Here is a 144179-nt window from a genome sequence, read left to right on the forward strand (position 1 = left end):
GAAGTCTGCCAGTCACTTCCCTATCTGAATCTCACTTTTGGCAAACTGAAAGATCTCTTAGTCAATATTTTATGGAACTTTCCTGGCCTGAACAGATACTGGAAAGTTGCCCATTCTTAAGGCAGAGAACTACTTATTTTTATGCATGTGCTTTAGAGGTATGAACTGTGTCCTCTGTGAGCTTAGAGAGCAATATGTGTGTGCAGTGGTTAGATGACATTAAGGCATCTCCCATGGGAAGGAGTAAAGTGACTAGAAACTGATGGGCATTGTTAGGACACATAGAATTCAGGAATCAGTTTCTATATTCTATATTCAGTATGTGCTCATTTATTTTTTAATTTAATAAATGAAAATAAAAAATTTTTAAAGTAACAAGCCAGAAAATACTTTGACAACTGATTTCTAGATTAAGTTATATGCATGTACATATTGTCTATTATTTTATAAGTCGTATGCATTTTTATTTTTTTAAAAAACTATTGAACAGGAAAATAAAATAGAGAGGATAACGTTTTAATTTTTTCTTCTCTCCAATTTTTTCTTCTTCTCCATATAAATAATCTGACGTCTTCTCCCTTCATCGAGCCATAACACAATTCCACATCATATATGAGATTTCCTGTCTCTCACTGTAAGGTCTTGTAAGATTAAATAGTAAATTGACATTACTATTTAATGTGGTTTAGCATATAGTAGTCTGAAATGGTAGGTAAAATATATAATCTTGGTCTTATTAGAAACGATTAATTTGTTGATAGAAAAATTTTTAACTGCTGTATAGTCATCAGAAAAAATGTCGTTAGAATTACTCTGTCATTACTATATGTGATGGTAATAACCATATTTTAATAGATCTTTCCTTATATTATTGAAAACTCATTGACTTTTCAGTTTCATGCTCTACCTGTGGATAACTTAAAAAATGACCAGTGCTTACAAGCCAGCCGTAGCTCAGGTCAAAGTCCTAAGCGCATGCGTCGTTTCATTTGTCACAATTAAACGCTCTTATTTTCATTAGCTGTTTGACATTTTTATTTCAAGAGTTGCTGATATGAACAGTTATCAGGTCATCAGTTATCAAACTTGACTTTGAAGGCTTTTATTTTTGCTCACTAGTCCTCACAAATGTAGTTTAAAGCAAACATTTTGCAAATTAAAAAAAGCACAATGGTTTATTTCATAAATCATTAAAGCCTGGAAATTAAAAAGAAATTAAAGATACTGAAATAAAAAAATTAGATCTCTCTTAGTAAGCTTTGCGATATTTGTGTAATCTAGCAATGCTTATTGTGCATCCACTGATCCTGACAGACGCTCATTTTATACTGAAATTAGCATAGAACATTTTCCTAGGTTCAGGTAAACCCAGTTTTCAATGTTTTATTCAGATTATACTTATCATTATGCTTTCAGAGAAGAAATCAATCATCACGGTTCTTCCATACAAGTCAAGCAAATGAATGTGAATATTTCACCATCAAGTTCATTAGTTGAGATATTCCTTTAAGATGTGAGCCCAAAACAGTACTCAGAAACACTCAATAAATTTACAAGTCAATTTACTGCTGTTCTCTATAGACACTTTAAACAGGCTTCATTAAATTACTGAGGAAAAATGTAGTCTATTGACCTACATTCCCAGACCTTTTGCCACTCATTTTAGAGACACTAAAACAATGACGTGAGGTTTATCTAACGGCTCTTCCCTGCCACCATCATTAACTAAGAAAGATAAGTAAACACCGATAAGACATCAGAGGGCGTTTTACAAATGTCTTAGCTCTCGGAAAAGCTTCAGGACCTCCTTCTTCAGATTCAGTAGAAGAGAAGGAAAACTTCCTCTCCTCTTCCTCTTCCGTCTCTCCTCTTTGATATCCATGAGTACATCTTATTTTCAAGGTTCAGGTTGATGGGGGCTTGGCTTCTTTAGATGTACTTCCAATTCAAGAGAGCAAACAATGTGAGGTCCATTTCCTAATTTGGGCCCATTTAACCACGGCACAGTGTAATGACAGATTTCACAACAGGCTCTGTTAAATCTTCACACACTAGCTGGTTTTTCGCATCTCTTCATTCCAACACATGAGTCTAGCAGACATTTCCCCAGCTAAGTCTCAATTTGTTTGCATTCGTGCTTCTGCTCCATTGTAAGACAAAGCGGTTCAGGTGTATTATGAGCTAAAAACCTGCAATGTGTGAGCATTAGTTTTACTTCTATACAAAGGCGGTCTCATCTCATGCCTCCAAAAGCAAAGCCAAAAAAAGAATTTTGAATGCAATCATGTTTCATGTCAACTTTGTAGACTGTATCATTTTAGACAGGGGAGCCAGAGTAAGGGTTTCATTCAGACAAGCCTATCAGCAGGAAATTCAAATATAATCCACTGGGGATTTATTCAAAACATAGGGCACTGGCATCCCTGAAAAATTTCCTTGAACCTTAAGTCAGTCAGGCAAAGAACAAGGAAAGAGCATTTCAGGCAGAAGGAATTGTAAGCAGAAGGTTGACGCAGTGTAGGAAGTGCTAAGGAGCCAATGGTGCCAAGACTGGGAGTGAAGGCTAGCCTGGGCTGAGGTGAGGGCAGACACCTCATAGGCGCCAGGTTTTGTAGGGCCTTGCTGGCTGGGTTAAGGAGTTTTAGCTTTATCGTAAACAGAGTGGAAAGATATAGAAGAGTTTAAGATGTGTCTATTGTGGACAGAGGACGTTGGGGGATGGCTAGGATGACTGAAAGTGGGGTGAGTGCTGACAAATTTTTGAGCAGACCCCTCTGGTCACACGGTGGAGGCAAACAGAAGAGAGCCAGTGCATTTGGGAGGCTCTATCAGTTGTCTTGATGAGAAATGATTGTAGCTGGGTTGCAGGTGATGGTGCTACAGAGAAGAGAAATGGATGGATTAGATTTCTAAGATTTTTTGTAGTTTAAAAGTATGTGAAAAGACAAAGGAAAGTAATTTGAGGAATGGAAGGAATACTAAAAATAAAGAGGGGACAATTATGATTTTTTTGGTATGTGGAATGAAACTTGGTTTTTAATATGAAGTTTCTAATCACTAATGCACAGGAGTAAAATAATGTAATTCATTCTAGGAAACCTGGAAAAAAAGAAATATCTAACTCAAACCTGTTTATACCCAACAACATGTTATACTGAGAAATTAAGATTAATGGAGGCTTTCTTTTTAGACAGGTAATTTTATTTTATTTCATTTACTTATTTTTTGTGAGGAAGATTCGCCCTGAACCAACATTTGTGCCAGTCTTTCTCTACTTTGTATGTGGGACCCCTCCATAGGGTGGGTGACGAATGGAGTAGGTCCACACCCAGGATCCAATCCTTGAACCCGGACCGCTGAAGCAGAGTGTGAGGAACTTTAACCACTGTGATTAGGCCAACGAAGATATATTTTGGTATTCATAGAAACAGACTTAATTGGAATACTTAAAATTGCAAATCTTTTTTCTGAATTCTTTTCTTACAGCATGATGCTATGATACAACTGGTGAAATTACTCCTATTTGACTCATAGCACTAATGAAAATTCAAAGTTGCAAAGCCTGTGTAATTTGGTCCACAGGGTACTGACATGTGTTCTCCATATGGTTTGAGTTATTTAAACTACAGCAAGAATAGCAGCAACAGCAAAGTACTTGTGCTTTTGTGTGTTTTTCCTAAGTGCAAAGGAATTTTTTTCTTGATAATAAGCCTTTGCTGTGGCTGCGAAGTCTTAATCAGTTTTCAATCATCACTCAGTTTGGGCGTCGTGCCTCTAAGAACTTTGAGCTTCCTACATGGAACTGATTCCAGCACTTAGTCAGGGGGACAAAGAAGCATGTTTTATTTCTTTCCAGAAAACTCCAAGGTCATCCTGTCTTTCCCAGACTTTTATTTAAAATGTAGCGGTTGAAAATGTAAGCTTTTTATTTTCTCCTTTTCTGTTCTTTTGAAATGTACATAATTTCAGCCTCCCCTTCCCTCCCCCATTTGTTGCAGAAAATCACCCCCGTGCTTCTAGTCAGAGGACCTGTAAGACAAGGGCAGGAGCAATCTTCAGTCCTCTGTTCAAAAGATATTGGTTGATTCTCCATAGCTGCCCCCTTAGGGACTTCTACAGCCGGAGCTCCCCTACGTTACCTGTGACCCCGAAGGAGTAATTTGAATCTCCTCTACCATATTTTAAGAAAGTTACTAATTTTTTCAAAGAGCCTGGAATAATATTGTGAAATATTCATTCAAGCACCCTCCTCCCCTTACCCCCATCCCCCATAAAACATGCAACTGCATAAAATCCTAAACTGATGCATGGAACATTTCCAGGGAACTGGATGAGGGGGCACAGAATCCAAGATTAAACCTCTGAGGTTAAATTTGCATCACTTCCCTTGTAAACATAAATTTGTGGTCTGAGATACACAGACTGAAATTCATACCTACTAATTTATCTTATGATTTTCTGAACCAATTTCTACCTCTCCTTTGGAGAATGCTTTTCTCCTCGTGGAAAGGTAATTTGAAATCTTAGACGTGGGTAGAAAGATTCTTCTTATTTCACTCATGGTTTGATTCCTTCACTAATAAATGTCATTAAAAATTTTTACTTTCTGAATTTTACACAACTCAACAGCAAAAAACCAAACACGCCGATTAAAAAAATGGCAGAAGATCTGAACAGACATTTTTCCAAGGAAGACATATAGATGGTCAGTAGGTACATGAAAAGATGCTCAACATTATTAATCATCAGGGAAATGCAAATCAAAACCATAATGAGATGTCACTTCACACCTGTTAGAATGGCTATTATCAAAAAGAAAAGAAATAACAGGTATTGGTGAGGAGATGGAGAAAAGGGAGCCCTCATACACCATTGGTGAAAATGTAAATTGGTGCAGCCACTGCAGAAAACAGTATGGAGGTTTCTCAAAAAATTAAAATTTCAACTACCATATGATCCAGCAATTGCACTTCTGGGTATTTATCCAAAGAGAACAAAAACACTAACTCAAGAAGATATATGTACCCCCATGTTCATTGCAGCATTATTTACAATAAACAAGATATGGAAACAACTTAAGTGTCCATTGATGGATAAATGGATAAAGAAGTTGTGGTTTATATATACAATGTAATACTATTCAGTCATAAAAAAGAATGAAATCTTGCCATCAGCGACAACATGGATGGACCTTCAGGGCATTATGCTAAGGGAAATAAGTCAGAGAAAAACAAATGCCATATAATCTCTCTTATATGTGGAATTTAAAAAAAACCCCAAAAAACCAAGCTCACAGATACAGAAAACAGATTGGTGATTGCCAGAGATGGAGGTTGGTGAGGGGTGGGAGAAATGAATGAACTGTTTTGTTTTATTTTTTAGTTTAAATAAAATTGAAAAAAAAATAAAGTCTAATGGTCAACTCTGTAAAATTTCACGAACATCAAGTATCTGATAACTATCTGAAGTTGTAAATAAGATAACAATCCTATCCTACGACATGAGGAAACTGAGATTATCTGGAGAAGCAGTAACCGCATGATGGAATCTTCAGATCCTCATGAAATTAAGTCCTGACCAGCCTTTCAGAGCCGTGCATGGCCTACTGCTTTAAGTGGGTCTATTTCAATGTGCATTGTTTACCTCCCCAAATTCTCTTTCTTGAATATGTGGCTTATCAAGAATGTGTGGCATGAAGGCCAAACTAGTTTATATGCTAGTTAAAAGAGGAGATGACTTTTTCTTGTTTTAACTCCCTATTGGGCCTGGCACAGAGACCTGCCATGGCAAATGCTCACTATATATTGAAATGAATGCAAAAGAACTATTTGCTATTGATCAAATTGAGGACTTAAATAACGATTCTGGGTTGGTTGGTTTGTTTCAGCATAAATCTATTCCATTAGTCATTCCAACCACTCTGGCTGCTGCTGCTAATAATAATAATAATAGCAGAGGTACTAGTAGTAAGAGGAGGAGGAATGTGAAATAAGAGCAGTGGTAAGGGTGACAGGTGTGGTAGTGGCAGCAGCTATTGTCACTGAGCATCTTCGAAGAGCCAGGCACGGTTGCAGATCCTTTACATAGTAAGGTGGCAGAAACCATGACCCCCACTGTACACACGGGCTCATTCAGACTGGGAACGTGGCCTGACCAATGCCAAGGGGCTGGCAAGCAGCAGACCCAGGATGGGAATCCAGTTAGACTCGACTTCACAGCCTGTGCTTGTTCTCTACCCCACCTTCTCCCTCCCTCTATTCTGTGCGCTCCGTGTTTCTTGTTCTCGCCTCAACCATGAGGAGGAGTCAACCTGTTTCTTTTCAATTCATCTTAACATCAAAAGCTCATCTCTCTAACTTACTCCAGAGGAACCTCTAACTCAGCAGAGAAGGACAGGTCTGGGTGTGACTGCCACTTACCCCTGGATAAGATTGGACAATCTGTCTAAACTTTGCAGGTTTTAGGCTCCCTGCCTGGGAAATGTTGGTATAATAATACTATGCAGTGTAAAGATTAACTTAGATGATATGAAGTACTTGGCAAAATTCTTAGCAAAATTAAAAAAAATTAATTTCCGAATTTAATTTTTAAAGTCTTATTTAATCTGGCCCCTAATTTGCTTCTCCTTTTGAAATCTTATTAAGCAGTGACATGATTCTACAAATGTCTTCTTGCATTGATGTTTCAAGGGGAGAGAGGTACTATAAAGCAGAGCCTCCTAAATTTGGCAGCATGACAGAGTCTCCTGGACTTTTCAAAAATAAAAATTCTCAGATTCCAGGGGCTGGCCTAGTGTTGTAGCAGTTAAGTTCACATATTCTGCTTCAGTGGCCCAGGGTTTGCCAATTCGGATCCCAGGCACGAGCCTATGCACCACTTATCAAGCCATGCTGTGGCAGGTGTCCCACATAGGAAATAGAGGAAGATAGGCATGGTTGTTAGCTCAGGGCCAATCTTCTTTGTTTTGCTGAGGAAGATGGGCTGTGGGTGTTAGCTTAGGGCTAATCTTCCTCACCAAAGGAAAAAAAAAAAAGAAATTCTCAGATTCCACTTTAGACCTACCAAACTAAACTACTAGGGGTGAGGGGCCCAGGCTCTAGAGTTTGCATTTTTGAAATGCTTCCCAAGTGATTCAAATGTAACCACCCACTCATTTACAGACTGCTTTTGGGAGCCCTGTAACCCTTTTTGGGGGGCAGAATCAATTTACTTAGAAATTCTCTATCTTTGGAAGTAAAAACCATTTTAGGATATTGTTATGGGCTGAATTGTGTCTTCCCAAAATTCGTATTTTGAAATTGCAACTTCCAGTATCTCAGAATGTAACCATATTTGGAAATAAGGTCTTTGAAGAAGCACTTAAGTTAAAATGAGGTCATTAGAGGGAGGTTCTAATTCAATATGACTGGTGTCCTTACAAAAAGAAGAAGAGACACGAGGGGCAGGGGTCCACAGAGGGATAACCGTGTGAAGAGGTAGCAAGAGGGCAGCCATCTGCAAAACAGGAGGAGGGACCTGGAACAGAGCCTTCCCTCGTGGCCCTCGGGAGAAATCCAACCTGCAGACACCTTGATCTTGGACCTCTAGCCGCCAGAACTGACAGAAAATAAATTTCTGTTTTTTAAAGACACCCAATCTGTGTTATTTTGTTATGGCAGCCCTAGCAAGCTAATATAGATGTCATTTACCATTGTAAAGAGCCATATGACGGGAAAAAAAGTTTTAATTTTCTTGGCAGCCATACTGTCAATTAAAAACATTTTTTAAAACATATTTTCAAGAATTAAGTCCATTCCTTTGGGTTCTCAGGCATTCAGTTATGATAGGATGGGATTAAATATTTCAAAAACATGTATGGAAGCCTGTCTATAATGAGTTTTGACCTTAAATTTGAGAAATTAAATTGCAAAGCCACTTTTAATGATTGGCTACCTAAGTTTAAACAATTAATTGTGCTTTGATGAATTCAGATAGTCACATACTGAAGGCATAACTATGTAAATGTACTAGTAATCAAGCTCATTGATTATAAGATTGGAAATGTGTAGAGTGATCTAATTCCTGATATAGCTGACCAAAAGAAGCCATATTGTGTGGCCGGCCTGGTGGCATAGTGGTTAAGTTTGTGTGCTCTGCTTCGGTGGCTCACGGTTTGTGGGTTCAGATCCCAGGTGCAGACCTACACACCACTCATCAAGCCATGCTGCGGCAGCATCCCACATGCAAAATAGAGGAAGATTGGCACAGATGTTAGCTCAGCAACAATCTTCCTCAAACAAAAAGAGGAAGATTGGCAACAGATGTTAGCTCAGGGCCAATCTTCCTCACCAAAAAAAAAAAAAAAAAAAAGCCATATTGAAATGTTACAAATAGATAAATACAAAAGTATTCATTTTGTCAGCAGAGTCTATAATCTTGCTAAAAAGTGAGAGAATCCTCAATATATTTCTTAACATAAAGTGTGACTTTCCTTGAAAAGAAGTATGATTGACTTTATAATGATAACTTCTTGGACCTAATTTAACTCAGTATTGTCTTTTGGGTGTTAATTATTTCAAGCAGAACTTTTGCAGGATATTTTTCCTATTCTCCCTTTTTTTCTTCTCCCAAGTACTCCCAAATTTACTGTGCTTTTGACAGCATGCACACTTATCATGATATATTGTAAATATCTATTTGTAACCCTTAAAGACTGTAAATTCCATGAAGATAAGACCACGTTTGTCTCTTTCTTTGTTTTTCCTATCACTCTCCACAATGTCTGGTATGCAGTAGGTGCATAATGTTTGTTTAATAAATAAATGTATAACTGAAACAAAATTTATCATATTTGACCCATTTTATGTGATAAAAGTAAATATTGAAGGGTAACTTAGAAGAAGAGAGATCTTCTGAGGAAGATAAATAATATCTTTGTACCAAATAGCTAATCTTAATTGAATGCTGATTATATGCAAAGCACTTTTGCAGGAAAAAGAAAATGTATTTTCTATAGGACACTTACAATTTTATTAAGGAAATAATGGACATCTTCACAAAGTTAACAGTTCTGAATAGAATATGGAAGTTTGTGTATGAATGTAGAAACATTATGCACATTTTTCATAATTACACTTTATTAAATTGATAAAGATTTTACTAAATTTAAAAGTTTACACTTGCTAATCTATTTCTTGAGTCCGTGTTTGGCTGCTGTAAATGTAGGAGGGTAGGCTCAGGAATCTGAGAGGGTTTGAGCTCAGAAGAATGTTTCTTTAGAAAAATAAATTCTTAGAGCAAGATGTAAGTTAAAATGACTTCTCTGCAAAGAATTCTAGAATATGCACTTGAGGTATGTTTAGGTGTTCTGATAATAGAAGTAGTCTGTGGCAGATTATTTTGAATTTGGCAGTGTTGAGTAAAATCATTATTGAAATGTATTTGTTTTAAGTTGTATGTTTTCTTGATTCTTCAACAGGACAGAGACAATGCTATGCATTCACCAAACCATTATATTTTTGTCTTGAGCACGTTGGAAGGTGTATTTTCCAGCTCTCTTGCAGCTAGGTAGTATATCATATCACCACTTTGGCCAATGCAAAATCGACGGAAGTGATATGTACATTTTTAGATCTCGTCCACAAACATCTCTCATTCACAGTCCTCCTTCTTTCTTCTCATGGATGACATGTGTTGAGGTGGCATCCACAAGATGGAAGGAGCCTTGTCTCTGAGTCCCCACTTGGACCACAGTAACCCACCACCCAAACCAAACAGCCAATCATATTCAACTATTACAGGAGAAATGATATATTGTTTTAAGCCACTGAGATGTTTTTGTATCTTTCTGTATTTCTGTTGCAACAGCATAGCATGGCTTAACCTGACTAATTCAGTCTGCATGCTAAGAGTAAAAATCCTTCTATCACTCAGAATTTATCAAATACTGTGAATTGCTCTCATGTTGAAATTATGCTTTCCCAAACTTTAAAGTCTTCATTGATCCTTATCAAATTTGGCTCTATGCTTTATTTTCCACGTGCCCTGAGGAGCTTTGCGAAGTTACTGACTGTTAGACAACAATTGTAGGTGGTTAAAAGAAAAGATAAATTATATGAAAATATAATTTCCAACGATTTGAAGAGAATTACAATAGGAAGTAAATGGTGAATTCTAAGGGAATAGAAGGTTATATTTGGTAACTCAAATTGCATTTCTTTTTTTTATTAGTAGAAGGGTAGGAACTTGAAGGGAGAACTATTGAAGGACAGTTTGGGGGGTTGAGTTAAATTCTTTGTTCTTTCCTTTAATTATTTTTATAGTGCTAGTAAATAGAGATGTATTCCATGCAAATCATAGGTCATAGTTTTCTTTTTTAAATTTTGTGCGTGTGTGTGTGAGGAAGATTGGCCCTGAGCTAATATCTGTTGCCAATCTTCCTCTTTTGGCTTGAGGAAGATTGTCCCTGAGCTAACGTCTGTGCCAGTCCTCCTTTATTTTGGGTGTGGGACGCTACCACAGCATGGGTTCAAGAGCGATGTGTAGATCTGCGGCCAGGATCTGAACCTGTGAACCTTGGGCTGCTGAAGCAGAGTGCATGAACTTAACCATTATGCCACCAGGCCAGCCCCTCTTCTTTAAATTTGAAAAATTTAATTTAAATAATTAATCTTTCAAATCATTTATACAGAAGGCTGTAGAACATTGAAAAGCCTCCTTCCCACCTTGTTCCCCAGATCCTGAATTCTCATCAAGAGCAAGTAAAGCTACAAATCTCGTTTATCCTCCCAGAAGTTTTATGAATTTACAAGCAATGATATATCTATATCATCCCCATTTTTTTTTTAGACTTTATTTATCCTTTTTCTCCCCAAAGCCCCCGGTACATAGTTGTATATTTTTGTTGTGGGTCCTTCTAGTTGTGGCACGTGGGACACTGCCCCAGCATGGCCTGATGAGCAGTGCCATGTCCGTGACCAGGATCCGAACCGGTGATACCCTGGGCCATGTAAGGGGAGCCTGTGAACCTAACCGCTTGGCCATGGGGCCAGTCCCACCTATTTATTTTTTAAAGCATAAGTGATAGCATACATTGCTCTTAACACTTAATTCAGCAATAATTTTCTGATATCATTTAAAATATATGTAGAATGCAAATATATCTACCACTTCCTCTGTTAGCACCCTGGTTCCAGCCAGTGTCATCTCCTGATGCTATTGAAGGAATAACCTTCTGGCTAACAAACAGATCAACCAGAGTGATCCTTTTAAAAAAAAGTCAGATCACGTCACTCATCTGGTTTGGACCCTTTGATGGCTTCCCATTATACTCAGAAGGAAGGTCACATTCTTTATCTTGGTTACACAATGGCCCGATTATCGACCTCCCGCTCCCTCTCAGGTCTCATACCTGTCTCACCTCATCGTCTGTACAGCTGCCACACCAGCGTCCTTGCTGTACCTTGAATGTGCCATCTCAGGGACTTCATAACTGTCCTCCATCCCTGGATGGCTCTTTCCCCAAAGAGCTGCATGGCTAATTTCCTCACATCTTTCAGATCTCTGCTCAAATGCCACCTTAACACAGAAAACTTACCAGACAACCTTAAATAAAATAGCAACAGTCCCGAGCCACTCCCTTTCTCTCTTACAGTGTCTGATTTTACCCCACTTGACTGTATATTTATTTGTTTATTTCTTGTTGGCATCTCATGTGGGCAGAAACTTCGTTTTGTCCAATTTTATATCCTCTTTGCCTAGATCAGTACTTGGCATATAGCAGGTACCCAATAAGTTTTTATGAATAAATAAACAAATGAGTTGCCATGTTAGTACATAAATACGTATCTCATCCTTTTATTAATGGTTGCACAGTATTCTACTGGCGTTTGGAATATACGGATGTACCTTAATATATTTAACTAGTCCTCAACTAAGGGATATTTAGGTTGTTTTCAATCTTTTGGTAAGAAGACAATACTTCAAACAATAACCATTTACATACATCAATTTTAAATATTTGAGTAATGTATATCTCTGGGATAATTTCTTAAAAGTAGAAATTTGAGGTCATAGGGAAGTGCCTTTGTGATTTTGTTTGATATTACTAAATTGCCTTCCACAGAGATTGCATCAACATATAATCTCGTCAATTAAGTATGAGAGTCTCTGTTTCTCTACACCTTCAACGACATGATGTGTTAAATGGTCCATATCCACGTCATCTGACTTCTTTCCTAAGACGATTAGTCTATCCCCCAAGGTTGAATGAATTCCAAGGGACATATGGAGAAATAACATTTCTCTAATTAACTTCATAAGAAGGCGAAATGATTAGAGTAAGGACAAACATGACCTAACACATTAGATTAAAAAAAATAATCTGAGGAAGGTGATAATTAAATGAAAAAAACAGGAGCGGAATTACTAGAAACAGTTACCAACATAAACTTCATGCAAATAGGTAGAGAAGAAAAGGCCGAGATATTTTTACTTTTATTTAGTGTTACCACCTCATTTAGAGTGATAAAGGTTTTCTATAGGTCTAGATATTCCCTTTAGTTTTCATTCCATCACCACCCCACCCCCGCCACATTTGAGGTAGTCTTTTAGAGACTGACAGCTTCTTTCTTGGATTTGTTGCTTCAGTCATACACCAGTAGCCATTCTCCACTGGCGTTCTATCAGAGAATTAAGCTCTAATTACCTAAGGCAGAAGTCAACAAACTTTTTCTGTAAATGACCAAGTAGTAAATATTTTTGGCTTTGAAGACCACATGGTTTCTGGCGTAATTACTCAACTCTGCCATTGTAGCTTGAAAGCAGCCATAGACAATACATAAATAAATGAACATGGCTGTGTTACAATAAAACTTTATTTACAAAAGCAGGTGGGTAACTGGATATTGCCTGTGTAGCTGCAGTTTGTCAACACCTTTCCTAAGGCATCAATTAATGTAATGAATGAACTTCTCTCCTATGCAATTAGAATGGTACTGGCTATCTACTATCCTTGGGAGAATCCAGAAAATAGTCACTCATATTATTTTCTGTGTAGCTAATTCATTGGCAAACCATATGTGAGAAAGGCTGTGGGGTCTAAAAAACCATCTTGTAATTGATGTCAACTGGTTTCTCTGAAACCTGAAAGCCGTGCCTCTGAAAATGGCAGAGTGAAGCCCTTTTCATCCCTACCTGGCATCTTTAGTCTGTGGCTCCTTTAATTCCATCTTGCCCCAGCTTCTGAAGTCTGGTTGGAAGCACATCCTGTTGCCTCTTGTGTTTTGTAATTCCCTAGCACACCCATAGCTTTGTGTTCCCATAACTTAATTGATGCCAACAGTATTTTTAAATAAACCTAGCCTCACTAGTAGTTTTTGTAAGCTTTGTCCAGTGGGTGGAAAACTGACAGATGGAGCACTGAAGATGTTTTTCACTCTAGGTGGGGAGGGGGCTGTGATGTGTGATTTCTGGGAGAAAACCAGTGTCCAGAAGATTAATGACCCAAGCACAGTAACATGGCATGCGGGGCCCAGGTTGGGCACTGAAGAGTCACTTCTGGATTATGTAGGACAGAATTTGTCTATTCTGAGACCTGGAAAAAACACAGCTCAATTATTTTCCCACATTTTCCTTTCCAATTGATTTTCTGCAGGTGTTCTATTCTTTTCCTTGTACTTTTATATCTTTTCCAGAAGGACTTAGCGTTGAAAGAGGAAATAGTTAAAAATCAATCTAGTTGATCTAGTTTCTGGTTAGCTCTTCAGATAATAGATTAAGCCTGAGAGAAGCTCAAAATTGTTCAGTAAAGTTGGCTTTTGTGTTATTTTTGAACTTTAGCTATTCGTTCTCTGTTTCCAGGTAGCACAAATAATGAATTATTAATTCCTTCTTAGAAAAATTTACTTCGATTTTCAAGTCATTAGACAATGATTATTTTATTTGGCTGGATAAATACAGAGGAAGCATTTTAAACCCATCTGTGTATTTTATCACTGTCCTGAGTGCCTGAAATACAAAGGATTTCCTAGGAATAGAGTGACCCGGAATCCCTGTCCTTGGCCTTTCTTCTCAAGTCAGACCAAAGAGAAATAAAATACTTTAGTCTTTAATCAGTTAAAATACTGATAATTTGGAAAATAACAAACAGTAGATTGTTTTCCTGCCTATTGTGAAGAAAAATAAAATATTTACTTATTGGAAACACTATATCTTCTTTTAGACTCTCTCTCTCTCCTATCTTTTCTTCTTATTTTCTTGATGGAATCCTCTTATCTGAGCAAATATTTTTCTTTGTTTGGCTCTTATTCTCTGAGCGGACATGAGAGCAACCCATTAACTCCAGCATGGGTTCTGTTCCAGGAGGACGAGTTTGAAATACCATTCTTACCCATCATATTTCTCCAATTCTTAGCTCTCCTTTACTGCCTGCTAAACACTTCATAAAATGGAAAAGCTGTTTGAATGAAAACAGCTAATTCTTTTGAGATGGACAAAGAAAAGCTATGAGGGGAAGCTGGGTTTCTTTCTTTAGTATGTGGCTGCTTGAAAGTTGCTATTTCATCAAAAGAACTTTTTTGTTAAGCTGGTTAGAGTTCGAACAAACTCTATTTCAAACAGTCTCACTAGGGAAAAAACAAAGTATCCATATCTATATATTTACAGTATATTTCAGAGGGCAAGTATATATTTAAACGTATATTAATTGCACACATAAAAACAGGAGGCATATGTGATGGTTATATTTCCAAAGGTCTTAGGGTTGCAATAAGCATTTGAAACTTTATATTTTTATCCAAACTCTTTCATCAAGAATCCAGGATAGGAAGCCAAGAGAACAGGATTTCTTGAGAGAATACCAATACCTTCCAGTCTCTGAACTGGAAGTTTCTCATTCAATGTGCTATTACTCTGGTTGTAAAGCAGAAATGATAGAACACTTAGATAAATTAGAAGATGGGAAATTTGTTAAAATATTGAAAAAATAATTCTGTGCTTAATGAGAATAAGATTTAAGAATATGTTATTTATATGAGACAATTTGTTTACAACTTCCCTGTAGATGTGAAATGGCATAGTTCCGGGTTTCAGTGTAACGTCTCTGATACACAATGAAGGCAGTGAGCGCTGCAGTTGCTTCTGAAGCACCTTGAATTGATTTGGTAGATTGCTTATCCTCTAGATAACAAAATAATAGCCTGAGGGTTTGGCAGTTATTCTATAAACATTTAAGGGAGTTTTTATTTCACGTCTCCTTTTTATCATCTGGCCCCAAACATTCTGAATTAATTGCTAAGTGCCTCCCATTTCCAGTCAATACAATGTTACATACAATGGGTTAAGAACTTAACTGGCCAGCATCCAAGTATGTTGAACCACGTTGTAGATTTTTCTGCTTTCCTGAAAAACCATAGCCAGTGAACTAAAATGTTTGAGGGAATATAGTGCTTTCTAATACCAGCTAGCCTTACTGAGCAACTACTCTAGGCACTAAATTGCATATTATATGTACGCTAGCTCTTATCCATTTCTCAATAAAGGAAAGAAGGCATTTTTTATCCTCATTTTCCAGGGATAACACCAAGGCTCAGAGAAATTAAGTAATTAGTCCATGGACATATAATAAGGAAATGTTGGAGCAGATTCAAACCCAAACCTCTTTGTTTTTAAAGAGCATGCTCTGTCCCTCTCTAACTTAGTGAGTCCTTTTACATGTTTAGTATTCTGACCTGTGACATGGGTGACTGCTTGATTAACTCCGCTCAACAGTATGTTGGCAGTAATGTGCATATCTACCTGAGACAGGAAAACACTTTTATTAACTCTTGCTTGAGAGCAGATTGTGCAGGGCAGGGAAAGGTGTCGATGAGCTGGGTCTTTGACCTTCCTGGAGCTCAGCAGGCAGCAGCACTACAGACCTCAGCTATGATGCTTACCACATGCAGGTTAAGTGTCTTTGGCAATATTGTGAATTCCCTCCTGTCACTATAATGCTATCCATATCAATTATGACAATTTCATATCTACCTATAAGACAATTACAGGAAATTTAACTTCTAGGAGAAAAAATAGACACAGAATGACACTTTTTCCCGGATGCTTACACATTATGAGTTTACATAGTACTAGGATCAGAGGTTTACAAAGACTCGTGCCATTGTAAACTATATTGCTTTGGAGAACTTAGACATTTGTGTTTTAAAATCAGCTGAAGCAATCATAGTATTTTCATTGAATGGAATTTCTGTCTTAAATCTGTAAAAATACATAATGTTCTTTGTCTTTCACGTTTATTTCAGATACAGAAGCAGTGATACAGTTAATTATAGTTTTTCACCACCAAGTGTTAGGAGAATCAAGGTTTATATCTTACTGTATGAGTTTCAAGTTAAACTAAAAAAGTGATTAAAATATACTGTTTTTTCTCTCTTAGCAAATTGTAACACATTTAGTCTGGGCTCTTCTTGCTGTTTGTACTATCTTATTATTGTTACCACTTCAGCCATATTCCTTTGGGTAACTCATTGCACCTAGCATGGTGGATTGCCTTTAATGAGTATAAAAAATAGTTTTGAGTATAGTTGAGTCACAGAAATGTTATGAAACTCTTTCCCCAATATTCAGTTCATTAATGGTTATTCCCTTCATGTCTGATCAGTAAGTACATCTTTTAACTTTCTTGGTCATTCCTTCCTCTTATTTACTGTGGGTAAGTAGCTCCCTCAGATCACTTCCTCCATCGCTCTAGTGGAAAATATCTGTGGCTGTGGCATCATAGGTGGCAGCTCTGAACCTCAACAGCTTCAACTTCTTGCTCTTCCTCTGAGCAATTTTTCTTCTTTCCAGACTTTTTTCTTTTCTTGTTCTCTTCCTTTATTTGGTGTTCTTCCTCTATGATAATAATAAAAAAATTAGAATAAAGGATTTGGAATTAACCATTTGGCAAAGCAGAAATTAACTTTGGTTATGAAAGGACTTGGGTTCTCACTAACATACGTGTTGGCTAAAGGAGAGGAACTCTATCTAGGGAAAGAGGACAAAGCAAAGAGGAAGCAGGAGTTTGACCACTGAGAAGAGGCTACTGAGCGGTCATTTCTTCTCAGGTAATGTTTTTGTTTACTGCCACAAAGGTCAATAACTCCTTTGGAACATGTGAACTGCCTCGGAATTATATGAGCATTTATGTTGATGTTAAATTAACTGCATGTGAGAAACATGTCATCTATAAAGGAACCACTTTACTCACTCTTCCTTGAGAGCAAAATGTACAAGGCAGGACCAAGCGTAGCTGAAGGCTGTACAGGACTGGGTGCTTAAGATGACTGGCAATAGACTCTGTGAGCCCACTGTGCTCAGATCCACAAGTCTTGGGGTCAGGAGCATTTGGTCTTAGTCTGTTGTGGGGTCCTTGCACCTAGTGTATGAGCTATCAAGGTGTCATTTCTTTAGGCACTAGTTAACATTTCTCGGAGAAATAAGTTAGACACCATTTAGATATAATTATGACTGTCCTCCAGAGCCTCAAGAAGTCTAGGCTAACCCTAGGAAATAGACAAGAGAATCAGCAAAGATTTGGGGAAAACCACTAAACTAAAAGATCCAGATTGTCTTTCCTTTTTGCCATGAACTAGCTGTATGATCTCTGATAAATCCTTTTATCTCTTTGGTTCTATTTTCTGAATTGTTTAAAGGGGTTGTATTGGGTGACCTTTAAAGCATCTTATGGCTTTGAAATTCTTAATTCTATCAACTTTGGTCACTCATACTGTCCGTGTTTATTACATAGTACTGATGTCAATTACATCATTAATCTTCATTCATTCATTCAGCAATCACTGCACACCCATCATGCATCAGGCTCTGTGCTAGATGCTTGTGATATGTCAGTGAATGAAACCGACAAAGATCCCTACCTCTTCTCCCCACGTGCCCTAAGCTCACATTCTTGCAGATGGAGATAGACAATAAATGAAAAATAATAAATTACAAAATGTATAGTATATTAGTAAGTGCTATATAAAACATAAGTGGAACTTGACAAGGAGGATCAGAAGTACTGAGGTGAGGAGGAGAGTGAAATTTAAATGGGGTCATTAGGGTAAACCTTGTTGAGAAGGTGACATTGAGTAAAGACTTGAAGAAGGTGAGGGAGTGAGCCATGTGGATATTAGCTGTAAGAGTGATCCAAGCAGAGAGAATGGCCAATGGGAAGGCTCTAAGGCAGGAGCATGCTTGTGTACGCCAGAAACAGCAAGGATGGCAGTCTGGTCAGGGAGGTTTCGGGGAGAGAGATAGGGAGGGAGGTCTAAAGGCTGAGGGAAAGACATTTGGCTCTGTGGGCCACTGTAGAAATTTGGGCTTTTACTCTGAATGAAATAGGAAACCATGACAAGGTTTGAGATAAGGAATGATGTGGTCAATTATTGCAGTACTCCAGGTGAACGATGATGTGGGTTGGACCAGGGGGGCTTGGCCCACCAGAGACCATGGTAGCTTGGACAGTGAAAATTTAATAAGATGTGGTCAAATTCTGGTTATACTTTGAAGCTAGAGCCAATAGGATTTACTGACAGTTTAGATATGGGGTATGAGAGAAGGAGAGATTTGTCTTGAACTATTCAGGAAAGATGGAGTTGCCAACAACTTTTCAGGGAAGAAGTTTGGGGAGCAATATCAGGACTTAAGTTTGGGGATTAGACTTTGAAGTAGAAATGCCGAGCAGAAAAGAGGTCTAGGCTGGAGAGTCATCAGTTTAGAGAGAGCGTTTAAAGCCAAAGAGACCGGATAAAAGAGATCACCAAGGGAGTGTGTGCAGGTAGAGAAGTCCAAGAATTGAATCATGGTTCCTCCGATGTTAGGAGGAACCTACAAAGGAGGCAGGAGGAATGGCAGGGGAGGTAAGGGAAACCAAGAGATGTGTATTCATATATTTCTTGTTATTGAAGGAATTCAAATTTATAATTATAAATTTACTAAAGTGAAGCTTTTGGCAGCTGTGACTGAATTAGGAATTTCACAAATGAAGAAAAAGAAAAGAATGAGAAGTGATGTCATGGTAGTTTTCATATGGTGGATTGAAGACAACAGCAACAATAGAAATTGTACATCTACTGGTGGACTTTTCCAGGATTATTCAGACGAAAGATTCAAGTTCACTTATATTTTGGACAGACCAGTTCTGGAATGGTAGCAGTTAGTTCTAAGCCTGTTGAGAATTAGCCCACAGGTTGGATAGTTCTGTAAGTTTATGAGAATTTCATCATCCTCTCAGAGCCCATTGAGGATGTCACTGATCCGTAAGGAGTTCAGGCGGGGATTTCTCTGCGGTGTGTGAGCAGAAGCTGGATGGAGAGAACTGAGATGTTAACCCTCACTAGACCGTGCTTTCTATGAGGGCAGAGGCTGTGCTTTAGTCACGCTTACATCGTGCAGCTCTAGCATGTCGCAATCAATCAGCAAACAGTTATTAAATGCATTACTAACGGCTTAGAATTAATTGTTGATTGCTTACAACATACCAGGGCATGGGAATATAAAGATGATTAAAATACAGTCTTAATTTACTTGTTAAGCACCTGCTCTTCTCAACAACCCCATGTGGTAGATATTATTAAGCCCTTTTTATAGATGAGAAAACCGAGGCTTAGTGAGATTAAGCATTTTATCCAAGGAGGCAAAAAGCAGATTTCTGATTTCAACCTAGACCTTTCTGATTCATTTGATTGCTTCCTTCCTTTCTTCTTTCCTCCCTTCCTCCCTTCCTTCCTTCCATCTTTCCTTCCTTCCTTCCTTTCTTCCCTCCTTCCTCTCTCTCTCTTTAATTCTCTCTTTTTCTTTTTTTCCCAATGTGCATTAAACATGTTCCTTCTGGTAGACGTGAAGTTAAGTCTTTAAAGTAGACTACCTAAAGATTTAGAGAGTGGTAGTCTAAACTATGCTACTGATCGAAGTGACTCGGGGTATATACATTTTCTTTCTTTTGGTTTTCCACCTCTAAGCCCTTTTTACTCTTTTCCTTGTGCAGACATATGGGATGAGAAATGTAGAAGTGCTTCATCATCTTTGGAGGATTCTTTTTAATTGTGATTAGAAAACATACAAAATATCCCATCTTCACTGTTTTTAAGCAGACAGTTCAGCAGTCTTAAGTGTATTTACATTGCTGTGAAACAGAGCTCTGGAACTTTTTTATCTTGCAAATCTGAAACTATGTCATGGCTTTTTTTGTGGTAGGTAAATTGATTTGTGTATTTAACAGAGTTAAATATTTTAATGACAATTGAGGAAACATTAACTTAATGTAGTAAATTTTTTGAGAAAAAGAAAAAATAGTTCAAGATAACATTAGAAGTATAAATTAGTAATGGAAGTAGATGGAAGTTATATGTGGTCAATTTACATATAGTCTCACTATTTGTTGATTGATCATATGTATTTTCATTTGGGTCACTGTTATTCTAAAAGTTGTTAAGGCCTTTAATTTTAATTTCTTGAGCTAACCTATATGAGATCTTTTTTTTTTACATTAAAAGTATATACTTAGATGTCTTTTTCAGTATGGAATCTAGAGGTGATAATAGACTTTTTTCTAATGAAAAGCATTTATTATTTGACTGCAAAAATATTAATCCTAAATATTCTATGCATTAAGTAAGATCTACTCCTGAATAGTGTTTAAAATAAAAATTGGAAATTTCATTTTTTTATATGAATTTGATTTTAGTCACCTTGAGGTTTTCTGTTTTTCATTTTTCAGAAACCACGGTCACTGAAATAATGAGAGTCAAAGCTGATGTTAATTTACTTTATTTGTAACCATAAGAATTTATGAGTATTGTGTGAAGTCACTTAAAGAAAAATATTCATATGTTGAAATTTATTGAATTACTTTAATAGGGATTTTTAAATCTGTAAAATAAGCAAATAATTCAATTTCCGGAGGTTGTTTTAATACTTGAGCGCTAATCCATTTAAAAAGATCTTTTAAATACAGTATTATTCAAGTGAGTGATGCCAGGTAAAACAATTGTTTAGCTTCTAAGTTTTTCAAATTTTCTGTTTACGTGTCTTAGTCATCATAGCATTTCATGTGTATTTTTGAAAGTAAGGGTTTTGCTTCACAAAAGGAGCCTAGCAGAATTCTGATGCTGTGTGCAGCTGACCAAAGACTATATTTTCATTGCTTCTCTGATTACCTTTTATTTATTGTGAGAGAGAAGTAGGCATAAATTAAAGAAAGAAAAGCTAAAAGTGTTCTCCAAAATAATAAATAGATATTTCAGGGTCTTATGTCCTCTTCTCAGCAGAGCTAGATTTCTAGTCCTTTGCTACATATGAAGGAATGTTCTACATGAAAACGTTAAACTGATTTGACATCATGGAAATAACTAAAAGGTCTCAGAGAATAGGGGATCAGAGAGAGAAACCTTAACTTCAGTTTTTGTCAGAGAAGGATAAAAGATTAAAGAAGAACGTATTCTCAAGAATAAGAACCATCTCACATTGCTCATCTCTGAGGCAGAAATGCTCTGTGGTGATGCAAACACATTGGTGAAAAAGTGTCAGATTAAATAAAGAATTAGTTCTCCCTTACATTTCTGGTAATGACCATGAGGTAAGATTCACTTGCATTTTATTCTTTTCTAGTTATAAATCCTATACAGAGGCAGGAGCAAGACTCCAAAGATTAAATTACTAACAATTATACATTGAGAATAGCATGCCTCTACCTAGTGAATTTTCTTTTAGAGTTGACAAATATCTTGGCACACATGAATGAAAGGGCAATTATCTAAAAAGTTCATGTTAAATGACAACATGACTTTTATGTAACTATGAAATTATAAAGTATTCCTTAATCCGATCCATATAGATATTTGACCAAATATTCGATGTTCTATATGGAATGCCAGTTTAGATAAAGGAGAGACTCCAGGCCTTTGCCCGAGTGAATTCATTTATATCTCAGCTACCTTTGGCTCTCCTTCAACACCCTGGACACCAATGCTGTCGACAGACCTATTTCTGCATTCCAGAACTGTCAACTAATTATTCACAGATCCTGGGAATGCGCAAACAGTTGGAGGCTAGAATTGACGCTGCTTGAAAGACTCCTTACGATAATTAAATTATTCTCTAATCCTTGTTATGTGTATTCCAGGAATAGTCCCTTTGAGATTTTTTTCAGATCACATAGAACTTTCCCAGTAAGAACATCAGCATTGCACACAGATAAAAGTTTTGTTTTGATTGATCTTAACTCTCAAGTTTCATGAATGTCTCAGAACTCTCCAAATTTTTTAAGACATAAAACCAAACCCATTTTACTTCCTGTACTGATGAATTTTTTTTTTTACTTGTACTGATGAATTTTACACTGAAATAGTGTATAAGGATACCACAGACTGCTGTTTGAAATGATTTGAAATTTCTGCAATAGAAGTATAAAATGCTGATAAGTTTCCTCAATCAAGCTCAAGAAACAGTCTTAAAAATGGGGAGAAAATTAATTTTATGGGTTAGGATTGGACACTAGAAGTTAGTTGACTTGAAATGTTTTTCTGTCAGTAGGGAATTTCTGTGACTCTGTTTCTCCTTTCATAAAATGGAAGTTCTAATATTTTCCACCGATTTATCACATAGAAAAACAAAGAGTATATACAAGATATTTGGTGAAAGATGCTATTTATCTTTATAAATAGTATTATTTATCAGAAGAATCAGCTCTAATGAGCCTAAAGAGTTTGAAAGAGCAATTATACTCAGCTCTCAACTACTTTTATTTTTTTCAGGTTTTAAAATTGAGATATGACATATAACATTATATTAATTTCAGGTATACAACATATTGTTTCCATATACGTATATATTGTGAAATGATCACTACAATAAGTCTAGTTAACATCCATCACCACACTAGTTACAGTTTCTTTTCTTGTAATGAGAACTTTTAAGATCTACTTAAACTTTCTTAGCAACTTTCAAATATACAATGCTGTGTTATTAGCAACTTTCAAATATACAGTACCATATTATTAACTATAGTCAACTAATTTTCTGAAATAAAAGTATCACACAGTATTAAAAAGATTCTTCCAAATCAGGACCAGTGGGTTCAATGAACTCTAGGTATATTTGCGTTACTTCCCAACAAAAGCAAGGATTTGAAAAGACACCTGAAAAACATTTATGCAATCCTGACTCTTCCTAATAATACAAGAGTGAGGATGGTAGGGAGAGTCTTTGAAAAGGATTGAACCAAAGAGCAAAGCATGGAGCCTAGACTGGGTTGGCTTTATAGCCCTGAAAAACTGACAATAATACATGTCCCAAGGTAGTACATGTGTACATAAATACATTGTCAAAGATGTTAAAAGACGTCTAAGCAAAAACTTGATGCTGTCTTCAAAGACTTTCTCTTAAATGATTGACTCCTTAAAGCACTAAAGACTAGAAAAGAATAGGAAGAAAACAGACTTACATACCTAGGCAGCTGATAGTGTGCATATGTTTACGTAAAATGCATTTTGTAAAGGGGTAGGGATTTGGAGGCAAGACTAAGAGATCTAGAATTTTTATCATCCAGACAAAGTGAGTTCTAGTTTATGACATTTGAGATTCAACTGTCAAGGCAGAAAGAGCACAGAGAACACTGGACCTACGCTGAATTCATCCACTAGGTTTAATTTTTTAAGAAAAAGGCCTAAATGCTTATTTTTAACTTGAAACAAAAAGAAAGGTATAGAGAAAGAAAGAAAAACAAGAGAGAAAGGAAGGAAGGAAGGAAAGAAGGAAAGAAGGAAGGGAGGAAGAAAAATTAAAATACCAGAGGATTACTATGAAAATATGCATTTCTTTCTCTAAACACGTTATAGTAGTTACAAAAACCTTGGCACACCATTTAGTATCCCTCTTAGGATTGTCCAGGGAACAGTAACATTAATTTCAACGTACCACAAATACCATTATCTCATTTTTTAAAAATAGTTTTAAGAATTATTTAATGAAAACTCTGAGACATAAACAAAGAAAACTGGAAATTATTAAAATATCACTATCTATCCCTGAGGGTAGGACTTAATGTCCCTTCTCTCCATTAATTTTCTGTCCTCACAAATTTCTGGAAAATGTTCTTCTGTTTGTGCAAAGAATTATTGGTGTTAATTGTAACCACATGGTTTCACTAGGGATTCCAAGAGCAAAGTTTGAGCTATGATTCTTATTGGTTTATGTGTGCTAACGTAAGGTCCAACAGTTTCTTCTTAAATATCTTTGCATCCTATATATCCCCATTTACAGTTAGATCTAGGAAGTCAAGCAGGTTCTAAACCTCTTAAGCTAACGCAGTGTTAGAGTGTTCAAACAAGGCAGTGACAATGCCCTTTGAGCAAAATTCAATCCAGCTTTACTCATTTGGATTCTCTGCCTAGAAAACCTTGCCAGTGGCATTTAGGCTCAAAAGAAGAGAAACTTCAGTAGCTAAAGTGTGATAATCCTGGTAATCATTCTTTGGCCCAAGAATACCAGAACAAAGTCCTAGAATTCTAGAGAAAATATACATCTAAGCTAAAATACATTTTCAAAAGTCAGCAGATATTAATCTCTTTCTCTTTTTATTTTTTTGGCATTCCTAAATCCTAGAGTTTCTGGCAATAATTTGACCATTGAGCAGCAGAATTTTAAGTATCCTTCGGGAGATGTGGTTACCAAAGTTTCCAGGAAGATGTCATTGCTGCATCCTCTTACCTGTAACATAGACTGGGCCCTGAGAAGAGGTTCCAGGTAGCTCTTGAGTGGAATTTTCAATATCTCCCAGGACAGTCTAAATATAACCCATCACTTGAAACTGGAGCCACAAAGGCTGTAACTGCTGGTGGGTGGAGGTTGGTTTACTGGGCAAATAACTGAGCAAACATCCTTCAACTAGGATTAAGTTCCTGGGAAACTGTCAGAAAAATAAATTTCACTGCTATCCGCAAATCTGTAAAGTTGATTTTTCATCAGGGTTATAATTTTTAGACGTAAATTTGATATTGGTTTATTGTATATACATACTTTCTTAAAAATGCTTGGTCTCTTGACCATCTCGGACAGGAAATCATAGTTTATACAGTGTTTAGGGACAACCACCATCCCTCATGCTACATAATTTTTACTATTTACAAACTGAAGTTTGGGATGGGACTTAGGGAGCTTGGGGATCCGAGCTGTCTGTAACCATGACATTTAATAACCTATTTCAAGTGATATTCTGCTTCTGCTATTGCAAGAAAGTGTCTGATTCTTATAATGCTCAGAACATAGGTTTCCGTTTGTTAAAGAGACATGTAACAAGCTTGTGTAAAATATCCACTGCATATTGAATGTTGGATCTGTATCTCGAGAATCTATCTCCTTAATGAACAAAATATTATTTAGTGCTTATATAAATAATTCCTTGAATATGATTCGTATTTTACAGTTTTCAAGGTTCACTTGAATGCATCATTTCAATGGATCCTCCCACCAGGCAGGGTAAGTGGTGATGTCTCCATTTTACAGAGTAGGAGACTGAGGCTTACAGACGTTTGATGGCAGACCTTGAATTTCAGAGATAAGGAAGTTTTTGAGAAATACAAAGGTGTAAACCAAAATAGCTAAAAATAGCTAAATAAACCTATTTTAGGGTGATTTTTAAATGTTGCTATCCTGAAGAAATCTTTCTTCTTTTACTAAGTGTTTTAAGACTGTTTGTGCTATTCAAGGAATTTAAACATCACCCCCCTTGCCCCTCCCCCAACCCATCAGGAGCAGCTGATAATAGCAAAAATCTTCTTGTCCAAAGACACAGTATTCAAAAAGTACCCACTCAGTTTAATGAGCCCATCCCTTTGAGATGGTCCCGTATTGATTCTTGTTATGATCCCCACATGCATAAAGTAGGATTTCCTAGCTAGGCTTTTCTTCTTTGCATCTCAACACTCGAGGAAGTAAACTGTCTGTGGATCCTATTTCTCCCAAGATCTTTTGTCCTCTCTTAAACAGGAGTCAACAAACCATATTCTTGAATTTACTGGTTTAGTACTAGATTTCCATTCATATGAAATTCACCATATAGTATCTAATTCCACCTGTTTGTGGTTATTTTGCCATCTTTTCAAAGGTTTCTTTTTTTTTTTTTAAAGATTTTATTTTTTCCTTTTTCTCCCCAAAGCCCCCTGGTACATAGTTGTTTATTCTTCATTGTGGGTCCTTCTAGTTGTGGCATGTGGGACGCTGCCTCAGCGTGGCTTGATGAGCAGTGCCATGTCCGCGCCCAGGATTCGAACCAACGAAACACTGGGCCGCCTGCAGCGGAGCGCGCGAACTCAACCACTCGGCCACGGGGCCAGCCCCTCAAAGGTTTCTTATACCCATCAAATAGCTTTTTCTGCATAAAAAATACTGTATCTGGCTAAGGGCATTTTCTTTTTTCTTTTCTTTTTTTTTGAGGAAGATTAGCCCTGAGCTAACTGCTACCAATCCTCCTCTTTTTGCCAAGGAAGACTGGCCCTGACCTAACATCCACGCCCGTCTTCCTCTACTTTATATATGGGATGCCTACCACAGCATGGCTTGCCAAGCGGTGCCATGTCCGCACCCAGGATCTGAACCGGCAAACGCCAGGCTGCCAAGAAGCAGAACGTGCGAACTTAACCGCTGCACCACTTGGCCGACCCCAAAGTGCATTTTCTAATATCAGGAACGAACGGCATCTAGCAGTTACATTTACCAACCACAAATTAAACTGCTCTTTGTTTCAGAGTTCAAGCAGCAAAGTAGCTAAGCTGCTGTCATTAGTCTATAACTCAAAGGCAGTCTTGGGAGTCAAGCTTGGAATGTCGTTTGTCCTCTAATCATATATTTTACATCTCCCCAGGGAGTGATGAGGAAGTCTTGATGTCCCCTTGCGACTCCCACAATATTAGTCTCATCTCCCAGCTGGGCCTCTGCCCCCAACTTTCTTTCTTCATAGTTATTTCTACTCCTAATTTTTATTTTTAGGGCCACTATTCTTTGCTTTTCAGCAAATGGTGTGTGAGCTGGGGAAGTTATTATGCCCTGGTGAGGGGAATAAACACCCAGAATCCTTGCCATTACCAAGTTACTAAAGCAGTGCTTTGACAATTAATTTAAAAAATTTTATGTCATAAAGCAAACGCCTTCTCTATTCTACTGAGGTTTTTCTGTATAAGTAGCTATACAGACGTGTATATAAGAGTGAAAATGTCTGTATAGGTGAAAAATTAATTACTTTATTTCAGCAAGGCATATTATATCTTTTTCTAGAAAAATCTGAAGAATACACTTTTCTATATTGGAAGAGAATTTTTCATTCAAAAATAAATTTAAGATATCCAATAAATCCATTTTATTGAAATGTTACTGTAAACAAAATATTATAATATCTTTTAAAATTATCCTGTATGTACAGATACACATATTCATAGATAAAGAACTTTAATTAAACTTTGCAATACTGTTGATATGTTTATTGGCATTTGTATATTACATTCTTTGATATTTGACATGAAAATTCAGAACTCTGTCATTTAATGCTGAATTAAATATTATTCTTTTCAAGTTTACATATCCCAACTATGGTATTTCTTTTATATTGCCTTAGAGATAAAGTAGTGTTTTGTGTGCTTTTTAAGCTTTATTTTTTAATTTACATAGAGTCAAATTCACTTTTTTTTGTGTCTGTGAGCAAGACTGGCCCTGAACTAACATCTGCTGCCAATCCTCCTCTTTTTCGCATGTGGGACTCCACCACAGCATGGCTTGATGAGTGGTGTCTAGGTCTGCACCTGGGATCCGAACCTGTGAAACCCCGGCCACCAAAGTGCAGTACACGAACTTAACCACTATGCCACCAGGCCGGCCACTCAAATTCACTTTTTTTGCTGAATAGGTCCATGGATTTTGACATATGCAAAGACAAAATCACCACCATTATCAGGATATAGAACAAGACTCTCACTCCAAAATTTCCCTGGGCTATTTCTTGTGATCAAACCTTCTTCTTCCCCTTAACAGCTGGTAACCACTGTTCTGTTTTCTGTCCCTGTTTTTGCCTTTTCCAGAATGTCATATAAATGGAATCATACAGTAACCTTTTGAATTTGGCTTCTTTCACTTAATGCAGTAGTTCTCAACTAGGAGCAACCTTGGCCCCCACAGAGAACATCTGGCATATTTAGAGACACTTTTGGTTGTCAAAACTGGGAAGAGAAGAGGAATGCTACACTGATCTAGTGGGAAGAGTCCAGGGATGCTGTTAAACATCCTACAACGCCTGGGACAGCCTCCCACAACAAGGAATCTCTGGCCTAAACTGTCAATAGTGCTAAGTTTGAGAAACACTAAGCATAATGCATTTGAGATTCACTCATATTGTTGCATATATCAATAGTTCATTCTTTTTTATTGCTTAGTGGTCCTCCATTGTATAAATGTATTGTGGTTTTTATCCATTTATCGACTGAAGGCATTTGGATTATTCTCAGTTTTGGCAATTATGAAAGTTTTTGATCGAACATATGCAACAGGAGTATTATTGCTTGACCATGTGGTGTATGTTTAACTTTACAAGAAATTCCAAACTGTTTTCCAGAGTGGCTATACCATTTTATTTTGCATTCCCACCAGCAAGAGTTCCAGTTGCTCTGCATCCCTGACAGTACTTGGCATTATATACATATTTTAAATTTTGTCATTCTTTTTTCTTTTTTTTAAAGATTTTATTTTTTTCCTTTTTCTCCCCAAAGCCCCCCCAGTACATAGTTGTATATTCTTCGTGATGGGCCCTGCTAGTTGTGGCATGTGGGACGCTGCCTCAGCGTGGTTTGATGAGCAGTGCCATGTCCACGCCCAGGATTCGAACCAATGAAACACTGGGCCGCCTGCAGTGGAGCGCGTGAACTTAACCACTCGGCCACGGGGCCAGCCCCTAAATTTAGTCATTCTAATAGATGTGTAGTGGTATCTCATCATGGTTTTAGGTTTGTCTGTTTTGGTTAATTTTTAGAATTGTATAATTTAATAATTAATTTTATATAATAATTTTAATTATATAATAATTATATATATAATTTTAATAATTTTATAATTTTATGCACATTTTCTGAGATCTTGAAAATAGTATTATATAATATTATATATACATTATATATATATAAAGTATTTAATAACTGGCACAAAGTTATTAATTCCTTTGTAGATCTTTGTTCTGTTCTCACTGCAGAGCTGCTGATCCTTGTAGAGTTTCTATTTTAAGAGAACCCAGTTTACCAATGTTAGGACTTACTGATCTTCAAAGGACTTCGGGACATGCCTGGCCCAGGCTACACCAACTTTGAAAAAAGAAAGGAGAAGCCAGCCCCATTTTAAATATATGTAAGGTATTATTTGTAAGAATTGCCTGCATTTCTCATAGTTGACTGGGCAAAAGGACAAAACTTTGATGTTGCCATTGTCTAACATGGTGCACAGCATGAAGTGAATCCCACAGAAGCAGCACCTGAGCACAACAAAGTAAAATTATATTTCTTGGATTCAACTTGGATTGTAAAACATTTCCCTCTACTGGCTGGCTGCTGAAATTTCTTCTACGAAATCAGGCAGAGGAACCAATTTGTTACTCGCTCTCATAATTTGCTGTATTCCCCCCTCTAGCAACCCAGTATTAATTTTTTTCTTGCATCTTTTCCTTCTTTTTAAACATAACTTTATTGATTCCCCTATTTCCCTAAATTAGATGTGTCAGGAATATTGATGCAGAGAGGATGTTATGATTTCATTTACAACAAACTTGAGATTTGCTCTCCGAAATAACCAACGGTAGCCCTGTATCATTCCAGTCAAGTTCATGGCTTTTAGGAGGACCTCACTCTAATGCCCATGCCTTCTTAACTTTGGACAATTTGATTCAAAAGGGCAGAAGGCTCAGGTGTCCAGTGAGAACAGAAAAATTGCAGAAAATTAGCCTTAAAACTGTCTAATGATAGTGAGTCTATGGATTGGCCAGCAATCTCAAGTTGGTCTTTCACTAATAGGAGCCTTCCTCACTTTTATGAAGTGAAGGCAGAGGTGTCCAGCTTGGGATCCAGACATTTTGGCATTTTACTCCCAATAATTTAGCTGGAAACCTTGGTGCCTGTGGCCTTTGGCACCCACGGCACTGTGTTGTGAAGTATTAGTTTAACATGCTCAGTAGTTCACCCACACAGTACAGAAATAGTCTTGGGTGACCAAAATGCCAACCCAACTCTAATTACTAGAGAATTGGAAATGAATGTTCACAGTCATCAGTTACATTCTTTAATACCACAGTGTTTTAGCTATACATATCCTAATGTTGAACTTCTCTAGGACCAGAAGACCAAAACCAAAAGTTTACATTCCAATTTAGGTTATTTACACTTCAACACAGGTAATTGCAAACACAACTTTAACGGAGTCAAGGAAGTTGAGAATGATGTAGTCGATCCTCTGGATTTCTCTTTGAACCTTCCATTCTCAATATTATTTTACATTTTCTGCGGGTGGGAGTCACTTTTTATTCACAAAAAGTTCATTGCTATCGTAAACAATGGTAGACTGTCAGCCTTTGTCTGTCCTTGCGGAAGGATACCTGAATTTAGAGGTGAGGGTTAATTTGGCAGCTTGCCCTCAGTCATACAGCTAGTTCTGAGTTAATCCCTCTTTCCACCCTCGCACCTGATTTACCTGTGCTGATTGAGAACATGGACCACAATCAGGCACACAGACGAAGACCCTGCCTCTTCCTAGCTAGGACCTTGGACACGTTGCTTCTAGGAGTTTCATTTTCCTCATCTCTCAAGTAGAGATAATAATATGACATCCTTTCCTTACAAAGTGGTCATGAGGATCAAATGAGGATTAAATATAAGTGCTTGGCATGTAGTAAACACTCAAAATATTGATATTATTTGCACTATAGACATCATCAACTCTTGAAAATACATTATTTTGCAGACAGCTCAAATAGCGTACAAAATGAAATAATCTTGTATCGAGTCATGAAGTATAACTCCCTGAGTGTTTGATGGTACTATCAAATTAACGTAATATTATTAGAGACGTATATATTTTTTGTTTTGGGTTTATTTGTTGTGTTTTTTGGAAAACGATGTAGTGAGATTGCAAAAAAAATTTTCCCCCATTTACTTGGACAAAATCTACATCCTCCTTACTTTGCTTTTGCCTCACTACTCCTGACTGCTGTAAGGTTTATGTCTCATTGCTGGTTTGTGAGCCAGGTCTAAAAAAGTAGTAGGAATTTTCGGAAATGAGAAATGTGCTCGGTGATGTCTGATTAACATGGAATCACTGCAGTCATCCCTGTGATGATTTTTTACAAACAGATATCCTTAAGTCAAATCTTCATGATTGGCGGACCCACTGTAAAGCAGAGAAACTTGTTCTTAGATCAGAAATGTATTCACTTCATGCTCATCTGATTTCATAGTTTTTGAAATTATTCTTTTTTTATTTTTCAATGAAATTTCTTTCAAAGGTCCAGTGTTGCTGAGCAGAAACACATCCATCATCCCTCCCTCATCTAGGCTACTTCTCGCCTGGACGATGGCCTCCATCTCTCCTCATTGCTTGTCCTCCTGCCCTATCCAGCATTGTCTTTCCACTATAGTTTGAACGATCTTTTAAACATATATATCCAATCATGTCTCTCTGCCTAAAATCGTTAACTGTTGTCCTTTGCTTGTGGGATAAAATCAGAAATCCTGACCTTCACCTCCAGCCCCATTACCTCCCTTGTCCCAGCCACTCTGCTTGACCCTCTGTGATCAGACCATACTTGGCATCCTGTTAGTTCTTTGTGCCTCTTTCCTTTGCCGGGCCTACTCATTTGGTCTTCCCACAGAAGGAATGTGGTTCTGTTTCTTCCGCCTTCTCACATTGCCTTACCCTAATCTACATCAATGCTTAGCTTAAATGTCATTTGCTTAGAGACATTTTTCTTGGTCTGTTATACGTTGTCAAATTCTCATATTATAGCTCTTGGCACTTTGTATTTCTTTTTAGCACTTATCACAGTTGTAACAAAATAGTTATGTGGTTAAATATTCAAAGTCTCCAACATTACACATGTAAGCTTTATGAGGGTAATTTATTTACCAAAACACTCAATGTTTGCCACAGTGAATGCATACTAAGCCTTCAATCAACATTTGTCAAACACATGATTGAATGACATGTTCAGTGCCATATTGTCAATGTCTAGAATATAGCAGATGCTCCATAATTATTTGTTTCAGGACTAAATGAAAATGTTATCTATTCAGAAAGAAAAGGGGAGCTATAGTAGCGTGGAGCAAGTTGTAATGAATTACAGTGAGAGGACCCTATGAAGATGATGGAAACTCGGAGAGAAAGTGTAATGGACTATTTGAATGATTATCAGCTCGTCGTTTGCTGGCTGTGTAACTTGAGAAAGTCACATATCTCCATTCCCTACGTAAAGAAGGACATGGTGATCTTCCTACCTCCCCAGCCAACATCACAGGTTTATTGGAGTCCAATGAAAATGCATACTTTGGGCCTTGTAAGTACAAAGTACTTTGTGAACTCTAAACAGCTATACATGTACGATTATGCGTAGATTATTTAACTGTGAAAGGAATTTATAACATGTTGGTGGTAAAATAGTTAACAGCCAATCAGTTGAGAAGGGTATAAAGCCCCCTTTCCTAATTCTTCTCTCTGGAGTTACCCATTCTTGCCAATTTTTGTGCGTCCTTGTCCTTCCAAATATGATCAGTAGACTGATCTTTGTATACATACATACATATATACATATGTGCATATATATGTTTATAAACACCCCCACAAATATATATGTCAACCTGAAAATACTAATCAGATCTAATATTGTTCAGCTGTATACTGTTCCACTTACACGTATCGTGCACGTTTTGATGACAGTGCACACAGAGTTCTTCCAGCTACTGCACAGTATTCCATTGTGTGCATCTGCTATGATTTGTCATTTCCATATTGGTGGACATCAAGCTTGTTTCCATTTTTCACTACTATAAACAAGGCTTCAATGAAAATCCTTGAGCAAATTGTTTTCTTATCTTTTCTACTTAAAATCACCCAACAGTTTCTCATTTTTATACTCTACAATCCATCATGTCATGTGGCAGAAGCCTGGTGCTTAGAGAAGAGTGGTGGAGCCCAAGTCATCTTTATAATATTACCTCTAGCTTTGGGCAGTTTCAGAATTGTGTCTAGCGTAGCTTCCCTGCTCTGGCAAAGTTGGCCTGTTTGCCCCATGTGACTTTGTAATTCTATGTTTTTGCCTTTACCATTTAAATCTCCTCATTAAACATGTTCCCTTAACTTTCTCTTTAAAAATTGCTTTTTGTTTTCTTCCTTCAATACACAGCCAAAAATCCACCTCTTCCCATAAGTCCATGTAGGCTAACACCAGTACAATTTTTTGATGCCATCAGTGTTCTGGTTATTTTCTAAGACAAACATTTATTGAATTCTTATGTCCATCTCACTCCACCAGAAATGCATGTGAATATAAGTACTTTGTGAGATTTCTTCAGTCATTCCTTCTTTATAAATTGCCACAGTCCAAGTTAATGATGGATAACAAGTATACCATACCTACCCTTCAGAGCTCTACTGCTAAATTTTGATCACTGTATAAAAATTTGCTTTTGCTACAACTGAGTGCCCACGGTGTTGCCTTTGAGATGGCATGATATGGTTAAAGAGGGACAAAACTTTTCCTTGTAAGAAGTAAGAGGAATTCCTTAAAGTCAGATCGGTACTGAAAGATTATGTGTTCACTGGAATGTGCAAGAATTCTGCCTCATGAATATTTAAAAGATTGTGGTCAGGGCGGTGAATCCCTGTACTCAGCAGTGACCTGCATGGCAGCCAGCTGTTTAGTGAAGTAACTGTGAGGTATTTTAGGCCTTGTAAGAGACGATTGGGCCAGAGCTGTGACTGTAACCGTGCTGTAACAGTTGCTATTGGTTAACGCTGCTTTGTCTTTTGTTCAATCTTCCTTTAAGGACACAGCCAGCCAAATTTCAGGATTCAAAAATATGCTGGAACAAACTTTTTTTTTGGCCAATCAGCAAGTCTTTCAAGAACAAAGGAGGTGTCTTTTCTTTTTTTTTTTTTTTAAAGATTTTATTTTTTCCTTTTTCTCCCCAAAGCCCCCCGGTACATAGTTGTGTATTCTTCGTTGTGGGTTCCTCTAGTTGTGGCATGTGGGACGCTGCCTCAGCGTGGTCTGACGAGCAGTGCCATGTCCGCGCCCAGGATTCGAACCAATGAAACACTGGGCCGCCTGCAGCGGAGCGCGCGAACGTAACCACTCGGCCACGGGGCCAGCCCCGAGGTGTCTTTTCTTTTGAAGAACTATAATGTCTGCTACAGAGTTGGGTAGCAGGTACTCAACAAATACTTCTTCCTATCAACTGGCACCCAGTGTCACCAAGAAAACCAAAACGAAAAACCCTAACAACAACAAGAAATTAGAACTAGCTTATAAGTCACTATAGAAGTGAGACTAACTTCAGCATAACTGCTTGTTTGGAGCGAATAAACAGCATGCATGGGAGAAAGGCCCAAAGAGTATTCTATTAACAACAGCACACACACCAAGCTAGGAGACAGCAGTCCCCAGACTATAGCAGGCTGTAGAGTTACAGAGCCACAAACAACCCCACCCTGCAAATAGCAGGTTACAGACACAAACCCAAGGAGAGTTTGAACAACAAAAATAACAATGAAATAATGAAAGCAGCAGCTATAGTTTAATTCCTACGGTCAGGTAGTATTTGTTTTAAATATATTATATTTTAATTTTCACAGCAGTCTTGTGTGGGTAATTACTATTATATAAATGAAGTGAGCCTTGGAGCATTCATACAGTTTGCTCGAGGCACACTTCAAGTAAGTAGTGGGGACAGGATTCAATCCATTCCTAGCTGAGTCTAACACATATATTCTAACAATTATTTTCTACTGACCCCTTTATCTGGTCTTTTCAGGTAGGAAGGGTGGAAAGGATTGTAGGGTTTTCTGGGTCACACTGACACAGTTGGATAAGAGTAGCTGAAACATCTAAATAAATTCTTAACAGACATAAAGTTTTGGAATCTCACTAAAGAATTCCAAGATAATTTAAAATTGACGTTGATCAAGAAGGGGGTTTACTGCCTTGGGCTTAATTTCTCTAAAGCTCTGTGTATCATGGAGGAAGGCACCAAGGCTGTTCACCTGGCAGTTCCCACAGCCATTCTGGAAGGCAGTGTCTGGCACAGGGATGTTGGAAGACTACTGTTTGTCAGGAGGCCGGACACACCTTTGATGAAGGATCATTACCCACCCAGAATATCCTTATAATTCCCTGATGAGTCACTTACATTTTATCACTTCCTATTGATCATTAGACCAGACAGCTTTCAAAGCCAGGGCCTGGTGGGCAGGTGGACGACAGTATAATTCAGGCAGGAAATAGCAGTTACCACTGCATCACAATGTGCTATTCTCTAAGGATATAGGGAGGCCGTTACACTAATCTCGTCTAAACTGATACTGCAGCTTCACGGCATTCAATTCAAAAACTCAAGAACAACGAAATGGATGGGAAATGATTCTTCATAATTCAAAGAAATAAAAGGAAGCAGTGGTCTGGACAATACAAGAAATGGAAATCCACAAAATCATTTGTGTTTGACTTTGGCATGCATTGCATAATTTCTTGTGTCGGGCAGGTATACCCATCCTAGTGATGTTTTCTTTGACTGAGGTTAAAATATATTTTCAATTCATGGATATATCAAACCTGAAAATTATAGAAGAGTGATCAAATGTACATCGAGCGCATGAAGAGCCTGTCTACACTGAGCTGTGTCATTCTGAAGTAATTTGTGCCGGATGTCGCTGAGTTTTCAAGGAGGTTTACAAATAGTTCAGATCTTATCTTTGTACATAATCCAGCCTCGTCACAGCAGTTCTGTTTATTCACACGTTCATGGGGCAGGATGCTTTTTATAGACAGGGTTCTAATTGGCATTCTTTGGGGATTTTAGATATGGGATAGTAGAAATTCTACCTGATACGTTTAATATGAGGATTAAATGATGAATATATGTAAAACCATATGAGTGATTAGTGGTAGTAGGAAGAATTATAGAAAAGTGAACAAGACCATGTATTATGCTAATAATATTTGGAGCTAATAACGATATTTCCTAAGAAATAAGTGTAGGTACTTATTAATTCATTCGGTAATGAATTATGAGAACCACCTGTGTCCCAGGCAGTGTTGCAAGCGCTTGGATGAAGCAGTGCTTAAAACACAGCAAATCTCTGCACTATGGAGCTTATCTTCCAGGGGACATGCAAAGTGACTTTTCTTATTCTCTTTAATACATTGCTTTTGTGGCTTACTATCTTACTTTTTGACTTTTCAAGGGAATGATTCATATAGAGATAAAGAATTTTATTCCAATGTGAAAAAGAATTATTATTTTGTGTTTTTGTCTACCTACTTCGTCTCTCCTATAAGACTCTCAAGATTAAGGGCAAGACTGGTGGTTGTTTAATTTCTCATTCTGACTCCATGCCTAGTGTGATGTCTTCTTATAAATAGCATAAAATAAAAACATATTTGCCAAGTGGCCAACCAATTCCAGTAACAAATTAGGGAACACTGTCTCATTATTCTGTGGTTGCATTTCCTATATATGCAAAGATAACTAATAATACCAGGTGATAAAGATAAGTGCCAAATTAATGATACATAAAAGATGTGCTATGAAAGTTCCACAAGGAGAACTTTTGGGTTAGAGTGAATACAGAAGAGAGGAAATGAATTTAGCCTTGAAGAATAAGATTCAGGTAGAAGAGAAGGAAGAGGGCGTTATTAGTAGGTAAGTGGAAATTTCTCATTTGGGAGAGTACTAAGAGCCTTGGCAATTTCTACTTTATTCTCCAGGCAATGGTAAATTAGCGAAAGTTTCTGCCTGGGAGATTGACATGTAGTTTGTGAAAATGGTCTTCCCAGCCATACTTGATGCTATTTCGTGAATTTAGAATGATTAGAATTTAATGAAATTTAATATAATTTAATTAGAATTTAATGGCTCCTGTAGTCTATTAGGTGGATTGCCATCAGCACTAGGAAAAAAAAAGAAAAATAGAACAAAATACAAAGTATTAAAGTATATTGCCTATAGTGAGACTAAGTATTGTTTTATGAAACTTTCATTTCTGTTGTGCACATGTGCGTTAAGTATGTGTGTGTGGGGGAATCTAGAAGAGGATTTCAGCCAAAAAAGTTCAAAACTACTGAGCTAGAGTCCTTAATGAGCTTCTTTACTAGTGAACACTTCATTCTTTTCTCCATACCAGAAACAGTTGTATTCCAACTAGCAACTGTATTATTTTTTTTATCATATACATATCAGATTATCATATACAGGGACCAGATTGTGTTTTGTCAAAGACAAAAACCAAAAAAGTAATGATACTGATTTTATTCTATTGCAATAGGGAGAGCACCCCAGATGTGAAGACCACAGCGTCCTGGCGGAGTCATTTTACCTCAGACTTCTACAGGGAGGAGTAGAAAAGTCACAGGTGGGGTGCTTTACAGCTGGAATTGTTTTTAATCAAGGGAAGTCTCAGCCGGTTGGCTGTGCAGGAAATGTTTATCTCTGTGTCTAGCTAGTTTCAGGGGGACAAACAATTCTAATCTCAGCTAAATCTTTTGAGAGACAAATAACTGGGAGTTGGAGGGTCGTTGTCTGTCCCTGTCAGCAAAAGGGAAAAGGTCTGTTTGTCCCTGTCACAGATAAACAAAGGAGTCATGAGAGTTTTGTGGAAGTCAAGAGAAAGAGAGGACAGTGAGTCTTATCTACGTCATACGGGGAAAGGTGATTCTTTGCACTAAGCCATTTCCCAGGACATGAGAGTGGGGGAATTTTGGAAAACAAAAGATTGAGGGGATTTCTTAACTGTAGCTGTTTCCCAGAAGCACAGAGCTCAGGTAAACTTCGACGTTATCAGTTTTCTTCTCTATGTTGGCTTAACGGAAGCATAGAACCAAGTTTCTGACCCACTTTCTTACAAATGGGTAGACTTAAGAGCATGCATCCAGCTAATGTCTTGGATGATAGCCGATGGTGATTAACACTGTTAAGCCTATAACTCTATAACAAGAAACTTCTTTTTATTCTGAGAATAATTAGTACTGGAAAAGATTATTTAAAATGAATCTACTTTCAGGGCAAAATTTAATAGAAGACAGTAAAAGAAAGTTTGAATGAATCTTTATCTTGAAAAATGAAACTTAAAATGATGAAAATAAGTTTACCGTATCACTCATGTAATAAAATGCAATTTGTACTTGCAACTATAAGCTAATTTTAGAACAAAGAATGGATGAGATGTTGATTTAGGGGCATCGCTTTTCTGACACACTTGTATCATAGCTCCGTACAATATTCTTCTTTTTATTTGTGATTTTCATAGCCCAATCTTATAGAGGATACCATTTGCCAAAAATATTCAAGACTTCATCAATTTTCTGAAATGTCTTTCAATCCTTTGATGTTTACTGTATTCTTTTTGAAGTGCCTGTGTATCTGTCTCTTCTTCATTTGATTGGTGGTCTAATTCTACTAAATGTTTGTCTGTCAATGCCTTTGTCCGATCAATTCCAGCAGTCCCTACCCTTCCCTTACATCAAATTTATATCTTTTTTTTATGTGATGTCACCTTGTAGGTGATTTATGTTGAAGATATTGTATTGCTGGATATTTAAAACAAAGACATTGGCCCAGTGTGTGGGTTAAGTGAGTACAAATTTTCTTGGCTCTGCAGTAAATATTTTCCTTTACTTTATGATGACCCTCAGTGCTGTCTAAATTCCTAATTATGAAGACTTCAAAAGAGAAAATTCCAATAACAGCCACCCTTTGCATTTTATGCTTTATTTATTTATTTACTTATTTATTTGAGGAAGATTAGCCCTGAGCTAACATCTGCTGCCAATCCTCCTCTTTTTGCTGAGGAAGACTGGCCCTGAGCTAACATCCATGCCCATCTTCCGCTGTTTTATGTGGGACGCCTACCACAGCATGGCCTGACAAGCAATGCGTATGTCCACACCCAGGATCTGAACCAGTGAACCCTGGGTCACTGAAGCAGAACGTGCGAATTTAACCACTGTGCCACCACCCCATTTTATGCTTTATTTCATGTAATTCTCACTTCAATTCTATGCAGCAGGTGCCATTATTATGCCCAGCACACAGATGAAAAAATATGGGCTTTGAAAATTTGTGTAATTTGCCCTAGGTTATAGAGTTACCAAAGGGCAGAGCCAGGCCATGAACTCAGGAAAGTTTAATATCACAGTTTGTACTCTGCTGAAATGATATGCTGCCTTTCTCCTCGCCAAGACCACCCATTTTTATTTTTCCTACCCTTATTTTTCTCTTTGCCTCGATTTCCTTATCTACGTGTTGGAAATTTAGTTTTATCTTGTTATACATTTTTAGCCAATTTAAGTCCTTTGTAGGAGTATAGAGAGGTATATATGCATTTTTAAAAAAGCAGGTATCTTTTTCAACGTAGTCTGGAGAGAAAGTGTGCTGGTTATATACACGGGTTTTAGAGTCCTATAAACTAGGGTTCAACTTCCAGCTCTGTCACTTATTAGCTGAGTGATCCAAGGTTAAGGTTTAAAGCTTCAATGTCCTCACTTATAAAATAGTGAGGTTATTACCATCCATTTCGTAGGCTTGTTTTAAGATTAAACATGATAATACATCTAAAGTGCTTGGCATCTTGCCTCTTCCACGAAAGGCACCTAATAAACCCTTCCATCATCATTGTTTTTATGCTGACGATGAGACGGGCAAGTCCAGAGTGTCCTGGGCTGAGACAAAGCAACTCTGCTTTCTTCTAAGTTTCAGCACTATGATGTAACCTTTATTTTTCTCAATTTTTAAGTCATCAAGATGAGACAACCACTATTTTTTAAAAAATTATTTATTTATTTTTTGAGGAAGATTAGCCCTGAACTAACATCTGCTTCCAATCCTCCTCTTTTTGCTGAGGAAGACTGGCCCTGAGCTAACATCCGTGCCCATCTTCCTCTATTTTACGTGGGACGCCTACCACCGCATGGCTTGCCAAGCAGTGTGTAGGTCCACACCCAGGATCCAAACTGGCGAACCCCGGGCTGCCAAAGCAGAATGTGCAAACTTAACCACTGTGCCGTGGGGCCAGCCCCTGACTATTTTTTTCAGATTGAATGGGTTCTTAAAACTCCTCTGGAAAGGCAACATCTAAATTAATTCTACAATGATCAAATTACAAATATTTTATTATTTTGAAGAGAGAAAATACAGCATTGAAGTATTTACCTGTGAATCTCAAAGGAAAACAATAATGATCCTGGATGACTAATTTGAGGTGCTTGTGTAATGCTACAATAGGTTAGTGTGATCCCAAAGTCCACAGAGGACAGTGCTTTTGATCGTGGTGGTTTGGCAACGCTTCCTTGCACAGTCAAGATTCCTTTTGAACTACACGATTTTCTAGTGACTAAATTTTGTTCTCATTTGGACCTAAATTTGTAAATAAGAATTATATTTTGAGTTCTGACTTTAGATTTTAAGACATATTTTGTGGTCCAGAACAAAAGCAACATTCTTAAGTACCTCTGAAACCTCAAAGGTAGGTGATCTATGTAAATTCAGTTAGGGATCAAACTAGCCTTCCAGTGAGACGATTGTCACATTGACAGTCTTTGAAAAGTTTTCTCTGGGAACTCCTTATGGAAACAGGAACAAAAATGTGGGTTCTTGGTTAGTTTCTCAACAAATAAACTTTCCTGAAATACCTCAGGGCTTTGTCATACCTTACACCCTCTTTTAACAAAGAAAGCTGTCTTAACTCTTCCTTATAAAAAGGCATAGAGTAAAAGAATTGAGAATGTCAATTACAAATGAGATAGTGGATTCATAAACTATTAAGAGTTGCAGAAGTCTTGCAATACTAAAATATTCTGAGTTTAAAGAATGATTATCAACTCTTCTAAACATATTAAATATTTTCTTAAGTGTAAGCCCACCCACTCCTGACATTTGTAGGACCTGAGGCAAGAGTATAATGTAGGTCCATGGTCCCTTTGCTCCCTGCCTCTGTCTCTGTCCTGCACCATATGGGGCCTTGCTTGCAGGCACACAGGTGCCCCAGCCACATATCCAAGCTCCCTCTTCACCTGCTGTACACAGATGACCTTGGCCACTCCTGGGGCCTAGGAGTGTGCACATCCGTGGCTTGACTCATCTTCCTGAGCATTATCACCTGCAAGAATCTCACGCCCCACCTACACCTACTGAATAATAGTCTACTTTTTAATTAAATCTTTAGATGATTTGTATGCAGATTAGAGTTTGTGAACCTCTGCTCTAAGGTGGGAGGTTGAGGACAGAGGCTTCCATCCCTCAGGTTTAAGAGCAGCACTATTAAAATGCTCAGTTCCTTTCTTGACCTCTGAAGGGATTGAGAAGGTTCTGGCCAGTGATCGTTTCTGTTCAATTTCTTGTTGGACTTATGTACATTTCAAATTATAGCTAATTTTCCATTTTCCATATTTATTTAATTTTTCACCAAACATTTTTGCATCTCTCTTGTCACATCTGAAATATGAATAATTAGATGCAGTGCTTCTTAACCAGAGATGGAAGCTAGAATGATGTGGGGAGCTTGTTTAAAGACACATGGCCAAGTGTAACACCCAGAAATGCATATACATTAGGTTTGTGATGGGCCCAAGCATGAGATGTCCTTCCAATGTTCATTTCTGGTTAAGAATTAGTAGATTAGATGCTCTCTTAACATTCCTTCTAGCTCAAATGTTCCCTGATTTAAAGACTATCAGCCCCATGACGAACGCATGGTTAGGAGTGCACGTGTCTGGCAGACTCTGCTGGTTGTACCCTTCTTCCCTTAGGAACACAAACCCAGAATTTTAGCTTGGTACATGCCTTCTAGAATAAAAAGTACATTTCCCAGCTTCCCTTTGGGTATGGCCATCAACTAAATTTTGGCTGAAAGGAAGTGGTATGTGCAAATTCTGGGAGTGCCCTTAAAGAAAAGAAGTATGTCATTCTTCCTTCTTTGTGCTGACTGGCATGCATAAATGACAGCAAAAGATGGACTAACCATATTGGCTCATGACATGGGAGTAGTTGAAGATAGGGGAGAGCCAAGATAGAATTAGCCTGCGTCCAAGATACCACAGAGCACCATGTCAGCCGTGAACTTACTACCTTCAGGCTTCCATTCCACTGAGAGAAAAACCTTAGTAATCTAGTTAAAGTAACTGCTATTTTGGTTTTGCTCTTTCAGCCAAGCCCATTTTAAACTAATGCGATGTGGAGCAGGAAAAAGACTTTATGGAGTCCAGTGATGTTTCCCAATCTGATGTCAGCATGAACTGAAATGTCTATTTACTGTGGATTCTTGTTTTCTACTTCTATAGGTGTTTTGTGTCCATAAGACAGAGAATATTTTATTTCATAGATAGTACTTCTTTTATAGTCAAAAATTGCTGGAGGGGTAGCACAATTTTAGAAAACAATTTTCTTTTTAATGATTTTATCTTATTCTCTACAAATATGTGTAATTTCCTTGGCATATACTATACATATATAAATAATTTTTGGCTTCAAAAACATCCAGTTATTATTAATCTTGTGTAAAACTTGGTGGGCCCTGAACTACAGGAAAATACCAACAACGACCATTTAAATTATATACTCTGTTGCTAACAATTGTTATTATTGGCAATGAGCAAGCTTGTGGTGTTGAGTTTTTAAAATACTTCTATATAGTTTTCAAATGTTTGGACTTTGACAAGAACTCATTAGGAAAAAAACTCTAATCCTTTTCATTCCCTGTGTATAGTTGAATAAAAACACACAAGCATGCGCGCTCACACACAGACACACACATCCACACACCCACACCACATATACTCTAACAGAATTTGTTTCTCATGAATTTGCATTTGGCCTATAAAAAATTACCTTTTTTAAGACTTTTTAAAACATCGGACTTTATGCACACTTTAAGTCTCTGATTAGAGACAGGGATGGGAGGATGGTGAAAGTAAAATTAAATAAACATACATATATTACACATATATTAGATTCAGGGCACCAGATCTGCCAGATTCGGGGATTAGAAGTCATATGAAAGATTTTTTTCCGTTTTCAAACCTTTCTTAATAAATAGTATTAAAGTGCCACAGTAGGTATTTCAGGCTATTTCGTAAGAAAACACTGTCTCTCTCTCTCTCTCTTTCTCTTTCTTTCTCTCTCTCTCTCACACACACACACACTCACTCCCCACACCCCAAAGCAAACTCATCCTCACTTACAGAATAGAAACCAAACCAAATTAAACCATACAAAAAGATGACTGGGAGGGGAAAGGAAATAGAGACTAAGCACAAAGAGCTCTCTGTTTACCTTCATTGCTCTCATCTGGGGTAGTGTAGATGGAAGCCAGAGTAAACAAGGAAAAGATAACGAAAGCCAGTAAAATGAATGCCATTTCCAGGTTGGTGAAAGGAAGCTCCATGAACCACCACAAGCTTCTTCACCTGCAGTAGAAACCAGACATTGACTTAGCGCGCTCTAATTCAGAGAGAGCTCGTTCAGCAATTATTTATTTTAGAATCAAACAGATATGAGATTTACTGTAACTTGTTGAAATACTTCTGTGCACCTGGAACAATACATTTGGGACTGGCAAAGATGGTGTGTGCTCTCATGTTTTGAAATTTGGCATAACTATTAGCATAACCGAACTTAACCTTTACTGTGTGGATTGGAAGGGAACATGGAAGTCTGAATGGCAGAGTCAATTTATGTTTATACATATTAGTGGGTGTTTTAGACACAACTCTGGGAGCAAAGACAGAACATATTTCATTCTATGAAGGAGGAAGTAATGATGTTGATATCTGCCTGATATGACTTCACTCAGGTTCAGAGTAAAATCTCTTTGGTATATGTGCCTGAAATTACCTGGCATCTGCTGGTGAGGTGGTAAAATATGCAATGGAAGTAATTTTTAGTGAAAAAACTGTAGATCTCTGAGTAGCTGGATCAAACCTAACCCAAATAAAGGTAAATGTGTTAACAATTTAACATGAGAACTTCTCATTTTAGACTCAAAAAGTAGAGCTCACATATTTAGAAAGGAAATGGTAGTTCCAGTCAGGGGAAATTACAGCATTAGCCACTTGGAAGTAATCTCTGTCTTTCTGTCTTCCAGTGTTTACTACACAAGTGCGACAAGTGTTTACCACACATGTGGGAATGTTATAATTTTAAGAAAACTCAGAGCAAGAGATTTCACATTCTTCCTCTGTAACTCATCCCAAATTCTTGATTTACTGCGTCTTTTAGGGAAGTAATTTATTGAGGTGTTTCACCTAAGAGTTCAGGCTCCTCTGAATGTATTTTTAAAATGACTTCATCGTACCCTGTAGTTGAGGGACAAGATTTAAGATGAAAGTTATATTTGCTCTCTTGCTTAATTGCAATCTTCCAGTGTTGCCAGAGCAGAACAGATGTGGGTGAGGGAATAATGAGTTCTTAAAAATCTGTTGGTTTTGAATAGATTTCTGATTATTTTTCTTTTGGACGTATTTCTTACATTTGACAATAGTTTGAAGGTTATTGATCTGAGATCTGCAGCTTTTCGTGTTTTTACAAGACAGAATCTTGGACCCAGAATTTGTGTGTCATGGGTATGCACACTTTAAAATATAAAATATAAAGGGTACTACCAAAGGGGTTAAAATATATCTTGGAACTTTCTCATATCAGTGCGTTTTGGTCTAGTTTATTCTGGTTAATAGGAGCCCAGCACTCTAGAGTATGACTCTACCGTCACTTAACTACTCTTGAATTGATGGGAATCTGGGTTCTTTCTGATTTTTTATCATTACCAACAAAGCAGCAGAAAAGATTTTTGTAAATATAACTTTGCACACAGGTACATATTTCTCTAGGAAATAATTATAGAAGTAAAATTGCTAGATCTATAAAATTTTGAAATATTATTCCTTCATAAATTCCCCTGGAATTTAAAACATACCAATATTTAATGTAAAAGACTGTTTCCCCAATCCTTTCTCAACACTTTCTCTTTAGTTCCCCCCCACCACCCACAATTTGAAGTTAAAAATATTATCTCATGTATGAACTGGCTTTTTCCTGATTTCTAGTGAGGTTGAACATTTTTTCATATGTTGACTAACTATTTATATAGTTTGTTCTGTTAATGGCTTGTTCATTTCCTTTGCCCAGTTTTAAACTGGGCATTTGTAATTTTCTCACTGACTTGTAGACACTCATATATTTTGGATATATACATATCAAATATATATAATATTATCTTCAATATATCTCTTGTCTTTGTGGTCTTTTTGTTATTCAGATTTTAAAAAAATTTATTTTTGTGAAGTTAAATCTACCTTAACTGTAAAGCCCTTGTCCATCTCTTGTCCCATCCTTAGCTCTCCCTGGGGTCTTCCCACCTCTGGGGTAGGGATTGAGGTTAATTATTATGACTGCCATCGCCTTGTTAAAGAATTGGTGATGCCAATACATACTGCCCCACCATTGCGCCTTGTCATCCTCTGCCACATTGAAACCCAGGCTCACAGCTATGGTCTCAGATTGAGATGGCACGGGAAGGAGCTGTCCAACACAGTAATTAAAAAAGTGGAAGGGGGTGTTCTAGATGGTTTGAGGAAATTGGAATGTAGGAAAAAGTGAATACGCTATTCTGTGGTATGTCTAACATCTGTAATAGTGGATGGATTCTGTTTATTTCTTTAAGAATGTATTGTTTTTTTCCACCACTGTTGTGTTTCTAAAACCCAAGGTGTGTAGTAGAGACAGAATCTGCTAAATCATGTTGACATTGATAGTCTGGGCAGTATTATAGGAACTGGCTGATATTAAATCACCTTGGCATAGATAAGTAAAATTTAATAATTTATTCAAATGCATGATTCTTTGCAATAAGTAAAGGAATGTTTTGTGATTTTTGTAGTAAGTCAATAGGCTATTGGCTACTTCCAAAGTCATATATACTTTTTTCTATGTAATTTTTATATTTTAAAATAGGAAGTAGCCTTAGTTTTTTTGTTATATTTTTAGATTTACAGAAATATTGAGCAGATAGTACAGAGAGTTCCATATACCCTCCCTCCATCCCCACCATTTCTCCTATTATTAACATCTTGCACTAATGTGGTACATTTGTTACAATTAATGAACCGATATAGATACATCATTATTAACTGAAATCCCTAATTTCCATTAAGGTTCACCCTTTGCGTTGTCCAGTGCTATGAGTTTCGACAGAGGCATGGTAACCATCGTTACAGTGTCACACAGGATAGTTTCTCCTGTGTTTTACTCATTTATCCCTCTCCTCCCTCGTCCTCACCCCTTGGCAATGACAATCTCTTTACTGTCTCTAGTTTTGCCTTTTACAATTGTCGTATACTTGGAATCATACAGTATGTAGGTTTTTCAAACTGTCTTTCTTCACTCAACAATAAGCCTGTCAGGTACTCCATGTCTTTTTTTTCTTTCTTTTTTGGTGAGGAAGATTGTCCCTGAGCTAACATCTGTGCCAATCTGTCTCTATTTTGTATGTGGGAAGCTGCCACAGCATGGCTTGATGAGCTGTATGTAGGTCTGTACCTGGAATCCAAACCCACAAACCCCAGACTGCCAGAGCGGAGTGTGCGAACTTAACCACTACACCACTGGGCCATCCCCTACTCCATGTCTTTTTATGGCTTGATACTACATTTCTTTTTTACCACTGAATAATATTCTGTCATTTCTTTTTTACCACTGAATAATATTCTGTTATATGAATGTACCACAGTTGGTTTATCCGTTCACCTACTGGAAGACATCTTGGTTGCTACCAGTTTTTCGTGATTATGAATAAAACTGCTATAAACTTTCTAGTGCAGATTTTTGTGTGGAAATAATTTTTCAATCTAGGAGCATGTTTGATGGATCATATGGTAGGACTATGTTTAGCCTTGTAGGAAACTGCCAATCTGTCTTCCAAAGTGGCTATCCTATTTGCATTTCCACCAGTAATGGATGAGCATTCCTATTGCTCTGCATCTTCGCATCAATTTGGTGTTGTCAGTTTTTTGGATTTTAGTCATTCTAATAGGTGTGTAGTACTATATCATCAATATCAAATCATTGTTCTAATTTGCAATTCCTTAATGACGTATGAGTTGAACATCTTTTTATATATTTATTTGGTGTGTATATATATTCTTTGTTCCAATCACTTGCCTATTTTTAAATTGGGTTGTTTGTTTTCTTGTTGCTAAATTTTAAGAGTTCTTTGTATATTTTAGATCCAAGTACTGTATCAGATGTTTTCCAAACAGTTTCTCCCATTCTGTGGCTTGTCTCTTCAACCTCTTAACAGTGTCTTTTTCAGGGCAGTTTTTAATTTTAATTAAGTTCAACTTATTAAACTTTTTTATTTTATGGATCATGCTTTTGGTGTTGTATCCAGTAACTTCTTGCCAAACCCAAGGTCCTATAGATTTTCTTCTGTGTCATCTTCTAGAAGTTTTATAGTTTTACATTTTATATTTTGGTCTAAGATTAATTTTGAGTTAATTTTTGTAAACGGTCTAATAGTCTGTGTCTAAGTTCTTCTCCTTCTTCTTCTATTTTTTTTAAAGATTGGCCCTGAGCTGACATCTGTTGCCAATGTCCCTCTTTTTCTTTTTATCTCCCCAAAGCCACCCAGTATATAGTTGTGTATCCTAGTTGTGGGTCCTTCTAGTTCTTCTATATGGGACGCCACCTCAGCGTGGCTTGATGAGCAGTACTAGGTCTGTGCTTAGGATCCAAACCAGTGAAACCTGGGCAGCCATAGGGGAGTGTGTGAACTCAACCACTCAACCATGGGGCAGCCCCCTCTTCTTCTCCTTCTTAACATACGGATAGCTAATTGTTCAAGTACCACTTGTTGGAAAGACTGTCCTTTCTCTATCGTATTACCTTTGCTCCTTTGTTAAAGGTTAATTGACTATTTGTGTGTGTCTATTTCTGGGCTCTCAATTCTGTTCCATATGCATTTTTTTTTCATAGAAACTTATTTTGTGGAGGCTGTTTTATGACACTTTAAGGCCTGTGCTTGTTGTCCTCAAATTAATGATTTTCATATTAATTATTTTCTTTCTTTTTTTGTGAGGAAGATTGGCCCTGAGCTAACATCTGTGCCAATCTTCCTCTATTTTTTATGTGGGATGCCTCCACAGCATGGCTTGATGTGTAAAGTGTAGGTCCATGCCTGGGATCCAAAATTGCAAACCCTGGGCTGCTGAAGTAGAGTGTCTTAACCTCTATGCCACCAGGCCAGCCCCTTAATTATTTTCAAATAGGAGGTGAGATATCTCAACAAACTGAGGCCAGTTCCTAATTCTGTGTTATCAGTCCTTGCCCTGGAGAGCCCTCTGGGCATGTCCTCTGTCATGACATGCAAAAGCAGTCCCGAAATTCAATACTGAGCCAAACTTGCTCTTTGTTAAAAGGAAATCCAGAAAGCAAACAAAAATTAGGCAGTAGGTATAAAAATAATTGAGTTCTGTAATACCTAACAAGACCCTTCTCTCCTAATTCTGTTTGTCTTTCACCTCCTCCTCTAAGTCTTTTCTGACTACTCCAGCCCCAAGAATTCTCATTCTTAGATGGATGCCTTAGCACTTGATTTCTGTTTTCTGTCTTTACTTTCCATAACTAACTCAGGTTAGTAAATATTAACTGCACCACCTCTCTTTTGTCTTGTCTCCCTCTATTAGAGAGTAAAGTGCTTGAGGGCAGAGGTCTTACTTCTTTTGCCCTCTCCATGGCATCCGCTATGATTTCTGCCTTGAGAAGGTTAAAATCTAGAGTTGGAAGGATAGTTAAAAGATTGATAGAAAGCACACATTTAAAAAAATTAAACACACACAATTGTGTGCATGAGAAATACAAGAGAAAATAAGGATGCTAGTTTAGGAAGGAAAGAAGGCTTCAGGGGAAAATTGGACCTTAAGCTCAGCACTAAAGAAACCCCAGCTTTCAGTAGAGAAGAGGGGCAAAGTCAATCCAAAGAGAAAGGATTAATTCACTCAACACATGTTTTTTGAGCTTGGCATTATGCTAAATTGTCTGTGTGGTGAAGTGAGGTGATAAGAGGAGAGGGATGCAGGAGCAGGATGTAGTGGACACTTAAGAGAGGCCAGGCACTGTTTCAAGAGCTTCACAGCTTTAGAGTCCTTGAATCTTCATAACAACTGTAAGATAGATCCTATTACTGTCTCCATTTCACAAATGAGGGCACTGAAACATAAAGTAACTTAGCTTAAACTGTAAAACTAGTATCTGGCAGAGCTCGAATATCAACTCTGGGAGCCTGGTTCCCGAATCTTCACTCTTGAGCAATATACTATACTGGCACTCAACCAACCAACCAAGCAAGAAAGCCAACAAACCAAAAGTCACCCTCATAGTTAGAATCCTGTTTTGCAAAGCACAATGTGGATTAAGTGGAAAGGGGTTTTTATATTAGGTAACGAGAGAAGATATTGGATAGGTGAAGAAAAATTGAAACAATTTAATGCCAAGGGGAGACCTTAGATTTGATTCAAATGCTATTAGAAGGTGAATATAAGGTCTTTAATGGTACAATGGCACGATGAATCAGTGTTTTGAGAATATTAATTGCATCTCCATGTGAAGAATAGAATGAAGGAAAAGAATGATAATTGGAAAAAGCTCGAAGTGAGATTTTTAGCTCTGTATTAGGTTCTAGCAATGGGAAGAGAGAGAAAGGAATGAAGCTAAGAGCCACTTTGAAGGAAGAGCAGGAGAATTTCGGAAGTTTGCTGGCTCTATGGGGTGTAGAAGGTGCCCCACCCCTAGTTAAAATGCAGACCAAGGAGCAAGAGGGAAGATGAAGATTACCGAGAAAAATGATCCGTGTGATCATGGGTGAATTCAGCAGTAGATAATGTTATTAATTCCTCAAACTTCCTCATGCTTAGGAGAGATGTAGAAAATACTCTCCCACATTCTGCAATCCTCCATTATTTGGAAATTAGATTGATCATGTCTGTGCTTCTTCGGAGAATATAAAGACTATTAAGTCTGTTAAAGCAGCTCAGAGAACAAAAAAAAATCATTTTTATTGCCGATATCCTATGAGGATTGTTTCCTCATGAAAAAAATAAAGCAAAGCAAAATAAAAACAGAAAAGAAAAAGAAACGGTGCCATCTAGCGGTGACTAAGTGCTGTAGGTGGGAGAAAGAAATGAGGATGAATTATTACCCAAGTTGTCTGATGATGTTTCATTGTACATATGTATCACACACCTACGCAAAAGTTTCCCATATTCTTATGTTTTGTCTCATGCCCAGAATATTCACTGCTTTTTAGGTAGCTGTTTCTAGAAGGAGGCCTCCATTAATGTTTTCTATACATATAGATCGTATGAGGTGAGTTATTTTCATCACACTGGATGCTGTTATTCTAAGTATAAAAAATACAAAGTAATGACCTTTGGACTTTCAGTAGAAATTGAAAGTTGGGTGAAAAGATGTGGTGAGATAATATATGTCGTCAGCTGTCTATGGCTATTGAACATGAACCTAATTACTTCCTTGTCGAGTGCTCAGGGCAGTAACAATGAGCTCTCCACCACCACGCCTTTATTCCAGAAAATGTGGTTCCATGCCATCTTCTAGGTCTCAGAACCAGTCAAAAGTTTATTGTCTGAAGGTAAAGATGATGCTGTTAGATGATGATATCTGCACTCTCCACATGCGAGTATTCTTGTGGGAGCATCTGGAAAACTTGAGGCATAAATGAATCCCTTGTCATGGGGTAGGACTAACCGGAATTATTATTTATTAGCAGACTATAGATAAATCATATTCATTTTGACATGAAAAATAAATCTTACTCCTTTTATCATATTGTATGTTATACCACATCTAAGCTTATCAAAGCTTATTTAAGTCACAATAATTTACTAATAGCCAAAGCATGGTCATTTTGATTTGTCGTCACTAGATAATCCCCAGAAACCAATTTAACTCAGACATAATATCAATTTGGAGAGCGAAATGGGTCGTTAGACTAATCTTACCCCACTATCCTATACTCCCGCTGTCCTTCAGCAACCAGAATGATCTTTATAAATGTAAATCAGATTATGCCACTCTTTGCTTGACTCACAAATGGCTTCCCTCGGAATAAAATCCTAGTTCTTAGCCCTTCTCTACAAGGACCTGTGTCACCTGCTCCGTCCTCTGATGGTAGCGCCTATGATACTTTTGATGCTCCAGCACACGGATCCCGTTTGTGTCCTTGGACATGCTGAGCTCATGCCTGCTGAGCCCCTGCACAGCTCCCCCCGCTGCCTGGGCCTGGGGATCTTCCTTCACATTTCTTCATACTTTCTTCACATTTCTCCAAACTTGTGCATCATTCCCTCCTCGGTTCAGACACCACTTCCCCGCAGTGGTCTTTGCTGACCTCCAATCTAAACCAAACTCTGAGCATTCTTAATGGCCCTGTTTTATCCATTGCATATTTTGGTTTATTTTTCTCTCCCTGTGAAATACAGCTCCATGAAAGCAGCCCCTCTGTGTTTACCTCTGTACCTGAGATCCTAAAAATGACTGGTATTTAGTAAATATTTCTATAAATATTCATGCAGTGAATACAAGTGCATAAATGAGTAGATAGGAACAACACATAAACAAGGAAGCTGATGCTGAGATCTGAATGTCATCGCTGTGGACAGAAAATCTGGGTTGAAGTGAGATTCAGAAATCTGAGCGATATCAAGCACTCTGACTTGAGCAATCCCACCCAGAGGACATGAATTATGCCTTGAAAATGGTCTTAAGGTTTCAATAAAATAGGCAGCCTGGTTGGGCATGATGCTTTTTCTTGCTGCTGTGATTGCCCTCACTGGGGAGATGTGTTTCTGTTTCTTTGTTGCTTTCTTTTTCGCTCTGGTGCTTGTTTGCCATGCTCACAGCTCTGTTGGTGTCCCATCCATCTATTCCATGGATGTTGGAATAAACCCTCGAGGGCTTCTAAGATTGCTTGGGGACTGTGCGGCACGTGCTGTTTTTGTTGAATCTCCTTCCTAATGTGAATGCTGTGTGTATGCACCGAGGGCCAAAGGGACTGCTTGAAATGATTGCCTTAGCCCAGAGAAAAATCTGCCAGAGTCAATATAAAGGGCTCATTCATGGGAAGTCAATAAACTTTTCTGGGCACCAAGGAATTTTTCACTCTTTTGAATTCAACTATATCAGAAAGTTAAAGGATGAAAAAAATTCTATGAGACACTGCAGTTCTCCTTGTTTTTGGAGACCTTGGGAAAAAGTCTAAAAGCTGTACTAATTACAGATATTCACATGATTTCACTTTAAACACAGGTTTTGGCCGCTAACCCAACACGCACGCCATTTCCGTTGCCTGCTGGATTTTTCCACCTTTTAATTTTTTCCTAGACAAAGTATCTCTGTCTCCTTTAAAAATCTGAACAAGACTCACCTGCTGCATGGAATGATTACTTCCTTCAAATGGTTTAAAACCAGTAGCACCTCTTTTTTCTGTGTTTGTAGGAACGCAGATGGTTATATGTGTGTTTCTGTCATGGCGTCAATATCATCTACAAAACAAGGCCTTGAACTGTAATCCTCTCCGTCTCTGAAACAACGACAACAGCAACACTCGAGTCTCTGCATAGATGTTCCTGAATTATCTCTTCACTTTGCGAGCTCGTTGTTATGGACTGGATGTTTGTGTCCCCCCAGAATCCATCTGTTGATGCCCTAACCCCCAAAGATTTGGTATTTGGAGGTGGGGACTTTGAGAGGTGATTAGGTCATGAGAGGGGAGCTCTTACTAATGGGATTAGTGCTTATAAAAGAGACCCCACAGAGCTCCCCCACCCCAATGAGGAGACAGTCATCTATGAACCAGGAAGCAGGACCTCACTGGACCCAGAACCTGCCAGCGCCTTGATCTTGGATTTCCCAGCCTCTGGAACTGTGAGTAATAGACGTTTCTTGTTTAAGCCACTCAGTCTGAGATATTTTTGTGATAGCAGCCCGAATGAACCAAGACAACTATATAGGCAGAAAACGGTTTTCTTGGTTACACTTGGTTGCACCTGCTGAATATTCCAGCTCCTGTCACTGTTGCTTCTATTTCATATTTTAACCTGCTAGATGTCTCCTTGATTGATTTTCTCAGTTTATTTTGGATGCCTTGTCATATTGACTTCTTCAGTTTCTTGGAAAACTCCATATTTCAAGCCATCTTCTCTTCAAACTTTTCCCCTAAATAACATTTCAGGTTTGGAAAGAAAATTAAAGCTCACCTTGTCCATACACCATGCAATGATTGAATTCTCCCTAAACTGTTTGGCAGAATAGATGCCTAGCCAAGGCTTGAATTCCTCTAGTGAGATGGGACTCACTTCCTTTGGAAGAAACCGATTTAACTTCTGGATAGCTCTGCTCATTACAAAATTCTTTCTTCATATGAGCTGAATTCCTTCTCCTTGTAGCCACTACCATTCAGTTCCTGAATGCGGAACCAGCAAGTTCCTCTTTCATGTGAGGCCTCCTCAAATATTTGAACACAATGAATTTATAATATGTGGCTTGCACTTCTTTTCTTTTGTTTAAACAACATTCCTCATATGACATAGACCTGCATCCCTTTTCCCTTGTGATTTCTCTCCTTTGCTTCCAAATCCTTCTTAAGTGGAGCACCCACGCTGAAGACAATGTTTTGGACTAGGTGGCCTGGGGTCCAACAGGGCAGCAGCGTCCGCCGCATTTTAGCTGTCCTCTTTTGCCAATGATCTTGTTGCCAGTTGGGTCTAATTTTTAAAAATATTATACTTACTGTCAGACTAAACCCCCTACGTCTTTTTTCTTTTGTATTACTACCAAATTGTCAAATCATGGTTCTTCTATTTAACACTTTTATAGTTGGTTGCTGGGTCCTTACTATTTTTACCCACTAAATTTCATATTATTGGATTCAGCTCATCCATCCTACCTGCCTAAGACTTTTTGGATCCTTCTCTTATCATCCTACATATTTGCAGATTCTTTCAGCTTTATGTCACCCACAAGTTCAATGCCTGCATTTAAGTCTTTGGTGAAAACACTGCTTGGAACAAAGTCATCTGTTCCATAAGAACAAGCCAAACATACTGTGACTCTTCTTAATCTGTTAATTTAGGAGCCCACTTTTTGGAGTTTTAGGGAGGATTGCATGAGATAAAGCACTTTGAATTGTGCTTATGTTTGATGGGTGCTCAGTAAATTAGTTATTGAGACTTATCCCCCTTCCTGAAATTCTTAGGTTTAATTTGCCTTTGCAGATCTGTTCTTCATAAAAAATAATTCCTTTAATTTTAATCTGTGTCTCCGTTTGTTCCTATCTTTAAAAATTCTCAGGTTTTAGCTACATAATTATTTTTAAAGCGATTATTCTAATCCCTCCTGGTGTATTTACTGGTTCTCAATTTATTTCATATCACTTTCTGGGTTTCTAAAGGGTGATTTAAAAATAACATTTATTGATTTTTTGGGGGTTTTACAAGTCATAACATTTGTTGGATAATTTTGGAAAATAAAGAAAAATGGGGAAAAAAATCATGGAAGGGTTTGTGTGTTTATTTTGATATTCTCGGTGAATTCTTTAGGCTGTGGGTTTTATACTTCTCAAAGAAGCACTGCAAAATTTGCAATTCCCTAAGGTGTAGATTTTCTAAGGCTTTTTTTCCTCCTCCTAAGGGTGTATATGCAGTGTTTAACTCAAATTCCTGCTAAGAATATTAACTTTCATTTGTTTCTTGACTCTTTTTGTCTCTAGCTAGCTATTCATCCCCTAAGCAAAAACAATCAGAATCCCTTTGTGATTGAAAAATAATAGATCTCCAACATCTTTTTAAGTCAGGGCCATTTGAGCTCTATTTTTGCCCAAGGAGAGCATGAATGTAGGTATCTTTAGATTTTCCTCTTTGCTTGTTCTTCAAAGTGTTTCACTCTTCTAGACAGAATCACATACATCCACCACAACTGAGCAGCTCCAATGCTCTTCAACCTGATGGGGTTTAGACGAACTGGGCACTACTATAAGCAAATGTTTTATATTTTGTTTTATGGCAGTATTGTGGGCTCTGATTAGGTGCTGTTGAATATTTTCAATCATTTTGGTTGCACTGGATATTTGTTAAAATGGGAGAAGCTTTTATTTAGGACATTATATTGATCCTTCCGATGCCTGCGATTCCAGGTTGATGTTTGGCGTACCTCCAGTCTTTGAACTCCCTAAAACTTTGTAGGGGCGACTTTGTTTTTGCTCATGTTTGTTGTCATTTTAAGGCAGACATATTTATAGTCACCTCCCAATCATAAGCTGAACATTGCAAAGTTTCTGTTTAAAGGTAAAGATGGTTTCCCATTTCATGACTGCTGGACTGTGCAGAGTACACGCTGTGTGAGTGTTGGGGATGGTGGGGTGGGGTGTGGTGGGGCGGGGTGGCTCTCTTGCATGTTCTCTTCCCTTTTGTTAACTCTGGCTGAGCTGGCCAGAGCGCTCGAAGTGGGAGCCAAGACAAAGCATCAGATACTTCATTACACTGACTCTGATGTCCAGGGTGGAGATTACCTGCTGCATCTCAGGCATAACCGAGGTGGTGGTTGACAGCGCTGCTGGATGATAGAATCTTCCTGGCCTAACTCTTTGCAACTACATAGTCAGTTATAGGCATAAGTAATCCACCACGGCTTCTTTTATTGTGTAAGTCAACACTGTAATTTCTAGATTGCTAGATTCCAAAGGGCAGAAATTGCGTCTATCTTTGTAACTACCTTGGCAAAATTACAAGACAAGCCCTGTTATGGTTCAAGAGCAGTTTGTAAATAATTTTTTTATGATAAGCATAATGGCTTAATAATAAAGATAAGATGATTATATGAGGAATAGAAATCAATTCAAGAAAAATATTCGTTATATGGAACTCTTAAAACGAAATTTTTAGTTTTCTTCTTTGTATTAGTAATAGTCATAGAATGTTTCTGTGATAAAGTTATACTATGTCATGAAGATCAATTATTAGTAAACCCTGTGTTTTTTAAATGAAGAGTTGGCACTCAAATATTCTATATGGAAATATGATAAGTCTCTAAATGGGCAGAAAGGTAACCAAGGCACTTTAACCCTTTGGCTTAGAATAGCAATAAAAACTTATCAGCTGGGAAATTCTGTTTTTAAAAAATTTGTAATAACATTTCTAAGCTGCAAGGAACTTAAGAGATTCATTAGACAATGATCTCAAGCATCATTGGATGGTTATATACCATTTCTCGAACTTAATGTGTTCAAAACTGAGTTCCTGCTTTATCTTACCCCCTAATTTCTCCATTCATAGTCCTTCCCTTCTCATTTGGCAGCAACTCCATTCTTCTGATTGCTCAGCACAAAATCCTTGATTATCCTCTTCTTTTCTCTTTCTTTCACATTCCATATCCTCTTCCATCAAGAAATCCTGATGGCTTTATCCTCAAAATATATTCAGAATCCCACCACTTCTATTGCAACCACCTTGACTTGAGGAACTCTTAGTTCTTACAAGTTTTAATGAAATAGCCTCTTATCTGATGTCTCCGCTTCTTCCCCTGCTTTTCTTAAGTCTATTCTTAAGACGCATTTAAAAACTTTAAGTCATACTACATCACTTATCTGCTCAAAACTCTATTATAACTTCCCATTCCACTCAGAGTAAAAGCTAACATCCTTATAATGATCTGTTAGAAGACGTTAGATGATCTGGCTCCCATTGTGTCTCTGGCCTTCTCTCCTCCTTCTCGCCTCTCACTGACTCCATTCTAGGTACAAGGGCCTCCTGGCTTTTGCTCCATCACCCTAGGCATGCTTCCATCTTAGGACCTTTGTACTGGCTGTTCTCTTTGCCTGGAATGCTTTTCCTCCAGAGAGCTGAATGCTTACCTCCTGCAAGTCTTTGTTTGAATGTATTACCTTCTCAATATGATTTACTCTTACTGTCCTATTTATATTTGAAAACCTCCAATCTCCTTACCCTGCTTCATGTTAATTTTGCAAAGCATTTATCATCTTACAATTATTTTCTTATTTATCTTTTTTGTTTAGTATGATAACAGAATTTAAGCATCACAAGAGCAAGGATTTTTGCTTGTTTTGTTCGATGAGCCTACAACAGTGCCTGCAGTAGTACCTGGCATATAGTAGGTGCTCAATTATATTTATCAATATTATCAAATGAATGGACGGATGAAAGGAGGTCTTATGGGTTTGATATAAATTTGGCTGTTGGAATGATTCCTCAACAGTGGGAATATCTTTGATTAAGTGAATAAAAATGAATTTGATATTACAGTAAAATGGAAAGAGCTTAAGCTATAGAGGTATACTTTACTCCACCCCTGCCACTTTCTGATATAGTTTCTGCATTTTTGACATAAAAATAATAATATCTACCTCACAGGGTTGTTGTGATGATTAAGTGAATTAACATATATGATACACCTAATATAGTAACTGACCCATTGTAGGACCTCTTAAAGTGACAGCTATCATAACCGATCTCCTTATCCATAGGAAGATTATGATAGGCTCTCACAAGATGAGTGCATTCTAGCAAAGATTTAAGGAAAAAAGAACACTGGTCTTACATAAAGTCTTTCAGAAAATAAAGGCAGAGCAAATAATTCCCAATCATTTTATGAGGCCTGCATTAATTGTGATACACAAACGTCTGACAGACATTATGAAAAAAACAACAAAAGAAAATTGCAGAGTAATGTTCCTAATGAATATAAACACAAAAATCCTAACAAAGTATTGGTAAATAAAATCTAGTCGTATACATAAAAGGACAATAGAATGACCAAGTAGTGTTTATCTGGCTTATCTTAAGGTTGGTTTAATAGTCTACATTCAACCAATGTAATTTCCTATATTAACAGAATAAAGAAGAAAAACCATATAATCATTTAAATAGAGGCAGAAAAAGCATTTGACAAAATTGAACACCATTCACAATACAAAAAATTCCTAGGAAATTGAAAGAGAAGGGACCTTTTCTCAATCTGGTAAAGAGAATCTCTGAAAAAACTACAGTTAACATCATACTTAAAGGTGAAATATTGAATGCTTTTCCTCTAAGCAGTAATATCCACTCCAACCACTTCTCCTCAATGGTATACTGGTGGCTCCAGCCAGTGCAATAAGGTGAGAAATAAAAGTGAAAAAGCTCAAAGTTCATAACAAAAGAAGTATAACTATCCCAATTTGCAGATGACATGATGATTTAGGTAGAAAATCCTGGGCTGGCCCTGTGGCCAACTGGTTAAGTTCTCGCACTCTGCTTTGGCGGCCCAGGTTTTCACCTGTTCGAATCCTGGGCGCCAACGTGATTCAGGCCATGCTGAGGCAGCGTCCCATGTACCACAACTAGAAGGACCCACAACTAAAATATACACAACTATGTACTGGGGGGCTTTGGGGAGAAAAAGGACAAATAAAAAAGAAAAGAAAATCCTTAGGATTCTATAAGGTAATTATTAGAATTCATCAAGACCTCAGAACACAAGGTCAATAGACAAAAATCAATTGTATAAATATATAATAAAAATAAATAAAATATAAAAATTCCATTTAAATTAGAATTTAAAAACTTACAAATAAATGAACAAAAGATGACCAAGATTCTACATTTAAAACTACAAAATAGGGGCCAGCCTGGTGATGTAGTGGTTAAGTTCACGTGCTCCACTTTGGTGACCCAGGGTTCGCAGGTTCAGATCCCAGGTGCAGACCTACATACTACTCATCAAACCATGCTATGGTAGCATCCCACATACAAAAAAGAGAGGAAGATTGGCACAGATGTTACCTCAGGGACAATCTTCCTGAAGCAAAAAGAGGAAGATTGGCGGGGCTGGCCCCATTGCCGAGTGGTTAAGTTTGTGCGCTCTGCTGCAGGCGGCGCAGCGTTTCATTGGTTCGAATCCTGGGCGCGGACATGGCACTGCTCATCAGGCCATGCTGAGGCAGTGTCCCACATGCCACAACTAGAAGGACCCACAACTAAGAATATACAACTATGTACCAGGGTCTTTGGGGAGAAAAAGGAAAAAAATAGAATCTTTAAAAAAAAAAAGAGGAAGATTGGCAACAGACATTAGCTCAGGGCCAGTCTTCCTCACCAAACAAACAAAAAAACGATAAAACACTTGCTAGAGAAATCAGCTAAGAGCTAAATAAACTGAGAGATACATCATTTTTATGGATTGGAAGACTCGATATTGTTAAGCTTATTCCTAAATTAACCTATAAATTCAAGATACTCATATTCATAATCTTACCATGCTCTTTTGTAGAAATTGACAAGCTGATTCTAAACTTTCTATGCAAATGCAGAAGAAGTAGTTTATCCAAAAACTTTTGAAAAGGAAGAGTAGAGTTGGAGGACTCATATTACTTGACTTTAAGACTCACTATAAAGCTACAGTAATCAAAACAATATGGCATTTGCATAAGAAGAGACAAATAGATTAATGGAACTCAATAGAGAGTCCAAAATTAAGATCTACCCTTTATGGACATTTTATTTTCTACAAAACTCCAAAGAAATCCAGTTGAGAAAAGAAAATGTTTTCTTTTGAAAAACACAATAGTAGAACAACTAGATATCCATATGAAAAAAGAAATCCACTCTTGCTTCACACCATACACAAAAAGTAAATTCAACATAGTCTCAGAACTGAATGTAAAAGCTAAAATGATAAGGCTTCAAGAAAAAAAACACATGAGAGTATCTTTCTAACTTGGGGATTGAAAAAAAAACTTTTTTAGATAGCACACAGAAATTAATAACCATACAAAAAATTAGGTAATTAGACTTTATCAAAATTTAAAACTAATGCACATCAAACTACACCTTTAAGAAAATGAATGGGCAAGTGACAGACTGGGAGAAAATATTTGCAAAATATATATTTGACAAAGAACTCACAGCCTCAAGATATGTTTACAAAAACTCCCAACTCTATAATAAAAAGACAATCAAATTTTTTTTAAATGGGCCAAATATTTGAATAGATATTTAACAAAGGAAGATATACAAATGACCAATAAACCCATGGGAAGATGCTCAGCAATGTTATTCATCAGGTCAGTGAAATAAACCACAATTAGATAGCATTACCCAACCACCAGAAGTATAAAAATTAAAAGGGCTGACAACTTAAAATTGGCAAGGATCTGGAGTAACAGAAATTCTCATACAATGTTAGTGAGGATGATAGAATGATATAATCACTTTGTAAAAGGCTCTGGTAATGTCTTATAAAAGTAAAATGATTACTGCATTACAACCCAGCAATTCTACTCCTAGCTATTTACACAAAAGGATGAAAACATATGTCTAGAGAAAGATTGGTATAAGAATGTTCATAGCAGGCTTATTCAGAATAGCCAAAAACTTGATAAATCTCAAGTGTCCATCACTAAGAGAATGGATAAACAAACTGTGGTATATTCCTACAATGGAATATTATTGGAATACTACTCACCAATAAAAAAGGAATGACTTACTGATACACACAAAAACATGAGTGAACCTAAAAGAAATCATACATACGTACTGTATAATGGAGAAGAAGAGTGTTTGCCTCTGGTAGGGGAGCAGGGACTGACTGGGCAGGGGATTGAGGAAACTTTCTAGATCTGGAATGATGGGGGTGTTCTGCATCTTGAGAGGGGTCTGGATTACACAGATATATACTTATCAAAACCCACCAAATGGTACACTAAAGATTTGTCCTTTTTACTGTACATGCATTTTACCTCAAGGAAAAGTTAAACAAGTAGTGAACTCTAGTTAGTGAGGTGTATACCTAAGTATAAAGTCTACTGAGGTCTGAAACTTTAAAATGCATCATCAGAGTATTGATTGGTGGATGGATAGATGGATGGATATTGGACACCATATGAAGAAACCAATGTAGCAAAATGTTAATTGTAGAATTTACGTGGCAAGTGTTTGGGTGCTCATAGCATAATTATTTCAATTTTTCTGTATGTTTGAAAATTTTTATAATAAAAAGTTGGGAACAAAAATTCTTTGCTGCTAAAGTCCTGGATACAATGACTCTTGGTTGGGTTTATAGATATGAAAAACAGCATTTCATGTGTGTGTTTGTGCAGATTAATTATAAATACTGCATCCTAGAGAATTTTTGTTTTTAATTGTTCATAATGTAATTGCTGCTCTGTCTCAACAGAGAGGAGCCCTGTGAAACGGGGTGGATTTTCTATATTTTATCACATGACACAGCAGGCAAGTCAATAACATCAGTTTGATCCAATATGAATTTTCAAGGCATATCCCACAACACCTTACCTCGGATGGCTAGTTAACTATGTAGAACAAAATAATGTTCGTCAAAGATTTATGCCATCAGATTTATATTACAAAAAGACTTTAGAAATATTTAGGAAGAAATATTATCATTTATCTACTTTTAGTCCTAAATTAAAAGTAAATAAATCATTATTTAACCATGTCCCTCAATATTTCCCCTGAAATTATTTCTTGCTTTCACCAAAATGTGGCACCATATTTTCAACCATAGGAAAGCACGAGAACTGAGTGAGGTCTTGTGATTTAATTTAATTTCCTGAATACTACCTTGGAATTAAATAAAAATGTATACTTCTAACTTGGAAAAAATAAAAAAACTTATCCTAAAGAAACCAATCATAGCAAAGGAGAAGAAAAATATTCTTAGGGGGTGTTCTATAAAGTAGAGATTTCTCCTTCCCCTTTTTAACCATTTTTCTTTTATATTTAAAAAAATCTCCGGGAAAGAACAATAAGTGGAATTTCATATCAATGGCAATGAAACATATTACTAGTCAATATGGATTCATCAAAAAAGAGTCTCATTTTGAGGCAAAGAAAATAGGAAGATTTTATACAAACTTACCAGAAGCATTCCTGTCCCTGAGAGTAGCTAGGAAGAAACCATAGGCCTGATTCAAACAGAGTCTTCAGTGTCTTGGGGTCAGGACAGGACAGGCTCTGTCCGTGAATAAACATTTTTGCTGAGCTCTACAAGGCAACAACTCTACAGGATGTAGGCGCTTCTCAATACCACTTCATTAACCAAAGTTTACTAATCTTCCAGCTGGAGTTTTAATCAGGATTTGTTCAAGGAGAATCCGTACCTGTAAAGAAAAGAGAAGTCATCGCCTTCTGAAGAATCAAGAAAGAAACAGGAAACAGTATGATGAACTACAGGTGTTTACTTTTTCTATCACACACCCTCCTGTAAATGCCACGAATACACACAGCTCTGAGCAGGCAAAGACTGTCCCTCAGCTGACACACACTTGAGATCCAACACATGGTTTATAGCAGTGACGTGTCTGAACACAGGTCAATTTCTATATCGTCTGTAACAATACGCCAGGTTGAACAAATAAGAGTTTGGTAAACAATTAACTTTCAACCTCTGCTTATCTCGGAGCTTTACAGCTAGTTGTCAGCTTGTCTGGGTTCTTATTGTTGTATTTCAAGTAGCCCTTTTGCTGTTTACCAGGATATCTCATTCCTTTACATTCTCCTTATTCATTATTTTTTATCTTAAAATCATTAATTAATTAATTAAGGAGTAAGAGCAATACTCTGGAAAGACTTTAGCAATATATAAATGTTCCCAAACTGAGATCTTTGAATGGAGGGAGTTATCATAAGAGGCTGCTAAATTCATATGTCCAGGATATTATTTATAAGTTGAAAAATCTTGCTCATATGTGCTCTCCAGTCTTGTAAATGTGTGAAAATGCTGTGGTTGATTAGTCATTTTTAAAAAAATAGGCCTTCTGAGCAACTGATGCTCTGAGTAACATGTTTTGGCAAATGGTGCTTAACATTCCTTGTCTTATCCTCTTTCACGCCTTTTTCTTTTCAAGCAGATGACTGTCCAAATCTCCATATCCAGTGTTGAGTATTTCCTTGCATTTTAGTTCTATACCTCCAACAATTTGCTTTATATTTTTGCATAAATGTGTTCTTAGTTCCTTAAACTCACTATTTTAAAAACATTCTATTTTCTCCTAAATTCAATCTTTCTGTGCTGTCCAATACAATGGCTGCCAGTCATGTGTGACTACTGAGCATTTGAAATGTGGTTAGTCCAGTTGAGTATGAAATACACAATGGATTGGTACTTTGAAATGGCCATATTTTGGATATATTGGACTAAATAAAATATAATATTAAAATTAATTTTGACTTTTTCTTTTTTATATAGAAAATTTAAAATTACATATATGCCTTTTGTAGTTTAACTGACTAGCTCTACTCTAGACTTCCCTGTATCTCTCACCCAGGATGAAAATCTGAGGCCATCTTGCATTCCTCTCTTTCTTCAAATCCAAGACATTTCTCATGATTTTTCTCAGATTCAACCTATCCTTTCATTTACACTGCCTTCACTTAGCACTGTGACCATCACACCTAGACAATTTGTCCCCAAATTCTCATTCTTTCCCTTAATATTTCAACTCTTTTGCTCTGACATCTATTAGTATATTCAAAGGGTGTTCCTCTGATATCTTCTGGAGCCATCACTAGGTTGTATAATTTATGTTCTCTTCCATCTGATGCCCGTATACTTCTTTTCTCCCTTCTTCTTTTCTAGTATCTTCTTTCTCCCTTCCCCTCTCTGCCCATACTTGGCTCATATTTGGTAAAAAGCATAACAACTGCTCCCATGTTCCTGCTTGTGGCTTTCACCCCAAGCTGAAGGAAGGTGGTGCATCATTTTAGTTGTGTTGGTGGCTGACTTGGAGGTGCCTGAGTTGGTGCCTAGTACGTATGCTTTTAAGAGAATGGCATGGGTGGGCTAGTCTGGATATAAGGTGAGAAATCATGTCCCATCACATTTAGTCTTAAGTTAAAAAGTTGAAATTAAAGTTTAAGTTAAAAAATGCGTATACACAGAGTATACAATTATTTAGATTTTGAAAAGCACTGCAGTTTGTCAAATTGGGAGTGTATCAAAGTCTATAATCTCTCCCAAAACACCAAAAATACCACACTGATGTCCAAAAAAGCAAGCGAGGTTGAGATGGGGAAACTTGGAGCCCTCTCCTTGACCCAATTCTATGGGATTCTAATGGCAGCCTCCCCAACAGTACTTCCAGGACAAAAATCTGCAGCGGATTAGGAATAGAAGGGATCTTCCTCAATCTGATAGAGGACATTTGTAAAAATCTAGCACTGACATCATACTTAAAGGTGAAATATTGAATACTTTCCCCCTAAGACAATCCAGCCATTTTTCAACACTATACAGAACTTCTAGCCAGAGCAATAAGCTGTCCCCTTCCTAGCATTTCCACATAGAGATTTCCTTCTTTTGCTCGAGCTTTCCAGTACTGAGGGATACACTACTTCTTGAGGTAGTGCATTCCATCTTTGGAGAGTTCTGACTGTTAGAAGAGATCAACTTACATGAAATCAAATTTTGTTTCCCTGAAATTTCTACCAACAGAGCTTATTTTTACCCTTTTAGGTGCATAGAACATTTCTGCTTCCTCTTCCACCCCAGAGCAATTGGGCTATTTGAGCACAGCTACATCGCTCCGTCTGAGACTCGAGTCTGCTAGTTCTTCTAGCTGCTTTTGCTTTGTGTCCTGAACTCAAATCCCCTCGGAATCCTGGTTGTTTTCATTTAAATCTTTCTAGCTTGTCAAGTGTCCATCTAGGAAGTGTGGTGGCCAGAAGTGCATGCAATACCCACAGGGATTCTGCTCTTCACACAACACAACAGGAATGTTGCCTGTTCATTCCGGGTAATGTTCTTTCCTTAAATAGAAGTATTCTCCTTACTTTGAACCAGTACTGTCAAGTCTCTTTTATGTCTGCTGCAGATAAACCTGACAGACCTTTCCTACCCTGTACTAGTGGAGATGGTTTCTTTGAAAATAGGTGTAGATCCTTACATTTCTTTCTCCTAAATTCCATTTTATTAGTTTTCACACAATGCCAGGAACACCTAAATCTGTCACATAATGTATACTACCTCTCACAGCTTTGTGTCTTTCACAAATTTGATAAGCATATTGTTTTCTCTATCAAGTTACTGGTAAAACTGTTGAAATGCATGGGCTGAAGATAGCACTTGAATTCTGCAGTGTGATTTAAATCTGTTAATCAATATCCATTGATTATGCTGTTCTACCAAACATTAGTCTTCGTATGAACATTTCCATCCACTCAAACTTCTTTGTTTAATTGCAGATCATTATGAGGACACTGTCAAGGACTTGCTGATGGCCAGTTAATCTATTTTGTTGTTTATTCTAAATTAACTCTAGGAAATAAGGTTGGTTCTGGATCAGGTGTTCTCGATAAGGCACTCTGTCTCAGTGATCACAGCTTTCTCCTCTGGGGGTTCATACATGTTCCCTTTAGTATGGAGCCCTCTGCCCTGGTGAGATGCTTCTGGCCTCAGATTAGGGAACGTGGAAATCTTGGGCCTCTCAAACTGTAGTAAGGATGCATAATGGGGAGCAAATTATGATTATTTTTCAGTAGAGAACTTATGTAGTTTGGTTTTTCTCAGAGTATTTAAGTCAAATTCTGGACTTGGACTCTAAAGGGACAATTTGGTTCTGTGTCCCTCTGAGTTTCAAGGAAAATCCTACTCTAACGTGTGGTGCAGATAAAATAGGTAAAGAATAGGGAGGAGTTTACAGTATCAGGATCTGAAAGTGACATGGAACAGATTTTCCTTAGATGTGAACTGTGTTTTTAATTTACTTTTTATATTAAAGTTTAAAATCCAGAAGTTTCAAAAGGGTGCATAGAGAAAGTTCTTACTCTCATTCCTATTTTTCTGCCATTTACTTATCCTCACTAAAGACAACCGACCCCACTAGTTGTGTGCGTGTGAGTGCGTGTGTGTGTATGATTCCAGAGATTTTATGCATATACAATCAAATATGCAAGAATGCTGTGCTTTGCTTTTAGTACAAGTGATAGATTATTGCATATTTTTTTGTATTTTGATTTTTCCATTCAAAATATCTTGGAGATTATTTTAAGATATGAACTTCTTTAAATAAAGTTATGAGGGTTTATGCTTTTAAATGCCATATTAAAAATGTTTGTTGTGTGTCATAATTGCTTGTTTTTATCTTAATATCAAAATGTTATAAAATATTCCATTATTATAGTTAAAATATTTTAGAAGTTAACACAGACCACTAGATGGTGCTGTCATTACAATGAAATGAAATAGATATTTTTAGGATAATTTGCACATTGTAAAGAAAAAAACCTGACTACTATAGAACTGTATGAAGTAAAAAGTATTAGCTAAACTTCTAATTACTATTCCCCAAAGGCAGTCGTTGATAACACGGAGATATTTCTCTCTTTGCAGTTGTTTTATTTCTATATTTATATTCTTTTGTAAAAAATTATTTCAGGGCCTGGCCCCGTGGCCGAGTGGTTAAGTTTGTGCACTCCACTTTGGCGGCCCAGGGTTTTGCTGGTTCGGATCCTGGGTTCGGACATGGCACCGCCCATTAGGCCATGCTGAGGCGGCGTCCCATATAGCACAACCAGAGGCTCTCACAACTAGAATATACAACTAGGTACCAGGGTGCTTTGGGGAAAAGAAGAAAAGAAAAGAAAAAAGATTGGCAACAGATGTTAGCGCAGGGGCCAATCTTTAAAAAAAAAAAATTATTTCATACTACACATCACTATTTTGAAATCTACTTTTTTAAATCTAATAATATCTAATGGAGTTCTTTCCATGTCAGTATATGTAGAGTAATTTTATTCTTCAACAAAATTTGTTGAATGAACTGTTTTACGTGGTCTGAACATTATAAAATGTTATAATTATTTGTACTTTATTGGTATAATTGTTACAATTATTTCATATTGTGTTTATTTGTTACAACTTATTTTGCCTCTAACGGTAGACATTTAGCTAGCATCTGAATCTTTGCTTGTACCAACAACAGTGCAGAAACCACCCTTGCACATTTATCCTGGTGCCCTGGCTGTGGAAGTCTACGTTGACATGATTTTCTTAGAACTTGAAAGGCATGATTTCCTATGAATGAAAGCTTCTGTCATTGCTGTTGAGTAAATATGCCCTCTGAGTTCTCTATGCGCATCCTGCCCCCTTCTCTGCTTTAAGGATCACTTCTTCTGAACACTCATGACAATGTCCCCGGGTGTCATTCTTTTTTGTCCAAACCTGTTCTGGGCCCCCAGTGAGCCCTTTCGGTCTGGAAACTTATGTCCGATCATTCTGGAAAATGTTCTTGCACCAGTTCCTTAATAATTTCCTCCCCTGAATTTTCCCTGTTTTCTCTTTCGAGAACTTCTATTATTCAGATAATCTACCTCCTAGACAGATTCTCTGGGGGTTTTTTTCCCCCCTTTTTCTCCTCAAAGACCCCCGGTACATAGTTGTATATATTTAGTTGTGGGTCCTTCTAGTTGTGGCATGTGGTATGCCGCCACAGCATGGCTTGATGAACTGTGCCATGTCCGTGCCTAGGATGTGAACCAGCTAAAGCCTGGGCCGCCGAAGTGGAGCGTGCAAACTTAACCACTCGGCCACGGGGCCGGCCCTGTGATTCTCTAGTTTTAAAAAATATTTTTCTCTTCTATTTTTACCTTTATCTCTTTTTTCTACTCCTGTTTTATGTCCTCAACTTTATTTTCCAAGCTTTCTATTGGCTTTTTATTTCTGCTGGCATCTCTCTCTTCTTTTAAAATTTGTTAATTCTTATGTTCTACATTATAAATGACACTGTGAATGAAAATGAGGTGAATCAAGCAGTGGTACTAAAATAAGGTTCAGATAATCTTTTTCTTTTTTGAGGAAGGTTGGCCCTGAGCTAACATCTGTTACCATTCTTCCTTTTTTTTTTTCTCTCCAAAGCTCCAGTATATAGTTGTGTATCCCAGCTGTAAGTCATTCTGGTTCCTCTATGCGGGATGCCGCCACAGCATGACCTGATGAGTGGTGCGTAGATCCACGCCCAGGATCCCAACTGGTGAACCCTGGGCCGCCAAAGCAGAGCATGCAAACTTAACCACTACACCATGAAGCCAGCCCCTCAGATAATATTTTAGGCATTTTTTATAAATTATGAGACCCAGTGTGGCATAATGAAGAGAGCACTGATTCAGGAGTGGAGGTTTATGTTCTTAGGCCAGGTATGCCGGTAATTAGTGGTGTCAACATGTCCTGGGTCTTATCCCTCATTTATTCTCTAATATATTCAGTAAATATTTATCATACTCAACTACTACTATGAGTCAGGTACCATGTTATGAAAAGAGAGGTTGAACCAGATGATCTCGAAGGTATTTTATTTGCACTGAAATTCTAAGGCAAAGGCCCTTGGATTCTTCCTCTTAGCTGTCTCCTCAATCGGTTCCTTTCTTTCTTTTCCTTCTTCCACCACCTGAGGTCACGACCTTACCGTCTGTTGAATGAATTTCTGCAACAGCCTCTTACCTGGTTTTCCTGATGTCATAGCAGGAAAGACTAGGGAATGATGATGGGGAGCCCTCGCATATGGCATGATTCAGTGAGCCTGTGGGATTGAGCTTCCCTAGGGTCACCCCATATTGTTGCTGTCTTATTTTTAATTTAATAAAGCTTTCTCTTTTTTTAGTAGGGTCACCAACTGTCCTGGGTTGCCTGGGAGTGAGAGGTTTCCTGGGATGGGGGACTTCCAGTGCTAAAACTAGGCAGTCCTGGACAAATCAGAGTGGTTGGCCACCCTACCTCTGGGTACTCTTTTGGCAGCAGCTTTATCTTTTTTCTTAGTTGCAGTAGTGGTTTTTTCCCCTCTGGGAATGTTAATGATAGGTATTTTAAAAAGCTTTGTTTTTCACAGTATCATGTGTTGTCCCTACTTTCTTTGAGCTCCTTCAATTTTCTTATTTTAGTTTCTTTTGTGTTGGAGACTTTCTGCAAATGTCTTGTGATTTGTAACTGGTTGATCATAGGTAAGAGTGTTGACTGGGAGCTCTGGGAGAGCACTGGGGTCCGTGGGTTGCTGGGTTTTACTGTAGGGGGTTTGGGGAGGGACCTAGCATATCATTGTGAGATTACTCAGTCTTGAACTAGAGCTCTTGTTTCACCAGCTGGCCAGTTTCCCCAAACAGAAATCCTCCATGTTCTTGCTGGGCTGCCATCATTCTAGGGGAAGAGGAGCGAGTGGAGGCAAAGACCAGAGTGGCCACGTTGAGTAAGCAGACTTCCTCTTAATCCCCAGTTTTCAGTATGGGGCTTCGCTCCATCAATTGTGCTTGATGTCTCTGGGACTAGATGCTCTATGGTTCAAACTTTCCAAGAATGTAAACCTCTAGTCTTCTACTGTTGCTGGGGAGAGGTCTTTTCCTAGCTTTCTTGGAAGGGGAACCATTTCTTGGAGTCAAACTGCTCTTTTTTAGTGACTTTCAATTAATTCTCCAGATCTCAGCTTCAAAACTCCAAAGTCTCCTGTCTCATTCTGAAGTCCTTACAGCGGCCTCCAAGCAGTCCCAGTTACCTCTTGACCTGATCTCCTAATGCCTGTCCTTAACCCACCAACCACACTAACCCCCAACATGCCAGGCACAGTCCCAATTTAGGACATTTACATTTGATGTACCATCTTCCACCAGATATCCAAATGATTGGCTCCCTCAACTCCTTCCATCTGTGCTCAAATGACATCTTTCAGCAGGAGCTTTCCAGATCACCATATTCTATTTTACTTTATTTTTTTGCTGAGGAAGTTTCGCCCTGAGCTAACATCTGTTGCCAGTCTTCCTCATTTTCTATGTGAGCCACTGTGACAGCATGGCTACTGACAGAAGAGTCTACACCCAGGAATCAAACCCAGGCTGCTGAAGTGGAGTGTGCCGAACTTCACCACCATCTGGGTGGCCCCAGATCACCATATTTTAAAATGTGCTCCCACTACCAGCACTGTTTACTTCTGTTCTGAATTTTTCCCCCTTATTGCTCTCTCTCTCTCTCTCACATACACACATATAGTTTGTTTATTAGAATGTAAGTTCCCTATGAGAAGATTAGCTCCATAGGACAGGCATTTTTGCCTCATTATTTCCCACTATTTCTCCAATGAACAGGAGTGCTTGGCAAATAGAATGATTTGAATTTCATATCTGCCCTGCATTTCCACTTTTAATAGTATCTAGTGCCTCAACTCTTGGGTCTTTCCAGGGCAAAGCAAATAGGCTCGATTCATCTTAATTGCCCCAAGTTCAGCCCCCACCCAATAGGCACTTAATTCTTAGATGTCTCAGTTCTAACTCAGTTACTACTTTCCTGTCTGCTTTCTAGGTTCTAAAATTTTGTGATCTCTTTGGTCTTTCTTTTGCCTCATTTCATGCACTGTTTGTCTTTACAAATTTATGCCTTAAAATAAATTTCTCAACTGTAATTTTTATGGGGGTTTGAGAAAGGATGGAGAAAATCATTTGTGTTCAACTCGTAAAATTTAAGCACAAGTCCTAAAACATCTCTGTACATGTTTTGGCAGTTTGTATTTATTGTTTTGTGAAGTGCTTACTTAATGTATTTGCTCGCTTTTCTTTAGTGCTGCTCTTCTTTTGCTGTTTGATTGTGATTTCCTTTGTGAATTAAAGAAATGAGCTCTCTGTCATTTGTGTTGCAGAATTCCCTCAGGAAGTTTTTTGCTTTTGGACTTTGTGTGACTATGTGCTTGCTGTTTCACAACATTTTATTTTATCTATCTTTTCCTATATACCAATTTTTTCATTCTTTCATTCCATTTCTGAATTCTCTATTTTGTTGGATTGATCTATTTGTATTTTTGTTTGTTTTGTTTATAGTTTTATATTTTGCACTATTGGATTTACACAAAGTTTGTAAGCATAGTACAAAGAATTCTCCAAATGTTTACATTTTCCCGCATTTAATTTATCTATTATTGTTATTATTTTCTGAACCATTTGAGAGTAAGATGTAGACATAAAGATCCTTTACTCCTAAATATTTCACTGTGTATTTCCTAAATCTTCCTCAGGATGATTAGCAAAAGCAGGAAATTAGCATTGACCTAATGCATCCATCTTAAGACCCAATTCCAATTTTGCCAGTTTTCCAAATAATTTACTTTATAGCAAGCGAAAAAAGAAAAAAAAATCCCTTGCCCAGAATCCAACCCAGGAACGCACTCTGCATTTCGTTGTCGTGTCTCCGTAGTCCGTAAGCTGGAGCAGTTCCTTAGCCTTTTCTTTGTTTTATGAACTTGACATTTTGCAGAGTACATTTTCTCAACTGATGTTTGTCTGATATTTCCTCATGCTTTTTGGGTAGGAATACAGGAGTAATGTTGAGTACTTCTTAGTGAAGTTGATGCTGATCATTTGGTTAAGGTAGTGTCTGACAGGTTTTTTCCATTGTCATAAGACTTTGAGACTATATAAATATCCTGCTTTTTTATTATGGTAGCTAGTTTAAAGACAGCCACCATCAATTCCTTCTACACCACATGTGCATGCTGCTCCTCACATCAAGACGTAGAATCTAATTTTCCTTCTTGGAGTCTGAGCTGGCCTCGGTGAGCTGTAGAACGAAGGGGAAAGGATGTTCGTGCTTCTGTAGCTAAATCATAAGTTGCCTTGCAGCTTCCACATGAATTTCTTGAAAGCATTACTCTTTGGACGTTCCTCTCAGAACTCGGCGACCATGCTGTGAGAGGCCCAAGCTACCTGGAGATGTCACATGCAGGTGCTCTGAGTAGCAGGACTGGCTGACTCCCAACGGACAGTCAACATCAACAGACAGCCATTTTAGAGGTTCAGCCCATATGATAACTCCAACCCCAGATGCCATCTGACTGCAATATATGAGCGACCTCAAGCAAGAACCACACAGCTGAATCCTGTCAAGCTGAAGGACTATGAGAGGAAATAATAAATTGTTGTCTTACACCTCTAAGTTTAGGTTGATTTGTTATGCCGTACTAGATACACGCAACAAAAATTATCTGGAACTGGGATTTTGTTATAATAAAGACCTAAAACTTGTGGCATTGGCTTTGGGACTAGGCAGCAGATGAATACTGCAAGAGCCTTGAGGACACTGTTAGTGAAACCAGAAAGACAGTGAGGAAATTATTATTGGCAGCTGGAGAAGTGAGAACTCTTGCTATGTAGTGTTAGAAAGTACGGCGATAATGCTGCCTGCACAAATGTGGGAAGTAGAAATAAACTAATGGATTTGGCTAAGAAGATTTCCATGTAGAATGTTGAAAATGTCACCTTGTTTCTTTTAGCTATGTACACTAAAGTGATGGATAGAGAAAGATGAGCTAAAAAAGGGTACTGTTAAGTTTTTGGACAGTTTCCCAGAGAGTGACGTTTTCTCAGGATAAGAAAAGGCCTCTGGGTAAAGATCAAATCTAGGGCATTACTAGTAACTCTGGTGTCAGGGTAAAAATATAGTTAAGGGTACAGCTGAAACACCCATTGTTGAGCCCTCAGAAAGATTTAAGGGTGTGCCTTATAGACTTTCTCAGGTGGATAGTAGGACATATAAGAATCTTAAGGGCATTTCCCCCCACTACCCTGATTCTCAGGCCAAGGTAGAGAAGAAAGCCTGTCTTAAAGAGATTCTGGTTGTGGTTTTTTTTTTTTTGAGGAAGTTTAGCTCTGAGCTAACATCTGCTGCCAATCCTCCTCTTTTTTATTTTTATTTTTTGCTGAGAATGACTGGCCCTGAGCTAACATCCATGCCCATCTTCCTCTGCTTTATATGTGGGACGCCTGCCACAGCATGGCTTGTCAAGCAGTGCCATGACCACACCTGGGATCCAAACCGGCGAACCCCGGGCCGCCGAAGCAGAGCACGTGGAGTTAATCACTGAGCCACCGGGCCAGCCCCTGGTTGTTGTTTTTGTATAAAGGGGTGAACCTCAATATGATTGGCAGGGAACATGTTAAGTTTTTGAGAGGTACTGTTAGAAACACAGTCTGTTTGGATTGAAGGGGCAGAAATAGTTCAAAATAAAGAGGACCTCAAGAGTCTCCAAACTTCTTCAGGCAGGAAACAGTTTGAGAAAACTGCTAAGCTGTAAAACATGGACAATTTTTTACAGAAAAGGAAGATTGACTCAAAATGAAGAGCTAAGATTTCAGAGGGTAGAGCCAAGAGTCAGGGAGAACCACTCCCAGGGAAAAGACTAGCCCCTACTCAAGGATCCCGTGGCATGTGCCTGCCAGGATTTCAGGACTGCTGTGGACCAGGGACTGCTATGTGCCTCCTGACTGGTTTCTCCACCCCCATCCTATTGTTTTTGATGAGGATGTTTATTGTGGTTATCCTATTCCTGTATCATCATTGCATGCAGGGTTTGTGCTTGTGTGTGTGGGAGGGGAATGTAGCCTGCCTTTTTAGTTCACAGGTCTTCAGACTGAGAACCATACTTGAAGTTATACCCAGGGAACTACATCATCTGTACCTGAATGTGATTTAAATGAGGAGATCCTGGACTTTGAGCTGATGCCATAATAAGATAAGACTGTAGAGGATCTCAGGAGTGGTGGTCCATTTTGCATATGAGGATATGTAAATTGCGGTGACCAGAGGGTGAGCCATGGTAACCAGTATCCAGAGATGTCCGCTATCAATTACTTTCCTCTCTGTGTACATATACTGCCCCTCATATCAAGAAGTGGGGTCAAATTACTCTCCTTTGAATCTGGGCTGGACTCAGTGACCTGCCTGATCAGTAGAATGTGGCAGAAGAGATGCTTTGGGACTTCCGAATCTATGTTATTACAGTTTCTTCCTGGGTTTCTTAGAACACTTATTCTTGGGATGTTCCCTCTCAGAACCTAGTGACTGTCCTGTGAAAAAATCCAAGCCACAAGGAGAGGTATTGTGTAGGTGCTCCAGCTTAAAGCCCTAGCTAATAGCCAGTATCAAGTTGCCAACCATGTGAGTGGACCATCTTGGACATGTACCCCAGATGATTCTAGCTCCAGACACTATTGGGCTGTAATCACATGAAAAATCCCAAACAAGAACCACCCAGCTGAGCCTAGTTAAGTCACAGAACCATTCGAAATAATAACTTTTTTAAGCCACTAAGTTTTATGGCTGTCTGTTTTGCAGTAAACTGGAACATTCATTACAATTTTACTCATTAGTTTTAGCATGCCTGTTTATTTTTGAGCCAGTACCAAGCCATTCACCACTGTAGTATTATAATACATCTTACGGCAGGCTTCCCATCATTACAGAACCAATGTACCACATGGGTTTGGCGTGCAGGCTCTTGAATCAGATTAACTAGACTCAGATTCTCTCTCAACCACTTGTAAATGTATCCTTAATATTAATTAACTATTATGTGCCTCAGTTTCCTTATTTATAAAGTATGTATAATAAAAATACTTATTTCATATGATTGTTTAGAGGAATTCATGAAATAATGTAAGTTGCTTAATAGAGCCCTAGCAATTTATCAGGGCTTAATAAATCTTAGCTGTGATTATTACTCTTTTTCAGATTTTTTAGATCTTTTTTTTTTTTAAAGATTTAATTTTTTTCCTTTTTCTCCCCAAAGCCCCCCAGTACATAGTTGTATATTCTTCGTTGTGGGTCCTTCCAGCTGTGGCATGTGGGACGCTGCCTCAGCGCGGTCTGATGAGCAGCGCCATGTCCGCGCCCAGGATTCGAACCAACGAAACACTGGGCCGCCTGCAGCGGAGTGCGCGAACTTAACCACTCGGCCACGGGGCCAGCCCCTTGATTTTTTAGATCTTAATAAAGACATTTAATCTCATTAGAGAGTGGGACATTTTCTCTGTGAAGTTAATTGATATGCTTTTCTATCTTTATCATATTGTTAAAAATGTCTTTGGAGTATTTTAATGTTTGAAATTATTCAGGCTGAAAATATTAAATAAATGTTATTTAGATCTACAACCCTTTCTGAAAACCCATGAGTCTAGGTGTGTTTTGTATTCAGAATCTTCCATGTTAGACAGGTTAAATGATTCAGGCGCCCTGTGTGATATAACACTCCCACAGGAGGGCCAGGAGAGCGCCCAGTTATCTAACATATTAACAGTTCTACAGTAAAACTTACGACTGTTTATACTAAGAAGAATAAGAAATAACTAAAAGTAGCCTCACATCAGTACAAATCAAGTTTTATTACCAAATGAATCCAAGTTAGGTATGTTCTAGTGCCAAATGAGTTATGGAAAAAACACTCAATTTTCAGAGTTGTTGGATTTGGAATAGCAAATATGAGATTGTGGACCAGCACACTTTCTTTGTGTGTGTATGCTGGGGACACAGACTTGGAGGTTATTGGTGCATAATTAGTAGCTGATGTGCAGAAGTTAATGGACTTGCCAGGAAGACATGGGAAGTGACTGGGAATCATCAACATGAGTTTCTGAGCACACATATTCTTAGAAATGTCATGTTTGTATTTTTTCCTTATTCATTTGGTTTCATTTTTTTCACCCCTTATGAGATTATATTTTTCCAAAATAAGAGCCAATTAATAACTAAAATCAATTGCTGAAGTTCTCTCTTGCAAAACAACATAAATGCTGCCCAACCTAGACAACCTAGTAGGATACGGAGCCAATATCTTGAAGAGAGTATCACAAACCTGCAAAAAAAAACTGATTTAAAATATGACCCCAAAGCTCTTGGAAAAAACATCAAGTAGCTGGTGAAAATGCCAATTTGGTGATTTTTTAATAACACCAACTTTTAACAAAAATAGGACAGGATATCATTGGGTAGAGAGTTGCAGCATCCAGGAATATTCTTCCTCAAGCACCCAGATTTAAAGAAACAGAGTCACAGACTTGTGACTATTCATCGGGCATTATTAAAAGGATGGCCAGAGCTGTATGCTCACCTCTTATCTTAGGGCGTTAGGGAGAAGCTGGCAAGTATAATCTATGCAGATGAATGTGAATGAGGTAGGAGATGATCAAGGGAAAACAACTGGTCAGAGAGGTAGAACTGTGATCCATATGTTTTCAGTGAATCCAGAGGGCTAGAAAAAAATGTTACACTTATTTAGCAATAACAATAACAATCATGATCCTTAAACTTTTTTACTCCAGAATTTGATTAAAACTATGGATCCTCTTCCCTGTAAGATGCAATTGATGCGTGTCTACCAAATAATTTCTCACACCATTTTAGATGATTTACATATCAATTAAGTCATCCAAGTGACCCCGGACATCTGGTTTAAGTAAATCCGATTCTTGTCCAAGCTGGCATACAAATACTTGCCCTCTCTGTGCCAACCCTAGAACAGTAAAAAGGAAGATGTGAAAGAACTAAGGAAATGGCTGTAGCATTTAATCATAATGTTTATTAGGGCTTAATTTTCCAATATTAGAATGTCCTGACTACTTTTAGCTATAGGAAAGGGATTAAGAAAAAGTTTCCTTTAAATTATAATTTTTATCAATTTATAGAATTAATATAACATTATAGGCAGTTTAAGAGGATGTAAAATTATTTAATAGGATTATTGTGCACATTTTGATGCATTTCCCTTTAGTCTTTTTCTCAATTCAAAAAGTAAAAATTTCAAAATATGTAGAAGAAAAGAGAATACAATGACGAATCTCTAATACCCGTCACCTGGTGTGGCAGATACTATTTTTTAAAGATGGCTGGAACAATACCTTCTGTTTCACACGCTACTCTTGCGATGTGACTTTGCCACTCCACCATCAAAAGGTGGAGTCTGTGGTCCCTCCACTCGACCTGAGTGGACCTTTGGGTCTAGAGTAGACTGAAGTGGTGCTGTGTAACTTCCAGATAGTAAAAAAGAACACGAAGCTCCTGCTGGTTTCTTTGGGGACACTTGTTCTGGGAACCTCAGCTACCATGTAAGAAGTCTATTTTCTCGGAGGCCACCAATTGTAGAAATCACTTGTGAGGGAGAGAAAGAGAAGAGATGGGGGAGGGAGAGGGGAGAGGGAGACATTTGAAGAGTCCTAGCTCTTCCAGTCCCATCTGCTTGAGTGAAGAACAACCCAGGTCCAGCCAGCATCTGACTGCAGCAGCAGAAGACACCCTGAGAGAGAACCGCCCAGCTAGCTTAAGTCAACTACCACTTTGTAAGCAAAACAATGATTGTTATTATTTTAAGACCCTGATTCTAGATGGTTTATTAAAAAGCAATAGATAACTGGAACACCTAGATATAAAATTAACAGACTTCGTTTTTGCTCATCTAAATTTTTCTTTGCAGGAGAATTTTAAAGCAAACTCAGACAACGTGATATTTCACCCTTAGATCATTTTATTTTATTTTTTTTTGAGGAAGATTAGCCCTGAGCTAACTACTGCCAGTCCTCCTCTTTTTGCTGAGGAAGCCTGGCCCTGAGCTGACATCCATGTCCATCTTCCTCTACTTTATATGTGGGACACCTACCACAGCATGGCTTGCCCAGCGGTGCCATGTCTGCACCCAGGATCTGAACTGGCGAACCCCAGGACACCGAGAAGCTGAACGTGCACACTTAACCTCTGCACCACCGGGCCAGCCTCTTAATTTATATTCCTAAAAATTGAGGACCATTTTTTTCCTCATAATGTAAATTGTAAAATATATTTATATAACGTAAGGGGCCAGTCCATATTCAAAATTCTCTTCTTGTTCCCTAAATATCTTTTTACATTTATTTTGTTTAAAGCAGATCCCAAACAAGGTCCACACATTACATATGATGATTATATCTCTTACATCTCTTTTCATATTGAATAGTCCCAATTTTTAAAAATGCCATTGACATGTAGAAAAGACCATATTTATATTTAAAAAATACTTTAAAATATAGTGTACATAAATTTGTGCCAAGCACTTTGTAACATAATGAACATTTTTCATATTGCTATAATAGGGTAACTATCCTAGTAATGGCTACAGTGTGTACCATTGAACTGCTACACTTTGGTTTGCTCACTCATTCCCCTAATGTTGGATATTTTAAGAACTGATTATCTGTTTCCATTCCTTTGCTATTTTATTCACTACCATCAAATTCATGAATAAATCTTTTTACTGGACTCACTTATTTCCTTAAGATAAAATCTCAGAGATGAAATTATTGTCAAAGTTTAGTTAATATTTTTAGGACTTGTCAAAGAGAAATTGCACCAGACAGTTGTTAAAAATGGCAAGACAGTGGGCCGGCCCCGTGGCTGGGTGATTAAGTTCACGCACTCCGCTTTAGCGGCCCAGGGTTTTGCCCGTTCAGATCCTGAGCATGGACCTAGCACCGCTCATCAAGCCATGCTGAGGCGGGATCTATACAACTATGTACTAGGGGGCTTTCAGGAGAAAGGAAAAAAAGAGATTGGCAACAGATGTTAGCTCAGGTGCCAATCTTTAAAAAAAAAAAAAAATGTCAAGACATTTTACTTGAGCTACTGCAGTAGAATAGAGAGAATTTAGTATAAAAGTGACTTGTGGGGGCCAGCCTGGTGGTGCAGTGGTTAAGTCTGGACGTTCCACTTCCGCGGCCTGGGATTTGCTCGTTCAGATCCTGGGTGCGGACACGGCACCACTTGGCACACCATGCTGTTGTAGGCGTCCCACATATAAAGTAGAGGAAGATGGGCATGGATGTTAGCTCAGGGCCAGTCTTCCTCAGCAAAACAAGGAGGATTGGCAGCGGTTAGCTCAGGGCTAATCTTCCCCCGCCCCCTCAAAAAAAGTGACTTGGACTCAGAATACAGCAAGGCAGGTGGGGATTTACAGCCAATGGGCAGAGTCAGGGAATCAGTGGATGGAAGGTTACTAAGAGGATCTTGATTAGATATCAAGAAGGAGAGGAAGAGGGGCTGGCCCCGTGGCCGAGTGGTTAAGTTCGCACGCTCCGCTGCAGGCGGCCCAGCGTTTCGTTGGTTCGAATCCTGGGCGCGGACATGGCACTGCTCATCAAACCACGCTGAGGCAGCGTCCCACATGCCACAACTAGAAGGACCCACAACGAAGAATATACCGGGTGGCTTTGGGGAGAAAAAAGAAAAAGAATTAAAAAAACCTTAAAAAAAAAAAAGAATGAGAGGAAGGGATTCTGATTAGATATTGATAGCTGAGGGGCTGAGGAACTTGATTAGAAATGAAGGGTAGGGGAGTTCTTGCTAAACAGGCTCAGCAGGCCAAGGACCACAGGCCAAAGATGAGGCCTAGTCAAAAAGATAGCTTAAGGAGCCTGACTAAAGTTTGGTCAAGAAGGAAGCCCTTGTCAGACCCTTGGTATATATCACCAAATTCCTTTGTAAAACTAGAATACTAGTAATAGATGGCCATTTTACCAACATCACATCATTAAATTAAAAAAAAATAACGTTAAATAAAAATGGTACCAGCTGAAGTACTGAGACATGCTGCAGCACGGAAGAACCTTGAAGATATTTCCAAATGAAAGAGGTCAGTCACAAAACATCATATGTTGTATGGTTCTATTTATATGAAATGTTCGCTATGGGCAAATCTATAGAGACAGAAAGTGGATTAGTGGTTGCCCAGGGCAGGGTAGTTTGGTGGGAAATATGGGGTTTCTTTTTGGGGTGAGGAAAATATTCTAAAATTGATTGTGGTGATGGTTGTACAACTTTGTGAATGTACTAAAAGCCACCGAATTGTACACTTTAAATGATGAATCGTATTTTATATGAATTATATGTTAATAAAGTTGTTATGTAAAAAAAGTGATATTACTTTCTTAAGTGTTTCTGAATTTTGTTTATTACTAATAAGATTGGAATGTTGCATATGTTTGCTCCCTATCTGTATTTCCACTTTTAAAAGTTGAACTAATTTCAATATATTTTTAAGAGCTTTTGTTTAAAAAAATTATTAAAATAACCTATTTATTGTAGCCAATGCGAAGAGTAAAAAGAAAGCACACGTTTTAACAGAGAAAAATGTGCTATTGAAAAATGAAACATTTCAATCCTTGGGAAAACTGAGCAAATTATTATAATGTAATATTGAGGCTGTTTTGCATGAATACAGATTAAAGAGACAATGTCTAATATGCCAGAACAATAGAATTACAACCCAATACAAAATATCATAACTTAGAGATGGTCTGTTCACTGCCATATCCACTCAAATTTCTTCTTTTTAAAAAATTTGCACCTGAGCTAACATCTGTTGCCAATCTCTCTTTTTTTTCTTACCCTCCCCAAAGCCCCCCAGTACATAGTTGTATATTCTAGTTGTAGGTCCTTCTGGTTGTGCTATGTGGGACGCCGCCTCAGCATGGCTTGATGAGTGGTACCATGTCCATGCCCAGGATTCGAACTGGCAAGACCCTGGGCCGCCGAAGCGGAGTATGTGAACTTAACCACTAGGCCATGGGGCCAGCCCTTCAAATTTCTTCTTTTAACTGAGTTAATATTTTATTGCTATTTTACTATTATATTTAAAGTTAATCTTTGTCTTTTGAAATGTAATGGATAGCTTCTAAAAAGGGATCCATTATGCATTTATCAAATTCAGAAATTTATAGGTTCGTATGTTTAGAAATATTAACGGTGAATAAAAATAACAAAGGAACAGGGGCCGCCCCGTGGCTGAGTGGTTAAGTTCACTCGCTCTGCTTTGGCGGCCCAGGGTTTTGCCAGTTCGGATCCTGGGCGCAGACACAGCACTGCTCGTCAGGCCACGTTGAGGCAGCGTCCCACATGCCACAACTAGAAGGACCCACAACTGAAAAAACATGCAACTATATACTGGGGGGATTTGGGGAGAAAAAGCAGAAAAAAAAACAAGATTGGCAACAGTTGTTAGCTCAGGTGCCAATCTTTCCAAAAAAAAAAAATAAAGGAACAGAAACAGAGGTTTTTGGAGGGCGTGGCTTCATAACTTGGAAGCTTAATCTCTGAGCTCGGGGTGTTGCCTTAAGGAAGCAAAACAAAAGTATTTCTGTCACCTACCTTGCAGGTTTATCAAGTGGTGTCCTGTGAGGACTCTGAGGGATGACATTTATCTAATAAAGAGATATTTAACTGCTCTTTGAGACACCGCTTGAAATATGTAACAAACACTTCAGTCTCCTGCTTTATCAGACCAAAACCCCAGGTGATAACAAATCTCAAGCAAATCTCTTTCAGTCCTTCTAGGGTCTTTTAAACTTCATTGAATTTAGAAGAATCAAGAAAAGTAAAGAATGGATACTTGCCTAACATGGGAATTAGACATTTCAGTAGTGGTTTATCCAGGAAAATAAGCCTTATACAATTTGCTGTTCATTTTAGAGTTCTAATCCCAAGAGATGTTCACCAGTCTGTGCCTGCTGCTCCCTCCCCGACCAAGTTCAGAATGGATGCTATGGCAGGCAGAATTCCAAGATTTCCCACTCCGCTGGTGTACACATCCTGCAGAAGCCCAGGACTGTGCATATGATGGACTTCACTTCTGTGATTAGATTATGTTATAGGGCTCTGTTGGCCTTGAAATAGGGAGATTATGTGAGTTGGCCTGACCTCATCATGTGAGTTGGGTAGGAGCAGTTTCCTCCAGCTGGCCACAGAGAGGGAGTTAGAAATTTGATGTACGAGAAGGATTTAGTACACTGCTGCCGGCTTAAAGATGGAGGGAACCATGTGACACCGAATTCCCAGTCGGCTCTAGGAGTTAAGAGTGGCTCCTGCCTGAGAGTCAGCAAGGAAATAGGGCCCTACAACTGCAAGGAACTGAATTCTGCTAAAGGAAAGAATGAATTTGGAAACAGATTTCCCTAGGACTTCCATATCAGAACTCAAACCAGCTGATACCCTGATTTCACCCTGAGGACAGAGTCCGGACATAGCCATGCCAAACTTTTGACCTATTAATGTGAGCTAATTAATAGGGGTTGTTTTTTCTCTATTTTTTGTTTGTTCTTCAAAAATTTTGAATACAAAATAATTCAAACATACAGAGAGACTCAGAAGACTATATCACTCAGAGTACTTTTGCCATATTTGCATGAGATCTTTTTTAAAAAGTTGTTTCATTTTGTAAAAAATTGTAAAATCACAAAATTTACCATCTTAACCATTTCTAAGTGTACAGTTCAGTAGAGTTAAGTATATTTACATTGTTGTGAAACAGATCTCCAGAACTTTTTCATCTCGCAATTCTGAAACTCTATACTCATCGAATAACAACTCTCTTTTCTCCCTCTCCCCTAGCTCCCAGTAACCATCATTCTACTTTCTGTCTGTGAATTTGACTACTTTAGATATCTCATATAAGTAGAATCATACAGCATTTGTTTTTTTGTGACTGGCATATTTCACTCAGCATTATGCCATCAAGGTTCATCCATGTTGTGGCATGTGACAGGATTTCAACTGGTGTTGTTTCAAGCCACTAACTTTCTGGTAATTTTTATCTACCAGTAGGAAATGAATGCAAATACTTATCCATTTTTGCTTTATTAAAATTGTCTGTCTCCAATAAAGAGAAAAATGTTCCAGTAGTTTGATTCATAGGCCACCTAACATGTTTCACTGCAAGAGGCAAGACTGAGCCGAGGACTGATACCATCTCCAACTAGAAATAACCTGGCCACCACCGCAGGACCTCACACCAGGAGCAAGAGCGCACACAGAGCTTCAAACTCTGAAAGGCAGTTTTTAGACATCTCGCAGGCAGTCCTGCCCTCATTAGTGACTTAAATGTTTACGCATTTAGCACATCTGTGTTTTCAGATTTGGAGTTTTAGCTATAATTCAACATCAGGGATGACTTAGCAGTTGGGTTTCTGTTCTGGAAGTATAAATATATCTCTCGGGACAAATTTCTAGTGGATCTGGGTTTTTCCTTTAGATGTCCTCAAGCATGTATTTAATATTTAAAGAATGCTTAAAATTTATGATTAAGTAACATATTCTGAAAAGTCTTTAAAAATGAAAAAAAGTTATGTGAAAGTGATTTTTTTAGACCCAAACTGCTATATGAACCTAAAGTGTTTCTGTTTTGTGAGGCAATTGCCAAGGGTTTAACTTCACATTAACAGATTTCTAATCATTTACTTGGATGGATATTTACTCATATTGGATAATGAAGGGGCTCATGTTTACTAATGAAAGTCAATGTTTAAAAGGCATTGATTTTTAGTCAAATATCATATTCTACATACTCAATGTTGTTTTTATTAGTTGGAAGAGAAACAAATGTTAATATTTTCTAAATAGACTTTGTTGTAATATTTCATTTGATCATTAAAAAATATTCCTTTGACTTTTATTTACTGTAGTGCAAATTCATTGATTCTCTTTTATTAACTCCCTAAAAAATTTCACCTGGATAATACTAGTTTGGGGAAGTTTGGGATTTGGAGTCTGGTGGACGCTGCTAACCCATTCATTTATTCTCTTCTTCTTCCTTAGTAACAGACCCTTGCTTTTTAATTGTACACATAGCAGTTCACAATAAAAGACATTTCCGGCCACGCCTGCAGCTATCATTGTGACCGTATGTCTATGTTATGACCAATAAGATGAGAGTGGATGTACGGCTTGGGACTATGAGAAGACATCTGAAAAGGCGCAGACTCAATTGGGAGGTGTCTTTTTGTGCCTCTTTCCTTTTCCTCCTTCTTACTGTTGAGGGAATGTGACGGCTGGAGCTTCAGAACTCCCAGGAGCCATCTTGGATCCGAAGTCATAAGCTTGCCTAGTGGGACAGAAAGATAGAAACCTGGTCCCTACTGACACTACAGATGTTCCATAATAGCCATGAACTATTCATCACCAGATTTCTCCTTTATGAGAAACAAACTTTTATTTGCTTAAACAGACTCATATTTTGGTTTATTAGATGCACCTGCACCTAATCTTAATGATCACAGAATAGAATCCAGGCTTTAGCCTGAGAAAGGAAGAGACTACCTTCCTCCTTTTTCACCTAGTGAACCGCTACTCATCCTTCATATCTAAGCTAAGGTGTCATCCCCACCAAGAAGCTGTCCCTGCTTTCCTCATTCTGGGTCAAGCGCTTCCAAGGTTCCTTATATACACCACTCAACATGACGTGCTGGGATTCTTTGTATACTGACTATCCCTCCTTAGACGATGAAAGTTTTTGAGAACAGAGTATGTATCCATCCATACATATACTTATATATTTACTTTATAATGCTTAAATAGTAATAGGAGTCAAAGAGTTATTGAATTATAGTTTTATTATTTACTATTTGCATGAACTTGAGTAATAATCTCTCTGACTCTAATTTTCCTCTTGAGTGAGGAAGTTAATATCTGGTTGATATAACAACTAAATGATAATAATAAACTTATATAAAGCCAATTGCCTTGCATTTAGTGCAATAACTATTAGTTTCTATCATCTTCTCATAACTATTAGTTTCTATCATCTTCTCATAAAAGCAGCAAAATGGTGATTCACATATATGTATTTATAAAACTTAAATAAGACTCAAATCAAAATGCAATTTCAAAAACCTCTGTTTCCTAACAACAAATTTCTGATATGGTCACAAATACAAAGGAAACTACAGAAACAGTATAGTAAAGGTCAACCTCTGATTGCCTTACTGGGTAAGTTAAAAGGATCCCTGTCAACGACTACCACCTGTGAGAGCTTAAACACATAAACTGAAGAGCAGCAGAAACCATCCGCCTCAAGTTAGTGCCGAGAATAGATAGCCTCCTACAACCACGCTTTGCATCTTCCATCTGTGAGGCGCATTGACAGAAAGTTCTCGAAAGAGGGCAGCATTGCAACTCCTATCACCTCAGTGGCCCCTGCAGACTTTACTTGCAAAGTTAGTTGTTTTTAATCTTTGAGTAAGTTGCACAAGCACCCAGCCCCTGAGCGGCAGGCTTTTCAGAAAAAATGTATCAAATTATTGGATGTAAAATCAGTACTAACAGGTACCAAAAGGAAGCCAAAAAAGTGATATCTCTGAAAGGACAGGTCTATACGAAAACACATTTACTTCCAATACATGTTTTTTTTTTATCAAATATCAATGAAAAGCTTCTGTTTTTGCTAATAACTATCAGCATAGTGTTAATAAACCAGAAGACAGCTGATGAAAAGTTGCCTTGAACATGAAGCAGATTCAACATAGGCCATGTTTTGTTGTTATTGCCTGAAAACATAACAACTAAAATTTGTAACGTATTATATAAGTGGTTCTATAAAAAATTTTACGTAGTAATTCCCACAGTTCTAAGAAGGAGATTGTTCAGCTTTTATTTAACCCCATTTTATAGAAAACTTTAGTTAGGTTAATTAACTTCCACAAAGACTGACAGCAAGTTTGTGGCAGAAGTAGGACTTGAGCCCAAGCAGAGTAAGCTCCGGTTGAACATAGGGCTGAGCTATTCTAGGCCTCATCCTCACATAAGACATGCTTCATCCAACCTAAGGAGGTTTTAGAATTCTGTAAACTGGTCTGAGCCATATTTCTTGAAAGTTCACAAATCCCGTAATTGCTAAAAGAGGCATGACCTAATATTAGTTCACTACTAGTGCTTTCCCACTTCCTCCATCAATCAACAGCCTAATCTGTATTTATCATTAACATCATCAGTAAAGAATATCATACATATAATTTTATTACAAATAAATTACTTACCACCAATTTAGCAAGGACGTAAAAATAATTTGCTATGGCATCAAAGATAAAGACGAATGAAGAATAGAATTTGACCTCTAGACCACTGCAGCCTCATCTGCTGCTGAGTTTCTGGGCAATGAATCTCCAACCTGAGCATCATGATAGTAACTCAAATTATCTTTTGAAACTGTGTCAGAGGTCACTATGTCAAATGCCTTTAGGGGCTAGACAGATGACACATGATGATGTGGAACAGGTAGAAGAATTTTTTTCCATTGAATACTCAGTCCTCTTAGTAGCTTTAATTTCCCAACTTTCAATAGAGATGGCAGTGTAAGAAAAAGCTCACTTTTCTCTTAGCTCTGCTTTGAGAAGAACAGACACATAAACATCGTGACAACGGTGCCTGGAATTCTTGGCATGGGGGAGACAGAATGGACTAAGGATTTTATGGTGATCTGGACAGAACACTCCCTTCTAAGAGGGAAGTCATAGCTTAGCTTTTTGAAGAAAAGCTGAAAATATGGATTTTTGGTGCAGTCTTCCTATTTTTACAAATTTTCAGCCAACACAAAAAATTTTAAAATGTTGTGTTGGCTAAATAAGTCTGTGGGTAGTATTTGGCGTGTAGGCCATTGGTTTGCAACCACTTAACTGTGCCTTAATTTCTAGGAAAGGTCTCTCTCCTAAGTTCCTGACCTGAGTAATCAATTATCTACTAGACTTCTCTGTTGAGATGTTTACAGTTCTCGTAAGTTCAACATAGATAAAAAGCCTAACAACGGTCTTCCCTGTAAAACCCATTCCCATGCTGTTGTCTCTCACCTAGACATGTGCAGTAGCTTTCTAACGTTCTTCCAGCATTCCATTTTGCCTTTCCTTATTCTGTCTTCAGTATGATCTTTTAACCTGAAATCAGATCATGTAACTTTCTAGTTTAAAACCTTGTAATGAATTCTGATCGATGTTACGATGGAGTTCAAAGTATAACCTGGTTTATAGGGCCTCCAAGATCTGGGCCTCATTCACAGATTCACTTGACAAATATTTATTGAGCACCTGGCAGAGACAGGTTAAGCTCTAATATACAGCAATGAACAAAAGAGGCCAACATCCCTGCCTTCGGTGTTACTTTCTGAGGGTGACTCAAAAGGCATGGTCTACTGTGCATGCGCACATATCAACTGATTTACTGTCATTTATTTCACTTACACTTAAGACCTATTGTGTTTCCAGGTAATATTCTAGGTACCGAGGAAACAAAGGCTAATAAGACACAGCCCCTGTGGTCTTCATCCCAGTGCTATTGACAACTGGGACAGGAAAGGAAATCTCTCCATGACCAACATTTCCACCACCATCCATGGTCCAGTCTTCCAATTTTTTTTGTATTTCTTTAGTAATGTTGGAAAATGCAAGTATGAGTGAGTCTCGTGGGTTTTATTTTGGTTTTGGAAATATAGTCCCCTACTACCAAAAATGAAGATATTGTTCAGGTTTGTAAAAAGGCCTCAACACCCCAAAGGGTGTTGTTTGGCTACTTGGGTAAATAAAAGATTAAATCCTGAGTGCCAACCCACAGGGCAATCTCAGAGCATCATCACTGTTGCTCAGTCTACCCTACGACATGCGTCAAAATTCTTTCAGCTCCATAATCTCTATACAAACTCTACACCCCCCTGTACGCCATTATCCTTTTCTTTTTATTTTAATGTGAACGTCTTTAACAAATATTTCTGCATGCGTGGTATCAGAAAGACAGTGTTAGGCACTAGGAGAATCAGGGTGATCATGAGCATCTGACCTGGAGAGGGAGGCAGACAAGGAAAAGAGATATAGAGTGCTAAGAGAGTGTGGAGAAAGGAGGAAAGGCAATTAAAGCCAATTGTGGAGACTAGAAGATGTGTATTTGACTGGGTACTTAAAAAATGTGTAGGATTTCAATAGGCAGAAAAGAAGATAAAGAGAATTCCAGTTGGATGGACTATTCAGAGCAACTTTGAGTGGTGTGAAGGTACACCCTGTGTTCAGGAGACAGCATTGTCTGTGAGGCTCCTGCAAGGAGTGGTGAGGGTGTGGAAGGGGAGGGGCAATGGGGGATCCAGGCCAGGCTGGAGTCAGATCATATTACAGAGGGTGGAAAAGGAGGTCATAGCAAGGAGTGGGAGCAGAGGACACATTTTGGGGTTCCTGGGTAGATAACTTCAAGCAATCCAAAGTAGCCATTGCATGTCTCCAAGACCAGAGATGCCAACAACCCTCCTGACCTGCAGTTCTTAGATGCACAGTGTTTCTTTTTGAGCTACAGCATAGGGCCAGCTATGAATCCAGATATAATAAATAGAAACATCCCTCCTGACAGAAGCCTCCAACTTGAACCATAGGGTAATTCCCATGCATGCTCCATGTGGAGTGTCCTGTTCCTCTGACTAGTTGGAAGACTCAGTGGAGACAGAAGGAGAAAAAACTTAATCTGTTCTTAGAGGACTCTAGGAGCACAGGCTTTGGCAGGTTTTAGAAGCAAAATTTACAGCTTTAGTAAAACTGATAAAGTCTTTCTAACTTTTATATGTTGAAATAAGATTAGATATTCACTGGAGATAAAGCAGATACAGTGAAAGTTTCCCCAAGGCTCCTGCTGGAGACTGAAATGGCATCATCTGAAATGAATCCAAGGAATCATCTTTGGATTAGGATCTGGGTGGGCTGGAGGAGATGAGGAGTAGGTCAAGGGTTCAAGCATGAAGCCAACAAATATGAAATAGAGTTTAAGTCAGATGGCTCTAAGTGTTTTTTAGGTACCGTTATGCATCTGGAAATCCAGAGGAAAGCAGGAAGGGGGCTTAGAGGGTCCTTGGCTGACTCACTTCCATGACTTACAGGCTGCATTGAGTCCCGTGAAATCTGACCCTGATTCTAATAGGGCTACATGTTCGTTTACTTAAAATAGGATATAAAACAACGGGTAATTGCATCTTTCTTATTTATCTCTCTCAGATCCAGTGAGAAGCAAATTTGCACATGATGACAGATCACAGGCACCGAGCCCCAAATGGAGTGTCTGGTTGTGATCCATCATCATGACATTTCAGCGCTAGCAAACATGGCTGCTCACAGGGGGACACAATACATGAGTGAAATTGGAGGGAACAGGTTTTTAGGAGCCATACATCAATAAGAGAAGGAATGGAGGAGGGTACTGATGGAATACGTCCTCCATCAGTTAGCAGCAGCATGATATCACCTCAAACTCCATCACAATTCTTTTACATTGTGTTTTTTCCTTTTAGAATGAATAGCCAAAGATCATATGTCTTTGTCATTTGCGAGCTATATGGAGACTCTTAAATCAGGTGGAATGTAAGTTAGCGGTTGTTTCACCAAGATAGCGGAATCCTCCTTGGAAAATAAATCAGAGAAAGAGAACATGGAAGCTTTAATTTGATTGGTTGTCTAGAAAATCAAATGGAGTTTCATTTCCTTTGGAGCTGCTTTTAATTTTTATGAGGGGTTGGATGACCATTGAATCAAATTTGGAGAGAGGCCATGCAAAGAAGATTCATTGTCATATACTTCAGTTATATTTTCAGATAATCAAGGTGGAACCATTACAAAATCTTACTACTTAAGAGAATATGCAGGGATTCAAGATTTAAGCCATCTGTAAAGTGTTTATTTGAATGGTTTAAAGATAAATACATACATATCAAAGAATTAAGGCTGATGGCTCAAAATTAGAAAGAAAATAGATACATCAAAGATATGAGAGAGTAGAAAGTAATTGGAGAAAGTACTTAAAATAAGATATTTACTCCAGCTGGCACAATAATAGCCAAGTTAGATGAGCTTATGGGGGTGAAATTACTTGGGTCTCTAATACTCAACCTGCTAATCTAGGTTCAGTCACCCAAGTCTTTAGCTTGAGTTGCTCAAATAATTACTGAACCCTCTAGTACACTTGCCACAGTTGGGAAAGAGTCACAGTCAAACTTGAATCTAATACCAGAAGGAATTTTCCCCTCCAAGTTAAAGAGCTATTGAGGGATGTTCTAGTTAGAGTACTCACTAGTGTTCATAAAAGAACATCGTGCCACACAGTGCAGGACAGTCACTCCATTTCTTCTTCAAGACACATCATGCTGATTGATTAGTTATCCTTTCCAATAGCTCTAGGAAGCAGTTCAATACAAACTCTCATTTTGCTAAAGTAAAAAATGAGGCAAAGACAGTGTAAGACATTGATTTCATGCCATAGATGAAGGCCGCATTAACAGGAGAGCTATAAAATTTTCTGACTTTAGGCAAATAAATAAAAGGATCATTCTATTTGAATAGAACCTCAGATTGAACTAACTTGAGTTAAAAGGGAAGGATAGTAGGGCCCCTTTCCACTCTGAGAACAGGGGTTCCACGTGGCCTTTGGAAGGCAATCATGGACTGGAGTGCTGTTGAGACCCAGGAAGCCCTCTTTGTCCATTTGTTTTCCTCTTCTTTTCTTTCTGCAAATCACCTTCCTCTATTTCCCTGTCCAAGTGGTAGTTTCAAATATGTGAATGAAGGCCCGAGAGTAAAATATAAGGAATGGCTTGGAGATATGCACAAGAAAATCCAGGAAGGTGAGAGAGGATTCTAGAGTTCAACAGACAAGAGCAACTATGATGGAAGAGGTTGACGTAAATTCATAAAAAGGACTGAAAACAACGACTACAAAAGCCAGAGATGGGTAAGGGAAGGTGATTGCTAGCCAAATTTGGATACTAAAATGTATGCTAATGCTTTTTTATTGCTCAATGCCTTGGGGTTCTGTCCACATTCACTAGAAGAGTTTAAGAGGGACGTTGTGTCCCCAGGGAAAAACCAGGCTTCATCCCATGGTGAGGAAGCAGAGTGACTGATCTTCACAGGAATGTTCTTCATAGTTCTGTGATGCAAGGATTTGCAGAGAGGCTGTATGGGGTTTGCACAAGAATGCAAATAAACAAAAAAGACATCCAGAGGCAGTTGACTTTTCTTTCCCATCACTCCCTTTCTTTCTTCTTTGTTTGGTTTGGTTTGATTTTATTATCAGAGGCAAAAAATCAGCAGATTAGAATTTTATATCTTTTTATAATTCATAAACATGATAGACACCTCTAAAGATGGAAATTTTCTATTTCAATAGGGTATCCTGTGTTGAACACAAGAATCTTCTATTTGGCCATATTTTATTTAGTTTCAACTGATTCTTTCATCCAAAAGATGTTGCTGAGTGACCCATATCATGCTGTGTGATACTCAGTGCTAGTCAGCACAGACTAGGCACTGCTCACAGTGTCCAGCACTGTTCTCAGTGGTTCATCCGTATTACTTCATGTAATCCATACAGGCATCCGGTCACATAGACATTCTTATTGTCCTGTTTTTCTTGTGAGGAAACTGACGCACAGAGAAATTAAACAACTAGCCCTGGGTCACACAGGTGGGAAGTGGGATGCGAGCCTCAGTGTGCATACTCCAAGACCTTCTCCTTAACTCAGCTGTCTTTCCAAAGGCTACAGATATGAGCATCTACATCAAAAGGCAGTTTTATGATAGCCACTCAGAGAGGAGTTTTCCATAAGTAGAGAAGGCATGGCTGATTTCCAGGAGTTGGACTCAGGCTCAAAGAACGTTGAATGGTGGAGGACTGTGAATGTTGAACTTAACTGTGAGACAATGGGGACCCACTAGAGGATTAGAGATTTTGCAGCAAAGAAGGAAAACTTTCATGGTGACACTTTAGATGGAAGGATTATGTGGCAGCCCTGTGAAGGACGGTCTAGTAGGGAGAACCAGGAGGTGGGAGTTAGGGAGTTAGGGTGTAGACCAAGGCGAGAGACTAGGATCGATTTCTCAATTGTCTAGGTATAAAGTGATTTGGGTTTAAAACAATATGATTTGAGGAGATACGGAGAAAATAAAAATGATAGACCTTAATATCGTCCCTTTTTCTCAGCTTTCCTTCCTTACCACAAGCACACTTAATTTTTCTGTTTCCTTTCCCTGTGAGAGTTTCCCAGGGCAGCAAAACAGTCCTGTTTTGCCTTTGATATTTGAGCACTAATCAGGCTATGCTCTGCTGTTGATGACTTGAAATGTAACCATATGGCACCAATGAAAGCATGATCCTCAGTCTACGCTCTCTTTACGGTGGATCTTGTACAGCAGCTTCAATGGCTTCTGTGATGTTGACACACTCTGGATATTTACACATAAGCAAAGCCTTTGGAAGGCATGGGTGAGGTTGATTAGTTTCCAGAAAATGACAGGTGACACAATCTCCCAAGGAATTACATAGCAGAGGAGGATGTATCTTACATTTCTGCCCTTTATCTTAGAGGACTGCCCGCTCGAGGGAAGTTTTAATGCCTTTTTATCCTTCAGTGCTTTCCATTTAGATTTGTTGCTTGACTTTTTGCTAGTAATTCTTATTAGGGCCTGTTGTCGTGTGTGGTTGTTTGTGTATGAGTGTGTGTGTGTGTGTGTGTGTGTGTGTCATGGACCTCAGGCCACCTCTTATAAAAATGTCATCCTGAAAACATTATACTAAGTGAAATAAGTCAGACATAAAAGGACAAATATTGCATGATTCCACTATATAAGTTCCTAGAATAGTCAAATTCATAGAGACAGAAAGCAGAACAGTGGTTACCAGGGGCTGGGGGAGAGGGGGGCCAGGGGGATGGGGATTATGGTCTAATGGGTACAGAGTTTTAGACTGGGATGATGGAAAAGTCCTGGAGATGGCTGGTGATGACAGTTGCACAACAGTGTAATGTACTTAATGTCACTGAACTATACTCTTAAAAAGGGTTAAAATGGTAAATTTTATGTTACGTATATTTTACCATGATAAGAAAAGAGTTGTCCTAACTTGTCCTACCTTGCCCCTGTGGGGCTGATCTGTTGGTGGCTTGGTTTTAGGGATCTCACTAATAATTCTATATTGCTTGAAATGGGCAATCTACGAGCATTTATTAAACATGGATCAGACCCCATCATTCCTTTCCATCCAGGTAAATAATTGGTCCTCTTTGCCTAGAGCAGCATCTCACAAGCCCTAACGTCCTGGAAAATTAGACCATAAGGTGTTAATAAATGTCATGGAAAAAATATAATTGAAAGAATTATAGATGTTGAGAAATTGTGAATTAAAAATACTAAAAATGTTTCCTTTTTTTCCCTTGGTGAGGAAGATTAGCCCTGAGCTAAAATCTACTGCCGATTTTCCTCTTTTTGCTTGAGGAAGAGTGTCCCTGAGCTAACATCTGTGCCCATATCCCTCTATTTTGTATGTAGGACGCTGCCACATGGCTTGATGGGGGAGTGGGTCAACACTCAATATCCAAATCTGCAAACCTGGGCCGCCAAAGCAGAGTGTGCCGAGCTTAACCAGTACACCACTGGGCCAGCCCCTAAAAATGTTCTTCTTTACCGTCAGACTTCTCAGAAACTTTAGGGTACTACTGTGCATAAAGAATAGTCAAGAGGGAGCATAGTAGGCATATTTTCCCCAAATGTCTGTCCACACAACAGTTTAATAAGAGAAAAGCTCCTGGAACTAAGATTCCCTGGATAACAGTTTGGGGAATAGAGGCCTACAGCACAACATCCAACAATCTAGTATGACTTCCAACATCTTCCATGATGAGTTCAACTACAATCCCAACTTCTTCTTACATTTTCCCTCACTCACATAGTTCATAGCCATATTATACTTCTTGACATTTTTTGAGTGTAATTTGCACTCTTGGCTCCCATGCACTTGCTCAGGCTCAGTCTGGTATGTCTGCCTCTCAGGTTTATTCTCTGGAGACACCACCTCATTCCCTTCCAAATTTTCCCTGGTCTTTTAAGTGTAATGGTATTGCCTTCTTCTTGTGATCACTATAGCAAATGTCTTACTTTATTTTTTAGCATTTGTGCTTACATTAGCTAATTACATGAGCAATTATGGCATTCTACTTTGTATTATTGTTAATTGTTCACAAGTCTTTCTTGTTGACTAACTGTTGTTTCATGAGTGCAAAGTAAGACTATGTCTTATTTATCTTTGCATTTTCCACAACCTGTTCTTATTCACATCAAATAGGTGTTCAATATGGATATATTTGCAAACTTGAATTTAATTACTAAGCAGCACCTATGATGTATAGAGCTCTGAACAACTAAATTTAATTGGTGGGATTAAAAAATATTAGTCACCGTTTCTGTTTGCTGGGAGATAGGAAAGCAACATACACAGACCTGAAATAATTTTAGAAAAATTATAAAGTGAAATAGCTGGCAGAAATGATGGAATAGAAATAAAATACATGAATCTGAAGCAATGAACAGTTAAAGATTAATTTAAGTTGGCTGGGTTTAGAGATGTTGTCCGAACTGAATTTTAAAGGAAGTGGTGAATATGGCTTAGTAAAGAGGACCAGAAAGGCTGTTTTCTTTTGCCATCCTCCTACTTTATATCACGTCATCTTTATCTTTATCTTTATCAGCATCATCAAACTCACCATTCCAACCACATTTTGTTATCAAAGAACTGTCTGGGGATGGCACTGTCTGTTGACTTTTGCTCATCCACCTAGCATAACCGGGGCTTCCAGGGTTCAGTAAGATGATATCTGTAGAAGTGCTGTACTCCAGCATCTCATCAGTGATGTTATTTCCTTCTTTGTTCCTGGGGATGGTGCATAAATGACAAAGGAAAAGTGATGGAGCTGTTTTTTTACTCCAGCGAGTCATAGTATATCAACCACATGACAGTTCTGATGTAAACTACTGTTTCAAGAATCATTAGCTTGACTTGAACCTTAATGCCATGTTGACACCATATTCTGGTGGCAAAAGGACTCATAGGCTTTTTCAACTTTAGGATTATTTACTTAAATAATTCTGATTTTTTGAGACTCCAAGAAAGTGTTCACAAGTTGAGCTTTCCGGAAGCCTACTGAAGGCGGTGCTGCCTAAATGACTGCTGGCCCTTGCTAATTACTTGGCAATTACTTGACCTTCACAGGTACCATGGGCATTGCTGGCAAGTGGGAAGGGGTAGGTAGTGATGTTCCATGTGCCACAGGCTGTCAATAGCAGAGACAGACTGATTTTGGTGAAAATTCAAAAGGAAAAATTGTTGAAAAAAATTAAGGTGCCCAGTTGGTTGAATTGCATCAAAGAAATAATGAGAACACTTAGGCCAGGTGAAAAAGGTGCCCAGGGATATGATTGCACTTAAAGGATTGAACATCTTATTCTACAAACCTCTCACAGCCTACTGCACACCGGGTATGCAGCTCTCTTACTAGGTGAAAGGCCAGGTGTGCTTGCTCTTATGAGCATCCAGCATGAGAAGACCAGCTCTCCTTAACAAGTACAAACCACCAACATTTCCTTTCATTGGAATACTTCTTTTGAATGAGATATTAGCTATTACATTTAACCAACTAGAGCATGGGAAAGTGCTTTTTAAGCAGTAGGCTAGTTCCCAACATCAATAACAGACTAATGTATGCATTATGACATATTTCTGTCACTCCACTATATACGTGAAAGCTCTTATTTTCATTATTTGAAGCAATTTCTTGTATTAGAATTTAGATCTTGCTTGCACTTGGTCTGTACAACAGATTTTCCATTATCATTTGATACAGGTGTGAGAGATGGAAGAAACACTGGCAAAAATGTTAAGAATGAACAAGGGGAAGTGGTGGTGGCATGTGTGGTAAAGGGAGTGGAAGGAAGGACATGATGGCAGGGCCTGTCCTGAGAATAAATATCATCCAATTACTAGAATTTCTTGTACGACAGGAGCAAATGTCAAAGCCTCATTTCAAAGAAACATATTTGGAGTGCACTAATGTGCAAAATCAGAGGAGAGAGAAAAAGAAGAAAGCTGAAAGGGAGTGGCTGTAAGCAAATGATCATAAATGAGTGAATTTGGCATTTTTGGTTTTCTCACTCATATATAAATAATGTGAGAAATAATTTTAGCTTCAGATACTTACATTTCAGTCTATTTTATAGACTTATGAACTGAGATTATGTCTTGAGGTATTTGCCAAGCTCTTCTTTCCCCCAATTATTTCTTCCTTGTCAATCAGAGACGTCCACATTGCTCCAAGAAGTAGGAATGTTATAAAAGGAATAAAAAGAACAAGAAAGAGCCAGTGTTCAGTTTTTTTCACTTCCAATATATGGTGTTGCGATTCAAAAGAGAAGACCTGAAGCATGTGGGGAACAAACAATTTACACCACGGAAGCAGAGTGGAGGAGGAAGCACATAAAGAATAAGATTATGTGGAAGTAGGGTCGCCTCTACCCTGCCCCCTGGCGGGGAGCTAGAGGAACTGCACAGGGTCAATTTCAGGAGACTTCAAATAAAGGCTCGGCCAATGCTGGAAACCAAACCATCGCCCTGAAGACCCTTGACTGTCTGCGGAGGGAGTCGTACATGCTCCTGAGTAAAGAAGCCGTGACAGTGGCCTATCTTGTCCCTGAGTGTCCTTTCAATATTAGCTGTCTGATATTACCTGATGTTCACTTGTCATTTTGCAGAATGATGTAAGGCTGTACCTAAACTTCCCCGTATGGATACCATTCTACCTCCACAAATAGCCCATTACAAACTCCAAAGTTGGATGTTTGCCTAAGCGAATACAGTCAGTAAGTCTATTGCTAGGATTCACCCCAAATGTACGGTTAGGATTCAGACCAAGACAGGCTAACTCAGGAATGGAGCTTTTAACCACTATGAATTATAGAGACTCAAGAAACTGAGTCATAAGAACTGTCATCAGTGAACACTGAAACCGTGACTGGCTTACCTCTGAACCAGGCAGCCAGCTGCCTTAGAAGGGACACTTTTCACCAGTCATGATCTTGTGAAAAATAAAAAATATCTTTATTTTATTTATATTTGTAATGGCTGGTGATAATAAGCTCATGCCTTATTCATACTCTAACTCAACCTTCTATCCTTTGCTGGTCTCTGTGGCTCAGGGTTTTTTACTTGTAAAATTAAAATGAAACACCTACTGTACAGGGTTACGAGGATTAAATTAGATAACATGTCAAATGTCAAAGCACTTAGCACAGTGTCTGACACATACAAGACCTAGAAAACTTTAGTTATCTTCTCAGAAAAAAAAAAGAGAAAATGTTTCAAGGGCTATTTTCATGTATTAACTACATAAAAAGGTCAGGTACTAGAATGATATGTATGGCGTTTCTATTTAATGATCATACTTTTTAATTGGTCTTGGAGACTTACCAAAGGCACTTTTTTTCTGATATCCTGATTCTGTTGGGGTCCTGAGAAGGGGTTTTGGTGATTTCACAGATGAGAATGAAATAGGAGGCAGGGGAGACCATGTGCATGATCCTTCATGGACCTGGCTCCAGATGAGCCAGAGCATGTGTAAGCCATCCCATCCCGACCACACCCGAAATCACCGTCCCCAAGACTGCCAGAGCCACCAATCAGCATTCGGCCCAATGCCTGTCTTTGAGGAGATTGTACTTTGGGTCAAAGACCCCACCAAACTCACATTTGTGATTCCTTTAAAACTGATGTGACTTTTTACAATCTTAAGAGTCCATGGCATTATCATTAGAGACTTTTATCCACATTTATGTCTTTCTTTGGTTTGCAGAATTGAAAAGATTAGCAGGGAAGAAATCATTATTTGACATTAGATAGGGAATTAAACAAAGTTCTTGCTCTTTCTAGAGAGTAGCATAGAATTCACACAGGAGGAAGTTTGACGCTAACTCTGGGGCATCTCAGGGGTGAAGGAGAGGACCATTGTGTGTTCTTCTATTTTTCCTTTCTTCTTAATTAGGATAATCAGTTTTCATTACCTGCTACTGAATTCAACATTTCTAAAATTGAAGGTTCATATTAACCTCATTTAACACAATAGCTACATTCATTCGGAAACATTTCTTATTTAATCCTGGTGAGTTCTTCACAATTGTCATATTATGGATAATGTAGTGGGGATAATTTTGTTTTAATGCCTAGACCTATAGTCCCATCATTTTGGTTGTTGTTATCGGTGAAGATAATAAACTGCTGTTAAATTCCAATGTTCTTAAAGATCACTAAAATGACTGAGCATCTGTTAGTTTGAACTATTTCTCCCTAGGGCATCAGTTTGAGTTTTTGTAAACTAAATTTTGCTTGGTTATCTGTGTTTGTTGAAGCAGGAGTATTTAAATCTTGATACAACTTTTCTCTTCTTCATGTGAAGGAATTCCCAAAGAGTTTACATTCTCTTTTCCATCTCCCTTCTGCCCTGCTTCAGGCATCTAAAAGAATTCTGCTAAGGGAAACTGGAATCTTCTTTACTTTCTTGGAATGAGAAGCGACAAGCCCTCTGGGGGGAAGAGAGGGACCTGGCATTGATGATATTTTCCCAGTCTTTTTGCTCAAGTTCTTCTTGAAATAAATAATTCAAGCTGTTAGGGGCATTTCAGAGTGTATCAGTCCAAGGCGAGGAAAGCCGTGTCTGGTTTCTGTGCTGCTAATGGCCAATCGAAGACTTGGGTATCAAGGATATTCTAATGTAGGAAATAAGAAGCTGATTGGTTCAAATCTTACAGAGGGTATCAGAACTACATCATATCTTTGAGTAAAATCCCAGACTCCTTTGGATAAGACTCTGGGGACAAAAGTGAAATAGAGCTATTTTTTAAAAAGTAGAAGTGTTGTAAAGACTTGAGGTGCATCACTGATGTGTTCCTGGACTTTTCTGTCAACAGCGTCACTAGAATTAATTGCTTATATACAGCTACACTGCTATCCCCTCAATTTACTTGCTCACGTGTTAAAGACACGTGTCTTGACATGAACAAGCAACTGTTTCAGTATTGTCTGCTATCTCAGTGTTTAGTATAACCAATCTACTGTATCACTTAGAATATTTCCTTTGTCTTTGAGTTTAGAGGAAGCTATAAACTATATTTTATTTATCTGCAATGTCTCAAAAATGAAACAAGGCCCATCTCCCTAAAACCTAACTTCTTGTTTTCTCTTAGAGGCAAGTTTATGATGTGGAGGAATTCATAGTGCCTTAAACAAATGATGCGGCTATTGGTTTTCACTGAGGAGTTTGCAAGTACTGGTTTTATCCTCCAGTTTATTTTATTTCATATACGGGAAAGGAGAGTGGATTAAGAACTGCATAGGAACAAAAAATTGTTATTTTTCTCCTCTCAAAGGTTGAACATTTGCTACACATTTTTATTGGTCTGCACTTGCCAAGTATTTCTCTGCCTTTTTTCTATCTTTCACACTCTTATGTAGGGGGCTACAGTTCTCCTCAAGCAAACGTAGGCCCCGAGGAGTAGAAATGCTAACCATCCCGGCGCCTGAGGCTGAGAGGTGGGAATTGGCTTGTCTTCACGTTTCCTCATATTGAGCTTTACTAGATGGACAGTGCTGACCCTTGATCCTAATAATTCATTGACCCCCCCCCCATTATCCCATATAAAAATACATAAGGAAATTTTTATTTGACAATTTGAGGATTTATAGGACTCTCAAAAGCAAATTATACCATTTTTCTTCCTCTAACATTTTATGCTTCCTATGCTTTCCATCAGTCAGCAAACTGTACACTAAGTTCCTTCTATAGGTAGGAGGCTCTTGGGATTTCCTTTACAAGGGAAATGAGGTTCAAAACATAATTCTCGAATAGGTGAGATTTTGAGGAGAAGTAGACAGCCACTCTAGAACAATAAACAGTCATTCAGATACTATTTGATTAAATGCTGTGTGGGTAACGTAGGTGCTTCACCTTCAGAGGTGAACCTTCAGAGGGAGGGTTGCCAGTGGGCTGGAGCTGACGGGATGTGGGACCTGTGCTGGGCTTCAGCTGCAGAGTGGGTAGAAAATATCAAAAATGGGGCTCAGGAGCCCTTGGTTCTCACTCTAGACCGGCCTTGAGTGGGTCACAGAATCACCCTGTGTCTTAGTTTCCTCATCTGTAAAATGAAAAGCTTGGATACAGTGTTAGCGTCTTTCTAGACCTATCTCTGCTTCCTGCTGTTCACAGCAATATTGAAAGGATGTCCTTTCAATCATTAGATTATGAAATATTGGGACTTTTTCTTGCCGGAAGATTCTCTCTATTCCTTTCTTGGCTTGCGCAATTTCATAAAGCAAAATGCCATGTTGAAGAGGTCCCCAGACAAGGAGGTGTGGGTTGCCTCCAGACAAGAACAGTGAGGAATCGAGGCCCTCAATCCAACAGCCGATGAAGAACTGAATTGTGCCAACAACCACTGAGTAACCATGGAAGCAGCTCCTTCCTCAGTTGAGCCCACAGGTGAGCCTACAGACCCTGGGCCAAACCTTAATCGCCACCTTGTGAGAGACCAGGAAGCAGAGAACTGAGCTAAGCCATGTCCAGATTCCTAACCTGCAGAAATTGTGGTTGTTTTAACGTTCTATGCTTTGGGGTAATTTGATAGTCAGCAACAGGTAATGAATACACTCCCTTAATTAAAAAAATATCGTTCAATATCACAAAACACTGCTTATTTATGATAGAACTTTTATTATAATATAGATAACTTTTATTATAATGTAGATAAGCAAAGAGAGTTATCTACGATGCTTTCTACTTAGAAATAATCCCTGTTACACCTTGATCAACCTGTTAACCCTTGTTGAACCTGTTGGACGCCTCCATGTGCACAGGGGGAATGGTTTTTGTTTCTCCATGCATTTCATGTCATCTAATTTCTTTCAGGAATTTCTTAAAATTCCTGTTCCATGGGTGGTACTTTTATAAAGAATGTGGACTTTTATAAAACGAAGTTATTTACGTCGTTGCTTGGAATTTGGGGTTGGTTGGAGGACAGATCCCTGTGCTTAGTCCTTCATCCTTGGGTGTGCTTTATTTTCCTAAATTGCTTCTCCCTTGGGTTCAGTAGCAATTCTGGCATCCAGCTCTTTTCCTGCCTTTTGAGGTACTCCCTCTTGGTTCTGGCCAGGTGTATTTTAGTCGCCATTGTTTGCTCTTCTATTTTTATTCACCTCTTAAATATGAAGATTTTAGTTTTGGACCTTTCCTGGTCTAAATCTGTGCATTCTCAGAGTTTATTTATCTTATATATGAGGTCTAAGTCAGCATTTCCCAAAATAGGGACTATGAACCACTGCTGAAAGGGGAGGTGATTTCAGGGGGTCATGCTCCCACAATTAACTAATATCCAATCACAGGATGAGAATGTCACATTCATTTCAATGCTTTTTCTATGTGGATCACATCAAGTTAGGGATGAAACTAGAACATCTCAGTATAGGCTAACTACCCTTGCTAATAGAGAATGCAGTCCTCAAGAGCAGAACTTTTGACAAGCACAGGTAGAATTTAATAACGTTGTATTTATGGGTCCAGTTAGCTTTTATTTGTAGCAAGTGATACCGAGTTTCTGGTGAAGGTAGTAATATAAATTTTTCTTTTAAATTAAACTACTAAAGTAAAAATGGGAAATTTACTTTAAAAACTAAGTAAATAATAATTTATGTGATACACTGGCGGAGCGTAATCATGAAGGTAGTAACTGTGGTATGAGAGTAACTCGAGTTAGATGAACAGTGCACGAGTGAACTAGAATACTACTCATGCGTCTTTGATCCTCAGTTGATTTCTTTAATGGGTGTCAGTGAACTGAGCATGAGTTCTGAAATGTGCAGTATGAATCTTGACAGTCAGAAACGGTGACAGAATGTTGTTGGATGTAAGAGATGTTGGATATAGAATGATCCCATCTGGCTTCTCCTAAGTGCCTCAGTCTCTGTGCTGAATTTCGCCTTCTTGTGATGGTCCAATGCCGTGGTTCTCAAACTTTAAAGTCAGGGCATCAGATTCGCATGGGAGGTTTTCTAAAACATAGATTGCTTCCTGGCACCTCCAGAGTTTCTGATTCAATGGGGTCTGAGAATTTGCGTTTCTGAGTTGCTAGATCCAGAGACCACACTTGTTCTAAACCAGGTTTTGGGCAAATTACTTACAAGATCTTTGGGCTCAGTTTTCAAAGGAAGGTTTTGATTAAATGTCATAGACTCATAGAATTTTAGAATTGGAAGCAACTGGTCCTGTGTTCCGTAAAGCATGTTATGGTTTTCATTGGTGGGATTTGAGATTTAGATACTACACAAAAAGGATACTATTTAAATTTTAATTGTTATGCGCTTATATTAAGGTGTACTAGAAAAACACGGTCCATCAAACCTATGATTTTACTGCTTAAGATGAGCCTTAATGTGAATCAATAAAAAATTATTGAGTAAATAATAATATGGGTTTTTCTTAGATTGTGATGGGGAACATGAATAATCGAATTGGGAAATGCTAACTTACTCTAATCACTCTGATGATGCTTAAAGCCGTATCTCCTGACTAGGTCTGCCTCCTAAACTTTAGTTTCAAATAGCAATAGTCTAGGGGCTGGCCAGTGGCATAGTGGTTAAGTGCGCATGTTCCACTTCGGCGGCCTGAGGTTTACCAGTTCAGATCCCGGGTGTGGACGTGGCACCGCTTGGCACACCATGCTGTGGTAGGCGTCCCACATATAAAGTAGAGGAAGATGGGCATGGATGTTAGCTCAGGGCCAGTCTTCCTCAGCAAAAGGAGGAGGATTGGCAGCAGTTAGCTCAGGGCTAATCTTCTTCAAAGAAAGAAAATGCAATAGTCTAGTTGATTTCTCTCCATGGTTTTCGTTCAGGCCTTCAATTCTTTCCTTGATCATGGTAAGTGCTTCCTAATTGCCTCTCTTTCTTCCACTTTATCTGTTCTGAATTCACACTGTTTCCAGTAGCGTCTCCCTAAAACACAAATTGGAGCATGTTACGCCCATGCCCCAAATCCCTCAATGGCTTCCTAGTGGCTCAGAATAAACTTCAAATTCTTTAATATCTTCCACAAGCCACAGGGATCAGCCTCCCACCATCATCTTCCCTTCTTCTCCCTTATCTACCTGAGATTTGCTTGTACCAAACTACTACACATATTGAATAATGTCCTCTTCCTAGACCCCTGTGCCTTTGCACATGCTCACTATCTGCTATAAATGCCTTTCCTCTGCTATTTCATCTAAATGACTCCTGCTTAGTCTTCAAGGTACACCTGACTTCATCCCTCACAATAAGAAACTATGAATATATCTATCATGCTATGTTTCCATAGTAAATTTTTGAAATCATAAAGTGGACAATTGGAAATTTTTCAAATATGGTAAAAGTGTAAAGAAAGTCCTCCTTCCCAATTTTCTCCAGCCTCACTCTTCTCCCTTGAGATAACATTGTTAATAGTTTAGTGTGCTTTCTAGACCTTTTAATCTGTATTTAAAAACATACATATAAATAATGGAATCTATCTAAGAATAGGGTTCAGCAGCTTGGTTTTTTTTCATTTCCTATCTCATGGGCATCTATGCATGTCAGGGCTTGAAAATCTACCACATTCTTTTTAGCAATTGCCTTTTTTTAAGGAGAGATCAAGGAAAGAGACTGACTTTTATGTCTCCAGACTTTAGAAATAAGTCAGAAAATCTTTATTTAATGCAGCAACTTGTTTTATTTTTTATCCTTATTTTATGTCCTTGAATAAAATATCTACACTGTTTTCCAGGAGTAATTTCAGGCAAAACCGAGTAACAGAGATTTCTTATATTATTTATCTATGTATTCATTTATTTATGTCTTCACTCTTTCCCATCTTAACGCATGTGTTTTGTTCTTGTGACCCTCTGCCACTTACCTCTTGGACTCATTCCTTAATTTTTTATACTTGAATGAAACATTACAGTATTTCAAGGATATTATTGAATTTAATTTTCACAGTGACTCTGTGAGCTAAGCAAGATGGAATTATTCCTGTTTTATAAGGAGGAAGTTTAGGATTAGAGAAAGTTGCCTAGCTACAAACTGAGCATTCTGTCACACAACATCGACTATGTCCCTGTCCTCCTACTGCCCCGTGCTTGCTCAGGACCCACCCTTGTGATTTCCCAGCAGATATGCTCTGAATTCTTGTGTCAACACCCTTTGATGTAAAAAATCTATTCTGTTCAGTTTTCTTCGAATGAATTAATTTACGCTAAAATATTCACATTAATGGTGATTTACCATGTTACTCTTCCCAGAATCACTATTATAGGAATTGATGAATTAATCTAAACAAATGAGAATCATGGTAGGAATTACTGGAGAAAATCATATTAATTGGAATAAACTTTTTGCCATCTCCCAAACAATTATACATAGAAGATTAGTTGAATCCACATCTCTGAATGAGGTCATATTTATTGCTTATGTATTAAGAGAATATAAATAACTCTATCAGGTACTTGTGTGTGTGTGCACATATTCTGCTTTATTTCTTCCACACTTTTTTCTCTGATCCATTCCAGTCAATTTTTCAAATAACCATAAAAGGAAATTCAGACTTGCCTAGATTCTTTGAAACTTTTATTCAGAATAGCTTATGAAGTTTTGGCACTGTTGGTATTCATTTTTCAAAATAATTCTTCATGAAAATGACCAAAGTATTTTTAGGAAGTAGACATCTGGGATTTCTTTTGTAATTGCCACCTGACTCTAGAGATCTCACTTTAATTCTGTGAATCTGAGATTTTTATTGCTAAAGGGTGATTGGGAAAACTAATAGCAATTTCCTCAAAGCACTTTGAGGTCTTTAGGGGCCATTTATTGTTCCAACAAGATATTCTTCTCCCAGCATGTGCGTATTATTGTTTACAAAACAATGGGGACCCAAAGAGGAATAAGACTTGCCCCTTGCAAAGAGTTTGCCTTTTTTTCTTTATATCTGCATGAAAACATGATTTTCCTGTTCAGGAAAGTTGTCAGCACTGAAATCTTTAATCTTTATTCAGAAAGATGACCCTTTTTTGAATAAAGAACTAGGCTGCATCTCTATCAGCCTGATTTTTTTCATCCCTGTGGTGCTTTGTAATACATGTAGAAAGATGGTCAGTGACTCTGGGAAGAAGGCAGTGCAGTTTCCTGATGGGAGCCAAGGAAGGTGAATAAGGAAAGGGAGCTGCAGGCGATGCGAACAATGGCCCAGGCGAACTAATTAATATATCAAAGGACATCAGGAAATAGCTTCTCTGGTTTGCTGTAAATGAGATTTAATGGACTTTAGAAAACAAGCAAAAAAGGGGGTTTGTTGCATTTCCTTACACCAGTAATGAATTATCAGAAAGAGAAGTTAACAAAACAATTCCATTTACAATTGGATTAAGAAGAATAAAATGCCTAGGAATAAATTTAACCAAGAAGACGAAAGACCTTTATTGGAAAGTACAAGACACTAATGAAAGAAATTGAGGAAGACACAAATAAATGGAAGATATTCCATGCTCATGGATTGGAAGAATTGATATTATTAAAATGTCCATACGACCCCCAAAAATATACAGATTCAATGCAATCCCTATCAAAATTCCAATATTTTTTACAGAAATAGAACAATCTTAAAATTTGTATTGAACAACAAAAGACTCTGAATAGCTGAAGCAATCTTGAGAAACAACAAAGCGGCAGACATCATGTTTCCTGATTTCAAACTATGTTACAAAGTTATAGTAATTAAAACACTATGGTACTGGGATAAAAACAGACATATAGGTCAACGGAACAGAGTAGAGAGCCCAGAAATAAACTCATGCGTATATGGTCAATTAATTTATGACAAAGGGGCCGAGAATAGGCAATGGGGAAAGGAGAGTCTCTTCAATAAATGGCATTGGGAAAATTGGACAGTCGCATGCAACAGAATGAAAATTGACCACTATCTTACACCATTCACAAAAATTAACTCAAAATGGATCAAAGACTTGAACATAAGCCTGAAAGCATAAAACTTCTAGAAAAAAACATAGGCAGTAAGCTCCTTGATATAGGTTTTGGCAATGATTTTTTGAATCCGACTCCAAAAGCAAAGGCAACAGAAGCAAAAATACAAGTGGAACTATATCAAACTAAAAAACTTCTGCAATAGTAAAAGAAACCATCAACAAAATGAACAAGCAGCCTACTGAATGGCAGAAAATAATTGCAAATCATATATCTGATAAGCGGCTAATTTCCAAAATATATAAAGAACCTCATACAACTCAACAGCAAAAGACTAAACAATCCAAATAAAAAATGGGCAGAAGATCTGAAGAGACATTTTCTCAAAGAAGAAATACAGATGGCCAACAGGTACATGAAAAGGTGCTCAACATCACTAATCATCAGGGAAATGCAAATCAAAACCACAATGAGATACCACCTCACATCTGTCAGAATGGCTATTATCAAAAAGATAAGAAATAACAAGTGTTGGTGAGGATGTGGGGAAAAGAGAACCCCTGTGCACTGTTGGTGGGAGTGTAAATTAGTACAACCACTATGGAAAACAGTATGGAGCTTCCTCAAAAAATTAAAAATAGAACTACTAAATGATCCAGCAATTCTATTTCTGCGTATTTATCCAAAGAAAACAAAAACACTATCTTGAAAAGATACATGCACCACACGTGCATTGTGTCATTATTTACAACAACCAAGACATGGAAACAACTTAATTGTCCATAGATGGGTGAATTGATAAAGAAATTATGATATATACATAATGAAATAATGAAATCTTGCCATTTGCAACAATGTAGATGGAAATTGAAGGCATTATGCTAAGTGAGATAAGTCAGACGGAGAAAGACAAACAATGTATGATCTCTCTTATATGTGGAACCTGAAAACAAACAAACAAAAAACTAAAGTTCATTGATACCAAGAACAGATTGGCCGTTGCAAGAGGTGGGGGCAGGGGGGTGAAGGCGGGTGAAATGGTTTAACTGGTTTCTTTTTTTTTTCCAGTTTAAATAAATTGAATTTAAAAAAAGAAAAGAGAGAATCTGGGAATTACCTAGCTATAGGTCTTCTAGTTTTCCCTGTAATCTCAGTTTGGGGAAACAATCACTCTTTAAATTATTTGCCTTATGATAATATTATTAGTAATAGTAGAGATGATCAGTGGGAGAGTATCCACAATGAACCAGGCTCTGTGCTAAGCACGGTACATAGAGATTGTTGCAATTCACTCCTCCTTTGAGGCAGGCGCCATGATCTTCATTTTACAGATGAAGACGCCAAGTCTCGGAGTGTTAACAACGTCCTCAAGGATGACGAGCTAGTAAGAGCAGGAGTGCGAGCCAAACCGGGTGGTAGTCAAACCAGCCGAAGCATGGCCCCCTCAAGTACTTATGCTTGTTGATTTTCCCAAAGCTGTGGATGAGCTGCCATGTTCTGAATGTGACATGAGAGTAGTGGAAAACTGAAGTTGCAAATGAGGAACCCTCCCTGGAATGCCAGGACTGAACACTCTTTGCAGCGTTAACAGTACTACTAGTAAAATAAAAATTCCCAGGGGCAATAGTTTGATATTTTAATGTGTGCTTTGTGATACCAATCATTTAGTCAACCAGATTTAATGGACACTCACTTTGTGAAATCCAGTTAAGTACGATGTGCACTTGCAAAGGAAATAAAGGATTCCTGCCTGACCTCTGGGAAGTTGTCTTGAGACGGTGACCCTGAGAAGGTGGGAAGAGGGTGAAAGACTATAGGAGGATGGGATGAATGAGTTAACGTCCATCTTCACATTTATATTGTTGATGATTTGAATGCTCTAAAATTGATTAGCAATACATAAAACAAGCAAACATATGGCAATCGTTCAGTAATTTCACCACTATAACTACTTTAACTGAATAATTCAGATCACTATGGTTACTCTGTGATCTGAATTATCCTGTGTGACTCCATAATCATCTTCCCCTGCCCACCCTCCCCAACCCCCACCTCCATAGCTTCCCCTTTCCCCTGTGCTTATTTGCCCTAGTGGAAAGAACCCTGAACTGGAAGGCAGTAGCCAGGAGGTATGGTTCCAATGCCACAGACTGACTGTGTGACCTTAGCAGAGGCACTCTAGGGCTGTGGTGGATTGCAAAGATGGCCACAGATTCATCATCTTTTGCATTCACACCCTTTAGTCATACCTTCCCACACTGATTCTGGGCTGGAGCATGTGACTTGCTTTGACAATGAACTTTAGCAAATGTGACGTACGCAGAGACTTACAACATGCTTGCGTATTTGGTTTGCCTTTTTGCGGCGCTTGAAACTCTGTGACTGCCATGTGAAGAAGCCTAGTTTAACCGGAAGGATGAGATACAGGGGGCCCAGTTGCCCTGTCATCCTGGCCAGACATATGAGCGAGGCCACCCTAGGTCAGCCGGCTGCTAGCTGACTCACCAGCGAGTCCAGCTAAAATTAGCTGAGCTAGCCCAAATTGGAGGAACCTGCCTAGCTAATGCACAGAATTGGAGCTAAATAAATGGTTGTTTCTTTAAGCCACTAAATTTAGAGTGGGTTGTTCATAGCAAAAGATAACTGATACAAAATCTAATTTAAAAAAAAAAACAATAAATAACAACATATCTACTTTCTATCCCACAGCATCGTTGGAAAGTGCTTGTGAGATATCAAAGGTGCCCTTGCTTGGGATGGGCAAGGCGTCTGAAGAGCAGTGCCCGGCACAGTGCCTTGGGTCTGATCAGCTGCTCCATATTGCTCACCGAACAAATGAATGGATAATAAACTCTGCAAATATAAGCTAGCAGCAGCAATAGAATAGTCAAATATTGAAAATCCCCCAAGTAAGACATTTCATTTTTCTCTTTAATTAAAAATGTTAATATATCAGCTGTGTAGAGAGAATTGAGAGGCGCAAGATGAAGCAGGAAGAGCAGTCTGTGTCACCTGGGCTGACAATGACTGGGTGACAGAACCAGTGGTTTCTCAGAAGCTTTGTTCCCAGGCAGAGCAGCAGACTGTACTTGTCTGGGTTTTCTCACTGTGGTCAGAAAGATATTGCCCATTGCTCTCTTTCCCTTTGACATTAAACTTTTCTCAGTTATCTGACTATGATTTTTTTTTTAAGTTTTTTTATTTTTTTCCTTTTTCTCCCCAAAGGCCCCCAGTACATAGTTGTATATTCTTCGTTGTGGGTCCTTCTAGTTGTGGCACGCAGGACGCTGCCTCAGCGTGGCTCGACGAGCAGAGCCATGTCCACGTCCAGGATTCGAACTGACGAAACACTGGGCCACCTGCAGCGGAGTGCGCGAACCCAACCACTCGGCCACGGGGCCAGCCCCTGACTATGATTTTTTAAAAAAAGACTACTCAGTATTTCTGGACTCTATCTGAATATCATTCCCATAGGAATAGTCATAGAGTCTATAATGAATTTTTAGGAGCCAGATTTGGAGATAGGGAAAAAGATATCTAGTCTGTGACCGTGCAGGGACTTGCAAGGGTAGTAAACAAGAATTATTCAAAATGAGGGCAAATACTTCCTAAGCTAAAATCATTCTTGAACCAACTAGGTCTATGGAGAATAGGTCTGTGTATTTTGAGTCACATTTGTCTAGTGAACAAATATTTTTTAAAAATCTGGTTATAGTTTGAAATATAGCCCAAATAGAGAAAAGTGTCCCAAACCTAAAGATACTATTTATTGAAAAATCGTAAAGCCACCACCCATGTAACCACCGCCCAGGACAGAGATGGAGCGTTGGCCACACACCAGAGGTCCCTTCCTAGTCACACCCTGCCCTCTCACAGCTAATGCCAACCACAGTCCTTACCTTTATGACGCTCAAGTCCTCGCTTCGCTTTATAGTTTTATCACCTCTGCAGAGTTTAACCACCTAGGCGTGTATCCTCAAACACTACAGTTAGTTTTACTTGTTTTGAATTTTAATAACTGAAGTCATTCTGTATATATTTTTTTGCCTCTTGCTTCTTTTGCTTAAGGCTATGACTTGCTTTGCGTAACTACAGTTTGTTCATTTTCCTTGATAGGTCGTTTTCCAGTGCACGAGTACACTAGAGAACTTACAGTTGATAGACACGTCAGTAGTTTCCAACTTTTAGATCATACATGCAATCTTGCTGTGACTCTTCTTTCTTGTGTCTTCTCATGCACATGCACACAGTTTCTCAAAGGAGTGCCCTTTTTGAGTCATAAGATAAGCCTATCTTCGAATTTAGTAGAAGAGGCCAAACTGTTTTCTAAATTGGCACGACCGTTTTGCCTGCCACAAGCAGTATGACTGTTCCCACTGTTCCATATCCTTGTCAGCCCTTGATATGGTCAGACTTTTCATTTTCGTCACTCTGGTGGGTGTGTAGCAGAATCTCCTTATGATTTTAATTTGCATTTTATGGTTATTAATGAGGTTGAGCATTTTTTCATTTTTTTCAGCCATTGGATTTCTTCTTTATGAACTGTCTATTCAAGTCTTCTGTCTTTTTTTTTCTGTTGTGTGTTGTCGCTTCCTAACACTTTGTAGGGGTTTTTTACATGCGTTGGATATGAACGTTTGTCTGGTTTTATGTGTTGCAATAACTTTTCCCACTCTTGGGTTTGTTTTTTTACTCTTAATATGTGTCTTTTGGTGAATTTTAAGTTCTTAATTTTAATATACTGAAATATATCTAATTTGTTCTTTTCTGGTTGCTTTTTATGTCTTATTTAAGAAAAGTTTTTCTGCCCCGAAGCCATGAAAGTAGTCTCCTATATCAGATCCTAAAAGCTTTAGAGCTTTGTCTTTCACATTAGGTGTACAACACATCAGGTGTTGATTCTTGTGTGTCCATGAGGTCAAGGTGCAATTTCATTATTTTCCATTGGATACATACTTGTTTTGGAACGTTTAACTGAAAAGAACATTATTTCTGCCCTGCCCTGCCATGCCACCTTGGTTATAAGTCAAGTGTTCAGGTGTGGGTGGGTCCATTTCTGGCCTCCTTATTCTGCTTCATTGGTTTATTTGTCTATCCTTGTGCTAAGGATACATTCTCTTAGTTATCATGGCTTTATAATATGTCTTGATATCTGGTAAAGCAAGTCTTCATGCCTAGTTCATCCACAAGACAGAGTCTTACCTATTCCTAGTCTTTTCCACTCCCATGCAGAACTTAGAATGAACCTATGAAGTTCTGCTTACACATACAAATTGTTTGTTGCTGTTGTATGGAAATAGTAACACATTCATTTTTATATATTGATCTTATAAATTTTGACAGGAAATTGACATGATCAGCTGTGTTTTATAAAGGTAACTCTAGAGGTAATACACAAGAATCGACTAGAGGGGAAGCCGAGTGACAAGTTTGGAATCTACTGGAATGGTTCAGGCAAAAGATGATGAGAGCCTGTGTTAGGATCTGGGAATAGCAATGGAGGGAGGGGCTGGTTTAAGAGCAGTGTGGGAGGGAGCTGGAAAGAATGCCAACCGTTGCTTCAAAATGGTGTAAGGAAACAGGCTTTGGGGGAGAAAGAGTACAGGAATATGCCAAAGAGAAAATAGCAAATGGACAGAAACTTCTTCAAAACAGGTTCCCCACAGACCCATGTGGAAACTTTTACAACAATCAAGTTTCAGAAAAAAAATCCGAATTGCAGAGAACTTTGAAAGGACACGAGACTCGCAGTTGATCTGAAACTGGTGATTCATGATAAACATATTAACATAGGAATTACGCATGGCTCCACTTTGTTTAATATTATTTTTCAGTTTTTGATATTCTTAGCAATATGTTTTTCAATTTCTGCATCTGGTGCCTTTCAGGTAACTTGTAACGTCATAAGTCTTGCTGAAAATGCATTCAAATATTTTTCAATTGATAGCATCTTCCAGGGTTTCACTCAGCCTATGTTTTCTAACAAACTCTGTCATCATTTTTTCTCCTATACTGAATTTTTTTGTGATATGTGCTTTAACAACTTCAAGAAAAGCAGATTGGACAATAACTGGATGAGTATGGTTCAGATTTATATTTGGTCCCATTCCTGTTAAGAGATTAATAAGATACATATTAGTTTGTGACTTCCAGTTGATTATTAGGAAAATTTCATTTGCTTTGAAATGTATGAATATTTAATGTAGTAATTGCATAGTCAGATATTTCACACTCAAGATCACACCTTCTACTTCCATTTCTTGGCCTTCTGAGTTTTGCACTTTTGAAAGAAATGGGCCCTCTGGAGCATGACAAATTTGATTTAAAGGTATTTGCAACAGGATGCTATTTCATCTGTCAAAAGCTAATGTAACCGTAGATTCTCTCTTCTTAGTTTGGGACTTGTAGGCTTGGAAACTGTTAACATAAATTCTAATCTTAGGCATGTGGCATGGCAAATACGGAAAAAAAACCAAAAACAGATAATTGTGCAAGAGATATAGATTAAGGAGGCTGAAGGACCTATAATTAAGACATTTTTAAATTTAGTAAATTATAACCTGATTTTCAAAGGCTATGGTGGCATTTGAAAATGAGAGAAGAAAAAAGTGATAGGATGTAGGAACAAATGCAACTCAGAACTCAGATGTCCCCAAACTTTGTGTGTGTGATGGTGTGGGTGAAAAAGGTTGTTTTAACTTTTTCAGCTAACTTTTCGGAGGGAAACATCAAATCTCTGAAGCAATGGTGGCAGGATGCCTGGAGAAGAAAGAGATAGACCCTGACTGCTCCCTAAGAATGTGTTACACGTTAATAGACATGTTTACATGGAATGGATGTGTATCATCTATATCTGGGATATAGTGAAAGCCACAAGACTTGGACTCAAAGCTCAATTAAATTTGTGGATATGCCATTTCACCTCCGTATTCTGTCCTCCATAGAACATAGTTTGCTTTGTACATATAATTCATTCTTTACTGTTTACTCATGGGTAGATTGAAGGGAATTCTTTAGTCGTCTAAGATCTGATTTTGGATCTATTGCAGACCCGAGTCATTCTATGTAAGTTATTCCGTCTGCCCATTTTTCAGTATTCAGAACACGGGTATTTCGAAGCAGAGAGTCAGTTACACAGCCCAGTGAGGAACAAGGTATTGGGAGTGGAGCTGGAGGGTATCAAACTACACTGAAGATTCTGTAGCAGTCTGGGTCTAATTGGGAGATAGAAACCGCACAGTAGGTTAAACAGGGGAAGTTTGGAATAAGCGTTTTTAACTCTAACAAAAGAGTAACTATAAGATATAAGGGAACTCTGTCTAGTACCTAAAAGCTGAGGGGGAATACCCAAGGAAGGACACGTTTGGAAGGGTTTTAGACATCTTCGATAAAGTGTGCTTTGGTCACCCAATAGCAGAAAAGTTGCCTGGAGTGGAGTTGTGGGCAAAGTCTAGGTAGCCCTCGGGAGTGCAGGTGGGGAGGTGATGATCAGCAACGGGTGACGTGGGCATGCAGTGGGAGTCTGGCTGCCAGTGGGAGCAGAAGGCCTCAGAGTGCTGGATGCACTGGTGATTGGGACTGAAGGTGAAGGATTTCAAGAGAGCTGAGGACAGGTTATCACCAGCCCAAGGTTGCCAAATTGCAGAGGGATCATGTTCTGGTCCTGCAGCTTAGGCAGACTCCATCCACACCTGGCCAGCATCCCCCTCCTCCCCTGCCTGTTCTGGGAATTGCGGGCAACATTGTCCTCTGGCAACGTCTCTTTAGCGCCCTCTGCCGGGAAAGCTTAACATCACTCTCACTGTAAAGGAGAAAAGCTTAAAGAAATTTGTGGTCTATCATAAAGCATTATATTCAAGGATGTGTTTGGACTTGTGAGGCAAACAATTGATAACCTACACAGGGTCCAAGAGCAGGGAAGAGGGCCAATGTCAAAAAGGATTGGTAATTCTTTTCAGTCTGTAAAAGGACAGCCTTTAGGAGAACGTTGGCAAATGACCTTTTTTTTTTCTTGTTGACAAGACTCAAAAACTCCGATATTTCTTTAATTTATTATGGCATATTAACCGGTGCATTTAAAAATAAAGTAGAGCAATTTCTTATCTATATTTTTTAAAGTAAACACAAACATTAGAGAGAGTCATATTCAATAAGCATGTCCAAATAACCTGAAGTAATAGAAAGATTCAGCCTCTGGAAATCAATAAAGGTGATACAATGCATAAACCCAGGGAACACTTTGCATGTTCCTTTTTCCTCTTCTTCGCAAGTCTCTTTCAGATCATTCTATGTTGGACCCTTCCATCTGTGACCCTCCATCCCCAGCACATGAGCAAAAGCTCACAACATAAATCCTCTGAACTCCATGCTTACTCTCTTCTCACTCCTCCTTCTCTTTCTCCCTCAACTTTGTTTTTTTTTTTTTACTCTCTTCTACTTACTTTTCCTTTCCTCCTTAGGCTTTCCCTTCTTCTCTTTTGTATTCTTTGCTTCAGTCCTTCTCTGCCCATTTTCTATTTCAGCCTTGTGAGAGTCCTTGAACTAGCTTGTCAGAGAATCTCCTCAGAAGGTAGCAGTGGGAGGAGGAGAATGCGGGGCCCCATTCTCTTCCCTGGGGAGGGTGGGGAGCCTGGGAACATTAACAGATTATAAATCCTGTCCCCTTCACAGTTTCTGCTCATCAATCTTTGTTGACTCTTGCAAAGAGATGTTCAATATTCAGTATTTAAATGTTCCTCCAGAAGTCCCTTGAATTTACAACCTAAGGCCATCCTATTCTTTCTCTTTACTGGGCTATACATAATTTCTCTGGGTTCCTTGGAAAGGGTAGCCAGGTGAAGTGTGACCAAGTGTGCACAAGCACACACATGTGCAAACACACACACACACAGACATCATTCTCCCTTCTTGAAAACCTTGAACATCCATATCAGCATTTAAACTCTTTGCCCTCTGGTGCCTCTGCTCCTTATAACTTGCAGAAAATTGTGTTCCCTAAGTAACTGTATTCACAGTTGCAGGTTCTTTGTGAGCATTCTCCTGCGTAGGAGAGCAGCTGCAGGACTGCTGGGGATGGCACCTGGAGGGCTGAGGGCCTGCTGTGTGCAGCCCTGCCATGTGGGAAGCACTTCGTTAGAAGGCACAAGACTCCACGCTGAACCTGCAGGCTGCTTTTACTCACTTACAAACCAAGAAAATAAAGTTGCTGAGATTTAAGTTGATCTTAGTTCATTATTCTTTTAAGAAGGATATAGGATTTTATCGTTTTAATGGAAATCAGCCAGGATTTACTTTCTAAACGTGGTAGTCATTATTGAGGAACTATTTGAGCTCCCTTTCTCTTCTGGACACATGGTGAGGTTGTGCTGCCTGTGGATCGGGTGACTGCCGTTTCTGAGCCAGAGCATTTAATTGCCAGTGCGAGACTCTGCAGGGCCCTCCTGCTTCTTTGGCATGGTGACTGGCCGCGTCAGAGATGCTGGCTGCTCCATCAGCTCCATCAGACCCAAGTGTGGGAAGACGTAAAGCAGAAAACTCAGCCACTCTGTGATGGACGTGTCACAAAGGTGGGAAGTAAACCTTCGCTGTTTTAAGGCTCTAAGATTTGAGAACTGTTTGTCACTAACATAACCTAGCTCAACCTGACTAATTCCCTCAACATGAACATTTTTCCTTGCCTTAATGATATTTTTTTTTTTTGCCTTGGATAAAGATCTTAACTAACTATAGAATGTCAGAGCTAGTATACAAACTTCCCCACTTTGTGATGTTTCTGCCATCCTTTTTTTGAAGAAACATTTACAGAATTATACAAGTTAAATTATTTTTATAGCAAGGATCCCCATCTATAAGCTATGACTTTAATGTGTTAAAATTATTGCAAAGAGAGAGCTTTTTGTTAGTGTATATCTTATCCAGTTTTCTGCATTAACTTCCATGTAATTTCCTTCATTTGCTCTCATTCACTCATTCATTCACGTGTTCATGCATGTATGTTTTTGTTCAATAAACTATATTGAATGCCAGGTACTGGGCTAGGCTGGGGATATCAGTATGATGTCTTATTCTGTTCCTATGTTACGTTGTCAACCTGTTTCTTGTTTAGAAAGACTAGGAATAGTTAAAAGTAAAACAGAAGGTCATTTTAAAATAATTTGCATTTAAATATATACAATACTCTGTACACAATGAGCAGGTTTAGAGCTGTTCCAAGTCATTGAGACAATGTTGTGTGTTAGAGCAGATGGGGAACTCCTTGTTGGTACCACCTACCTTTATCCCTTACAAATTCAAGATCACTAACTTGAAGTACTTGCTACATGTAATACTAGTTTTTATGTGTATTTGGTATAATCGAAACAACTGATCTGGAGATACAACAGAAACTTGGTATATTGTGGAAGTGGATGACTTCGTTTTGTAAATTTGTTTCATTTGTGTATGCCAAATGGGGTTGCATATTTTCTTACACTTAAGCGTGCTTTAAAAATGCCTTGCCCTAAGTGGAGCAATGGCGACCTCCAGTGGTTGAACTTACTCGTTTCGGGGTAATTGGCTCTCAGGGGACGTCTTGAAAATGTCTGGTACGTTTCGTTTCTGGATGGCTTCCCACCACTGAATGTTGAGTTTGGTTTAAAAAACTGCAGATGATGTTTATCAAGATAAAAAGTGTGAACTATGGAAAAGTAATGCAAAAAAACCCCAAGCCCTCACAGGTTGGGCTCCACTAGGGAAAAATATAGAGAAGAAAATGTATTGGAAAACGTTTATTGTGTGGATGATGAGCTTTTAAGATAAGAAGTAAGGTGGTTGGATTGAGGACATGATGACAAGAAGTTTCTCCCACAAACAGGCCTCCTAGACTGGTTTTCAGGTAAGTGCTTCTACTCAGTCAGACTTATCATACCTTTGATGAAAGACTCTCTCTCTCTTCATTTCTATGTATCTAAATCTATATTCCCCCATCTCAGTGATAATCCTAAAAATTTCTGAAGTGTGAAAGAATATATTCTACCATGTATGCCATATTAGCATTGGGAAGAAAATATTATTCCATAATACCATGTGGAAACATTGAAATATGAAATTAAAACTTACTACTCTTCTCCTATATTTGCCACTGGGGATGCTCTTGTTTTTTTCCAGTGAAGTTTTGAAGAGCTTTTTATCCCACATTCCCGTCGGTACTTCACATAATAGTTTGTTAGCTCATGATTTCAGGAGCATAGCATGCTGGACTAGGTCCTGGGGGATGTAACAATGAAATATAATCTATTATGTTAGTATTAATCCTGTCCCTCAATACTAGAGTTATAAAAGCATCATGCAACAAAGTTGGCTCAAACCAATATGTATAGGTGGGAAAGAAGGTATAAAAGTCATGCTATTTCCTATTTTTTGCCTAATAAAGCTATAGAGAAGCAATTTTGATCATGCAGAGTGAGAGGAATTGGGAGAAGAAAAGAAAGCTATGGCAGAGCATATGTAATGTCATTCTTCTGGTGGGCATCATTTCATAGAAGCCAAGTGGGATTGTGAATATTTCAATATTCATAATATTTGCCATGTATTAAAAATAGTATTTAAATATATTAGAGGAATTAAAAACAATATGAGAGGTTGTGGACCTCTTTGAAAGCTATGGATGCACATGGGTAATGACATCAACTGAGAGCCACAGAAAAATGAAAGAATTCAATTTAATTTCTGGCTTACTTTTTAGAGAAAGCCATTAGAACACACACACATACACACACAAACACATTCATTAACCATCTACTCCAAAATCAAGGAGCAGAAACATAAGCCCTTAGCCAATACAGTCAACAAATGCTAAAAAGCACATTTTAGTTGTCTTTGGGTACCATTGAAAGGAGAGAGAGAAGATCAGAAATGAAGAGAAGACACGGGCTCTGCGGTATCTAATAAGTGATGCTCTCATTTCAGCTGGCTGGGCTAGGAATTCAAGCATTACCTAGTACCAAGGCAGATGAAAATTATGGCCTTGTCACTGAAATTTGCTCATAGTTCTTTAACTAATATTCTTCTTAAACTGAGAAGTTAGTTTGAAGAGAATAGCTCCAGGGCCATCACTCATGGAAGGGGTCTCTTGGATACATTGATTCTGATATAGTGACACTGCATCATTGGACTCTTGCTACAGGTGGTTGAACTCAAGATGAGGGCAGGAAAAAGCCAATGAGCTGAAGATCCCTCCTAACCCCCTTCCAGACCAACCCTTTCCCTAATCCCACCCAGACTATCAAGGGGAAAATTCTTGCAATAAGAATTAAAATCCTTGGTGTGTCCACGTTCCAGTAATGCCACTGCCACTCTTGGGGGTGAACTGGCTTATTTATACCTCAGAACAATGGAAGTTAATAATGATGCACTTCCTTGCTCACTGTGTAGTGTTAAAGTACTCTGAGTAGCTTCGGAAGACTTTAAAATGCGGGGCTACCCCTATATCAACATTATCTGCATACATTATTCACCCTTTAACAATCCACAGATATTTACTGAGTGCCAAGTATGTGGCAGGCATGATGGTAGCCATTGGGATAAATTAATGAGCAAAGATGGACATGTACATTCCCACCTCATGTCTTTCCTTGTGCCTGAAAGCCTTCCATCTTTCTCACAATGTTTGTTCAAGGTCAAGCTCCAGTCCACCCCCTGCCCTGTGAAGCTTTTATTCACTACTGCTTTCTAGAGCGCTTTCTCTGCCGCACAGTTGGTATTTAATTATAGCCTGTCTGAACTTCTTCTTTCTCCTACTTCGCCTAGTGCAGTGCAGACCTTGTAAATTGCTCAATAACTACTGCTAAGTGATTGCTTTCTTCTCTAGACTAGATTATTTATGGATTAATGAGGCAAGAACAAAGAAGGTGCTTGGACGCACAGATGAAAAAAAAAAGATGTCGTTAAAAATCTGATATCCGATGAGAATATCCTGATCCGTCACAGGAAAGGAAACAAAATAGCTTGCCTGTCAAAGCAAAGTAACAAAGTTTCTGCAAGCTGCTGCAATTTTGTAAGAAAGATAATGGTCCTCTCTAATTTGGTTTGAAAATTCTCTATTTGTCCCGAACCGTGTTCAGTTTGATTGCAACCTCCGTATTTGAAAGTAGACGGCATCTCTCAGCCTTATTTTGTGTCTTTTGACTCTTTTACTAAAGCATGGCTGCGTGCAAATATGTTTTCTGCGCCCAAAGCAATAACAAGATGTTTAAAAAAAAGGATGCCCCTGCCAAAAGGATTCTGTTTGGCTGTCTATCACACAAATTAATTCCTCTGAAAACAGGTTGTTTTCTTATTTGCTTGAATGGTACTTAGAGCAGGTAGCTGTGATTTTTTTTTTTTTTCCTGAGTCTTCTGTTCATCTGCCCTCTGAGTATTTTGTTTTGTTATGGACCATTAAAGAATGGGGTTGATAATGTTCCATCATTATGCAATCATGCAGAGGATCAATTTCTCTTTCAGACAAATGGAGTTAAAAGACTATTATTCTTTCCCCACTTTCTTCCCCAACTAATGGATCATTTAAAAGCCATAGGGGTATAGCATCTTAAAAATCTCCAAGAAGCCGTTTTAACAGCTATAGCCCATTCTTGTCTAATTTATAACCAAAAAACAACATAAAATAAGACATAAGAAATCTTGGAGGAAAATGTTCAAGCTACTGATTCCTTTTTTGCTCTTTCCCAGGGTGTGGTTCTGCAACAGTGTTCAACAGGACCTGTGCAGAGACTCACCTCCAGCGTTAGGATAAGAATATTGCAGCTTTCTGACTGGGTATTACAATCATCAAAACCTTAAAGATAAGCCAATCAGGATGGATAAGTTACTGCAATTGTCAGAGTTGTCCACGTGTATTTAAACCAACTGAATAACAAGAAATCAATGTAATTTGGAAAAAACAAAACTAAGAAAGATGATATGTCCATTTCAGTATTTTCTAAATGAAATAAGTCACTTTCAGGACAATACATAGCATTCATATTCAATGGCTTTGAACTTAATGCGTTTTGAGAAAGGTTAAAAGTAGCATTTTCATACTGCCTTGCAAATATCACATATTAGATGTGTAGTATATTTCCTAACTAAGAGATATTCTCCCTGATGAACATGTAACTTGTCAGAGAGCAGTTATGAACAGTGATGTAGTTAAGAGTATGTACACTGGGGTCAGACAGCTGACATTTGCCCCTTACTGCCTGTGTGGATTTGGGGAAGATTGTTCAACCTCTGCGGGGGCTGAATGGTGACGCCTCAAAAGATACGTCCATGCTTTGGTACTCGGAAACTGTGAATGTGACTTTATTTGGGAAGAGTCTTTGTGGATGTAATTAAGTTAAGGATCTCGAGATGAGGTCATCCTAGATTATTTGAGTGGACCTTAAATCCAATGGCAAGTGTCCTTATAAGAGAAAGGCCAAGGGAGATTTGAGAGAGACACACAGAGGACAAGGTGATGTGAAGGTAGAGGCAGAGATTGGAGTTGTGCAGCCACAAGCCAAAGAACATCTTGAGCTGCCAGAAGCTGGACAAGGCGAGGAAATATCCATCCCTAGAGCCTTCAGAGGGAGCGTGGCCCTGCTGAGAGCTTGGTTTTGGACTTCTAGTCACCAGAGCAGCAGGAGAATAAATTTCTGTTGTTTTAAGCCACAAAGGTGGTGGTAATTTGTTACAGCAGCATTAGGAAATTAGCACAACCCCCTTAAATTGGAATTTCTTTAACTACAAAGGAGAAGAAATAATAGTGTTAATAACAACCTCAAAAAGCTTCAGTGTGGACGGAGTGAGATACATAATGTGTGGAAGAGCTTTGCACAGTGTAAGGCATATAGTAAGTATTCAATGAATCTTAGAAAGCATTATTATTATTGTGGTTCTTGGTCAACTAATTAAATTTCACACTAACTAAATTGAATGATGACTAAAAACGAACAAATTGCAATAATCTTGATTCTCCTCATACAAAATATTCACAACTTATTGGGCTGCCATTTTCTTTAGAAGCCATGGCACCACTTCTGTCTGAAGTGTACAAATAAGTAGTATCACTATTCTTCATTGTGGCCCTCTATTAATTATTAGCAGCCCAGAGTTAGGAGGACAATCTATCTTTCAGGTTTTCTAATTCACTTCAACTTTTATATTCTAGAGATTTTGTGATAATCAGGCTCAATGGGAAATTTTTTTCCCCATCTCCCCCTCACTTGTCTTCTTGGAGCAATAAATTTTTATACCTGTTGGTTATATATATAAGTATATGTATATAATATACATATACATATATGTATAAATTTATAGATCCCCTCCCTCTCCCCTAGAGATGACATTGACCGAGGAGCTCTGTTTTGAAAGGAGGATGTTCCCAGGCCATCAGACCATACATTTGTTAACATTCAATCACTGACCAGGAAGAGATCATTCATTATTGTTATCTGCTCTTTTCATTTGAGTTGCTGTCAGGATACAAGTCTAATATCCCAAAATTGAGAACTATGTCATCTTGGTGTTACATTTCCCGTATCCACAATATTCAGCAGAGTATTTGATCACTCCATAAATGTTCACTGAGTGGACATACTTGGGAAATCTCTGGTCTAGCACAAGAAACCACTGTTTATTTCTTTTACTATTTTTGTCTCTAGCATAAGCATAGACAGTTTTTCTTCTGCTTTTTCTGCTTGTGGATTATGACCAATATCCACACCTTTGGCTAAATGGGAACATGTGTGAGCTCTGTTAGAAGAATTTGTTCCCAGTACAACTCTTAGAAGAGAGAAGTGGATTATCTTAGGCCATCTCTTTATGCACGCGTGGAACAAAGCACTTCTTCTAAGGCTCTGGTGACTTGGGGACCAGAATTGAGTTATGCTCTCTTTGCATCTGAGGGCTGAAGCATGAAAGAGCACATTTTTGAGACTGTTTTGGAAGAGACAGGCCATAGACTCCTGTCTGTGGGACCAGGTGAACCTTTCTCTCAACGGTACCTGTGGTCAAGGTTTCTCCCTTGCAGTTCAGGTCTAGACTGAGATGAAACAGAGAACACGGACAATTATCTCTTTTGGAATTGGAATCATAAAAATAACACCTGTATGGATGCAAAAGGGTAGTCCACCAGGATGTAAGTCAAGAGAGATGCCAGTAAATGAAGAAAACTACATATTTTTAAAGTATAAAAGATATTGCATTTGTAGAACATGATGATCTAAAGTCCTGGAAGTTTGTAGAAACAGGTAGAGGATCAGTATTATATGTAGAAACTCTATAAATGTTAACTTAGAATTTAAAATCAATAAATACACACAACCAAGATGTCCTTCAATAAGTGAATAGTCAAACTAATGGAATACATCTACAGCATGGAATACCACTCAGCAATAAAAAGAAATAGACTATTGATGTAAAAACTTGGATGAATCTCCAGGGAATTACATTGAGTAAAAAAAGCCAATTACTGAAAACATAAACTATATGATTCCATTCATATAACATTCTTGAAATGACAAAATTATAGAAATGGAGAGCAAATTAGTAGCTACCAGGGATTAAGGAGAGGATGGGAGTGGAAAGGAAGAGGGTGTGGCTATAAAAAGGCAATAAGAAGAGTCCTTGGGAAGATTGAAATATTCTGTATCTTGACTGTATCAATGTCAATATCCTGGTTGTGATGTTATGATTTTGCAAGATGTTACTATCGGGGGAAACTGGGTAAATGTTACATGGGATCTCTCCACTATTTCTCACAGTTGATGTAAATTTAACTTATCTTGAAGTAAAAAGTTTGATTATAAAAAATAATAATAATGAGAGAATGTGAAGAACAAAATATCACCAAGTGGGGTTAGTTGATTGTCCTCTGCTTCTCCTCTGCAAATTGAAGGGAATACTGTGTTAAGCATTGCTTTATAGTTAAAACAATGTATGCAAGAGAATCCAGAATGGGAAACTCAGTTTGATATTATTGATCTGGCAGGCACAGTACGCTTTATATACATAATTTCAACTGTAGCCAAAGTAGACAAAATCGTAGCATGATTACATAGCATTATTGTTTGTGTTATCACTAAATTAGAGGTATCTTTCAGCTGGTTAGTACTCTGTCGTTTCTCCTCTTCACTTATACAGATCAAAACCACTAGTAGTCCTATTGTATGAGGGAAAAATCTTAGTTCAAGGTATATTTATAATAGCACTAAGACTCAAATTCAAATGATGCATAAATGAGGGTTATTTTGAAAACACTGCTATAAAATTGAAGAAAAATATAATTCTCTTGTTATATCTTTTCAAAAATCAAAGCAATGTAGAGAGTGATTTGAATGAGGAAAGTTACTGCAGAGTGAAATGATGTTGTTGGCTGCTTACAATTTTGGGGGGATCTGGCCGTAAGAAATGGCCTCATCACTTGCAACTAACTTTTGGGACCTATATTTGAAATTTATTTTTCAAGTGGAGAATAAGCAATTTAAACTTTAGTTGCAATATAGTACACAAAGATGCCATCGACATAGAAAATATAATCTTACAAAACTTTCGGATCAGGGAGACATTATTTGTATTTATAAAATACCTTTACATTTCTGGAAAAAAACCCCAACACTTGATTTGATTGCTTACGATACAGCACATGCAATGTAGAAACATACCAATGTCTGAACCCAGAAATAATCTTCTCTATATTTCTGCAGCATTTTTATCCATTTTTGTTTCCTTTTAGTGTGTAATCAGTTAGCTTATGGTTCTCTCTAGTGACAATTTTATATGCCACATATATCCTAGTCAGCTGCATAGAGGCATCAAGCCAAAATAGCAGGTCAAAATAGCAGGGCATATTTATTGCCAGACACTGTGCTCAGCATTGACATGGATTATCTCATTTAATCCTCACAACTACCTTATGAAGAGGACACTGTTATTTTCCAGATAAGGAAACGATGGTACTTTCAGCTTTGGTGGCTTGCATAAGTCACACCCATCCTTGGTCCTATAATTTAAGTGTGATTTAGTGTGCAATTTATTTTCTTTATACGTATTTCTTAAAAAAAAAAAAGTGTCTATACCACTGTCACCTGATAGTAATCTTGGGGACACAGGTCTGGATTCGAACCTGAGCAGGTCAGCTACACTCATCTTCACTTCAGACAGTACCCCTCCAAAAGTAAAAAGAACTATGGAGTATCAGTTACTAGAGACAGTATGACTCAGATGTCTAAGAACTCTGTCTATGGGGATGCTCAGGTTGGAAGTCACATTTTTTGGGAGGACTGGTGAACATTTTTTACCTGATTTTTATGAAGGGAATCTCTGAAGCCTTATGAAAAAATAGTCAGAAATCATGAATTATGGTTTCATCATTATAAATGATGAATTATGTGATTATGGGAAAGTTATTTAATAGTCTAGCATTTCAGTTTCCAAAAAGTTTTAGAAGCGAAAACTACATGCCTACAAGCCAAAGGTTTCTGACCACAATTAGATGTCTTTTATGCATCAGCTTGACCCATTTTCAATTGTTTATGTGCATATCTTACTAACTTCTCACACTCAACTTATTCAAATACAAGTCTCCACTTCCTCCAAGACACACCCACCTATTCTCAAGTGTAGGCTTAGATTAGTGAGTCCTTGCTGCCTTCTCTTGGTCTGGAAGATGCCTTGGGTTTTCTTGCCTCTTGTCAATATCTGTGTTTGGAATGCCTTGACAGGAGCCCACCCTCCAAACCATCTCCTTGTCATAATCCTGCCACCTGATACATGAACTCGTCCATTAAGACTTTCAAGCTCTTAAACTTGTTTTCCCTTTCTCCCGTACAAGTGCCTCATCTTCCTGTGAATCCTTACTGCTCCTTGCTGCTTTATTTCAGGCTTTAAGATTTTCTACCTCTACGCCATTCTTTATACTGTTCCCTCCCCACTTCTCAAAATTATGCCCACTTTTTAAGACCTGTTTAAAATGCTACATTTTCTTTCCCCTAAAATTTTTTGATCCTCTAAATCCTCTAAATATTTCCTACCTTTGAAATATCATAGCCTTGAATTGAACACCTCTAATAATAGTAATGGCTAACAGGGATTGTTTCTAATGTGACAGTATTAAGAACTTGTGTGTATTCACTCACTTAATCCCCACACGAAACCTGTGATATGCACTCTATTATTGCCCCTATTTTCCAGGTGAAGACAGGGAAACATCACCAGATCATGAAACCAACTCATGTTTATAGAGCTGGTGAATTACAGGTCAGGAATTAGACCTCTGGCAGCCAGGCTCCAATGACACTTACCTCCTTCCACTGTGTAATAGGAGCGCCCTTAAACATTTCTCACCTCCTTCTGGATGACAAACTCTTTGGCAAATAAACCTCCCTTACCCATCTCTGTGTTCCCTGTGGAACTTTATACAGTAAGGGCCTAACAGATATTGTTGAATTAAATTGAATTTCCTTCAATGGCAATTATAATAGCTCTCATGGAAATAGAACAAATAAAAAATTCCAGGTGTTTGCAACAGGTAAAAAGTGCATCAGGAAACACATAATTCATATTGTACAAAAAGAATTACTTTTTCCATACAATGTTCCATCTTTCCTGTCACTCTCACCCCTTCTCATATAGATACATACAAGTAAATGTCACTTTTTGAGAGTGTGATCCTACATGTTGAAGTGAAGTGGAACATCAACATAAAAGATAATGTTTTCTATTCTTTCTTTGTTTTTCATTGTCTACTTTTACAGCTGAGACAATTACTCAGCTTCCGTTTTACCCAGTTATTCAGTATGATTGTCCTTATCAAACAGAACTATGCTTTGTATAAAAGAAAGTCAAATAGTTATTTCATATTCTTATGTAATAAACACTTGATCTTTGGCAGGTGACCCCCCCATCCCAACCCCAAATTTCAAACTCTCACTTAATAACGGGCTGAGCTGTACTTAGCAGCCTTAAATCCCCTGCTGGTCTTTACCATCTGGCACATTTTCTTGGAGCTTGTGACATAGGTTTTTGAATGTCAAAGCAGGAAAACTTCTTGCTAGAGAGACACTTTGGATGTCAATCATCATTAAAATAAAGATCTCAAGTGACTTTAGTCAATTCCCACAAACGGAGGAACTCCTGCCAATCAATGTTGGGGTATGTTGTTATCATGGTGAAAGGCAGGACAGCTTCTGATGCTAGCCACCCGCGCCGGGCTTAGTGCCTGTCAGGCTCTCGTCTTCTCTGTGACCTTTAACTTGGGGCCTGAGCCATTTAAAAAGTCTTATTAAATTTTTGTATTAGAAGACTACTTGTGATTTCTTAGTTAATTTTCCAATATTACTGTCATTATCAGCGAAGGAGCTCAGACATGTAGCACGTCTAAAAGTCTTTGACAGTGTTCTAATCCCAGCAGTTTCCCACCCCAAACTCAGTCATGAAGGAAATCACATCTACCATTTTCGTGTCTACCAGTGTGTGGTTAAAGGATATACGCTTCTCCAAAGAGTAGCTGCAACCATCCTCCTTACTTCTTACTGAGAATCTCCTATGTGCAAGATTCTCCACTCAATGACACAGGGGGCCACTAATCAGTATAATTTGTGCAGGGGTCCTGCCCTCCAGGGAATATGATCTTGTTGAGTGAAGATGCGTATGGGAAGATAACTGTAATACAAGTCAGCATGTGATAATTTTGGACGTTTGAAGTGATAGAGTAGTTGTTTTGGTTCGCAAAGTTTTTTGACTGTACTCCACTTATTAAGGGCAAAATTCTCTACAGCCCACCTAGATCACTGATTGTCACTTTCTGGCGGAAAAAGAAGTGGGTAAAAAAAAAAAAGAAGTGGGTAAGAGCCAAGTAAAACCTGTTGGTACTGACATGCGAATCATTTAAAAATTTATATTTATGATAATATGAAACCATACCTTTAATTTTTATAAAGAAATTCTCTAAAAACCAAAAATTACAATAATTTCATTACACTTCATTTGGTAATGTCACAAATTATTAGTGTACAAGCAAATTTTGAGGGGACCGTAAAATCATCTATTTTAAGAGTGGTGTAATGGATGACAAAAAATGCAGGTCTTAGGTTCCAGTTAGTGATCAGTTAAAGACCCAAACTATTTATCAAATATACATTGCTTACCACTAGAAACTTAGCAAATAATCTTACAAAACTAAGTTGAAATAATAACTGAGGTTTATTAAGAGATCATTATGTTCCAGCACCTATTCTAAGTGGCTAACATGTCCCTCCTTTAATTCTATGAGAAACAACCCCACAAGTAAACTGAGGAACAGAAAATTGAGCAAAGGGCTGCAGCAAGAGGCTGTCTACTCCAGAGCCAATACTCCAGCAATACTCTAACCTCTGTTGCTAATGTCTGAGGATAAAGAGTAAAGAGTTTATAAAGGAAAGGAGAAAATAGCAGCAACTAGACACCATGTCCATATGACAGCTACTCTGAAGATGTGTCAACAACCAAGAACATTAAATGGTGGAAACTCTCACTGTTTTTGTGCGGGTGTGCATGAAGGGGCTTGGTGTAACTGTTAAACATCAGTAGGACATTGAATTAGAGTTCTTTGCAAACTTTAGTAATGTATTGATTTTAATTTATCAATACCAAATTTTAGCAATGCATGAAATCCCTACATCTTTGTAGCACGTAAAAATAAAAGCACTCTTTTGAAGAAAGGCCTTGAACTTTTGGACCAGTGAGTGGTGCAGCAGAAGAGACCCTCAGGGCCCAACAGCAGCTGTGAATATTTTTATTTATTTTATTTTGTTTATTTAATTAAAAAATTCAATTTATTTAAACTAAAAGAAAAAAACAAAAACAATTCATCCATTTTTCCCACTCTTACCCCCCCACTATCTACCTATCAATCTATCTATCTATAAATATATGTATCTCAAAAATAATTTCTTTATCCATTCCTCCCACAATGGATACTTAGGTTGTTTTCATATTTTGGCTATTGTGAATAATGCTGCAATGAACATAGAGGTGTGTATGTCTTTTTAAATTAGATAATTTTCTAGGTAATTTCTGGGTATTTTCTTTGGATAAATACCCAGAAGTGTAATTGCTGGATCATTCGGTAGTTCTATTTTTAATTTTTTGAGGGACCGCCATACAGCCTGTACAAATTTACATTTCCATCAATAGTGTGCACAAGGCTTCCCTTTTCTCCATATTCTCACCAACACTTGTTATTTCTTGTCTTTTTGATGATAGAAATTCTAGCAGGTGTGAAGTGATATATCATTGTGGTTTTGATTTGCATTTACCTGATGACTAATGATGTTGAGCACCTTTTCATGATCCTGTTGGTCATCTGTATGTCTTTTTTGCAAAAATGTCTATTCAGATCTTCTGCCCATTTTTAATTTGGATTTTTTTTTTTTGCTATTGAGTTGTGTGAGCTCTTTATATACTTTGGATATTAGCTTCTTATCAGATGTTATGATTTGCAATTATTTTCTCCCATTCAGTAGGGTGCTTTTTCATTTTGTTGATGGTTTCCTTTCCTGTGCAGAAGTTTTTTGGTTCAATGTAATTTATTTTTGCTTTGATTGCTTTTACTTTTGGTATCAGATTAAAAAAATCATCGTCAAGACATATGTCAAGGAGCTTACTGCCTATATTTTCTTCTAAGAGTTTTATGGTTTCAGGTCTTATGTTTAAGTTTTTAATCCATTTCATGTTAAATTTTGTGTATGGAGTAAGATGGTGGTCCAGTTTCATTATTTTGCATGTAGCTGTCTAGTTTTCACAACACCGTTTATTGAAGAGATCATCCTTTGCTCATTGTACATTCTTGCCTCCTTTGTCATAAATTAATGAGCCATAAATACATGGGTTTATTTCTGGGATCTCTATTCTGTCCCATTGACCTATGTATCTATTTTTATGCCAATATCATACTGTTTTAATTACTGTAGTTTTGTAATGTAGTTTGAAATCAGGAAGTGCAATGCCTCCAGCCTTGTTCTTCTCTGTCAAGATTGTTTTGGCTATTCAGAGTCTTTTATGGTTTCATACAAATTTTAGGACTGTTTGTTCTATTTCCGTGAAAAAATGCCATCAGAATTTTGATAAGATTGCATTGAATCTGTAGATTGCTTTGGGTAGTGTGGACGTTTTAACAGTATTAATTCTTCCAATCCGTAAGCATGGAATATCTTTCCATTTATTGAAACTTCTTCAATATCTTTCATTAATGTCTTGTAGTTTTCAACCGGGAAGTCTTTCACTTCCTTGGTTAAATTTATTCCTAGATATTTTATTTTTTTTGATGCAATTGTCAATTGGACTGTTTTCTTAATTTCTCCTTCTGATAGTTCAACATTAGTGTACAGAAATGCAACATATTTGCATATCTGTTTATCAGTTTTAGCAGTTTTCTGATGGAGCCTTTAGAGTTTTCTGCACATAATATTGCCATTTGCAAATGGGATAGTTTTACTTCTTCCTTTCCAATTTGAATGTCTTTTATTGCTTTTTCTTGCCTAATTAGTTTGGCTAGGAGCTGTGGATACTTTTGAAAAAGAATTTTTGGTTTGGAAGAAAAGGAGTGCTTCATACGTTGAGACAGAGTTGGATTCTAATAGAGATTATGCCATTTACAATGTGTGTTACTTTGGGAAGCTACTATATTCTCTGAACTTATATTTTTAGTTCCTCAATGGTAATATGGGAATAATAACATTTAACTCACAGGACTCTTGTAAAGATTAAGTGAAAGAGTACACAAATTGCTTCTATCAGGTAGTGGTCATGTAGCAGTGCCTCAATAAATACTAGTTTTCTTTCCTGCTCAGCTATTCTATGAGAAAAGTCTCTATTGATCCACAAATAGTTACATGATTTGCAGCATAATTCTATGGTAGCAATGTGGGTTTTTTTTACACTGCTAAATGAGAGGCAGTCCGGCAGACTGGGAAGCCATTATATTGAGGGTTAAGAGACCTTGTTCAGGCACCGCCATTAGAAACACTGTGTATCTTGGACAAGTGACTCTGCTCCTCAGCTGCCTTCATTATTTGTAAAGAGAGGGTGGTGGGCCTGATAATCTGTGTGTCTTTCTAGATTTAACATTCCATGGAGGAGATACAATTTGGAGACACAGCTCTCTTCCATTAATTACCAAAAAAAAAAATTATCTTGTGCTTGAAAATTGAATGTCAGCATTGCTGCTTGGAAAAGACTTATTTGGGCTTATGAGGTTTTGAGCAAATGAGTGTTACAAGACCCCAAGGTTATGGCCTTTAGATAAGTAATGATTAGTTGTTTGGTTGGAGTTTTGCTACAGAGCTGTGGAAAAGCAAAATGGTGGGTAGTATTTTTTCTGACAATGCTGAGTGAACTAGGTGTGTTCCAGATGAAGCAACCTATCCTGAAACCATCTCTCAGCTGGTCCCATTTCACCATTCATTCGTTTGTTCATTATTTGTTATGCTTTTACTATATGCCGGGCAATAAGCTAGGCACTGAGGTCATGTTGCAGAGCAAAATGCACATGGTCCTTGTTTGCCTCATGTTTACAACCCACCTAAAGAGAAAGGCAATTAATAATAACAATAATAAATGATAACATGTTATGCTAATAGAAGTGTGAGTTATCTATTGTTATTATTATTAAATGTTGAACAGGTCAGGGAAGGCTTCTTGGAGAAGTTTAAAAAATAAGTAGACGATGATAGGAAGGAGTCACCAGAAAGAGTGTTTCTGTTCAAGAGATGAGTATAAATCATGACCCAAGAGTATTACACTAAGAATTGCAGGTTTGGGGATTTGAAAGTATGAGGTAGAGAGTGCTAAGCAGACATTCTGGAAAAGTAGACAGCTCCAGAGCATGGGAGAGGAGTACCACTAAAAGAGGAAAAACAAGATCAGACATTATTAGCAGGATCCCTCACGCTTGGGATTGTGGAGGATTATTTGGAATAGGAGCAAAGTTGGAAGCAGGTAGACAAGATAGGATGCTTTTGTGAGAAGATGGTAGACTAGGATAGGATAGTGGCAGTGGAGAGACAGAGATAGATAGATTGGTCTCTGGCATGAACAGCTGAATGGTTGATAGAGCCATTTGCTGAGAGAGCACTGGAGGAGGAGTAGATTAGAAGTGGGGAGGTTGGGGGAAGATCAAGACTTTAGGTTTGAACATAGTAGCACATTTGAGGTATGTGTGAAGGTAGTGGATTGAATGGTGGTCCCCTAAAATATATGTCTATGTCCTAACCCCTGGAACCTGTGAATGTGATATTTGGAAAAAAAGAGTCTTTGCAGATATAATTAAGAATCTTGGGATGAGATCATCTGAGATTATCCAGATGGGCTTTAGATCCAATGACAAGGGTTCTTATAAGAAGACTGAGGAGAAGACGCAGACTCAGAGGAGATGGTAGAGATTGGCGTTATGCTGGGTCTGGAGGCAGAGATTGGAGTTACGCTGTCACAAACCAAGGAACACCTGGAACCATCAGAAACTAGAAGGGTCAAAGAATGGATTTTCTTCTAGAGCTCTAAAGGGAGAGCAACTCTGCCAACACCTTTATTTTGGACCTTGAGCTTCCAGAACTGTGATAGAATAAATTTCTGTTGTTTTAAGCCACCCATTTTGTGGAAATTTATTATGGCAGCAACAGGAAACTAATACAGGGAGAAAACGTTCAAGTTGAGATGTGAGCTTGGCAGTAGGAATGTGGATCTGGAGCTCAGCAAAGAAGTCAGGGCTGGAGATACAGGTCTGAGAGACTCAGCATTTAGATAACATGTAAATCACGAGAATGGAAGAAAGCACATAAGGAAGACGAGGACGAGAACATTCCCCTGCTTGGAATACTCATCCCCTAGGTCTCTACATAGCTCACTCCTCACCTCTTTCAAGACTTAGCTCAATTATTTCTCAGAGGGCCTTCTTCGAGCTCCCTGTTTAAAACTGTGCTCCCTCATACTATTCCCTTTCTCCTGCTTCTACTTTATTTTTCTCCATAATACTATTCTCCGACAGTCTACGTGAGGTTTTGCTCACTTATTTATCCATCTGTCTGTCCTTCTTAGGATATAAGTTCCATGAGGACATAATTTTTGTTTGTTTGGGTCACAGGTATCTGATACTTCATAGTCGCTCAATAAATATTCGTTGAATGAATGATTGAGTGAGAATAGCATGGACAAGGGAGATTTTTATAAAATAAGCTGGAAGAGTAGAGAATGCTTGAATGCTGAATGCTGATGGGAAGATTTCTGTAGAAAGAGGGAAGTCAAAGATAGAGGGTACAAAGAAAAAAATGCTTTGGCCTGAGGTTCTTAAGAAGGTAGGCAGGGATGGGATCTGAGCACAGGGAAGGAACTGACCCTGGTGAGGTGACGAATTGTCTTTCACTGTAACTAAAGAAAAAAGAAAAGATGAGTGCAGATACTGGTGTGTCTTTAGATTTGGAGGCAGGAAGATGAGAAACCACAGATGGCCATTGACACCTATCTATGCCATCTTGTGATTCCTTCCCAGCAGTGCTCAACAGCTTGGTGACAGGTGCAGGGAGGTCAGAGAGCTGGATTCAAACAGAGATGAGGCTCTGCACATGGAAAGGATGGAGAACAAGTGAGATAGGGCATTTGGCAAGGAAGTGGTTGAAATTATGGGCTCTGAATTTAAAAGTAAACTCTGTTGAGGTATACAATACAAACAGAAAGGTGCATGTACCATAGAAGTTCAGCTTGATGAATTTTCACACACTGGCCACTTCTGTGTAACCAGGACTAGGACATTATCATGGGCTATGGAATTTAGTGCAGAGCAAATGACAGTGAGGACAGAAGGGTGGAAATATCAAGGACTATAGAATAGAGTGACATTCTGATAAGATTAAGGAATTGAAGCAGAAGTTAATTGAAAGGTAGGATAGGAGGTGTGACTACAGAGGGGTGTCTAAGGGTTTTAGTCCAGGTTCCAGTTTTCAATAATGGGCCTGATGTGATCTTGGAGGAGGATTGCTGATGTGGGATGAAGGAGGTCATTTGATGTCAAGAAACTTAGAAGCCAAGTCATTGGACAAGTCATCTACTCAAATTTTTCAGTCTTCCAGGACAATGGAAGGGCTTCAAAGTCTTAAATGCAAATGCAGGAGTGACCTGGAGTTCAATAGATAACAGCAAGGAAAAATGGAACAATGGATGCAGGCCTCAAAAGAACAAAAAGAATGAAGAGAGAAAGGGAATGAAGAACAAGGGGTCTTGAAGGAGAAGTATGGTGTGAAGAAGATTGTGACCCCACCATCAGGTTCTATGGATTTGGGACAAAAGAGCAGTCTCTGCTTGAAAGAGCTGCAGGAGAGGTGGAACCCCTGGGCAGAGCCAGTCTCAGAGAAGGTCAGCAACTGAAAGGAATTTCCAGTGTAACTGTTGGATTTAGGAGAGTTTGGAGAACCATGAGTGGATTTCCAGAGAGTACAGGTGTAGGTTGGGGTGGGAAGGAGGCAGAGGAGGAAGTGGTAAGACATTTTGTCTTTGTGATCGAATATGCTCCTCACTTCTGGACATTGTTTCTGCCCCTTTGATTGTCTCTTGATAGGATTCCTGGTGTTCTCTCTTACCTAGGGGGCGTCTCTCTCACTGCATCTGTTTTCTAAGTGTTCTTCAAGGTAGCTTTCGTTTCCTCCATTGAGAGTCTGTATTCTTTGTAAAGTTCAAATTTCTTTTATCTTCTTAATCTCACCTCCAACTTTTATTTGACTTTTAATGCCTTGCTTGGATAAATGATTAAACTTCAGACATTTCAGAGGAAGATCTAGGAAAATTTGGTTATCAATGACAAAAAGGGGAGTCATTATCTCTCTTCTATATTTTAGAGCAACTTAGTTCCTACTGTCCTTTCTCCCTCCCTCTTCCATTTCCTCTTTTCCTTCCTTTGTCCCTTCCTTCTTTCCTTCCTACCTTCCTTCCTTTTCTTTCTCTCCTTACTCCAATTGTAACATTTTAATGTAAGGATTACATTGTCTCTCTGTAGTTCTCCACAAGTGGTCTATTATTTTAATTGCTGCCTTTTCACTCAACGTGTTAAAACTCTTACTTCCTTCCCTTTGCACAGTGTAGAGGTCCTAATAGCTACAAACTTTGCCTTGATGGAGGGTTGGCAGGTGTTATTGCGGAAACTGAAATGTCTCTACCACTAATGAATGGATTTGAATTCATGGAAAGGATTCTAGTTTGAGGGAGAAAGCAATGCTGAACTAAATAAGTTAAGTGGGGTCCTACTGTCAAAGTGAACTGACTGTTATAAAGGCAGGATGATAATCTTCAATAAGACTTACTGGTTTAATTATGTATAATAAATACAGACGAACTTTAGGTTTACTCTTTCCTGTATCTCTAATCATTATATGATGTATTCTCATTTCTAGAGGGAAGTTTAAGATATTTGCATCCATGTGCAGCAGATGGAATGTAATGTTTCAAATCTTCATGGAATACAGTTGTTTAATGTCTAATTGAGTAAGCCACCATGCTGGGTATAATGTCAAGAAAAAATATCTTATAGGATCATAACATAGGAGCAGAACTGTGGAAGCATTTTCACATTTCTTTTCCTCATATAATCTTACCCTAGTTTTAAAATATACCTTAGGATTTTAAAGCATCTAACTTATTTATTGCTCTATTTTAAATAAAAGTAGAGCTTAAAAAGTCACCACTTTAACACAAATTTGGGTACTATCCCCTTCAAGACATCTTAGTACATTAATGAGTAACATAAACAAATGTAAAAGATACTTATTATAGACACATTGGAAATGTACATTTATTATAATAGAGCATAAGATTCTTGAGGAGACAGTTCTGCTAATATTTTTTATATTCTTTATGTGTGGGAGCAACTGTGTTTCAGCTCCTTACTAAGTATTAGTAGTTGTCTTGTATGAACAAGTTGTTTAATTTCCTTCCAAGTTTGGCTTTAAAGTTGTCACATAAATATTGAATTATTTTAGTGCAAAAATGCTTCACATTTTTAAAGCAGGTATCCTATTTTCCCTGAGTTTTCTATTTTGCAAGTTAAACATTCCCAGGTTTTCCAACTGCCTCTTTACATTGCACAGTTTTTATGTGGCATTCTGATGGCTTTTGTCTAAAGAAACTTTGTTAATATCTGATATAAACTTGGACACCCAAAACCAAGTATAATACTCTTAATAAGTTCTGATTAATGAAGAGGAGAAATTTTACTTTCTGACTTGGATAGACTTTACTATTATTACTAATGGAGTAGAATTTATATTAGTTGGTTTATTTTGTCAATATATCATCATTTATTTATATTTTATTCACTGTCAATTAGAGCTCTTAAGGTTTTTAAACTCATGTTAATAAGTAATAACTGTAACAGTTATAGCTAATAGAGTGCTTAATGGCTGACAAACATTGTTTAAAACATTTTGCATGATTAGCAATTTTAATCCTTCAGTAGCCTAATGACTTAGGTATGTTATTCTTTCATTTTTAAAGATGAGACATTTTAGACATGATGAGACATTTACACGTTGTACAAGGTCGTGGAGTTAGCAGGTGGCAGAACTGGGATTCCAAGTTGGGCAGTCTGCATCTAGACTCACCCTCTTACCTTGCAGTTACCTTTTCTCTATGATCTGATTTGTATATTCAGAATCTCTAGATGCAATTATCACTTGTTTAAAATAAACATTTTATTTTGGAACAGTTTTAGATTAACAGGAAAGTTGCAAAGAAGTACAGAGAGTTCCCATATACCATGCAACCAGTTTCTCCTACTTTAACATCTTACATGACCCTTTGTAAAAACTAAGAAACCAATATTGGTGCATTACTATTTGATAAACTCCAGACTTTATTTGGATTTCACTAACTTTTCCACTAATATCCTTTTCTGTTCCAGGATGTCGTCTAGGATGCCACATTACGATTAGTCGTTCTGTCTGTTAGTCTTCTGTGGTCTATGATCGCTTCTCAGTCTTTCCTTTTTTTGATGACTTTGACAGTTTGGGGGAGTACTTGTCAGGTATTTTGTAGAATGTCTCTCAGTTTGGGTTTGTCTGATTTTCCTTCTCATGATTAAACTGGATTTATTAATTTGGGGGAACAGTGCCATAGAGATGAAGTGCCCTTCTCATCACATCATATCAGGGCCACATGCTATCAACATGATCTATAACAGGTGATATTACCCTTGATCACCTGCCAAGGTAGTGAAGCAATTCTCAGGATTCCTTTGGTTATTCGGAGTCTTTTGTTGTTCCATATAAATTTTAGATTCTTTGTTCTATTTCTGTGAAAATTGTTGTTGGAACTTCGCTAGGGGTTGAATTGAATCTATAGACTGCTTCAGGAAGTATGGACATTTTAATTATGTTAATTCTTCCAATCCAAGAGCATGGAATGTCTTTCTATTTCATTGTGTCTTCAATTTCTTTCAACAATGTCTTACAGTTTTTGGTCTACAGATCTGTCACCTCTTTGGTTAAGTTTATTCCTAGGTATTTTATTCTTTTGTTGCAATTGTAAATGGGATTATATTCTTAATTTCCTATTCTGTTACTTTGTTGTTAGTGTATAGAAATGCAACTGATTTTCGTATGTTGATGTCATATCCTGCAACTTGATTGTATTCATTTATTATTTCTAAAAGTTTTTCAGTGGATTCTTTAGGGTTTTCTGTATATAAAATTATGTCATTTGCAAATAGTGACAGTTTCACGTCTTCATTTCTGATGTGGATCCCTTTTATTTCTTTTTCTTGTCCAATTGCTCTGGCTAGGACTTCCAATACTATGCTAAATAAGAGTGGTGAGAGTGGGCATCCTTGTCTGGTTCCTGTTCTTAGGGGGATAGCTTTCAGTTTTTCTCATTGAGAATGATATTAGCTGTGGGTTTATCATAGACGGTCTTTATTATCTTGAGGTATTTTCCTTCTATACACGTTTTATTTAGAATTTTTATCATAATTGGATGCTTTATTTTGTCACATGCTTTCTCTGCATCTATTGAGATGATCATGTGATTTTTATTATTTGTTTTGTTTTTGTGGTGTATCACATTGTTTTATTTGTGGATGTTGAACCATCCCAGCATCCCTGGAACAAATCCCACTTGATCATTGTGTATGATCTTTTTAATGTATTGTCATATTCGATTTCCTAGTGTATTGTTGAGAATTTTAAAAAATTTTTATTTATTTATTCATTTGAGGAAGATTAGCCCTGAGTTAACATCTGCCACCAATCCTCCTCTTTTTGCTGAGGAAGACTAGCCCTGAGCTAACATCTGTGCCCATCTTCCAATATTTTGTATGTGAGATGCCTGCCACATCATGGCTTGATGAGCAGTGTGTAGTTCTGCACCTGGGATCTGAACTGACAAACCCCTGGCCACTGAAGCGGAATGTGTGAACCTAGATGCTGTGCCACTGGGCCAGTCCATGTTGAGAATTTTAAAATCAACGTTCATCAGTGACATTGGCCTGTAATTTTCTATTTTTATGTTGTCCTTGTCTGGTTTTGGTATCAGGGTAATGTTGGTTTCATAGAATGAGTTAGGAAGCTTCCCCTCCTCCTCAATTTTTGGGAAGGGTTTGAGAAGGATAGATATTAATTCTTTTTGGAATGTTTGGTAGAATTCACCAGGGTAGCCGTCTGGTCCTGGACTTTTATTTTTTGGGAGGTTTTTGATTATTGCTTCAATCTGCTTACTGGTGATTGATCTATTCACATTCTCTCTTTCTTCTTGATTCAGTTTTGGAAAGTTGTATGATTCTAAGAATTTGTCCATTTTTTCTAGATTATCCAATTTGTTGGCATGTAGCTTTTCATAGTATTCTCTTATGATCTTTGTATTTCTGAGATATCCATTTTAATTACTCCTCTTTCATTTCTGATTTTATTTATTTGAGCCTTGTCTCTTTTTTTCTTGGTGAGTCTACCTAAGGTTTGTCAATTTTATTTATCTTTTCAAAGAACCAGCTCTTTGTTTCATTGACTTTTCCTATTTTTTTAGTTCTATTTTACTTATTTCTGCTCTGATTTTTATTATTTCCTTCCTTCTACTGATTTAAGGGTTTGTTTGTTCTTCTTTTTCTAATTCCTTTAGGTGCACTGTTAGATTATTTGGGATTTTTCTTGTTTGTTGAGGTCGACCTGAATTGCTATAAACTTCCCTCTTAGAACTGCTTTTGCTGTAGCCCATAGATTTTGGCATGCCATATTTTCATTTTCATTTGTCTCCAGGTATTTTTTTCATTTCTCCTTTGATTTCTTCACTGACACAATCATTGTTCAGTAGCATTTTGTTTGATCTTCACATATTTGTGGCTTTTCTGATTTCTTCCTGTAGTTGATTTTGTTTGACACCTTCATGGTCAGAAAAGATGCTTGGTAGTATTTCGATCTTCTTAAATTTATTGAACCTTGTTTTGTGGCTTAATATGTGATCAATCCTGGAAAGTGTTACATGTGCATTAGAAAAGAATGCGTATTCTGCAGTTTTTCAATGGAATGTTTTATATGTACATACTAAGTCTATCTGGTCTAATGTGTCAATTAAGGCCACTGTTTCCTTATTGATCTTCTGTTTGGATGATCTATTCATTGATGTAAGTGGAGTGTTAAAGTCCCCTACTATTATTGCGTTACTGTCTGTTTCTCCTTTTATATCTGTTAATAATTGCTTTATATATTTAGGTACTCCTATGTTGGGTGCATAGATATTTACAAGTGTTATATCTTCTTGTTTGATTGTTCCCTTTATCATTATGTAGTACCCTTCTTTGTCTCTTGTTACACTTTTTATTTTAAAGTCTACTTTGTCTGATATAAGTATTGCTACTCCAGGCTTCTTTCCTTTGCCATTTGCATGGAGTATCTTTTTCCATTCTTTCACTTTCAGTTGGTGTGTGTCTTTAGGTCTGGAGAGTCTCTTTTATGCAGCGTGTATATGGGTCTTGATTTCTTATCCAATCAGCCACCCTATGCCTTTTGATTAGAGCATTTAGTCCATTGACATTGAAAATAGCTATTGATAAATATGTATTTATTGCCATTTTGTTACTTTTTTCTGGGTGTTTCAGTAGTTCTTCTCTGTTCCTTTCTTCTTCTCTTGTTCTCTTCCCTTGTGGTTTGTGGCTTTCTTTAGTAATATGTTTGGCTCCCTTGCTCTTACTTATTTGTGTATTTATCATAAGTTTCTGATTTGTGATTACTGTGAGGTTCATATATAATGTTCTACGTATATAGCAACCTGTATTGAGTTGATAGTGTCTTTAGTTTGACCTTTTTCTAAAAGCCTTACTCTTTTACTCCCTTCCTCCCACATTTTATGTTTTTGAAATCATATCTAACCTCTTAGTTTGTGTGTGTATCCATTACCCTCTTGTCACTGAAATAGGTAATTTTAGTACTTTTTCTTTTAACCTTCACATTATCTTCATAGGTGGTTGATCTGCTCCCTCTACTGTATTTTTGCCTTTATCAGTGATTTTATTGCTTTTTTTGGGGATAATTTTCTTATTCCTATTTGTGGTCTTCTCTTTCCCACTTAAATAAGTCCCATTTCTTGTACAGCTGGCTTCTTGATGATAAACTCCTTTAATTTTTCCTTGTCTGGGAAACTATCTCTCCTTCCATTCTGAATGTCAACCTTGCTGGGTTGAGTATTCTTGGCTGTAGGTTCTTTCCTTACAGCACTCGAAATATATCCTGCTGCTTCCTTCTAGCCTGTAAGGTTTCTGCTGAGAAGTCAGCTGATAGCCTTATGGGGTTTCTTTGTATGTCACTTGTTGCCTTTCTCTTGCAGCTTTTAGGATTCTCTCTTTATCTTTAATTTTGGACATTTTAATTATAATGTGTCTTGGTGTGGGCCTCTTCAGGTTTATCTTCTTTGGTGCTCTCTGTGCTTCCTGAACTTGGGTGTCTGTTTCCTTCCTTAAGGTAGGAAAATTTTCAACTATTGTTTCTTCAAATAGGTTCTCTGCCCCTTTGTCTCTCTCTTCTCCTTTTGGGACATCCATAATACAAATGTTAGTGCACTCAATGTTGTCCCTGAGTTTCCTTAGACTGTTCTCATTCTTTGTTCTTTTATTGTTCAGCTTGGGTCTTTTCCTCTAGTCTTTTATCTAGATTGCTGATCCATTCTTCTGTATCACCTACTCTGCTATTGAGTCCCTCTAGTAAAATTTTCATTTCCAGTATTGTATTCTTCATTTCTGATTGGCTCTTTTTTATATTTTCCACTTCTTTTTGACCTCACTGTATTCATCCAGTCTTCTCCCAAGATCAGTGAGCATGCTTATGACTTTTTGTCTGAATTCTTTTTCAGGTAGATTGTTTATTTCTGTTTCATTTATTTCTTTTTCTGGGGTTTTGTCCTGTTCTCTTGCTTGGAATGTATTCCTTTGCCTCCTCATTTTGCCCCTTTCTCTGGGCTTATATCTACATATTAGATGAGTCAGCTATGTCTGCTGATCTTGGAGACGTGGCCTTATGTAAGAGATGCCTTTTGAGGTGCAGCAGTGTACTACCCTCTCATCACCAGTCTAGATGTTCCAGGAGTGACCCCTGTGTGGGTTACATGTGTCCTTCTGCTGCAGCAAGGTTCCTCTTGCTGCAGGTACCAAAGGAGTCTAGGCTTTCCCTCCTGGCTGGCTGTTTATAAATCAGGTTTGGGGAGCTCCAGCACAGTTGGCTGCAAGGTCTAATAGCACACTCCTGTTGCAATTTTTCTGTTTAGGGTAGGCACCTAGTGTGGCTTCTTTCTAGGCTCAGGGGCTTACAATTGTTATAGGCCTCAGGCCTGCAAGGATGTTGTCAGCTCTCTCAGGATTGCAGCTGAGTGGGGCTGGCCCCAGGCACAGGAGCACCCAATTGTTTAAGGCTTTGGAAGGTGGGGCCGATCCCCTATGAAGCTGTTTATGAAGCACAGATCTTCTGCCACTGATAAGCCCCACCTCCCACAGGTCCTTACACATCATCAACACAGTCCTGGCCCATGCACACATCCCGACTCCCTGGAGTGTATCCTTTTGCTGCACTGCAGAGGCCCCCACACTCTCCACCAATGCCCCCCATGCTCCACCTGCTCCTCATGCAGGTCCTGTCCCACAGAGGATTGAGCAGAGGATTGAGTCAGCCAGTCTATGCATGCTGACAAGTAGCCTGAGGGCTTGCTGTTGGGTGGGGCCAGTCCCTAAGGTGGGCTGCCTGCCCTGGCAGAGCTGGATTAAATTGGATCTCTAGTGGGTGGGGCCTACCTTGGGGTAACAAACCAGGGGAAGAATTCCAGTGGCATCTGCCAGTGTCTGTGTCAGCACACCTGTGCTACATCACAACAATGGCTGCTGCCAATGTTTCAGTCTCTAGAGAGGTCTCACCTCTCACTGAGATGCACCCAGGGACTACCAGGTGAGTCTCTTTTCACAAACGACTGTGCATGTTTCTTTCTGGTGATTTTAGGTTCTTTTCTGAGATGGGTGAATTTATGCCTGGGCCCTTTAAGAGCTGTGCTTTCCTGCTTATGTTTGATAGCTTTTCTGGGGGTATTTCCCATTGTAGTTAACAGCCAGTGAAGGTAGATATTATGAGACTTGTCTCAGTTATGCTGAGCCCGAAGGATGCTTATAGGGGTAATGTGCCCCTACTCAAGTGTCCTGCTCCTCCAGGAAGGCTGCGTACCTTAGGGTGGCTCCAAGCTGGCTGGCTGTGAAGCTCTGTGGCTCACAAAGTTGGCTTTTTTCTCTCCAGAAAGGAATTTCTGCCTCTTCCATCTCAGTCAGGACTGTTCCTTGTTGTGGGTGTTCTTTTTATCCAGTTTTCAGTTCTCTCTCAGGGGTAATTTTCCCAAAAATAGTTGTAACCTGGTTGTGTTCCTGGGAGGAGGTGAGTTCAGAGTCTGCCTACACTGCCACCTTGACAAGACCTCTTGCATGATTTTCTTTAATCCTCATCACAAACCTTGGAATTGGATATTATTATGTGATACTATTTTAAGCTTCATTTTATTTTAAACACCATTGCTTCTAAATTTTATTTCCAAGAGTTCAAATAATGCTTAAGTATATAAATAGAAAGGGAAGTCCCTACATACCACAACCCAGTAGTGGTAGCTGTGCACAGTTTGCTATGTGAACAACTAGACAATGTTATGTACTTATATAATTACTCAGTCATACTTAGGTAGTTTAGAAACTGGTATTGGGGCCAGCACCATTGCTTAGTGCTTAAGTTTGGCATACTTCACTTTGGTGGCCCGGGCCTGGTTCCCAAGCATGGACCTACACCATTCGTCAGCTGCCATGCTTTGACAGTGACCCATATACAAAATAGAGGAAGATTGGCATGGATGTTAGTTAGCTCAGGGCAAATCTTCCTCAGAAAAAGCAAAATAAAACAAAACTGGTATTATGCTAAACACATTGTTTTGGAACTTTTTTTCCCACTGAATATATCATGAACATTATTCCTTGTCAGTATAATAGATTTTAAAGGCTGCCTAGTATTCCACTGTGTGTGTACAACACAATTGAAATATCTGTTCCTATACTGATGAAAATTTACTTTGTGTCATCTTCCTTTTGCAATTGTAAACAGTGCTACATCGAATACCTTTGTTCATATGTGTTAAGCACCAGAGATAAAATTTTCATGAGATTGACTCCTAGATAGGCTCATTGTTACATTTTGATAGGGACTGACAGTTCTCATAGACTGGATGAGTAGTTTGTCCAAATCATATAGCTAGTAAGGGGCAATGCCCCCATCTACTCCCACTGACTGACCTTATATATTATCAGTGTGATGTCTTCTCTTTGTCATCTGTGACATAGAGTAAGAGTACCTTTCCTTTCTGGCTAATTCCCAGTGCCCTCACTGTATAAACTGGTGTTGTGGCAGCTAGAAAATCAGGTGGGCAATGGACTTGTCATCAGAATTGAGACTGTGTGATGGGAGCCAGGTGTCAGGTAAGGACTGTGTTAAAGGTTAATGCGGAGGAAAATAGGGCCATTTCTTTTGTGTAGCTGGGAGAATGTTGCTGGACTTCTGAGATTCTGAACTTCCTTTGCTTTCTTCTCTAAATTATTTTCACCTGGTTATCCTGAACATTTAATTCAAGTGATCACAGGGGCTTTCAGATTTCACTAATTTTCAGTTATTATCTTCAGATTTTTAAATAACCCTAATAAGCACAGATTATCTCTTACTTTATGTTTTTAACTTTCAATACTTTTTTTGTCTACTGAGGAAGTTAATATGTCTAAAAGTAATGCCATGAAATTCACTGAAACGACATAGTTTCAGTGAAACCAATGTGATTTCATTCAAAGTAGGTCCACCCTGGCAGGAAGAATTGCATTTTCCTCACATTTTCTTTTCTTTTCTTAGGGCATTCCTCTGTCTCTGGTCTAAAACTGTTTCTTAGTTTCTTTGCAGGAGATCACCTTTAAAGGTCCTTTTCTGCCACAGACTATTTTTATCCTTCTCTTTTGTGTTTTTGTATTATAGCACCGTTCCACATCTCAAATTATTTTGAAGAGTTAATCCACCTAATTTAATATGACTTCTCAGAAACACTTCTTTCCTTAGTTTCACTTTGGATTCTCTTTCATGGACCATTAGGATGGATAAGATGACTTGGAACCAATGGAAAAGGACCGGGTTTGATGTCAGGAGACCTGGTCCATGCTGCTTAACCTCTCTGAGCTTGTCACCACTTCAAGATTTCATAGTTAAAGTTGAGGTGTTGTTTTGGATATTATATTTCATAGACTTAGATTCCAGGAATCATAGCCATGAAAATGAAAGACAATTTTAAAACAAATGTTCCCTTGTTAACAATGAAAAAAATGTGTGTTGTTAGCCAAATATATTTTCTTACACCAGCAGAGGTGTGGACTTCATTGCCCAGCTTTTTCAGAATTTGTCATTCTAAAAAGAAATACTTCTCCCCCTCCCCCAGCATTTCTGTTACTGACAGGTATATTCATTCACAGATAAAAATATTATTTTCTAGAACTTTCAGATAATTGAGCTGGATAATTTTATCTATTTGAAATAAGATTATTTTATCTATCCAAAAATTATCAGTCAGCCTTGGAAGTGTCCTCAATACCTCTATGTTCGGTTACATACTCGGTTATTGTGCGCATTTCTGTAATTTATAAGCCCACTAAGTAACACATCGTGTTCAGAGTAATCCTTCCTTAAACACTTTGACTAATTCTCTCTTTTCTTCCTCTGAGTCCTAAGTTTTGTTGAGGAGATAGTTCCTTTAACAGGAAAAACATCTTCTGATGAAAATTAAAAACTAAGACTCTGTCAAAATTTTTAGGGCACTTGCAGTAGCTATTACATGACTATAAAACGTTTGATCATGTTTCACCCATAGAGT

At 38.1% G+C, this 144179-nt stretch overlaps 1 long non-coding RNA gene across 1 annotated transcript; it reads right to left on the reverse strand.

Annotated features, from left to right (window-relative positions):
- Positions 1–14147: 14147 nt before the first annotated feature.
- On the reverse strand, positions 14148–62487 carry LOC139081701 (uncharacterized). The gene is made up of 2 exons (XR_011536932.1): positions 62235–62487; positions 14148–16869 (listed from the first exon to the last, which is right to left on the reverse strand). It is a non-coding gene; the product is annotated as an uncharacterized lncRNA (long non-coding RNA).
- Between the last annotated feature and the right edge of the window lie 81692 nt (positions 62488–144179).

Source organism: Equus przewalskii, chromosome 2, assembly GCF_037783145.1.
Source record: "Equus przewalskii isolate Varuska chromosome 2, EquPr2, whole genome shotgun sequence".
Classification (NCBI taxonomy): domain Eukaryota; kingdom Metazoa; phylum Chordata; class Mammalia; order Perissodactyla; family Equidae; genus Equus; species Equus przewalskii.